This window comes from Macrobrachium rosenbergii, chromosome 51 (genome assembly GCF_040412425.1).
Source record: "Macrobrachium rosenbergii isolate ZJJX-2024 chromosome 51, ASM4041242v1, whole genome shotgun sequence".
Classification (NCBI taxonomy): Eukaryota; Metazoa; Arthropoda; class Malacostraca; order Decapoda; family Palaemonidae; genus Macrobrachium; species Macrobrachium rosenbergii.
The window spans coordinates 64,733,151-64,877,329 of record NC_089791.1 but is presented as its reverse complement, the minus strand read 5'-3'; the positions used below and the strand labels follow the sequence as shown (position 1 = coordinate 64,877,329).

Here is a 144,179-nt window from a genome sequence, read left to right as displayed (position 1 = left end):
TCTTGAACCATTCCAGGCTAGCACCCACCCCCTAAGCTTGGTATGCCTACCAGGGTGGGAGACTGAGAATATGGGTGGGTCACCGGGTGACACAGGTCTCCCCTCAGAAATAGATTTTTCCTTGTCAAAATCCCTTTTCTGAGCTCGACCTGTGTCACCCGGTGACATTGTAATAGAGAATCCTACAAAGCTTGGAGAAACCTTTCAATAAAACAACCAGTTAGATGGAAATAAATAAAAGTATCAGTACAAACTTTATTTTAATTATCCCAGTAGCAAAAATATAACAAGAATACAGTAATGAACAACAAAACATGACTAATGACTAGGGATAAATCTGTATCAAAACTGGAAGGTACCAAGACTTAAACACTAATAGGTACAAAAACTGGAAGGTACCAAGAAACTTAAACACTAACATAACAGTAAATGTACAAAATCACATGTTCAGGAGTCAGGCTGTGAAGCATGCCTGACCTAAGATTAGAAGGCAAGGTAAATAAATGAGGCAGGCAGGTGAGAGAGGAAAAGACAGGGTAATTAAGGTTAAGACACTAATCTAGGGCGGAAGGAACAATGCTTCCTGCAGCCACTGTAGAGAACTTCAGAGCTTCCAGTGATTTAAGATAGTGGCGTCTGAACACTAATGGTGATTTCCAGCCCGTATATTTTTTAAGATCTTCGAAATTCATATTATGGAAATAATTAGTGGAGGTGGCCACTGCTCGGATATCATGAACCTTAGGTACTGAATCCGGGTTAGCTTGTTTAATAAAATAAAGTATCTGTTGTCTGATGGCCTTTAAGGAAAGTGTTCCTCCTTTTTCCCTGATAAAAAGAGGACCAGACAAAACCTGAGAAGTTCTGTGTAAATAAGCCTCTAGGGTAGTGACTGGGCAGAAGGACGGATCCTGTGGAAGGGGGATAACCTTCCAAGGGGACCACCTATCCTGTGGATCTTCATTCTTGGCTAAAAATCTTGGATCCGGGGATAGTAGAACTTCTCCTGACGGGAGGAAATCAACATGGTTCGAACCTCTAGAGAGAGCGGACAGTTCAGAAATTCTGGCACCTGAAGCTAGGCTAATTAAGAATAATGTTTTCCTTAACAGACTCAAATATGGACACTGTTCATTATCAGTGTCCGATGCTAATTTCAGTACGTCTTTTAGAAACCAAGAAACCATGTGTGGACGGGTTGCTGGTCTCAGACGAGCGCATGCTCTAGGGATTGATGAAAAATATGAATCTGTTAAGTCAATATTGAAGCTGTGTAAAATATCTTTTTTAAAGCTGACTTTGCTGTGGTAATAGTACTCGAGGTCAGACCTTTTTCAAACAATGACCTGAAGAATGATATTGCCAGATTCGTGGTCATTACTTGAGCTTCAGATTCTATCAGGAATGATGTTAACTTTTTAACTGCTGAATCATATTGTCTGAGAGTGGAGTCCCTCTTATCTGATTCTAAGAACGATGTATTAACAGGATCAATATCCGCACCTCTCTGAGCAGCGAATTTCATGAAGTCCACAAAGCCAGGGCATTTAGAATTCTTGAGGAAGCTGACACAGTCCAAGTTTGTACTATTTGAGTCAACTGTGGCCTGGGTATTTGAATACGCCCAGAGCTTCAACTCCAGAAGAAGAGGAAACCAACTGCTCTTCTGCCAGTTGGGTGCTACCAGAGCCACTTGACCTTTTGAATGACCTGAGCTTGTGCAAAACTTTCATCAACAGGTTTATTGGTGGAAACAGATAGATTTTCTGCCACATGTTCCAATCTATTGACATTGCATCTGTGGAGTGAGCCAGAGGGTCCAGGTTGGGAGCAACGTAACATGGAAGTTTGTGGTTGCTCTCTGTGGCAAACAAATCTACCTGGAGACCTGGAACCTGACGGCGAATCCACTCGAATGAAGTTTTGTCCAGGGACCATTCCGACTCCAGCGGAGTTGTTCTGGATAGAGAGTCTGCAATGACATTCCGGACTCCTGCGAGATGGGTGGCTGACAAGTGCCAACTGTGCTTTTTCGCCAGGGAGAAAATAGCTATCAACACTTGATTGATCCGGCTCGATTTGGAGCCCCCCCTGTTTATACAATGTACTACTAATGCACTGTCCAAAACTAGTCTGATATGTATCTGTCTGGGTGGACGCAGTTTTTTCAGAGTTAGAAACACTGCCATTGCTTCTAGGATGTTGATATGGAACTGGCGGAACATTGTGGACCATGTACCTTGAACTTTTTTGTGTTGGGAATAACCTCCCCAGCCGCTTAGGGAAGCGTCTGTGTGAATCACCAGAGATGGAGGAGGAAACTGGAGGGGTACTGACTTTGATAGACTCTGGACTGTGGACCACGGCCGGAGTCTTTTCCTCAACACCAGCGGAATTAATGACACCTTGTCTCTGAGCTTGATATTGGCACGTCTCCGCCACACTGTTTATGTCTTTCAGTTTGGCTTTCAGAAGCAGATCTGTAACAGATGCGAACTGAAGAGAACCCAGGACCCTCTCCTGAGTACAGCGAGAGGCTTTCCTGCTTTTGAGGAACTGCCTGGTGGCTTTGGCTATTTCCCTCCTTTTGGCTGGCGGAAGAGATAGTTTGTGTGAGTCTAGGTCCCACTGGATACCTAGCCACTGAAATCAAGCCTCCGGAACTAGGCAGGATTTCTCCCTGTTTATTTGGAAGCCTAGGGATTCCAGGAACTCGATCACTATGGCTGTAGCTCTCCGGCATTCCTCGGCGTTGGATGCCCAAATTATCCAATCGTCCAGGTATGCGGCTAACATGATCCCCTGGGACTGTAACTGTTGGACTACCGTTTCTGCCAGCTTGGTGAAAATTCTGGGCGCTATGTTGAGCCCGAATGGCATGACTCTGAATGAGTAGGCTTGATTTCCTAGTTTGAACCCTAGGTAAGGAGAGAAGTTTCTCGCGGTCGGGACGTGATAATATGGGTCTGAAAGATCTATAGAGGTGGTGGACGGCTCCACGGGGAAGTAGGGTCTGCACTGGCGAGATTGTAAGCGTGCGAAATTTGTCGCATTGAATGTAAAGATTGAGACGAGACAAGTCTAGAATTACTCTTTGCTGACTGGAACCTTTCTCCGGGACGCTGAACAGTCTGAAATTTCAGGTGTCTCAGCCCTCTTTTGCAGCAGTTCCTCTGCGAAGTCCAGGAGGGCTTTGGATGGGGCTGATGGAACCTGACTAGTGGGGAGGATCCTTGCTCCAACTCCACCCCAGACCTTTGGAGACTATGCTGTGGGCCCACGGGCTGAAGGTCCACTGGTCTCGAAAAAGATACAGCCTCCCGCCTACCTGAGGAGGCTCATTGGGAGGGGGAGGGCTTACCTCCTCTGCTGCCCCGGCCTCCTCTTCCCCAAGAGAGGGAACGTAATGCAGCCTTACCTCTGAAGGAGGCTCTTGCTGTGCTTCCCCTTGCGTTCCGGTTAAAACCCCGAAACGACCCCTGGCCCTCATACGAGGGGTTGAAAGCCGGAGACGTGACGTAAGTTGGAGAAGCAAGGGAATGCTGAGCAGGCTGCATCAGCACGAACTGTTGAGGCTGGGCCTTGGAGGTTGAAGGCTGACCGACCTGGGAGACCGGTACAGCCTGCATTACGGTCTGGGTATGCGGCCTCTTAAATTTCCTGAACCGTTTCCATGGCCTATTATGGGATCCGGCGGACTCGGAGGCCTTCCTCTTGAAAGGAAGACCCCAGTGGGAGCGGAGGCTCTGATTTGCCCTGGTTGCCTCTGCCAGGACACTGCTCACTTCGCTCTCGGGGAAGATATTGGTACCCCAGAAAGAGCTTTTCATGAGCCTATTAGGCTCATGCCTTATGGTGGCATCTGCAAAGATGTGTTTGTGGCAGTTCATTCTTGCCACCATAAAGTCATAAAGATCCGCTTGAAATCCCGCCAGCAGAGATTTGGTCAGGACTTGGAAGAGAGGATCCTCGGAGTAAATCATAGCTGTTGCTTCTGTCAGGCACAGGGAGTTCATAGACCGGCTCAGCCTGCACCTGGCCTCAAACTCCGCCTTCAGAAGAGCCTCCGGAAGCTTGGGAAGCTGTTCGCTAAACAAGGTCAAAGCGCAGTCCGGGTCGAGCTTGCCCACCATAAATGTGGCTGGAGCTCCTGACCAAAATTCTGAATCTCCGGGGAGGACCAGGGAAGTGGGATCTGTCTCCCAGAGCTGAGGCAGCGGCTTACCCTCTATGCATGCCTGGGAGGTCACCAAGGCTACTTTTGACATGCAGGGAGTGGGAACCTTATCCCCCAAAGAGAACATAGTGAAGTTCCCCTTGAAGGGGGTCAGCTTGGTATTATCTGCCTCCCACTCCGTCAGGGTGCGCAGTAAGGCAGACTGAGCTTGGTCCCTCGGGAAAATAACCGTTTCCTTAGGGACTTTGTCTGACCTAATCCATGCCTCTTCTGTCAGCCTGGCGTATCCTGGGTAGGGAGGCACCAGGTCGGGTGGGAAGAACTCCAGCTCTTCCAACCTGCGAGTCCCTAAACCCTCAATAGTAAGGTTATCTTCATGCTGGGGAGCATGAAGAGCCAAACGCCAAGGGTTTCCCTTATCAAAGGGGGAGGAAGGGTGGAGGCATCCGAATGGGTGTGACTCCACCGCCCCTCGAGCACATGAACCTGGAGAGCACGCTCTCCTGGTTCTGCATCCTCTCAGCTAAAGACTTCCAATGGTCGTCGGAAGCCTTAAGGCCCGAGGCGAGCTGAGAAGAAAGATGGCTCAACTTATCTTCTATCATCTTATCGAGCTTTTGCAGAAGGAATTCTGCAAACGTCTCGGGGTCAAAAGCAGGCTGAAGGGGGGGGGCTCGCCTTAACTGCCCTGGATCTCGACCCCTTGACATGGGGAGTAGCCTTGCTAGTCGAAGCCACCGGACTAGAAGCCCGTGACTTTGAGGGAGGTAGAGGAGTAGCCTTACGAGAGCTAGAAGACTTGTAGCCCTTGGACTTCATGGTCTTCTTCACCTTGGGGACAGCAGATCTCGACCTGTCCTCAAGGTAGGATGACTTCTGAAAACCCTGAAAGGAAGAAGTTGATGAAGAAGGAGAGTTAAAAAGGGAGCTCGCTCCCCCTGCCTCACTTACCTCCCTACCTTCTACCTGGTCCGGTTCTACGTGCATCGGCTCAAGGTCGAGGTTAATGGCCGCCACTTCCTCCGTCACCTCCCCGCACAGGTTGTCATCTTGGGAGGGTTGCGTCTTACGACCGGATCTGCTCAATTAAGGGGGCAGCTACTTCCGTTGGAACTGCAGCAGAGATCTGGGCGCCGGGGTAGAGAAGATTACAGATAAATTCTGAGAGAATGTATGGCTTCCCTGACGGGATGTTCCTCCCAAACCCGCTGACCCAAGCCTTCAGGGTCGACATCGAAGAGTCACGGGAAGTACGGTCGGCCTGGAAGAGAACAAAGGTTTACTAAACCAGACACTAGACGTTATACAGTGAACCCTCGTTTATCGCGGTAGATAGGTTCCAGAACTGGCCGCGATAGCTGAAAATCCGCGAAGTAGGGACACCATATTTACAGTATTTATTTAACATGTATTCAGACTTTTAAAACCCTCCCTTTACATAGTACTGTTAACAAACCACCCTTTACAGTAATGTACAGATATCTACAATACGTACATACAGTACACTGGCACAAATGATAAGCAATAAAACAGTAAGTGAACATAAAAAATTAGAAAGATTGTTATGGTGCGTGTACTGTACAATTGTACAGTATTTTACTCACCACGATAGAGTTGGAAGTTACAATAAAGCCCTCCTCGTATGTACTGTTAACAAACCACCCTTTAATGTACAGAACACTTAATGCATGTACAGTACCTAATCTAAAACAGGCACTAATATTAAAATGTTAGAATATTAAAGTATATAAAGAAATAAAGATTGTTACTGTACCCACCATGAAAGAAGTTGAAGAAAAACTTGAATGATGATGGCGATGAATTTGCTGCACAGTAGAAATGATGATGATGAAGCTGATGATGTCTTCTACTGTGCAGCCAATGATTGTATTTTACGTCTCTTCAGACTGAGGTGTCTTTTCCTGGGACACCTCTTCAACTTCTTCCTGGGACACTTCTTCAATTTCTTCCGAAGGCATAGTAGCAGGAGGAACTGGCTCTTTGCGAGGCTGGAAGAACATTGTGATCGGAAGTTGCTGCCGCTGCTTCTTTTTCGATCGAAGAGCATCCTGTAGGAGTCATGTCTTCATCGATTTTGTTGCAGAACTGCAGAGAACGAACCATATCCTCGTCCCATTCTTGTGACAATTCTTTCAGCTCCTTCGCTAGGTTGCAGAGCTTGGCAAGCCGTTCTAATGTTAAGCCTGTTTCTTCGACAACTTCTTGGGTCTCTTCCTGTGGTTCATTTTCATCCTCACTGGCTGATTTTGTCAGGTCTTCGAGGTCTCGTCAGTTAGCGGCTGGGAATGGCGGTCCAACAACTCGTCAACGTCTTCCGTCGTCATGTCGCCAAACCTGTCACCTCCAATTATCGCAGCCAACTGCACAGATTTCCGTACTGCAGAGTGTTGAATCTCGGCAGGCGTAAATCCCTCGTCGTCGTAAACAATCTCGGACCACAACTTCCTCCAGTTGGCGTTAACGGTAGCAGGTTTCATTTCTTGCAGTGCCTTCTGGATGTTCTGAAGGCACGTGGAATTGTGTACTGCCGCCAGTACGCCTTCAAATTGAATGTTTCATCCTCATCTTCTTGGGCGGCATCCACACGCAACGAGGTCCGCCAGGTATTCTTCGTGTAGAGGGCCTTGAACGCCTGATAACCCCCTGGTCCATCGGTTGAATTAAGGACGTTGTGTTGGGTGGCAGGAACTCAACCTGAATGCCCTCATGCAAAAGATCAGTCGCGTGTCCACCAGCGTTATCCAACAGGAGAAGGATCTTAAATGGCAAGCCCTTCTCTAAGAGATATTTACTGACTTGTGGGATAAAACACTGGTGGAACCAGTTGGAGGTCAACATCTTCGTAATCCATGCTTTTGGATTATGCATCCAATACACGGGAAGGAGATTCTTATTTTTATTTTTCAAAGCACGAGGGTTTTCGACTTATAAATAAGCCCTGGCTTTAGCAAAAATCCCGCAGCATTGCCGCACATCACGAGGGTAACACGATCTTTGAATGCTTTAAAGCCAGAGGCTTTGGCTTCTTCTTTGAACAGGAAAGTTCGCGATGGCATTCTCTTCCAAAACAAACCTGTCTCGTCCATATTAAAGACTTGTTCAGACTTGTATCCACCTTCAGCGATAATATTCTTGAACGTCTCATTGCGCGTAAGTTTCAGCAGCGACCGTGTCTGGAAGCAGCCTCGCCATGCAGGGAAACGCTTTTCAGGCCGAAGCGTTGCTGAAACTTGGCGAACCATCCTTTGCTGGCGGTAAAACGTCGTGTCTGAGGCTGGGAATCAGTGGATGTCCCTGCTTGAGGTTCATCCACATCATCTTCGTCGTCTTCCTCTTCTTCTTCAGCGTGGTCGCCATCATCTTGAGGTTCCTTTGCCGCGAAATTCTCATACAACCTCAAACCCTTGGTTCGGATGGTGTTCGTATCCAAGGCTATTTTCTTCTTCCGCAGTCGGCAATCCAGATTGACAAAGCACCTTCCATACGGACGATCGTTTTATTACGAGCCGTAACAACTTCGCTTTGCTGACTTGCTAAAGGTGATGGCAGTCGTCTTCCTAATCTTCGCCTCATCCTTCTTAATGTAGCGAACGGTGGATTCGTTCACTCCAAAATGGCGGGCCACGGCCGCGTAACTTTCCCTTCCTTCAACATATCGAGAAGTGTCACCTTCTCAGCACGCGAAATCATCATTTTCTGTTGGCATTTAGGCTCAGTACCAGCCTTAGCAGAAGCAGAACGTTTGGGAGCCATTGTAGGGGTTAAACAAAGTTAAAAAAGTTCAACTTCAAACACACACTGTCACGCACAGCACTGGTAATGTAAACAGCATCTATCTACCGAGAGCGTGGAAACGAAGTGGCCGCGAGAAGATGCTGCGGGTCAGAGACAAGGGAAGCTGCTGCGGGTCGGAGAAACGGTCAAAACACCAATCACAGGCGAGATTACAAAACTTGGGAGCTGATTCGTCATCTATCACCAATGGAACCAATCACAGCCCATCTTACATGCTAGTTTCAAATTCAAATATACTTTACGCTATTTTATGCTTTTTTGTTGTAGTAGTATAGGTTTATTCGAGATGTGATTTTTGCAACAAACAATATTATTGGATGCAGTACAAAAGATTCATGGAAAAGATGCACATTCATTACATTTGTATTTTATAATTAGTATATATGTAGCCATCAGCAGCCTTACACCATTCAAATATGACAATGTCAGACTGCATCTGATTAGCGTTTCATGTTCAGTTTAATTTTACTAGTACTATAATGAATTATTGTATGATCACATTCTCTTTTGTTTAATTTCATTTTGTACTGAATTATATGTCATAATGCAATGAACCAACAGTACTAGCAGATATTAATAATTATTAATGGAATTAATGAAATATTTGGGTCTTCATATATCGCGACTATTTTTGAAATTTCCGGAAAATCCGCTATATATTTTCTCTTATAATATACATACGTAATGGAAAAAATCCATGAAGTCGTGAATCGCGATAGTCGAACCGGTGAAGTAGCGAGGGTTCACTGTATTCAACAATATAAGCAATATAAGCAATGCAGTCAAGTAAGACTAAAGGCTAGCGGACTTGAAGCTTACCGACTCGTCCAAAACCTGCTCATACAGAGCGTAGCATACTTCACAACCGTCCGGGTGCCAGACGACCAAATCCCCCACCCGGACTGCACAGCCGGAATGGGAACGGCAAACCACATGGCTGTAAGGTTGGTGCAAGACTGCCGTGCACCCGGTTTCCTGACAGCGTACCATCTGTAAGTGGATAGATACATGAGTATGCTAATTAAGCCGGCGGAGATAGAAGCCTTAAACTAGTGTGATGGAGCATGCTTATTGACAAAATTAGAACTTGCTGGAGTAACCCGGCTGAATAATTATAATATAATATACAATACATGAACAGATGAGTTAAGGACCGCCGGAGTAAATCCGACGGTTACAGAATACCTTAACCTAAGATCATGCAACATTTCAATTAGCAATTAACATGAAATAATAATGAAAGCAAATACTGCCGGACTCCGGCCGTGTTACATAATGGTCAACTTATATATATAAACAGCAGTACATGGCTGGTTATGATATTCCGTCCTGGATACCTCAGACATCCCGCTGCTTCAAACCTATGGTAACGGTGGAGAGTCGAACTCAAAACTGGATCGGCTCTCACGCTTATGGCGGAGAACAGGTAGTGAAAAGCGCCAACCAACCGAGAACCAAACCCACCGGAGTGGTAACGGGCAAGAAAGCAACGGGAGATCCGAAAAACCCAGCGGAAAAGAACCAGTAAAAGTCAAGACAGAAACCCTGGACTTGTGTACGATGCTCTAACCCGGAGGAAAGCTAACAAACGAGACACTAGCAAGATGGCGGAAACCGTAAGGCGGAGGCCAGATAGGTGGGAAACACTCTTCTGGACTCCGGCCTAGACTCCCCACGGGATGCCAGTCATAAGAGACCGACGTCCCTCGCGGGGAGGGAGAAGATCACACGCCACACGCTAAGGAGCAGGGAAGGAATAACAAAATGGAGGGGTCGAGATAAAGCGGCCAGGTGGATGGGAAAAATCCCCCAGACACATCTAGAAACTCCTCACGGGTGCCGGTCATGGAGACCGGCTTCCCTCACGCAGAGGAGAAACTAAAGACACCCACCAAATGTTACAGAATGGGTAAGGAAAGCTAGGCTAACAACATGAAAACCCGAACTACCTATGACTCCCAACCCTCCCCCAACGTCAAAACTTTTGACTGGGAGAAGGTGAAAAGAGGAAGGAAGGGGGTGGGGAGAGAAATTCCATTGCGAGGTCTGGCCACCCACCAACACCGACAGACTGGGCGAATGATAGGCTACGTACTGAGGAGACCCCTTCCTATACTAACCTACCTCCCGAAACCAACTGGTCTGATCAGATATACCAGAACAGAGAAAGGGGGGGGGGTCTCCAAAGCCTAAGAACACCCTTCAAACATAACGGTATGGTCGGATGGAACCAGAAAACGAGGAACTCCCTCAACCAACCAACACCTCCCTCAACCAACCGACACCTCCCTCCCAGCCTCAAAACGACATGGTCGGGGGAGAAGGAAGCAGGGTCACATGAAAAACGCCTAACATAAGTAGCCTAACCCCCTGATGGCAGACGAGATGGCTAGGCCAGAACCCAACAACACTGACTAAGTACTGCTAAAGTTAACCAAAGATATGAAACAAAATGTAAATAATATAAATATACACATAAAATTATATAAGAACTTGTGCAAAGGGTATGGCCTAACAGCTCGCGACATGCTGGAAGCGGGAATGATAACAAAAATGGCCGCCCCTGACGCGAGTCAAAGATAATTCTAATCCAAAAATATACATGTCATCCATCACTTAATATATCAGGTAAACCGTTAGCAAGACAGTACCACCTTGGAGGATACATTCTTTCAACGCGAGAGGAAAGTGCCCACGAAAAGGAAAATAAAAGAACACGAAAACGAGAGGGGAAAGCCTCCCCAAGCAGCACAATTATGTTACGACACTGGCACCACATCCCCCGCGACGAAAGAACAATCCATCCAAAAGGAACTTCCTGAAGGGGTATAATAACAAAAAATACAAAATAGATATATATATAACTCAGTGAAACACCCGCAGAAACACGCTGCTAAGGTATTCCTACAAGGCCAATATGGGCGAGGCGAGACGAACGCAGAGGAACACCTGATATATTTAACCTCGTAATATTGAATTAGAGATCAAATAAAAGCCTATATAACTATAAAACCCCACAAGAAGATGGTACTTAACTTAGTAACGGTGAAATCCTGAGCGGACGACATAATAAGCCAAAAAACAGCAAGGAAAACCACAAGCACAAGGAAAGGGTAACAACAATGAAGGCGTGCTAGAATGGAATGGTTCAAGATGGCGCTTGAGGCGTTGGTTGGCGGGGCGGTGAGTGTTGGCTGTAGGTCGGCTCCTCACTTTCCGGGGTTTTTGACATTGGAGATTTCTACAGAGCAGGGGCCTGTGACAGTGACATCATACACTCACCCTCATTTATACCGACGTCTATTTGATTATAGATGATCGAACTGGGGGTAGTAACCCCAGCATTCCTGATAGCTTTTTTCTCTGGTATTTTTAGCAATACTTATACCTAGAAATTAGTGCTTAATGGTAATTTCACCGGGTGACACAGGTCGAGCTCAGAAAAGAAGGTTTCTCTTCTTCCTCAATTCGTATCGGGGAGTCTCAATGTGCTGGCCGATTCGTTAAGTTGATCTCGTCAAGTTTTGGGGGGGAGAGTGGACTTTGGCTCAAGACGTAGTAGGCCAGGTTTTCCGGAAATGGCCAGAACGGTAGATTTATTTGCAACGAGATGGAACCATCGTCTTCCAGTGTACTTTTCACCAGTAGCGGACTCCATGTCGATAGGCACCGATGCGATGCTACAAAATTGGAATCGAATGCAGGTACATGCCTTTCCTCTGTTTGGGCTCATTCATCAAGTAAACGGGAAATTGCGGGAAAGTGTCAATACGGAGATGACCTTAATAGCTCCTTGCTGGCCCCAACATCCTTGGTTTCCGGAACTCCTAGAGCTCCTCACGGAAGTTCCGATGTTCCTGCCCATGCGGAAAGATCTCAAACAACCGCATTTCCATCATTATCACCCAAACCCTCATATGCTGAACCTAGTTGCATGGCGACTATCGAGCGAGCAGCTAGACAAACCGGACTCTCTAAAGCTGTGGCTAGACAGCTTTCTCTCAGCTTGAGAAAATCAACCCGCAAACTTTATCAAGTCAGGTGGACAATGTATAGAAGTTGGTGTCGTAAAGAAGGTCACTCCATTTTTAGACCTTCTATTGCTAAGATAGCTGAATTTCTGTTATTCCTTAAGAAAGTCAAGGGACTTTCATATTCGGCTATTGCTGGTTACCGCTCAATGCTGAGAAGTAAATTTAGCTTCTATCTCCCAGAGATTTCTACTAGCAAAATCACCCATGATTTATTGCGTTCTTTTAAGATTGAACGTCCTGTTTTGCCGAATTGGGCTCCTCCGTGGGATTTGTTGAAAGTACAGTACTTCATTTTCTGCGTTCCCCTGCCTTTGAACCCATTGAAGCTCTAACTTTGAGACAGTTGACTAAGAAGGTGCTTTTCCTCGTGGCCTTAGCTACAGCGAAAAGGGTGGGTGAACTTCAGGCGATCTCTAGGTTAGTTTCTTATTCAGGAAACGATATGCATTTGTCTTTTCTACCGGAATTTGTGGCGAAGACGGAGTTGGAAGTTCACCCTCTTCCTCGTTCGTTCAGAGTTCGTTGCTGGCGACCCAGCGGAGATGCATTTATGCCCGGTTCAAGCGTTGAAAGTTTATTTGTCAAGGGTGGAAAAACTCTGTCCTCGTCTGCGTACACTTTTTGTCTGCAGAATCCATCCCCTTCGCTGTCAAAGAACGCGATTAGTTACTTTCTGAGGGAGGTAATTTCCCAAGCTTCACCAGGTTGTTGTTCTTCTTTTCCATCGTCTTCAAACCCTGTATTACCCCGAGCACACAGCATTGAAGTATTGCCACTTCATCTTCCTTTCTGAGGAATTATTCAGTATCTTCTATTCTCGAAGCGGCTACTTGGTTTTTTCAATTTATTTACAAAAATGAAACCATCTCAAACATCACCCTTACATAACAATCACACAAACCCCCAAAAAACGCACTAATGAACTTAACCATTTCTGCACCTGGAACACAAAACACATGGGCTACACAGTTGCCCTCAGCTTCAAAGAAACCACTGGAATTTAACCACAACTAACACAACGCTACCGCAGTATACAAATGCCCAAACAGTTACTCTTACCCAATCATTCTCACTACAATTACATAGGAGCACTCACAGTTGCTAACTTAACGCAAACCTTTAGGAGGCCAACCCACACATCTGTCACCAACGGGATTCCTGGAACGACAAGGGCGAGATTATCTCGCGACAGTCTCACTTCCCTGTCCAGGCGGTTGCTAATTGTGTTAATTCACTTTTACGTACTTGGGCTTAAGGACTTCAAACTTACAACAAACTATTCAAACAAGCAGTAAAACGAAACATGATGCTGCATACTGCAGACCATAAGTGCATTTCAGCAAAATGTGCAGTAATAGTCGTGTTTGCGATGTGCCTTGTCCAGTAAGTTCCTGCCATTCTGTCAGCTTCGTAGAATCGGTGGGAGTTTGAAGCGAAAAAAATCCTGTGCACTGAATTTTTTCGCGACATTCTCCACCCCAAAAAAAGGTAGACAGATGCAGGTGGAACGTACTAGTCAAGCAAACTCTAAGCGGACCATCTCCCAGAATTAGTCACAGCCCAAACTAGAGTATTAAACAAAGCAGAAAGAAACTACTCACAAATTGAAAAGGAAGCATTAGCACTAGTGTATGGAGTAAAGAAGTTCCATATGTATCCCTATGGTAGGAAAAAGTTCACGTTAGTTACAGACCACGAACCATTGTTGATGATTTTGGATCCAAAAGCAAGCTTACCTGCGTTAGTAGCTGCAAGACTACAACGTTGGGCAATAATATTAGCTGCATATGACTATAACATAGAGTATAGACCAACATCAAAGATGGGTAATGCAGACGCTTTGTCGAGATTGCCTGTGGACAAAGCACCAGAAGAACATGATGAAAGTATTCTTTTAATATCTGCATATAATTTACCTGTTACAGCTAAGGAAATAGCACAAGGTACAAAGAAAGACCCAGTATTCATGAAGGTAGTACAGAGTCTAACAACTGGCAGAGATATTTGTGTAGATGATGTCAATTGTAAACCATACAAAGAGATTCGGAATGAATTGAGTGTCACACAAGATTGTATCCTGAGAGGATCAAGAGTAGTGATTCCAAATGCACTAAGAAGTAGGGTTTTATCAGAAATACACGCAGACCACCAAGGTATAGTGAGATCCAAGTCAATTGCTAGAACTTATGTTTGGTGGCCAGGTGTGGATAGGGACATTGAAAATTTGGTTAAAAAGTGTATGAATTGTGCACTGCAACAAAATAATCCTAAACAAACAAGAATGCATCCATGGGAATTACCCCGATACCCATGGCAATGTGTGCATATAGATTTTGCAGGTCCATTTTTAGGATACTCATATTTGATATTAGTAGATGCATATAGTAAGTGGCCAGAAGTTATACCAGAGCAAACAACCTCATCGGTAGTAACTATAAAATCACTCATGCAAATCTTTGCAACGCATGGTTTGCCAGAAAGAATAGTGACAGACAATGGTCCACAGTTCACTTCAAAGGAGTTTAAAGAATTTCTGAATGTGAATGGTATACAACATACATTATCAGCAACTTACCATCCATCCACGAATGGTGAGGCAGAAAGATTTGTTCAAACCTTCAAACATAATATGAAGTGTAGACAAGCAAACTCTGGTAATGTAACATCTCATATTGCAAAGTTTCTCTTATCCTATAGAACAACCGTACACAGTACTACGGGTGTAACACCGTCATATTTGTTGATGGGGAGGAGGATCAGGAGTAAGTTAGATCTTATGTATCCTAGCTTGCAGAGTCAGTTAGAACAGAAAGGTTATGATCAAGTAAAAAAATTTCCAGAGGTAAGACACTTCACTCCTTCAAGTTATGTCATGGTAAGATCATACAATACACCAGAAAAATGGGTGCAAGGAGAAATTGTCAGGAAGATAGGAAATTTACATTATGATGTTAATGTCAGTGGAAAGATTGTAAAACGTCATGTTGATCAGTTGCAGTCATTCAGTACAAATAATACAGAAGTACAAGTTTCAAATACCTCAAACTTAAATAACACAGATGTGCAAACTGCTCACCAAGACGTTGAACCTCCAACTGTAAATATAGAGGAAAATCTCGCCAACAGCTCAGGACACATCTCAGTACTCCTAACCGAGTGAGTAGAGGAAAACCTCCTGAAAGATTAGATTTGTAAGTGTTGAGAAACAGTTCTGTTTCTTAGTCACATGTAAAGGGGGAGGAGACTGTCATGTATGTCTTAACGTAAGTGCAAGACGTTATATAACGCCGTCCGTAGACGCGTTCAGTTCAAAGCTGCAGCTAGATGTTGCATAATGCTGTAGAATATAAGTGTGATCAGTTATTATTGTGTTAGTATCGAATCCGACACACAGGCTTCGATCCTATGAGTTCTACCTCATGTATGTAGAATATAATTCCTTATTGTGTATCGAGCTCCGATGCTCATATGTCTGTTATGATTCCATTGTATATGCTTTTTGTATTTTGTATACATCTCTTACCGCCTTCTTCTCAAATGTAGCAGAGAATAAACACAAGCTGAAAGATATAGCTTTATTATCGCCCTTCATCCTCGGACATCTGCGATGAGAAAGGGACCAAACCTCAAATACTAAATACATCATATTTACCTTGCAGGTAAGAAGGAAGAATTGTAGTATGTGTTATAAATACCAACACATCAAGCTGGGATTGGGTTTATGGTATATCCGAAGCTAAATAGTGGGAAATGTGGTAGGACCATCAACTGTCCGATAATGTTCGGACCTGAGAGATATCAGATCAGTCCTGGTCGTTTCAGCCGTAAGTCACTTAGCGTAACATCCAAAACAATGTAAGATGTTATGCTTATGGTATTTACCATTATTATTTCATGTTTTACGTACATCCCCAAGGGGCTGGTACTAAACAAGCCGCCCATTTTCCACGTAAACGTGCTTACGGCGTAAATGACTTACGGCCTAAATGACTTGCGGCCGAAACGACCCGAATGCTATCAGATTGATATCTCAAAGGCGGAACTATTCTGGAGGGCTGGACCACGGATTCCAGGGGGTTCTGGTTCTGGGGATAGGACTCTCAGGCATTCTAGCATGGCCACCGAGAGAGACGGTGTGCCCATAATTTGATTAGGGTGGGGATGATAGTATTCTTGTAATACCTTTGGTTAGCAAGCGGGTTTGGCCTACACTTGGGCCACTCTAATCATGTTGTTCAGCCCCCTGTGGTGTAGGGTACGGTAGGAACGCGGATATTTGGGAGTTGGTTCTCACTTGTACCATTGGTGGAAGAATAAACTCCATGAAAGGCTGATGATATCTTTTTAATGTTTTCAGGTGTATTTATTTATATTTTTATTTTACTTCAATCTCTATGAGTGGTGGTTATAAAGATTCAAGTACCCATGGGCCTTTTGATGGTAGAGACTCGGTATGGTTGACACCTGGAACCTCCTCTGACAACCTTTCTTTAGAAAAATCAAAGAAAAATCCTAATGTAATGATACTGGAGCCTTATCCTCCAGTCCAAAACAAACCCAAAAGAAGTAAATATCGTCTTGACCTAACCTTGACTCACGTCGACTCCCTCTTTGGGAGTGGAAGTTGGTCAAGGCTTCTAACCTTAGAAACAGAACGGAAAACTTCAGCCCTAAAATTAGAAAATTAACTATTAAACAGACATTCGACGGCAGAAATGTCGTTCAGACAGATAAGAGAAAAGACGTGGCTTATAGAAGCCACAACAAAGAACCAGTCTGAGGACTATATGTCTATAACGACAATAGTTAATATGAATAGCTTTCAGGGTACTATTTATCTCCTGAGAACAGTGGCAAACCAACTGAAAAGAGTAGGCCTTTTCTCTTGGACTCTCTTAAAAAAAGATATCCCAATGTTCAAGATTGTGACGTAGCCTATATAATATACCGAGCAAGCAAAGAAATACGAAAATGTTAAAAATCGCAAAAATAAAATTTTAGGGTCTTGCAAGGTCTACCTCAAAAATAAAAATATTAGGCTAAAAAGAGAAATAAGACCATATATCCCAAAGTCACGTGTCAAAATTGTAGTAACTAGGGGCATGCAAAGAAATATTGCAGAAATGAACCTCTGTGGGCATATTGTGAATCTGAAGAACATGCCACACAATGGAAGTGCAGTGAGCCAAAGAGTATAAACTGTGGGCAAGACCCCATCATGCTGTAAGAGACCGTCCCCCCGACGCGGTCTCTTCCAAACACGTGCGTGTTCATGTGTTAAATCATCCATCGGAGGGGACAAGACAAAATTTTACCAAATAGATTAGCCAAAAAGCATATTTCAAACACATTATAGCTTTGATGTTAGCTGAAGAAGTGATGGTATAATTTATTAATTATTTTGTATGTACAGTATATCTTATAATTTTTAATGTTTTTAACTTAAAATCTTTTTATCAATTATACTTACAGGAAGGAGCTTGAAGGAGGCGAAACTAAGAAGATACCTTATGGCTTTGCATACCTCATTCTTATTTGCAAAGTGTTTAAACATGAGAAGAAAAAGAACAAGAAAAATGAAACTGGTGAAACAGAGATCTGGAGCAATCCAGAAGAAGAAATCACAACTGAAGTACATGGGTTAATGTGACTTTTCTTAGCAACAATTCACTTCAGGACGTGAAGTCCCTGCCTACACGAGTTAGGGTGGAAGAGACTTTTGCCTTGGCAGGCAACTCTTCTAGGAGGACACTCTGAAATCAAGCCAGTGGGTGGAAGGGACTCTTTACCCTTAGTAGGCAACCCTTCCAAGAGAAGGCTACTGAAAACAAACCTTGTTTTCCAACCTTGGACTGTGGCATAGCCATTGTACTGTGGCCTTCCATGGTCTTGGCTTTGAGTTCCCTTGCCTGAGGGTACAACCAGGCATTTATCCTCTTTTTCATTCACTTCGTTGTTTTTTCGAAAAGTATGTAGGACAGGCTGATGAGAAAGCAAAAGATGCTTAGTGGATTATAAGGAAAGTGCCCTCGTCTTTACCTAATCTTTTCCTTCTGAGCGTTTTATTTCTAAATCCATCCTGACTGCCCTTCTCCCCTTGTTGTGGCAAAACTGGTGGATTTCTTTTTCTTTACAAGGTGTGCTGGCCCCACCTTGTTGACCAGTTGCTTGCGGTGCTTTTTTCAATGATGTATGGTGACGTTTATTTATACTCTCAACAGAATTTTTGTAAATAATGTAAATACTGTTGTTGTTGATGGTATTGTTGTTTGTTGTTCTGTTGATTTTTAAAATGTTACTGTTGTTATGAGTTTATTTATTAGTTTTGATTCTGATTTTATGTTGGCCAACATACACTGTTGTTACAAGCACTATTCTGGCTGAGACCAACTACAGGCAGTCCCGGTTTCTGACGGTTCCGCCACGACGTTCAACGCTTTTCAAATATATTCATCAGAAATTATTTCTGGCTTGGCATGTTGAGACCAACTACGGAAGAAATATGGCCCCAAAATGGCAGAATAATCATAATTTGAAGGTTTTTTGATGTAAAACTCAATAATAATGCAGTTTACATCGTTTTCAATGCACACCCAGAGCATTAAAGTAAGGTTTTCTTATGATTTTGACGATTTTCGACGATGTTCCGGCTTACGACGATTTTCGGGTTACGACTTTGGCGCAAGAACGGAACGTCGTAAACCGGGGCCTGTATAAGAGAATTCTTTGTAATTGCTTGGTCCTTCTTATGGAGCCCTGGGGGGACCAGGAGAGGGTAACTCCTTTGAGGACGAACAGCAGCTACGCTCTCAAAAGGATCCATAACTTGGAAACTGGAACATAGTATTGTATCTTAAATAAGGTTCTAAGCAACATTAGAGTACCTCCTTATAAATAACAATTTTTGAAAGTAAATTGTATTTTTCCTAACTATACAAACCCGAGGTCCTTTACATTAGGGGATACTTTCAGGCGTAGGCTGGAAAACGGCCGTTGAACTTCAACAAGGTGGTTAGGCAGTTACTGTCCAGGAGGCGGGAGTACCGCCTGCCCGGATGTAAACATTCCAATTTGCCTTTCAGCCCATGTACAGATTGAGGGTGGCATGAGGTGGGCATAATTGTAAAGGACCTCGGGTTTGTATAGTTAGGAAAAATACAATTTACTTTCAAAAATTGTTATTTGTTCCGACACAATATACAAACCCTCGGTCCTTTACATTAGAGACTTACTGATTGGAGGGAGGAATCTGAAAAAGTCTCTCTGAACTGACTGGAGTTCACCACCTTGTCTTCCCTTCCTGGTCGTAAGAGCGAGGAAGGAAAACCGCCTCTGACAAAAGATCGGGTTGTAAGAAACGCAAGATCTATTGTCAGACTTCTGGGACCCTTTGCATGAAAGAGGGAATCGTCAGTTCATGCGAAGTAGGCTAGGAAGAATTGATGTCGGATGACAATAAGGCAAATACAAGCATTGGGTTTGTCTCAAAGTCATTTACTCCTTCCTCCCCTTGCAAGAGGAAGGAGTGGGGTTGCTTCTATAACCTGAAAGGGAATAGAACGGAAGCTCACGTTATGTGCTTACCTGCCTCGATCGCCCAGTCCAGCTTGTAACGGCACGTCCGCTCCCTGCCCGTGGGAAGAGAGCTTAGGATAGGGAGAAGGAAAAGAGGCCAGTCACTCAACAAACATCTCCTAATCCCTACCGTACAACATAGGCGAGATGCAACCTGTCCCGTTAGGGGAGCTGGATAAGCTACACAACTTGTTGAGCAGCCACCACAGGACCCAAGGAAAAAGTGTCCAAGGACTTGTGTGCAACATCCCGGAGGTAGAAGGAAGTGAAGGTAGTCTGTCGGGACCACACACCTGCCTTCAGTACCTGTGGTACCGACATATTCTTCCGGAATGCGAGGGACGGACCAATGCTGCGGATCTCGTGAGCTCTCGGACGAAGCGTACCGGTGTCGTCTTCTCCTGCAGCAGAGTACGCTCTCCTTATTGTCTCACGAAGCCAAAAAGAGATGGTGTTCTTGGACACTTCTTTCTTGGTCGAGCCAGTGCTAACGAAGAGTCGTCGACACTCAGGCGGAGGTGCCGAGTCTTCTTCAGATAGCGCTGCAGCACCCTAACAGGACACAGTAGCATCTCGTCTGGATCATTATCTACAAAGTCCTCTAGGGGGGGATCGTGAAGGACTCGAACCGAAAGCGTCAGGGACCGAAGGATTCTGAGTCTTCGCTACGAAATCCGGGATGAAATCGAGCGTAACTGATCCCCATCCCCTCGAGTATTTTACATCAAAGGAAAGTCCGTGAAGCTCGCCAACTCTCTTCGCCGACGCCAGGGCAAGCAAGAAAACGGTCTTGAGGGTCAGATCCCTGTCTGACGACTCTCTTAAAGGCTCGTAAGGTGCACGAGTCAGGCTCCTTAATACGAGAGTCACATCCCACGCAGGGGCCTGAGATCCTGGGTGGGCAAGACCGTTCGAAGCTTCTCATGAGTAGAGAAATCTCGAAAGAGGAAGAGATGTCTACTCCTTTCAGCCGCAAGACTAGGCCGAGTGCGGTGCGGTAGCCTTTTACTGCTGAAATGGAGAGAAGCTTCTCTCGGCGAAGGAAGACGAGGAAGTCCGCGACCTGCTGAACAGTAGCTCTGACCGGAGAGATACCCCTTCGACGACACCAACCACAGAAGACGGACCACTTTCCCTGGTATACCACTGCGGAGGATCTTCTGAGGTATCCTGCCATCTCTGTTGCTGCGCGGCGCGAAAAGCCTCTCGCTCGCAAGAGATGGTGGATAACCTCCAGCCGTGAAACACAGGGAATGCACTGCCAGGTGGAACCGCTGTGCGTGAGGTTGACGCAGAAGGTTGGGCCAGGGGAATCTCTCGGTGCCTCGGAGAGAGAGCTAGCAGGTCCGGGTACCAATTGGCCTGTGGCCATTTGGGTGCCATCAGAGTCATTCTGAGATTCGGGGTGATCATCACTCGGCTGATCCCCGCGAATCAGACAGAATGGAGGAAAGGCGTACATGTCGAGGTTGTCCCACGGGTGTTGGAATGCGTCCTCCGCAGCGGCCCATGGGTCCGGCACGACCGAACAGAAGACCTGAAGTTTTCTGTTGTGCCGGGTGGCGAACAGATCTATCACTGGACGCCCCCACAGGTCGAACAGCCTTTCCGCTACTTCATGATGGAGGGACCATTCGGTCCCTACCACCTGGCTCTGGCGGCTGAGCTTGTCTGCCACGACATTCCTCTTGCCTGGAATGTACCTGGCTGACAGCTCTACCGAGTGAGCTACTGCCCACTCGTACACCTGCATTGTCAACTGATGAAGCTGATGGGACACTAGTCCCCCCTGCTTGTTGACATATGCCACTACCGTGGTATTGTCGCTCATCAATACCACGGAGTGTCCCATCACTCGATCCCGGAACTCCTGGAGAGCCAGGAAGGCCGCCTTGAGCTCCAGGATGTTGATGTGAAGGTGCTTGTCGTCTCGGTGCCACACTCCCGAAGTCAGCAACTCCTCCAGGTGTGCGCCCCATCCCTCGGTCGATCGTCCAAGAACAGAAGCATGTCGGAGGGGGAGTATGCAGGGATACTCCTATTAAGATGTTCCTGTCGTCCAACCACCAGTGGAGGTCCTTTCTCACTTCCTCGGAAAGAGGAATGAGGAAGGACCGGGGTCTCGGACTGGGACCAGAGCTCCTTTAGTCTCCACTGGAGAGACCGCAAGTGAAGACGCCCGTGAGGAACTAGCTTTTCTAATGACGACAGGTGACCGATGACGACTTGCCATTGCCGAGCTTGTTGCTCCTGCCGAGACAGGAACAACTGTGCTGCCTCCCTGAACTTGCTGATACGAGAGTCCGAGGGAAAGACTTTGCTGCCACCGTGTCTATCAGCATGCCCAGGTATTTCGTCCTCTGCTTGGGGTGAGATCTGACTTCTCCAGATTTACCACGATCCCTAGATCCTGGCAAAACTCGAGGAGACGATCCCTGTCTTGTAGCAACTGCGGCGAGAGCTCGCCAGGACTAACCAGTCGTCGAGATACCTCAGAAGGCGTATCCCGTGCTTGAGTGGGCCCAAGCTGACACGAGAGAACACTCTCGTGAACACCTGGGGAGCGGTCGAGAGCCGAGACAAAGTGCCCTGAATTGGAAGACCGACTCCCCGAGGATAAGCGGAGGTACTTGCGCGAGGGCGGATGGATGGGTATTTGAAAAATCGCATCCCTCAAGTCCACCGTAAGCATGAAGTCGTTCTCCTGATGGAGGCCAGCACCGATCGTGCTGTTTCCATCGTGAACCGAGTCTGGCGAAGAAACGGTTCAAGGAGAGAGGTCTCTGACTGGTCTCCATCCCCTGATGCCTTCTCTACGAGAAAGATCCGGCTGTAAAAGCCTGGAGACTGGTCCGACACGACTTCTACAGCATTCTTGCTCAGCATGGCTTGCACTTCTTGCTGTATAGTGCGATGTCCTTCAACGAACCTGAAAGATAAGTTTGGAGATGGACCGGAGTGTAGGTGAGGGGAGGCCGAGACTCGAAGGGTAGGAGATATCCCTCCCGAAGGACATCCACTATCCAGGTCTCGGCTCCGTGTCGCTGCCACGTTGCCCAATGGCTCGACAGGCACCCCCCTACCTTTGGCAGCTTTTGGGGGGGAACGCTGCCCCCTTCTTCTTACCCTTGCCCCCTTTACCGGAATGGAAAGGGGGCTGAAAGGGACGGGAGTAACCCCCTTTTCGAGGAAGAAGAAGGCTGGGTGTTTCCTCAGGACCCCTTGAAGACTGGGACTTCTTAGGGGCGAGGAAGAGCCAGCCTGGCCCGAAGGCCTGGCTGCAGTGGAACGAGAAGACCCGGAGGTCTTAACCACTGCCTGGTGGACAAGCCGGTCGTTCTCATCGGCACGGCGTTTGTCTACCGCGGCATCCACCAACTCTCTAGGGAAGAGAGGAGGAACCCAGCAACGGTCCATTCCAGAGCGATTGCCGACTGGGACCTACAGACTTGGCAAAGCGAGAGAGAACAGCGTCTCTTCGCTTTAACACCAAGTTTGCCCACAGGTTTGCAGTCTGGTGGGCAAGGTAGGAGATAGCCCTACCTCCAGACTGGCACAGTCTCCCAAAAGCAGAGTCCTCCCCAGGTACGATAGTGCCTGAGGAAGCGGCTACCTTCGATACTGTGAAGGACCACAGATCGAGCCAGGAGACTGCCTGAAAGGCCGCCATGGCGGTGGCTTCCAGGGTTGCAGCTTCTTGTTGGGAGAGAGAAACATTCTCTGCCGACAATTGCTGCAACGAAAGACCCGGATCCAGACGAGTCAGGTCCGGGTCAACCTGTTTAGTCAGCAACGCTCCTTTTGCCGGTGGTAGAAACACTTCTGGACGAGGCAGAGGGGGAGGAAGAAGCTTCTCCGAGCGGCTCGATCGAAGGGAACTGTCTTGCCCAGACACAAGACCGTTCACTTGATCGAGTACCCCCTCGGCAAGCGTGGACCACGGCAGCCCCACCGAAGCCTTGGGTTCCTTCTTAGGTCCCCAGAAGGATTCGAGGCGCTAAGGACAATCCACAGACGAAGCCGTGGTCCCTTCCCCAAGGTCATTGTGCTGACGAATCGGCGCGATAACCTCCGAAAAAGTCCTCTGTATTTCGGGGGTGTCCGCATCCTGGGGCAGAGGACCTTCAAGTCCTTCCAGGGTGCGGTCCTCCCGAACTACTCTCCCAGCAGGAGGGAGAACCTCGGCAGACCCCCGAGGATCTTCCTGAACTACATGGGCGTAGGACCTGGTCGAGCCAAGGACCGAGCCAGGTACATACCCCCATGCAGTTGAACTCTGAGGAGAACAATCCCCAGAGTTCCTCCTCTCCGACTCACGCCCTTTGGAGGAGACCGAAGGAGCGGAGGGGACAGGCGAGGAAGATCGGGCGCTCCCACTGCCCTTACTGGCAGAACCAGTAGAGGCAGCAGGCCGAGGGCGGTCACCAACCCGCGGTGATGACGGGCCCTCAGGTCGAGGAGAACGTTTCAGCTCAGGTGAAACGGTCTCCTGAGGAGAGCGGAGCGGCTCGCGAGAGTCGAGCCGCGCATTCGCCTCCCCTGAGCCAGTCTGGCCGCGTGGGCGTGGCCGGGGACTGGGAGGAGTCGAACGCGCGGCTGGCTGGCGCGAGCTTGCACTGTCCTCTAGACGCGCCCCAGACTTCTTCGAGGCCGAAGCCTCTCGGGAAGACTGAGCAGGGGACTTCTTCCCTGTTTCTCCATGCACTCGGCCCAGGGGCTGAAGCATCATCCCGGGAACCTGACCTGGCACTAGATGGAGTGCCAGAAGGAAGAGGAGGGCACCTGCATGCCCGGCTCTTTCTCGTCCCATGCCCTGGTCTGTACGGCGAGAAGTGTCCACCGTAACAGACTGGGGTATCCTGGTCTCCTTGGAGACCCGGGCACTCGGAGCAACTCGCGAACGAGAGTCCGACGCGGTCTCGCTGGTCTTAGAAGCAGGAGGTTTCTTAGGCGCAGCAGGGAGAGTGCTGACCTTGGTCTGCACGCCCTTGGCTCCCACTGCCCTTGGCCCGGAGGCCGGAACAGCGGTTCCTTGATCCGAAGATCGGGAAGAACCAACGAGAGAACCCACTGCCTTCTGTGTGGAAGGAGGCACACCCTTAGAAATCTCAGTACGAGGTTTCTTGGGGGGGGGAGAGACAGACTTCTTCTTCTTCGGCCGCAAAGCCTCGGAAGGAGAAGAGGAAGAAGCAGCAGACGACGACGACACCTTCCTAGACCTCCTCTTCTTCTTCTTCACCATCTGCTTCAGGAAAGCAGTCAGATCACCAATCCAGGAAAGCGAGGCCGCGGACTCAGGAACAGCAGGTACAGGAACAGCGGGAGGGGCCACAACAGCAGAAGGTGCAACCCGGGCAGAGACGGCGGAGCTCGGACCAGCAATTGCCTGGGCAGCGAGCCGCGTGTCGCCAGGAACCGGCGGGCGGGGCCAGGGATGCAAGCGCCGCCCCTCCCGCGTGTAGATCTGGCACGGGCCGCGCCAAGGTCGCTGGGAAGGGAACTGAGGCAGACGAAGGGCCGGGCTGGAGAGACAGGCGAGGAACCGTATCCAAGGCCAGGCCATGTTCAGCAACGGGCAGCAACAGTCACATACGGGTGCGATGGACGTCACCATGTAGGAGGGGCCAGTGCGCGAGAATGGTGCCAGGAAGCCAGGTGGCAGAGGAACAGCGTGCTGGCCCGCGGATGACGCCGATACCTGGGTGTCCAGATGCGAAGCAACTGAAATCGGCATCTGGACAAACCGCGAGAAGGTGACAGTCGTGGTAGTGGCTGTTGCTGCCATGTGGGTCGTGACTGGAGGGGGGGCCATGGGAGCCAAACCTTCCAGAGCCGAGCCAGGTAGGCCCAGGTGCAGCCAGGGTGAGCTTGGGATCATCGTCTGGCTATCGAGCCCGGTACCTGAAGCAAAAGTCGGGTTAATAGAAGAAGTCTCCACTCGCTCCAAAGGGAAAAACTCCCCTCCGGAACGGGAAGAGACTTCCGAGAGGATGCCGCGGTCCAACTCTCCCCCGTGCCCTTCCACAAACGAAGAAACGTAAGAGGAAGGGGAGGGGGAGTCCTCACCCGAGGGAGAGGGAGCAAGAAGAGGAAGTTCGCTGGGAGGTAGAAATGAACCCGAAACATCGGCCACCAACGGGGTCGTCGGGGGCGTATTTCCCTTGGACGACTCCTTGGTAGGCTTATGACGGTAAGTTCTCCTCCCTTTGAACTTGCCCCATTGCTCGGAGGACCACAAACAACACTCATCACAAGTAGTCGCGTGAACACACCCGCCCCCTGCAAGATGTGCAGAGAGCGTGTGGGTCCACATCGACTCTAGATCTAAACGAATTACACTTTTTTCCTCCCACCCCAGGACACACACACTGGGGATGGGAGGATTTAGATGATTTATCCGTAACAAAAAAACAGGAAAATTCCCACCAAGAATGATGAAAGGAAAAGATGCAGTCAGGCAGAGAGCGAAGAACAACGTCCGTGCGCTACGACGGCCAAAAGCAAATTGGAATGTTTACATCCGGGCAGGCGGTTCTCCCGCCTCCCGGACAGTAACTGCCTAACCACCTTGTTGAAGTTCAACGGCCGTTTTCCAGCCTACGCCTGAAAGTATCTCCTAATGTAAAGGACCGAGGGTTTGTATATTGTGTCGGAACAATTAGCATTTGTTTACGTTCCATTAATGTATTTAGACATTTATATAACAAAAATATTTTCTTACTCATCTGATTCAAAGGTGTTGCCACTTGTTTTGGAATGTAACCATAAAAACACAATGATAAAAATACAAAAGATTTATTACAATTAACTTTCTAAGTTGTGGGATAATAAATGGTCCTTGCTTTTACCCTAACTTTCACTTTCCTCCTTATGATTCCGTAAAAATATTCTGCTGTGATGATGTAGTGGTGACAATCTGTCAATGAGCCACTGCCAGACATAAGTGCTGGTCCTTGTACTTACATAGTAGTTTCTCTACCTTGCCTTTATCTTAAGTGTCTGATTTTGCTAATTAATTTATCATGCTTTCTCTATTCTTCCCTTATTTTGCTTTCCTTTGTTTTTTATTAGTTGCTTCATATTCTTAACATACTTACTTCATACTTCACCTTATTTTCATAGCAATTTCACTTATGCATTATACCCTTAACAGTAAATACAATGGCATATTTTATGGTATGAACCAAATACAATTACAATCAAATTCAAAATATACTCAATGTGTTACTGTGATCCTAATCCCTGCACTAGCATTCTTTAAACGACTTCCCACCACATAAAACTCTTTTATATAGTACTTTTTATCAAGCATGGTCAAGTACTACACATGCCAAGTTTTGAAAGCATGCCTAAAGGTTGTCAACACTTATGTTTGTAACACTGCCTGCTAATCAAATAGTAAATCAGGATAACCACCTCAAGGATTGTGTTGGGAAGCATAGTGCCAAAATTTTGCAAAGAGCAGTAATCAATGATTCAGAGACTGCAACACCCATTATATTTATGACTGGTTTGTCTCTAGACCAAAGAGCAGTAATCAATGATTCAGGGACTGCAACATCCATTACATTTACGACTGGTTTGTCTCTAGTCCATATCTAAACTGAGCCGAGAACCTGGAAAATTCTGATAAAACTTAGTTCCACACCTACAGTATAGTAATTATGGCAGCTAACAGGATGATAACCTTTTTATATATTAAGGGGATCGGCCGCCTAAAAAAACCCAATAATCTTTAAAAAATTCGATTTGCTGAAAAAAATTCTATGGCTTCGTATAGGGTTCAAGAATGTGTCCACGAAATATTATGCTAAAATTTGCCGTATTTCTCTAGTTATGGCCTAAAATGTAACAATAACTATATACCCATAAAACACCAGTAGCACAAATGATTTAGTCTGGTATAGTTTTCCGATATATATTACGAAAACTTCCTTTGAAATGAAATGTATAATGTCAATAATATCCTACTCGGCACCTTTTAGTTATTCCTAGCCATGACAACGCACACGTCATACCATGACGCCGACTGTGGCCGAGTTGCCTATAAACTTCAAGCTAGAAGGACACGTTTTCATGCTCGCTAGCCTTGACTGAACTCTGTATTTTCTGCGGTGTTTTGTTTTTCACCGTGCCTAAAAGGTCCAAGAGTTCACTTCATGCTTCTAGAATGCGGAAAAGCCAAGTGGAAAAGTCCAGGCGAGAAGTAGAAGAGTTCAAGAAATTAGTGCCATAGAGGGGAATGGAGCGACGGAGAGAGAGAGAGAGCTGTCGCCCATCAAACGGCGCAGGCAGCGATCTCTGCTGAGCAGAGACCAGCCACATTCACCCCTAAACGCCTCTTTATTTGTTCGTCACTACCAAAGGGCAAAGATATTTTAGAAAAAGAAAGCAGTAGCTCGGAGGCTGATATTATAGACGATCCTGAAAATAAAATTATCATAATAAGTGAAGCAAGACTTGATGAATTACTTGAATCACGAATCCCTAATTGTGAATGTAAAGTAATTCCCAGGATCCATTTGGCAAGGGATGGATTCGAGACACTAATAAAAAAGTGTAGGCAACTATGATACCCTAGAGTAATACCTTGCAGCAAGATCAGACAGGGGGGGACCAGGAACCTAAAATTTATAAGAATGTGTCTTAGGCACATAAATAATCAATTAATATTCTTATTTATAATCATTTTGCATTAATTAATACCCAAAAATAAAAATTAAAACCATAGAATTAATTGTAACAGTCTTTGAAGTCCCTTTTACTTTTTTTATGTAACTAAAACTTTGAAGGCCCGTTTCTCAAAACATAAGTTTTTCGCCTTTAAAATGCATCTCCTCCCTTAGTATTGGACCAATCTAAATGAAATTTTAAATATAACATGGGGAAACATGGTAGATTAAAACAAAGCCGGGGATTTTTAATATTTTGAGTTTCTGATTTTTGGCAATTTTTTCTGTAATTTTTCAGGAAAATTTCATTAAAAAAAAAAAAAAAATTCATATCTCGAAAAATAATTGAAAAATCAAAAATCCCCCGGCTTTGTATCGAAGGTCCATATGTGTTTTATACGTGGTTCAAATCTCATCCCTTAAAACCAAAAAGCAAGGAGGAGATGCATTTTGAAAATGGCCATTTTTGGCGAAAAATGCTCTGGCGTCCACAAAACCTAAGGTCACTGAACAAAAATTTTTTCCCCAGAAGTTCCACACAATATCCTTTAACAAACCCCTATATATCAACAAGCTGTCGTTAAAAAAGTCGGAAACCAGCGATCCTTAAGTGGTCACATACTAAGAATATACAGGGTTTCATGATTTCAGAGGTTTAACATTAACACAAGTTACTGTATTTTAACCACATAATCAAATTTCATACTCTGAAGGTTGACCAGGCATAGTGAAAGCACAGATGTATGGCTTGTGAAACTTTATTTCCTACATTCAAGCATTTTCAACATCATTTTAAATAGGCAAAATTTTCAGTGAAGGTCTCCAGATGTAGAAAAAGCAGTTCATAATTTTCTAAATAGGCAAAATTTTCTATGAAGGTCTCCAGATGTAGAAAAAGCAGTTCATAATTTTCAAGACTGATAAATGGCTTGCTTAACCTTGGACAAAATTTCTGGCAGGCGATTAGCATCTAGCAGCAACACTCTTCTGAAGGGTGTATACTGTGGATCATCTTCATCCCAGTCATCAGACACTGCCTTATCCTTTCACTATGTAATCAAAACTAGCCAAAGATTCCTGGAAATAGAAAATCCATGTTTAAGTCTTACATAACTGACCTTTTAGAGAAAAACTGATCATAGTAGGACATGCATGCTTAATTCAAGTGTGCAAAAGAGAACAGCTGTTTTTGCGAACAGGGATCCTAAATCAAGTCCTACCAACCTCTCATGAATTTACTGAATATTAAAATCAAAACAATGAGTAAACTATTGCTAAAGATGTCTAAATTAAGGAAAATGTAAGTAAATTAACCCTTAAACGCCGAGCCTCAATTTATGAAAGTGTCTGCCGTATGCCAGTGGCGTTTGGGAGTTAGCGCCGAAGCGGAAAAAAAGTTTTTTTCAAAAAATCACAGCACGCTTAGTTTCTAAGATTAAGAGTTCATTTTTGGCTCCTTTTTTGACGTTGCCTGAAGTTTAGTATGCAACCATTAGAAATGAAAAAAAATATCATTATCATATATAAATATTGAAATATATGACAGCACGAAAAAAAATTTCATATATAATTGTATACAATCGCGCTGTGAGCAAAACAGTTAAAGCTAATGAGTTATTTTTTTTCCCCGTGTATTGTACACTAAATTGCGATGATTTTGGTATATAACAAATTGTAAAACGATCAAAGCAACACAGAGAAAATATTGCAATGATTTTGGTAAATAACAAATTGTAAAACGATCAAAGCAACACAGAGAAAATATTATCACAAAATGATGCATGAATTCGTAATGTGCGGACGTAAAAAAATGTTTTTTTCAAAAATTCACCATAAATCAAAATATTGTGCTGGAGACTTCCCGTTTGTTGCAAAATGAAGGTAATTGATTGAATATTACTAGACTGTAAGTGTTTTAGCTTACAATTGCAGTTTTCGACCATTTCGGTCGAATTAAAGTTGACCGAAGATCGAATTTTTTCTATTTATCGTGATTTATATGAAAATATTTCAAAATGGATAAAAGCTACAACCATGAGTTATTTTAGGTTGTATTCTACATGAAATTGCACACATTTTCATATATAAAACTTTATGTAACGACTAATATAAAACGGTGCAAACATTACAACAAAGTGACAAAAGAATTTCTGAGATGTTCGGCCGAGTTACAGCGCGGACATAAGGAAAGTTTTTTTCAAAAATTCACCATAAATCGAAAGATTGTGCTAGAGACTTCCAATTTGTTGCAAAACGAAGGTAAATGATTGAATATTACTAGAATGTAAGAGTTTTAGCTTACAATTGCGTTTTTTGACCATTTCGGTCGAGTCAAAGTTAACCGAAGGTTGAAATTTTGGCACACTGATTTATATGAAAATATTTCAAAACTGATAGAAGCTACAACCATGAGTTATTTTTTGTTGTATTCTACATGAAATTGCACACATTTTCATATATAAAACTTTATGTAACGACTAATATAAAATGGTGCAAACATTACGACAAAGTGACGAAAGAATTTCCGAGATGTTTGGCCGAGTTTTAGCAAGACGGATGTAAGGAAAAAGTTGTTTTCAAAAATTCACCATAAATCAAAATATTGTGCTAGAGACTTCCAATTTGTTGCGAAATGAAGGTAAATGATTGAATATTACTAAAATGTAAGAGTTTTAGCTTACAATTGCGTTTTTCGACCATTTCGGTTGAGTCAAAGTTGATCGAAGGTTGAAATTTTGGCACTTAACGTGATTTATATGAAAATATTTCCAAACTGATAAAAGCTACAACCATGGGTTGTTTTTTGTTGTATTTTACATGAAACTGCACACATTTTCATATATAAAACTTTATGTAACGGCTAATATAAAATGGTGCAAAAATTACAACAAAATGACGAAAGAATTTCTGAAATTCTCAGCCGAGTTACCGCAAGCAGAGCGTAAGGAAAAAGTTTTTTCAAAAATTCACCATAAATCGAAATTTTGTGCTAGAGACTTCCAATTTTTTTCAAAAATTCACCATAAATCGAAATATTGTGCTAGAGACTTCCAATTTGTTGCAAAATGAAGGTAAATGATTGAATATTACTGGAATGTAAGCGTTTTAGCTTACAATTGCACTTTTCGACCATTTTGGTCGAGTCAAAGTTGACCGAAGGTTGAAATTTTTTGTAGTCGACGTTCGGTACATCCGCTTGTCATCCGACAGACAATTTTAGTCAACTTACGATACGTCTAGTCGGCGTTTAAGGGTTAATCCCTTTCCCAATGCAAGTCAATTCTGTGTTTATGAATATAAAAATTATCCAGTAATTACATACCAGAAGAAAAATTTGGATAAATTGCATGAATTTTCAATTCAACAGAAACTGTTTTCTACATTTTATTTTTTCCAAGACAAGCAATATGCAGTAAGATACTCTCTCATGAATGCTGGGCATCCAGGCAGCAGTAGTACTTCTCATCTCCTAACCTGATATAAAGTCATTAGTGTATACTGTACAGCCACTATGCTCTGGGGTCTTTTTTTTCATACCTTCCTGTATCTACACTGTCTTTTCTTTTTTATACCCTGCTGTATCTACACTGTCTTTTTATGCATCCATGTCTTCAAAACACCCATCTGTCTCCAGCTACAGGTAAAAGGAAGAAGGCAATTAATCTTGCAAGGAAATTCAGAGTAATCATCAAGCATAAAGGCACAGTGCCAGTACAGTAATGGCCATCGCAAGGAACTTTGACTTTTGCAATCAACTATCTAGACTATCTTAAATCAGTGATGCTGTGAAAACACTGGCATCAATAAAATCCACTGAGCCAGTTAATGAGATGGAGACATTATCTGTTACATAGCTAGAAGACCAGCTATACCTTTGCCTAATAATGATCAAGGTTATGTTAATGATGGGTACCTATAAAGCCTTCTACTTTTCACTTTCAGTATACTATACAATAAATTGCAAGATACTGAACACTTCATCATAACACCAAGTTCGATGTTAATGATTCTGCCCAACTGTAAACTAATGTAGGTTGTTTAAGGTAAGCTAGCCTAGGTCATGATATTCATTAGGTGTGTTAAAAAGCATTTTCAACTTGATATTCTAACTTTCCAATAGGTTTTTTTTAAGTTTCAAACGTCAATGCTTATATGCTATCATAATTACATGAATACTTGTCTTCTAACCATTGACTAAAATACAAGATTTGATGTCCAGAGACATAAATTTAAGAGAAAATTAAGCTAAATGTGACATCTGCGATGAGCTCAGAGTGTTACGAAGCAGAGAGTCCATGTTTGCTCCTTTTTCTATTTGTTACTCCCTTAATTAAGCTTATGAATAAAACAGAAATTATTACTCCGAGGAGCAAGGCTAAAAGTAACACATACTGCCAGGATTAACACTGGATCACTAGTGTTGGTTTATTGAGGAAATAAACACATACTGCCAGGATTAACACTGGATCACTAGTGTTGGTTTATTGAGGAAATAATCAAAATAGCCAAACAGAACACTATCTACAGAAATCATAGGGACTAGATTATGTAAGTTACGTAACAAAGGGGCTCATACCTTCAAGAATGCTGGTGAAATACTTTTCATAATGATATTACAGTAAATGAGTTCCCTAGTAATTATTGTTAACACCCCACCAATGACAACATAACCTACTTTCAAATCACAGGAATGCTTTGTACAACCATTTTCCCATATAAGGCAAATTTGCTAATTGTAATTTTTTTGCCTCTAAATCTCATACATAAAAACTCCAAATTAATAAGACATAACTTACTTCAGCTATGACTTCTTCCTCTGGATTGCTCCAGATCTCAGTTTCAACAGTTTTATTTTTCTTCTTCTTTTTCTTCTCATGTTTAAACACTTTGCAAATAAGAATGAGGTATGCAAAGTCATAGGGCATCTTCTTAGTTTTGGCTTCTTCAAGCTCCTTCCTGTAAGTATAATTGATAAAAAGACTAAGTCACAAACATTAAAAATTATGATATACACACAAAATAATTAATAAATTATTCTCTCACTTCTACAGCTAACACCAAAGCTGTATTGTGTTTAATATATGCTTTTGGCTAATCCATTTGGTAAAATTTCTAGTACAGTGAAGTAACTCGATAGGTTCAACGTGCAGGATTATCATACCACAGCCCCCTGGTTTTCTGATCACTACTGGAACAGGTAATACTAAGGCTAATCTTTCATTAAAATCACTAATTACTTCTATGATATCCCTGTCTACTACAGAATCCTAGCATATTTACATATTTTTGTTTAGTACAACCTATATAGTTTAATGTCTATGGACATGAATCATGGTACTGAAGAGTAAAACCAAGACTAATTACGTAAATTTCAGAAAGAAGCTTTAAGGAGAATATTATGGATCAGACAGCAGGATAGAGTGAGAAATGATACCACTAGGAAAATTACAAATGTTCCTCATATTGATGAAATAATACTGAAGGGGAGGTAGAGATGGCTTGTGTCTTTTGCATCACCCGATAGAATAGTAAGTGATGGTGTAAACTAGACTCCTCTGGGCACCAAAAGGAGTAGGAAAACTTAGTCCTACTTGGATGAAAATTATGAGATTTTAGACTGAAGATGAGTGAAAGTGAAATTACAAAACATGAATAGCACAATTTCACTATGGCTTTGAGTTGCATTGCGTTGGAGGTGATTATCATTACCGAAACAGACGTACCATTACAATAATCTTTCATAAAGCATGATGTACAAGACCACTCTGATCCCAATTACTGTACTCTAATATTAAGGAGACTGCAGCCGTAATCATGATGAGAGCAGTAACAAACAACTTATCTATTACTTTATCAACCTATGTCACAAGCATCAAACATCACTGATGAGAAAATCATTTGTTATAAGTAATAATTCTTATCAAACAATTTGATTTCTTTAAATATAAACATTTACATTACCACTCCCTTGGATTCTTCATGAATTCTATAAACTCCATTACTGAATCTAATATTAATAAGTCATCAACTATCTGACAGAAGCTTGCATGTGCTCCCACAAACTCTAAGTGTAGATACGATCCTTACTTTCTCTTGCAGTCTTGATTACGATGTGAAAAATGAGCTGGGTTGAAAACAGAAACATACTTGTTAACCTTTAAACGCCAAGCCTCTATTTACAAAAGTGTCTGCCGTATGCCGGCTGGGTTTGGGAGTTAGCGCCAAAGTGGAAAGAAAGTTTTTTTCAAAAAATCACAGCATGCTTAGTTTTTAAGATTAAGAGTTCATTTTTGGCTCCTTTTTTTCTCATTGCCTGAAGTTTAGTATGCAACCATCAGAAATGAAAAAATATCATTATCATATATAAATACTGAAATATATGACAGTGTGAAAAAAAAATTTCATATATAATTGTATACAAATCGCAGCGTGAACAAAACGGTTAAAGCTAATGAGTTTTTTTTTTGTTGTATAGTACACTAAATTGCGATGATTTTGGTATATAACAAATTGTAAAACAATCAAAGCAACACAGAGAAAATATTATCACAAAATGATGCATGAATTCATTAAGCAGACGTAAAAAAAGTTTTTTTCAAAAATTCACCATAAATCAAAATATTGTGCTAGAGACTTCTCATTTGTTGCAAAATGAAGGTAAATTATTGAATATTACTAGACTGTAAGAGATTTAGCTTACAATTGCATTTTTACCATTTCGGTCGAGTCAAAGTTGACTGAAGGTTGAAATTTTGGCACTTGTCGTGATTTATATGAAAATATTTCAAAACTGATAAAAGCTACAACCATGAGTTATTTTTTGTTGTATTCTACAGGATATTGAGCACATTTTCATGTATAACACTTTCTGCAACGCCTGGTAGAAAATGGTGCAAAAATTATGACAAGGTGACTAAAGAAATTCTGAGATTTTCAGCAGAGTTAGCGTCTTGCGGAGGTAAGGGAAAAAGTTTTTTCAAAAATTCACCATAAATCGAAATGTTGTGCTAGAGACTTCCCGTTTGTTGCAAAATGAAGGTAAATGATAAAATGTTACTAGAATGTAAGAGTTTTAGCTCACAATTCCATTTTCGACCATTTCAGTCGAGCCAAAGTTGACCGAAGGTTGAAATTTTGGCACTTACCGTGATTTATATGAAAATATTTCAAAACTGATAAAAACTACAACCATGAGTTATTTTTGTTGTATTCTCCATGAAATTGCACACATTTTCATGTATAACACTTTATGTAACGCCTAATAGAAAACTGTGTGAAAATTACAACAAGGTGACTACAGAAATTCTGAGATTTTCAGCAGAGTTAGTACGTGGAGGGAAGGAAAAGTTTTTCAAAAATTCACCATAAATCGAAATATTGTGCTAGAGACTTCCCGCTTGTTGCAAAATGAAGGTAAATGATTGAATGTTACTAGAATGTAAGAGATTTAGCTTAGAATTGCATTTTTTTACCATTTCGGTCGAGTCAAAGTTGACTGTAGGTTTAAATTTTGGCACTTATCATGATTTATATGAAAATATTTCAAAACTGATAAAAGCTACAACCATGAGTTATTTTTGTTGTATATACATGAAATTGCACACATTTTCATGTATAACACTTTATGTAATGCCTAATAGAAAAGTGTGAAAATTACAACAAGGTGACTAAAGAAATTCTGAGATTTTCAGCAGAGTTAGCGTGTGCGGAGGGAAGGAAAAAGGTTTTTTCAAAAATTCACCATAAATCGAAATATTGTGCTAGAGACTTCCTGTTTGTTGCAAAATGAAGGTAAATGATTGAATATCACTAGAATGTTAGATTTTCTGCTTACCAAAAAATACCCATATATATATATATATATATATATATATATATATATATATATATATATATATATATATATATATATATATATATGCACATATATATGAATATAAGAAGGCCCATAAAACACTATTTGAACGTTGAAACCATATATTTTGGGCACTTGCTTCTGTGCCCCTGTTCACTGGTAGAATATGGACAGATGAGATGTTACAAGGGTATATATACAAAACATAAAGGTGTGGCTTTAAGTCTCCGATGGTATGAGTGACCGTTTCCTAAGAAGGAGGAGAATGACCAATTCCTAGTGGTTTTGGCCTCATTAGCTCCGTTTGGCGACGGATCTGGAGGTCGCGTTTCTTGGGTCATCTTCTTCAGGAGGGTCTGAGGATTAGGCGTCGATGTCGTCCGATTTCCAATGTCCTCCTGACAGGTTCATATTGTTGGTTTGATTGATGATAGCAGATTCCAGCATCTTTCTTTTGTACGGACAGCTACTTTTGCAAACTAACTCCGTCCCACTTCAGTTTATGACATGTCCTGTATTTCTGATATGTAGGAAAATCCCCGAACTCTCCGAGCGTAACGTACTGATCTTTTGTGCTCTTGTTATGCTTTGTTTTATGGGCCTTCTTATATTCATATTACACTGTAGTATTACAGGAAAAGACATTCATACATATATATATATATATATATATATATATATATATATATATATATATATATATATATATATATATATATATATATATATATATATATATATATATATATATATATATATATATATATATATATATATATATATATATATATATATATATATATATATATATATATATATATATATATATATATATATATATATATTACAGATCCCCGATCCTGCAAAGTGCTACCTTGCAGGTAGCAGTGTGTGATCCCCTGCCTGCAGCCGACACACAGGGTCCACTACCAGGCAGGACATTGGAATGTGAGGGAAGGCGGCAACAGGGACAGCAGGGGCGGCGGCATCAGCAGGGGCGGCATCATCAAGGCGGCGTCGGCAGGAGCAGGACGACCGAGGTTGGCCCTCCTAGCGACATCTGCCCTATCCTCTCGGGGCAGATCTGGAGCTCGGGAAAGGGGGGCGGTATTGAAAGGCCACTCCTCAGGATTAAAGTTTATGAGGGCATTCCCGGCCACCTCAAGAAACTGGATGTGGGACAACCTCCGGGTGTCTGAGTTGTACCCACAGTAGAGGATGTAGGCATTCTGGAGGGCCAACTGAAGGAGGTATTTGAGGAGCTTGCGTGTCCACCTCCTGGTTCTCCTGGCGAAGGGATAATACTGGATGAGTTAATCAAAGAGATCAACTCCTCCCATGTGCCTACTGTAGTGCCCAATGACAGTAGGCCGTTGGACACGAAACTCTTCATACGTAACTCGGCCCTGCTGACATGTCTTCTTCCGCTGAACGACCTCTTCTTGGATGGGCTCATGACTCCTCGTAATCATGGGCATGAGTCGGACCCCCTTCCAACAGATGACGAAGACATCTCCCTTCTGCCGCCACTCTGTCTCCTCTTGCCAGATGTTGCAGCTGGCTAGCAAACCTCTTGAGGACATTTGGGGCCCCACACACCAACCGAAGGGTACCACTGACATGCACACCTGCTTCATACAGTTCCTGGGCCAGGGCTACCGAGTTATAATAATTATCCATAAACAGGTGGTATCCTGGTTACGGAAACGATCCACAAGACCGAAGACAGTGTCATGCAGTGTGGAGAAGACCCGGAATACACACAGAAGTCCACAACGTATCCAGTGTTGGATTCCGTAATAAAAATAACTTCACACCATATTTCTTTGGCTTCTTGGGGTTGTATACTTTTATGCTCAGACGCCCTTTGTATGGCATCATCCCCTCATCCAAAGAAAGGTTCTTGGAAGAAACCACGAGAAACTGGCACCATTCACGAATGTAGTCCAACACTGGGCGGACAAAGATGAGGCGATCTGGGTTATTCCGGGGTATGGCCCTTTGGTTGAAGGCGTTGAAATACCTGTCCAACACCAGGAAACCATCATGGGGCATAATGCCGGGCACATTGGGTATACTTAAAAAAATTCCACCTCCAATATTGCCTGACGTCGGCAGCAGGCATCATTCAAAGAAAATGGAGCCCCAAAAATGTGACCTTAAACGCCGACTGGACATATTTTACATTGACAAAAATTGTCTGTCGGGTGCCAAGTGGACGTAAAATACGTCGACTACAAAAATTTTTAAATATTCCCGGAAAAATAGTTATAGGCCTAGTTTGCGAAAGATTTTAAATCACGCGCCTTGAGGATGCTGGGAGTTCACGGATCAAGCTGTTGTTTTGTTTACAAGCATGAATCAGCTGCACATGCGCAAATTTCTTTCTTCTCGCACTACAAAGCATCAGCGACGCATCGTCGGAGAGCGATTTCTCGACGCATTTGTGTTTTGCAGAACTTATGTGAGTGTTAGCGTATTTGTGACTCAATAGGACGTTTGCAGAGATGTCCCAACGTCGTCAGGACCGTGAAAGGCGCGTATTGCCTGTCGGTAGTGAGCGTGTGAGGTGAGTTTTAGATTTGGATGCTGGAGAGGGACCAAGCACCCAAGGTGACCCAGCTTTTCAACGCCGTGTTGTGCGGCCACGTGTGGCCGAAAGGGACCAAGGACCACATCCTGTGCCTTTTACGACCCCTAGGAAGCATCGGGGTGTCCTGAGGGACATTCGTAAGCATTTGGGAGGCCTCCAACAAAAGGACATTGATGAGTACTTGTTGGAGCTCGATCGAGAGCAGGTGGAAAGTCCTCATTTTGATGGCAGTTGGTCATCTAGTGATGAGGACATCACGCCCGATGTCAATGATGACGAGTATTTGCCCCCAATGTCCATACAAGAGCCACAGCATGAAAGTGAACTGGAGTTCAGTGGTTTCAGTGCTTATGAGGGAGAGTCTCAGGAGGAGGAGGAGGAGGCACCAATTGTGGCTGGTGGGGACGAGACAGAAAGTGATGGTGAAAGTGAGAGAGATGGGTCAGTGGGGAGGGGGAGTGTGAAGTTGTGCCCGGCGCGCGTGTGCGTGTGCGGGCGCATGGACCGGTCCCGTGAGAAGGTCGCAGCGTCCACGGCAGCTTAGGTGAAGGCCGTTCATCCGAAAGTGATGAGGGGTGGTTGGAGGACCCCACCCCACCTAACATGCACCCATTCACGGCAGCACCTGGACTGACCGTCCCTGTGCCCTCTCACTGCACTGGGGTAGAAAACTAGGCTAAGGGAAGCTTGTTTCTAGGCTCTAGAGGCCGCTTTCCTTTGTCTACCCCTCTCTTACTTGTCTAGTTGAGATCACATACCTTCTACTTTTGATAATAATTACATTTAGCACAAGCTTTCTCCCTACTATATTTCTGACCACTACAGTTACTGCAAATTGTATGAGAATCATACGAAGATTTGATTAATCTGGTCTTGCAACTTTCACTATAATAGCAGAACTAGGTGAACTTGAATCAGACATAATAATAACCAGGGAACTAGAAAAAAATTATCCTGAAAGCTATTTAAGCTTGAAGGCTACTCAAATAAGCGATAATATTTCACCGAAATCCAGCCAACAACCGAAAATCAGTAAACAAAAGCTGCAGCAAAACCCTGATGTTACTCTACAGCCGACACAAAGAGTATGAGGTTTTCTGTTAAGTCGTTTCCAATAATCCCGTTAGTGGGCGGGGCTTGTCACCTACACTAAATTATCAAAGTGCTATCACGATTTTTTAAATAAAGGGTGCTGTGCGAGTTAGAAACTATAGTTACATAATTACTTGGTAAATTACTTATATGAAGCTTTCATGTAACAGAAATGAAACACAATAAGACACAGCTTTGGAGTAATGGAGAAAGCTCTGGAGTAGAGAGAGAGAGAGAGAGAGAGAGAGAGAGAGAGAGACCTCCAGGACACTGATACATTGTATCTGAATGCTAAGTCAGAACAAGTTTGTCTTTAACTTGAATAGTATGACATCTGGCTATTTTCATATTCTGGTATTCAAAATAACTTGGCCAACAAAATCATCATCATAATGCCTTAATCAGTATAGAATATCTGTTCAATAATGTCACAGTGAATGTAAACCCCAAGCCATATTGCAATGAAGTTCATTTCTGGATTCATTACTACTAACAGTAATGTTAACATGTGAGTATACCATTCATTCATTCAATAGCTTTCTGTTACCGAATCAAACAGTCGGATGGGGAATTAGTGAAATGGCTCAGCTATCTGTAATTTGGATTTTTCTTGTGAAAACATGACACTTGATGGACGCACAACAAATACTAGTGCATTTTGCAGGTTATTTTCTTTTACCTTGCTCTCTAAGCAATTTGGCATATTAAGAAAGTGCAGTAAAACAAATGTGGTCAAGATTTAAGGATAGTTTTTGAAAGTTAAGTACAAAGTCCAGCTGAATTCTGCTATGCAGTAATGAGGTTATTGTTCATTCTTTTTCAACTTACATAATCACACTTAAATAATGCTCCTTATAATAATAGCAAGAAGGGATTGTGCAGAGCAAAGTCTCTTTTTAAAGTTTGTTTTTCTTTGAGGCATACAAGTGAATCTTCTCAATATTATATTAGTGTTTGCAGTAATTTTCTGCTACAATATGACATTTGTAAACTAAGGAATGTAATGGAATATAAAATTTAGGTCAAAGGCCTAGCACTGGGACCTATCGGCCATTCAGCACTCAAAGGAAATCGAGTAAAAATATCTTAAAAGGTGCACTAAGAAATAACTGTTAGGAGAGGATGGAAAGTAAGAAGGAAGAAATAGAATATGAATAGCAATACAGTAAAAAGAATGAAAAGGGTTGCAGCTAGGGGCAGAAGAGATGCTGCAAAGAACCTTAAATAATGCATACAATGCACCACATAAGACATACTGATGGCACTAATCCCCCTTGGGAAATTATGAAATGAATATATAGAAAATTTATTTCGTTTCTTTAAAACTGAAATAGATTTAGTCATTTACTTTGACAGAAAGTGGTGATATAACAAGAACTAAAACTCATGAATGGAAGGAGAAAACAGAAGGTATGCAAAGATGCAACATCATTAACTGTATTATATAATAATTATTTCAAGTATTTTTGGACCTACCTACATGTCAAATACCTAAAACTAAATCTGGCTTGTGTTTAGTGTTTTTACGTGGAAAGTGAAAACTGGAGCAAAGTAAGTTACACACCGAACAGCAAAGTGTGAATTGACCAAAGAGTGCAAATGAAAGACTATGAACAAAAAGCATACTGTAAATAACCTTTAGTATTATCCAAAGTATGCCACACAAGAACTACAGTAAATCCCCCATATTCGCGGTCTCACGATTCATGGACTCACCTATTCGCGGATTTCTCTGTGGAACATATATACACATTATTTGCGGAAAATTCGCCCATTCGCAGTATTTTTCACTAAGAAATATTCACTAATTACTGTATTTTCACATCATTTTCATGACTAAATGCATTTTTGTGATCAAACTATTAAAATACTCAGGTATAAGCATTTTGGAGATTTTTTTGTGTTTGAACTATCAAAATAGGCAGTTCTAAGTGTTTTTAAGTATTCGTGGATTTTAGCTATTTGCGGGAGGGGAGGTACACATCCCCCCCGAATACGGGGGGTTTACTGTACTACAAGTGGAGCCCTACGGGAACATAATTCAGCAAATATTAAAGAATATTGTAAAAATAACTGGACACCTGATCGAAAATGACATTATTTTTCGAAAATGGCGTTATTTTTCGAAAATGACATTTTATAATAAAATAAAGTTTTATATTTACTTACCCAGTAATTACATAGCTATTAGTTTCTTTTAACCAGCAGCTTAAAATTTTTATATTGTTTTGGTTATGGCGATGTGCCCCGCCCACTTTCGGGGAAGAAGAGGTACAACATAGCAAACCTAGCTTCAGTTTGTTTATGCCCTTTGTCCAAGTGAGGGGAGGCGGGCGGGCTCCGTTCATGTAATTACTGGGTAAGTATACATAAAACTTTATTTTATTATAAAAATGTCATTTTATATAAGTAATTTACCCAGTAATTACATACCTGATTCCCACATTGAATGGAGGTGGAAAGGCTGGACATATCTACCCCAAAACATTATTAATAATGATGAGTTTGAGAATAGAAATTTCCTAACACTGAACCAAAGTTGTTGAACCTTACCTGATAAGAGAGCTGCTACATGTAGATACTCCCTCTGGCTGGCGCTCATCTTATTAAGTAGAGCGAGGCAGTAAAGCCTTGAGGACCTACTACTACAGTGGGTGCTTTGTAGCGATGGACTAATTTCAGAGGGCTAACAAAGAAAACATGATGCCCTGCCCAGGGTGCAGTACCACACAAAATAACCAGAACAATATAGTCACCATAACCACCAAAAAACAACTTAAAAACACCAATACTCAACCATTAAAACCAAAGGATTGGAGGGTGCTCCAAGTACATAGTACTCCCAGGCTCCCCAAAAAACTCAACACCCTAAACAAGGTGAAGAGATTAAAGAAAGGCCATTGCTTTCTATGTCTCCTCCCCCAACACCATGCCAGCCACGTAAAATGGACCCATGGTACTGCACTGATCGTAAGTAGTTTTAACATCCCTTACGTAATGAGATGTAAACACTGACTTGCACTTCCAAACCATTGATTGCACAATCGATGTGAGGATAAATTGCACTTAAATGTCAAAAGACGTGGCAACTGCTCTTATCTCATGGGCTTTTACCTTGCATGAGCAAAGAGAGTCTTCGCTCACCATGGAATGTGCTTCTGAAATCAAGTCCCTGAGAAATAGTCTTCGTTCTGTAAAGATAAAACTTTAGGGCCTTACTGGACAGAGAGCTCTTCTTCTTCAGACAGGCCTACTATCTCAGACAAGCTCTTGATCGTAAAAGAACAAGGCCATGGATTCGATGGCGATTCATTCTCGGCCAAAAAATCTAGGGAAAAGGAGCAAACTGCATTCCCCTGAGAAAATCCGGCATTTTTTTCCCAAAGCATGGATTTAGCTGGATCTTTTGGCAGTGGCCAAGGCGACCAGAAAAAGCTTTTCTGGTAAGATCCTCAAAGAGATAGACTGCATGGGCTCAAAGCGTGAACTGGTCAGCCACTTAAGTACTACATCTAGATTCCAGGACAGCAAGGGTTTTTCTTTAAGCTTTGCAGCATCAAAGGACTTAATAAGGTCGGACAAATCCTGGTTAGACTATAAGTCCATTCCTCTATGGCAGAAAACCAAGCTAAGCATTGCTTTGTAACTAATGGTAGAGGTGGAAAGTCCTTTAGTGGTGCGTAAGAACAGAAGAAAGTTCACTATTTCTGTTACAGAGGTATTAGAAGAGGACAAGTTATTTCGTCTGCACCAAGACCTGAAGATACACCACTTAGCCTGGTATTCTTTATCGGATGACTGTCTTCTGCACTTCACAATAGCGTCTGCAGCCGCTCTTGAAGAGCCCCTTCTTGAACAATCACTTAACAGTTTGAATCCTGTTAGGGCCAAAGAAGACAGGTTTTGGTGGAACCGTTGGAAGTGAGGTTGCTTGAGAAGTTGTTGCTTCTGTGGGCAGAAGTCTCGGGAAGTCCGCAAGAAGTTCCAGCAGATCTGGGAACCACTCCTTTGTTGGCCAGAAGGGGCTATCAAAATCATGGACAAGTTTTGATGACCCCGGAATTTGTTGATGACTTGTCTCACTAAACTGAATGGGGAAAGGCATACAGATCTTTGCCTGACCAGTCCTGCAACATTGCATCAGTCGCCCATACTAAGGGATCTGGTAACGGTGAGCAGAAGAGAAGTAGTCTGTGATTCCTGGAGGAGTCGCATAAACAAATCTATCATGGGTTTCCTCCAGAGCTTCCACAGATCCAGACAAACCAACGGGTCTAATGTCCATTCCGTGGGAAGAATCTGTTTCTGACAGCTCAAATCATCTGCCACAACATTGAGTTTCCCCAGGATACACTGCGTTGTCAATTGTATGTTCTTCTGGTGTAACCAGAAGAAGACTCCTTGCCGCTTCATACAGGAAAAAAGAGTGAGTTTCTTGATGAAAGCCAGTGCCGTTGTGCTGCCTGAATGCACTGCTACTGTCTTGAGGTTGAACTTCTGAAGCGAAACACTGTAGGCCCAGAAATATCGCCTGTAACTCCTTTACATTGGCGTGACAGTTTTGCTGTTCTTGAGACCAGGTACCTGACACTTCTTTTAACCTAAAGGACTCTCAACCTAGGTTGGACGCATCTGAAAAGGACTCTAGGCTGGGGTTCAGAGGGAGAAGAGGTTTCCCTTCTGATAGCCTCTTCCTGGAACTCCACCAAAGAAGATCCTCCTTGATTTCTAAATTTATCGAGAAACACGAGCCGGAAACTTTTTCCTGTTCCAGCTGGATCTGAGGAAAAATTGCAAAGGTCTCAGGTGTAGTCTTCCCAAAGTGATGAATTGTTCCATGGACGAGAGGGTACCTAGAAGGCTCAACCATTGATTGGAGGAGCAAGAATCTAGTTCCAGAAATTCTTTTATTGTCTGAAGACACTTGTCTATTCTCTTTGGGACTGGGAAAACCCAAAAATCCCGAGAGCTGACCATCACTCCTAAATAAGGAATCTCCTGAGAAGAGTCAGGAGAGACTTGTTCCAATTGATGAGGACATCAATTCTTGGGCCAAGAGAAGAGTTGTGCCAATGTCCTACATACACTGAGCTTCCAGTGGGAACGTAGTAAACAATCGTTGAGGTATAGAGAGATCTTTATCCCCACAAATGAAGCCATTTCGCCAGAGCCAATACCCTGGTAAACACTTGAGGAGCCGTCAAGAGACTGAAGCACAGAGCCCAAAATTGGAACACCTTGCCCTGAAACACAAACCTGAGGTAATTTCTCTAAGTCGGATGAAGTGGAATATGAAAGTAAGCGCCCTGCATGTCAATGGATGCCATCCATTGTTCCTGGTGAATGGACGCAAAGACAGTTTGGTTTGTTTCCATCTTGAAGGTTGTCTTTCTGACAAAGACATTTAGTGCACTTACGTCCAAAACGGGTCTCCAGCCCCCCAATGACTTGGGTACTATGAAGAGATGGTTGTAGAATCCTGGAGAATGAATGTCCACTACTACCTCTACGGTCTATGTCTGAACAAGAGACTCAACCTCTAGCAAGAGAGCAGCAAATCTCTCTGAGCCTGGAGAGTAAGCCGTCAATTCGACAAGCTTGTGGACTATGTTCAAAAAGGGGATAGTGTAGCCCTCCTTCAGGACAGACACTATCAAGGATTCCACTCCTTTTTGTTCCCACCATTCCCAAAGAGGAGGAGCCACACTCCTACCTGAGCACAGAGGATTATATCTTCATTTCTAAGTGGAAGACTTGGAGGAAGACTTCTCGATGGGCAGCTGCTGTGGGAAACAGGTATATGCTCATTCTAGTATATGTTCTAGAACAGGAGCTCTGAAAGGAAGCAGGCTGTAGCCGAGGCGAAGATCTGGGAGGAAGAGTTGAAGAAATCTTGGGGCATCTCACAGATTGGGAGAGCAGGTCCTGAGTGTTCTTTTTCTGCAGGTCAGAGGCAATGTCTAGTACTGTAGCCTGAAGAAAAGATCTCTGAGACGGAGTGACGCCTTTTGAAGTAAAAGAACACCAAAGCTCTCTTTTCTTAAGTGCACCCATGGTGTAAAGACCAGTTAACTCCTGTGTGCTGTCACGAATGCCCGTCAGTACAGGAAAGTACTCCTAAGAGGTCCGCAGATGTGTCTTGAGGTAAAAGAAGCAGTCTCTAATCTTGCAAGCTAGTGCGCCCACAGCCCAGTCTAGAAATGAAGATGAAAACATAATTTTAGCTGAGGTGAAAGCTGATCTAGCCAAGTCGATAGGGCTGGAGAAGTCTCCCTGAAAGGAGGCAGACTCTCAGAGAAGGTGCATCTCCTGTTGCATAAAACCTATAACTCGACCTAGACAACTTGGAAGGCAGGAAACAAAAAACTGCTTTACCTTGCTCCCTCTTTTCAGAGAACCATACTTCTACTTCATTCAGCACCTTCTTTGCTGAGGAGGAGAGAACCAGTTTCGGTAACCTCGGCAGACCAGCTGAGGGAGCTTCCATAAAGAAAGTCGAAGCAGGAGAGGAGGAGTAGCTGGCAAAAAGAAGCTTGGGAAGGTCGCTAGCAGGGGTCTCAATAATGCAGAGTCGCTGACGGAGGAACATCTTGATCTGGAATGACTTCTTCTTCAGAAGTCACAGGAGAAAAGATGCTAAGTCTGCTGTCATCTGAGCTGTAGGAGGAGCTTTCTGAAGCAAACTTAGAATGTTATCTAGTTTGTTTGCTCTGAATTGTGTCAACCTTAAGCGGGCGCTCGTCTGAAAATGGGAGCTTGGGTGCTTTGATGCTAGTTGCTGGCCGCTCAGGCGCTGATTGTAGAGGTGAAGGTGCTGGGCGCACAACTCCTGATGAAGGGCTTCCTTATGCAGCGAAGAAGCGTTACGCGCCAGAAGAGGCGCTTCAGTGCCTGGAACGGTCATTATCTTATGTAGCAGAAGAGAATTGCTCCGGGCTATCCCAGTGGCTGCAAGAGGGCACGCTGAATCCTTGCCCTTCTTACAAGGAACAGAAGAGATCTCAAAGTCCACTGCATGCGTTTTCAGTGGGCGTAACTCGTTCGCATAGCGCCGTGAGCACCTGGGACTAAAATCCTCAGAGCTGGAGGACATACAGTGAACACTCACCTGAGCGCCTTCCCAACAGCCTTTGGTTGCAGTCTGGGATTCAGCAATGGACTGAACCGAGGGGGCGACTGCTCGGGGCAGACCTCACCGACCTCCCTTAGGCTACCAGTTTGACTCCTCCCAGGTGCTGGGAGTATGCCAGGGACCTTTGCTTATAGTGCAGCAGATTGCTGTAAAAATCGTTCAGATAGTGAAACAAGCATGAAATTTGGCACAAACATTCCTAAGACTACGCTCTCTTAGAAAGGGCGCTGGCCACCTGAAAATCCAAGATGGCGGCTATTTTTTTCAAAATGGCCGCCATCTATGTTGAGATTCACTGGTTTGGGAGCATCTATTGGATGGAATATGCCAGTTTTTTTTTTTTTTTAAACCTCGACTTTTAGGTTATAAAAATGTTCCATACCACACATTTTATTGAAAACCCTTACTAAATGAATTGTAACCAAGATGGCGTACAAAATGGTTGCCATAAAAGTTTTTTTCTATCCACAGCGCTAGCAGACATAGAGACCAACTGTTTTTATTTAATGGTATATTCATGTGATCAGACAGTTTAACTAATATGCTATTTTCAACTGAAATAGTGATGGTATGGTCACATACAACATTGTGTCTAAGACTGTAACCATAAAAAGAAAAAAGAGAAATACGGACTAAACGCAACCAATCTATGTATAGGTCTCTCAACCTACACCTTTGAAAAATTCGAGGATAAGAAGGTAGGCATAGCATGACACGTTGGATGCTCAAGCTAGATTATCTACTGAAGAGAGGGCAATATTTATCTAGACTTCACATTTGCAAGTGCACAGAGCTGTGCAGGAAGACCCAGCTTGTAGCACTTGCACCTTTCCCGACAGCCTGCTTTGCATCCACATTTGGTAAGCTGTTGGCAACTCTTGGCTAAGGGCGAGTTGGTTGTCCAGAGGACTTGCCATGCTTCACCAGACTTTTGCCATCCCCACTCAGCAGGGTTCTCTGGCTGTGGCTGACACTGGGTGGCCTGCCCCACACACAACCAGCCTGATGCGCAGCACGCTTGGTGTGTTGGAGGAGAGCTCCTGGTTGGTGGAATGGCCTCATATGCCCTTTGTTTTCTGGCAAACATATCAAGTCTAGCCTCATCCACAGTGCCAGCAGTGCTGGATCTTTCATACATAAGTATGACAAACCTCTCCAGGACCTTCAGGTCACTCTCTTCCACTCTGAGAGGGTAGTGACTCAGTTTGGAGAACACAGTGGAGGCCTCTGGAAAGATGTTCCATGTCTGCCAGGCGGTCTTCTTGCCCTTGCTCGGAAGGCTGACACTGTATCACAGCCTGTGAAGCATGGAAGAAGAGCATGCCATTCACCTTCTCCTGGCCCAGAGAGTTGCACAGGTCATGCACAGCAATCCAGCGCAGGCTCTGGCCTTGGCCAAATGCCACCCATAGCTTCTCTAGCCCTAGATTGTGGAGAGTGGAGAAAGCACTGACTGCAACGACAAGAACATCTGTGTCATTTGCTTTAACCGTGATGGTCTTGGCTCCATGTTCTGTGGCATATTTGGCATGGAGAAAGATGCGGTGTCAGCTTCCTCATGAGAGCACTTTTCCAGTTCCTGAAGACTAGCCTCATGAGTGCTGAGGACAGCAGACCCTTTCGTGGCAATGACAACATTTGTGGCAGACATCTGGGCAACTTTGTCTGCCAGGAACTGGAACAACTCTGTCTTGTTGGCATCGTGTCTTAGGAAATTGCGCCAGTTGGATGGAATTGTGTTCTTGTCTGTCACCTTGCGCCTTCCTCCTTGACCACGTTGGAGCCTGGTCTCAGCTTTGAGGCTGGATGTATTGTATACATCAAATACAAGATGTGATGATGTGTACTTGCTGCTATAGGATTGTATCACAGGCAAGAAGTCGCTAAGTGCATAGCCCTCAAAGGTCTTTCCTTTCTTTGGTGGCAAGGCATGGACCAAAGCTGATCCATCTACAATGAGGACATCAGTCTTTGGTTCTTTGTCTTCTAGTGTAACATGACTCTCCAGGACCGAGGTCAGCTGAGACTTCTACATGTGTACAGCCTACCACCCTCACTAAGGGAAGCTGGGAATGTTTGATTCTCGTGCTGGAAGAATTCCTGCAGATCACATTCACGGCTCTGACAGGATATAAATAGCTTTGAGAAAAGCTGGCAATCCTCCTTCAGAAGTTTCTGCTTTGACTGTTCTACAGGAGCAGCTTCTTGCCTGAAGAAGTCAGTTCTGTTCTTCTTTATCGGCTCATAGAAGGAGACTGCATTGTTTGCCAAAGAGTCTGAAAACTTCTGAAATTTAGTGCGGCCTCTGTCAAGGTGTGTCTGTAGAAGTTCTGCTGAGCTGGGGTGGGCAATGTCTTTGTTGTCAATGGAATACAGATCCTGGCTCTCTTCCTGAAAAGGACTTCCCAAGTGTTGCAAAGCCAATGACAGCTTGCTGACTCTCTCCAAGAATGTCTTCTGCGCATGAGGTGTTTGTTCATGGTGTGTTGTCTGCTCATTAGACTCCTTACTTTGAACCTCTGTTTCGTATGCAGACACCAAGCGGATGATCTCTGGGCCAGCCACCATCCATCTTCTGAGTGCTGACGGATCTTCAGTCAGCCCAATGGCTCCGCCATCAGCCTTTATAAAGGCATTGGTCTGCTCATGAGCTTGGTCAAGAGCCATTGCTGAGAACTGGCGACTGGTCTTGTGCACAACAAAGTTGCCAGCCTTGAACTCCTTGTGCAACTCTGGGTGTGAACTCTCTAGGGTAAGCATGTCCCTGAGGTGAATAGGCAGCCAACGAGCATAGTTTGTATTATTGTTGGAAAAGAAGTAGGGTATCAGCTCATGCAATGCCTGGCAGTAGAGGACAAAATTGGCCTCACGGAAGGACCTGATCAGTAGGAATATCACAAGTTCCATAGACAACACCATGTGCCAGAAGTGGAACTGTGGACTCTGCTGTCTTCGAAGGTCACACCACTCCTCAAACTCTAATGCCTGCTCATTGTTGTTTGCTTTCTCAGCACAGTAGTCAGTGTATGCTGTCCTCAGGAGTTTGTACAAACTAGAGGCTGTAACCTGGTGCATCTGCCGTGTCCTGGTTACACTTGCAGCTGACAGGAAGGATTCTGCAGTTCCAGATGAAGCAACTCCTGCCTCCACCAGAGCTCCTGTCCAACCACTGCCATGAAGAAGAGTACCAAGAGATGTCATTGCTGCCATCTCAATGTGCAGACCACCAAACATTACCAGATACTTGTCTTCGCCATACTGATCAGGCCACTGCCACTGCACCTGCTTTGCTACGGCATAGATTGGCTGATCAGCTGTGATTATGGGTATCTGGCCAGGGTTCAGAAAATCAGTGACATCCTGCACTTTCTGCATCACGTGTTTGATCGTAGCAACAGAATGAGCCTGATCACGCAGGAGAGGAAGCAATGAAGTTATGGTTACTTCAAATTCTGGGCTTCTCTTCATTGAAGCGTGATGAGCTGACCACGTCAGATTCACTGCATCATCTATTTCCTGGGTGACTATGACCTTGTCTAGCCACTGATACTCCAGTGCAAGCTGTGGCCCCAAGATATCTGTGGGTGGCTTTGGTATTGCAGTGTTTGGTGGCACAGGGTTCTTTGTTTGAAAGGAAGCTGGTGAGATGTTTGTGAATGTGTCGGGCAATTCAGGCACCGACCTCACTTTCTCAGGTGCAAACTTTAGTTGCTGTCTTTCCTGTCCAGTGTTCTCCTTGGTGGGGTGCTGAAATATGGAGATGCTAGTTCCATGGAAGGAGGTAGTGGCAGTAGTTGCAGATGGGTTGTGGTCGATGTTGTCCATCACTGCAGTGGTGAACAACCCTTTTTCGCAGTACTGGGGACAGACCACACCCTCCTCCACATATTTGCTAACTGTGGCATCTCCTAACTGTGCAGAGACCTCCAGTACTCTGTCATAAGAGATACTGAGGCCATACTGATGTAGCATTTCAACCAGGTTTCTCTTCCTGGTTTTGGCATAGACTGAGAGTCCCATGTAGACTGGGAATGGTGTTTCTCTGTCTTTGGAGTGTCTATGAGTTGTTGCTCCCTCTTTGTATCGGGAGTAGCAGTTGAACTGCATGAGCTGTGCAATGGCCTGGTCTGACTTTGATGCTCCAAATCGTAACTGTGACTTGATGTCAGCCCCATGCTCAACCATCCCTACAAACTGGAGCAGGAGAGGAGTCACAGAATTTCGTACACAAGCCTCAGAAAATGTGCCATCAAACCGTGACTGATGATCAAGTATAGACTTTCTGAGAATATTTGCTGCTTTAGCAATAATAACTGCCTCTGAAAGATCAGATGATTGAGCAAGTGCTTTTCCCACATCCTTTTGAAATGCAAGTAATACATCTCTGCCAGATTTATGAGCCTCAAGTTCTGGAATTTCTGCCAGAAGTTTGTCTTTGAGTCTCGTGGAATTTACACTTGGTGACTCTACACCTAATTGTTCCAGACGTTGTTGGTAGAGGTGGCAAATATCTGCCAGCCGAAATGTGACTGGATCATCTGAACAAAGGTTGTTTTCAACAATGTATGTCATCAGTTCTGACAGAACTAGTGGATACACATCTGATTCTGACTCAGTGCTACCTTGGTCTTTCTCAAGGCTCCTCAGGTAGGACCTTTTCTGTTGTAGAGGGCACAAAGACAGGCATGGTGATACTTAAACTCCTGTGCAATGACATCCCCACCAGTCAACTTAGCAAGGAGCTTGCCATCACTAAGTATCTCTGCACATTCATGCAATTTCAAGTCAAGGCCCTTAGTACTAGCCTGTCTGAGATCAGATGCAGGTGCCACTTTCTCACAGAAAATGCAAACTTCATTGTCATGACTGGTTGGCGCAGTTTTGCACGACTAGTCTCAGTGTTGCTGGTCTGGTCATTGGATTGTCGCTTTCTTGCACAGTCCAGTTTAGTGTTGTTAAACAACAAGCGACAGTTCACATGGTATTTTGCTGCATTTTTCCTGAGAGTGGCCTCTATGCCATCACCTTCATCCAGCCTTGCTGGATCCATTATCAGTGGCATTTCATTAATTTCACTGAACATGGGAATGTTCCTTGCCAGCATTGTGTACCCATCATGGTCTAGGACATGATGACTTGGAGGTGATGTCAAGTGCTCACCTCTTTTGTCCTTCTGACAAAGACAACACAAACTCAGTTTGTTTTTTCTACTGCTCAATATTGGATTGGCATCACATTCTGCCATGATTTCACTTTTGATTAAGGCCGAGGGTTATCCTTTTACCACCTTAAACAAAGCACACATTCCTGTATGGGATTCAACTAGGTTCGGTCTCCTACACCTAGCCCGATCATTCATCCAGTGCCATTTAAGTCCCGTGTGATCTGTACACCATCCGGGTAAGTACATGAACCATCATGTACAGCCCCATACCCTTGGCTCGGCTCTCCCGCTGGCACATCCTGTCTATTCAGGTGCGGCTATCTAACTATAGCTGGTCTGGGGCTGTTAGAAAGCATTTGGGACACTAAACTAAACTATACTACAACTACTAGTCTAAGACTACAGGATTAGTAAAGCTGGATTAGCTGGCACTGAACCCCATGCTGAGTTACACAGCAGTGATGTCACCAGTGTGCCCTGGTTGTGTGCAGACATACACTCTTTTACATTTATTAATTTTCCTTCAAAATTCATGAGTTATTCGAAAGAGATGGCCTCATTAGGATCTAAAACCACAGAAACCAAGATCCATGCTTAAAACGATAATTGTTGAACGGGCATTATTTCTCATTATAATTATTGTTTCTACCTTTTCTTGGCAGCCATATAGCCCCCATATTTAAAGGTAAACTGTACTGGGAAGCTACAGAAACATAATATTCACAAGAAATAGTATGGAAGAGCTTTACCATATTGCTAGAAGCAAATACATGCCATTCTAGTGAAAAATTAGCCAAAATCTGTCGATACTGGCCGCCATCTTGGAATTTGGCCGCCATATTAAATTTTTTTGCGTGGCCAGCGCCCTTTTCTGATAGAGGAACTTTAAAGAGCACTTGTGCAAAATTTCATACTTGTTTCACTATCTGAACGATTCTTATGAAATATGCAATTATCTGCTGCACTATTAGGAGAATCGGTGGGCTAAACAGACACCTCCTCCACTACCACTGCACTAGCAATGGGCGCCACGGGGCACTCTGACTCATTTAGCGATTGACTGCACAATTATTTCAAAGTGAGTGTTGATTTTCGACTCCAGACTGACGACGGTGTTGGGATTGGAAACATGAGAGCCGGGTAAAGGAGAGGATTCCACAGATGGAGGAGATGGAACAGGATCGGAAGAAATTACAGGTGCAATTGCATCCCAACTTAGCGGATGAATCCTGACTAGCTAAGGTTTTACTACATTCCTAGCAATAGATTTCCTCTTCCTATCTCTAGCTAGTTTCTTAAGATGTGGATCTAAAGTCTTCCACTTCTTTAAATCCAATTCATTACATTCCTCACATCATAAGTCAACTGAACAAGTTTGTCCCTACATTGAACACAATTAGTGTGAGAGTCATAGGCGTCTTTGGTAAGTCTAGTATTGCAGCCTTTGCTACAATACCTAATACTAGAACTACTAGTGTCAGACATCATGGAAAATTACAAAGACAAGTCCAAAAGCGGGCAAAAACTCGTAAACCAATGATCAAAATTCACCTAACACTATCTAAATTGTGCTGAAACGCTACTAAAATAAATACTTCACCAATCGTAGACAGAACAAACAACCAGCAAAGTATAAATTTCAAAATTCAAGCTGCTGCCAACCACAGTCCTTCAGCCACAGCCGGCAGAAACAAATTGAAGCTCTTTGCTATGTTGTACCTTTTCTTCCCCTCGAAAGTGGGTGGGACATGTCGCCATAACCAAAACAATCTAGTGTGACATGCAATTTCAAAATTTTAAGCTGCCGGTTAAAAGACACTAATAGCTATGTAATTACTGGGTAAGTTGTTTATATAAAAATGGAAATTAATAGAAAAGTATGACCTAAGAACAACTCCAGGAAATTATCATGCTATGAAATCCACTACCTTGAAGTCTAGCTTTGTGAAATCATATGGTATTTAGCATTACTACTCTATTCCTTAAAACTCCACCTCATTGGTTACTAATGTAAACTGAGAAAGAACACAATGAGCTATCACAGCAAATATCATTACTGAACTCCAGATACTTTTCATTAACTCCATTATGTGGGTATGGTAAACACTAATAAAAAGAACAATAGTTTCATAAATTACAATCATAACTGGGATTATTCAATAATCCTGTATAAATATTACAATTTTAAACAACATATCTGAATTTAATAGGTGTTTGTTCCTCAGCTATTTTATGTAAGGAATAGAAGACTAATTTATATGCTTGGTAAATGACATTTTTATAATAAAATAGTTTTATATATACTTACCAAGTAATTACATAGCTATTAGTTTCTCCTAACTGGCAGCTAGAATTTTGAAATTCAAAGTAGCGGTACTTTTGTTTTGCCCACCCACTTTGGGGTAAGAGAGGAACCAGCTCAGCAAACAAGCTCAACATGTTTATGCCTTCCTAACCATGTGAGGGGAGGAGGGAGGGCTTTGATTGTGTAATTACTTGGTAAGTATATATAAAACTATTTTATTATAAAAATGTCATTTTATATAAGCTACTTACCAAGTAATTACAAAGCTGAACTCCACATTCTAGGAAGTGGGATGCATGGATTATCTATCCTAACACATTAAAATTGTAATGTAAAAGAAATAGAAGAATTGCTAGCATTGGTAAAAGTGCTTGCTGGTTCCTTGCCTGTTGAGAGAGCTGCTACAGGAAAATACTGCCTCTGGATGGCATTCATCTTAACGTATAGCGGCATGGCAGTGTAGCCAGGAGTCGCCTACTACATTAGCGAGATTTTTTGCTGCAAAGGAGTGTCTGATTGCACACAAAGAATTAACAAAGTTGCCCCTGCCCTGGGAACAGTACCAAAAAACAAAACTAGAGTATAAAAACATAATCGTTTATATAGCCAAACATTAAAAATACCATTACCCAACCATTAATAGACAAAAACTGATGAGCACTCCAAATACAAAGTACCCCAGGCTCCCCTACAACTCGACGCCATGAATCAAGGCGAGAAAATAGGAAGGATGAAGGAAGACTTCCTACACTCCTTCTCACAACACCATACCAGCAACCGAAGTAGGACCCAAGGTACTACAATTTTCATAGACAGTTTCAATTTCACACAAATAATGAGCTGCAAACACCGATTTGCATTTCCAAAACGTTGTTTGCATAATAAAGGTGATAGACAAATTATGCCTAAAAGCCAGGGACTTGGCTACTGCCCTCACTTCATACACTGTAACTTTCACTACGGGCAACACATCCTCCTCAATTTGAGAGTGCGCCTCTAGAATAAGATCCTTCATAAAAAATGCCAAGGCATTTTTTGAAAGAGGGCGAGAAGGATTCTTACTGAGCACCAAAGATTGCTCGAAGACCCACGGATTCTGTTCCAAGTATATACTATTTCAATGCCCTTACAGGGCAAAGAGTTCTTTCTACATCCTCCAGAACCAGAATATCTACTAAACTTTCAATAATGAATGAGCGAGGCCAGGGATTGGAAGGGGTCTCATTCTTAGCTAAGACTCCTATAGTAAATGAGTTAATTGCCTTACCCTGAGAGAATCCAATCTTTTTATCAAAGCGTGTAGCTCACTTACCCGCTTGACAGTAGCTAACACTACTAGGAACAGAGTCTTCCTAGTTAGGTCCTCAAAGAGATAGATCGCTGGAGTTCAAAACGTGGTTGTAACAGCCACTTAATAACCACATCTAGATTCTAGGCTACTGGCTTATCTTCCTTCTGTCTAATCATGTCAAACGACTTGATGAGATCAGAAAGATCTTTACTAGCGGAGAGATCTAAACCCCTACTGCCTAAATACAGAACTCAACACTGGCCTGTAGCCTTTAATGGTTGAAGTATACAGATTTCTAGAAGACTTTAAGTAGAACAGGAAATCACCTATCTCCGCTATAGATGTCTTAGAAGACAAGATGTTGTGTCTCCTGCACCAGTCATGGAAGACTGTCCACTTGGCTTGATAAACTTTGCTCAAGGAATGTCGTCTACAAGGAGCAATAGCGTCTGCAACTACCTTTGAAAATCCTTCCACTGCACCAATCCGAGACAGTCTGAAAGAGGTCTGAGCCAGAGTGGACAGTCCTTGATGGAACTGCCTGAAATGTGGTTGTTTGAGTAATTTGGGTTTTTGAGGCAGCCTTGGAAAATCCATGAGAAGTTCCAGCAAGTTGGGAACCATTCCTGTGCTGGCTAGAACGGTGTCAGTAGTCATCTTTACAACCGATGATTTGGAACTTATTACTTCTCTCACCATCTTGAATAGGGAAAGGCATAAAGGTCCATGTTCAACCAATCCTGCGGAACTGGCACTGGCAAACAATGCAGAGGGAGACGATGGTTCTTTGCGGTTGCAAACAGATCTAGAACCAGCCTTCCCTACAGTTTCCACAACTCTAAGCATACAAGGGGGTCCAGAGTACATTCCATGGGGGGAACTTGCTTTCAACGGCTGAGTTTGTCCGCTAGCATGCTGAATTTCCCCTGAATAAACCTGGTTAAGATCTGGGTTTGATTCTGATCCGCACAAATGAGCAGGGTTCTTGCTGCTTGGCAAAGGGTAAACGAATGAGTTCCCCTTTGTTTTTTGACATAAGACAGTGACATGGTGTTGTCTGAGTGGATGGTCACTGTCTTTCCGGACACCTCTGATGCAAACATTTGCAATCCCCAGTGAACTGCCATCAATTCTTTCATTTTGATGTGCCATTTCCTCTGTTCTCAAGTCCAAAGGTCTGAAACTTCCTTGTCTCCCAGGAGGGATTCCCAACCTAGTCTGATGTGACTGAATAAAATACTAGGTCGGAGTTCAGAAAGAGGAGAGACTTTCCTTGAGAGAGCTTGTCTCATGAATTCCACCAAACAAGGTCCTCTTTTATTTCCTTTGTTATTGGAAAAACAAAAAATCAAGGTATCTCTTTCTGTTCCAGCTTATTTTCAGAAAGAACTGTAAGTTTCTCATGTGCAGCCTTCCCAGGGACATGAACTTTCCATGGATGAGAGATTCCCCAACAGGCTCACCCAGCTGTTCACATAACAGGACTGAAGGGCGAGAAATTTGTCTATCTTCTGAAGGCACGAGTCGCTATCTCCTGAGAAGGAGTCAGTTGAGACGTTGGGAAGTTTGTCAATAGGTCCAAATACTGGGCGAGAAGAAGGGTCTTGTGTAAATCCTCCATGCATTTTTCCTTCAACTGGGACCGAATAAGCCAAGCGTCGAGAGACCGCGAAATGTTGACCCCCATCAAGTGTAACCAGTTCGCTATTGAGGTTAGTACACACATGAATACCTGCGAGGCCGTAAACAGGCTGAAGCAAAGGGCTCTGAACTGGTACACCTTATGCTGGAACATAAACCTTGAGTCCTGATGAACTGGGAATGAAAGTAGGCATCTTTCATGTCTATCAAAATCATCTGATCTTCCAGACGAATGGATGCTAGGACGGACCGGGACGTCTCCATTTTGAATTTTGTTTTTTGCACGTACAAGTTCAGGGCACTCACACCAAGAACCGGCCTCCAGCTCCCCTGAAACTTTGCGGACTACAAACAGCCAATTGTAGAACCTTGGAAAGGTATCCTTGACTAGTTCAACTGCCTTGTTTTTCGAGGAGTGCTAACACTTCTTGGGAGAGGGCTGAAAACCTCTTGGAGCCTGCCGAGTAGGCCATCAATAAGACGGGCTTGTTGGATAAGGGAGGTTTCTTCAGAAACGGGATCGAATAACCCTCTCTCACGACTTGTACAATCCAACTCTCCGCTCCTCTCGCCTCCCAATGCTCCCAAAAGTGGAAGAGTCTTGCCCCCACAGGTGTGTGGACGACTAGATCCTCACTTACGTGCAGGTGGTTTATTAGAGGACTTCTTGATTGCCCGAGGGGTGAAATGGGCATTTCTGTGAGGTCTGGGGAAGCCTCATTGTCTGCCTCTACCCCAAAAAGGACTGAGGTTGTACTGGAGAAACTTTCCTAGAGTTGAAGACCGGAGACTCTCTAGGTCGCCTCACTGATTTTACGAGAAGGTCCTGAGTGGACTTCTTCAGCAGATCAGAGCAATCTGCGGTACAGTCGCCTGAGGAAATAGGTGCTTCTTGTCGAGAGGAGAAAAGAGGAGCGCAGACTTCTGGGAGGGTGTAACTCCCTTCGTGTTGTAGGAACACCAAAGCTCCCTTTTCTTGAGAATTCTATCGCAAATAAGAGGATAATTCAAACTAACCATCTCTAATACCTTTATCTAGGCATGAGATGACCCCAAAAAATCTGAAGAGAAGTCTTCTGGAATATGAGGGCAATCCTTTAATTTGTGGGCAAGAACTCCTACTGCCCCTCTAGACAGCTGAGAACTTCCAAGACCTTACACAAGTGTTTGATAAGGTGGTCCAATTCCGAGGACAAGAACAAAATCTTAGCTGAATTGAACACTGACCGTCTGGAGGAGTCACTCAACCCAGAGAAGTCCCCTGAGAGGAGACAGAAGCTCCCAGGATGGGGCCTCTCCGGTTGCATAAGAAAGGTATCTTCTCTGCGACTATCTAGACGGAGGACAACTAAAAGAGGCTCTTCCCTGCTCCTTCTTGCTCAAGTGCCAGCTTTCCACTTCACGGAGAGCTTTCTTAGCTGAGAGGACAGCACCATTTTAGGTAGCCTCGATGAAGTCATCTGACTGTTCATAAGTATGTCAAGCCAGAGCTACAGGAGAGAAGAAGCCTGGAAAAGTCGGCAGCAAAAACTGAGTAAAGAGGCATGCGCTGAAGGAGGGTAACAGGCTCCACTTCTTCCTCCTCAGAAGAAGAAATGGGTGACAGTTCCACAATAGGCTGGGGCCGATGGCGTATGTAAGTTCTGAATTAAGCCCAGGATATTATCCAATTTGTGTTGGATCAACTGAAAGGAAGGATCCATAAGAGCTGGAACCTGTTGCGCTGCAGAAGGCAAAGAAAAGAAAAAGACGTAACTGGGAGTGAAACTGCAACTGTTTGAAGCAGGAGTAGGCAGCAGAGAAAAGAAGACACTAGCACTACTGAAGGAACGGATGAAATTGGGCGCTCGGAAGCAGAAATGGACTTGGCCGCCAACAGAATATCTTGCAGCAAATGGTGAATGGACGCCAATGGGTGCCCAGGGGCTGATGAGCACTCGGGAGCTGACGGCACATAGGCACCAATGACTGCTCAGGAACCAAAGGACTCGGCTAAGCAGCGCTCAGGAGATGATGGATGCACAGAAGACGAAAGGGCGCTGGAAAGAGCCATACAAGAAGGAGCAGCATGTTCAGCTCAGTAAAGGAAGTTCTGGTGCCACTAGGCACATTGGCACCAAAGACTGCTTCTCAGAAGTCAAAGAAGATTCAGGTCAAGCTGATTGTTCAGAGCTACAGGAACAGGAGCTGGGCGCATGGGTGCTGGTGAGCGCTCCGACATCACTATATGCATGGGCAAATCCTCCAAAACTAAGGATGGGCGCTTAGAAGAAGACGAGGTCCTCAATACAGAAGAGCGCTTACAAGCAGTAGCGTGCTAGTAGGCTGAAATTGTCCCACTAACTCCGGATGATCCTGGGAGAAACGTTCCAGACTCCCAAAAGCTACAGGACGCTAGACGATCTGGAGAAGTTTCTTTAACCCTCTAAACAGGAACTGCAGGAGGCTGAGATACACTGGGGTGCCCCTCTTTAAAAGGTGAGACTCACCTTGAAAACGCCATTGGCGCCTAGGACTGGAATCACTGCTGGAAACACTAGATGAAAGACGATCCACTTCCATAGAGACCCGTCTTTCCAGCAGCGCTCTGCTGTAACCTGGGACTCTGTAACAGGTACAACTAAGGGGGCGACTGCCTGTAAGCAGACCCCAGCGACCTCCTTTGAGCCGCCAGTTTGGCTCCTCCCAGGTTTAGGGGAGTTTGCCAGGGACCTTGGCCAAGGAGAATCAGAGGAACAGACAGCCACCTCCTCCACTAACACTTCACCACCACCTTTCACATTCACCTTGTTCATCAGGACTTTAACAGAAGCACCAGTTTCTCCATCGTATTAACTAATAATCCAAACTTAAGGTTAATTCCAGATTCAAGAATGGTAATAGGGTCAGGATCGGGAGTAAGGGAGCCAGGGTGGAGTGACTGGTACAGACTGAGAAGAAGGATCGGCTGGAACAATAGACAAGGAATCAGAATTATTATCAGAAACAGATTTAGCAGACACCTGACTAGCTGAAATCTTCCTGCTACTAGCTCTAGCCACTGCTTTCCTCTTTTTGTTCCAGTCTAATTTGGTCAAATGACTACTCAAAGTCTTCCACATTTTAGGATCCCATGAAACACATTCCTCACAAGTCAAATCATGAGAACATAACTGACCCCTGCAAGATGTACAAAGAGTATGAGGGTCATAGCAGGCTTTAGTCAGTTGCATATTGCAGCCTTTACTGCAAACACCTAAAACTCTGAGAGCCAGAATCAGACATTTTGACAAGTCACGAGTCAAAAAATTCTCAAAAAACATCAAAATCGATAATATACTTTGTCTCCTGTGAAAACCTGACACTGTCTAATTATGCCAAAAAAGGCTACCATAAAGAGAATACTTCACCAATGATTCCAAGATCAAAAGAGAGGAGAAATTCCAAAAAACTGCTGTTGCCAATCACTGTAACCACAGCCATCTCCGGAAGAAAAATATTGAGCTCTGCTTTGCTGAGCTGATTACTCTCTTACCCCAAAAGTGGGCGGGTCACTCGCCTAGCCAAAACAAAAGTAGCACTACTGCGAATTTCAGAATTTTAGCTGCCGGTTAGTAGAAACTAATAGCTATGTAATTACTTGGTAAGTACTGTAGCTTATATAAACACAAGTTTAATATAATAATGCTAAAACTCAAACACGAAAACAATTTACTTACAATAAACTTTCAAAAACTGGCAATGCAAACTGTGGTGGTAGATTAACGACTCTCTCTGAGATCAATAGGCCCACATGTTTACTTTCATTGCCTAACAATTCACGCAACTGCTGGCTGGTTGAATCATTGGCATACTCTGAACACTTCTCTACTAATGCCGTTCGAAAACCAGCAATACACTTCTCATCCTGCAGAAAATTAATAATTTTAGTACAGTAATTCACAAAAAAAAAAAAGTTTTCTAATAGTGGTCAAGAATTAAAATCAATGAGATTTAACATTTAGTAACTACTTAAGTAAACTAATGGTGTTAGTTATAGTGTAAATTAACAGCAAAGCTTACAGCACAGTATACTATGTGAGAAAGACTGTTTCAATAGGTAACTCTTCTGCAAGGTCTGCAGTTATATCTCCACATCAAAGCTTATTTTTTCATATGCATCACCTTCCTGTTAAGGGTGTACAAATGGTGACAACTGCTATTAGAAAGAGGTGGTCAACAAGGGAAAACTTTCCATTCTGTTGCTTACTCTCTTGACCTCTGCCAACAGACGTATATTAACTGGACTAGGTGGGAAGGTGGTGTTTCAAATTACAAAAGGGGTTTGTATTTATTCAGTCATGACTAAAAGCACTGGCAGTGCTGGCCCGTTTTCTCCAGACTGGCACTTCTCTTGCCTGATGATACCACATCTGGAAGTTGTTAGCTAACACTAAGATGTGGCAAAAATACTACTAGAGAGGAATCAGATATGTGGTAGAAATTCCAATTAAACCTAGGATATAGGGATTTGACTCTCTTCCTGGTTTCTTAAGAACAGCCACAGTGCTGTTTCAATAAAAAAAAAAAGAAGAATAAGGATTTCACAGCAACAGATGAAGAACCAAAGATGGACCAACCAACACCACTCAAAATATTCTGTTCTTACCTGAAATTTACTGGTGATTCATGGAGACTGGATGTAAATAATTTTATCTTTTCTAAGAATCAAGGATGATATTTTAATAAATTTACCTTTGTCAAGAAAGGTACACTTTCTTTAAAAATAATCTTACTCAAGAACTGTTCATGACATTCTCATAGTATGCCATAACATGGTTGACAGAGTTCCTTGTAGTTTAGAATTCCCCATTCTAGAACTATACTTCTTATGGAAGTAGATGTACAGATAACCCCCAATTACCCGGGTTCTAAATACTGTACATGCTTTTACTTTAACTCAGGCTATTCTTTGAGATAAAGATCTATTTACACAAATTCCTCACATTAATATCGGTAAAAACAAGAAGCATGGGAAAAATTTCCCAAGCTGTTTGCTAGTTTCACATATCTGGGTTTATCCTTTTTTTCTCCTCCAACATTCAGAGACAGGTGTGCAATGTATAAAAGTGATTTATATATTAACAATTATTTCATAACACAGCATACCGCACACATTAAGCATTTCATATTATACTGTATAAATCACATATGAGAACCAATTGTAGCTGGTGATCTGTCTCTCAATCTCACTGGAAGACCTAGACCATCGGCAGCAGGTCTCAGAGCAGGGGTAGCTCAGGTTAAGGAATCAGCTATGCTGCCCTTGAGGGGCCACCTGATTCATCATCAAAATCATCACCTTTTGCAAACTAGCAATTATTAATGCACCTATGAGACATGGAACTGAGAGGACCTCCTCAATGGATTAGTACCAGTCTTAAAAACACCCATCACCTTCACAAGGGTGTGAAAATCACGAGACAGCAGACTAGCCTGCTTTGTGCATACAGCAAATTAACTTGCTAAGTGAGTATGGATGTAGATACCTCAACTTATGGTAACAACTGGGAATTTGCAAATGAGGTTTGGACTTAACATCTCAGAAAAACTATGCTGTCTACGAACACAAATTAGGGTAAGAATAACTGATAGGCAGACTAACATTTAGGTGCTGTAAAAAGTGAATGTCACGTGGAAAATATAAATAACAAGAAACAAGGGGATATAAATAATGGAGATATAAAAATAAAATGTGGCAATGCATTGATGCATGCTACACCAAGAGATGAATGTCATCAAGCCTAGGCTACAACACATCACATGACAGTAGGAAGAGTCGTCACTTTGCAAGAAATGGTTACTGCTACTTCTACAATCACTAGAAGAGAAAAAGTCAACCCTGATGCAAACAATACAGGCAATGATATAGCAGAGTTATATCTACTAAGTATTAAGTCAGCCAAAGAAGAAAACAGTTTCTTTCAGTTGACAGGTATGACCTATCCTTGGGCAATAAATGGCCTGAAGGGGTTATTAATGTATGAACTAATCCTGACTTCTGCAATAAAACTGCTACAAATCCAAACACCACTCCCTTGATGACATCAAAAAAGGAAACCTCGTACCATAGCGCCAGGGTTGATCTTAAATAAGAGGAAGCAACCTTCCCAGAGGGTGTCAAGATGTGTCCTCCACATCTGAAGAGTATTCATCATATAGTAAAGCTCAAGAAAAACTTTAGTCCAAGTGAAGAGGGTTAAAGAGCAGCAGACTATCTTCAACAATACTTGAGATGGAGGCATTATCTTCTTCCTTGCACAGGTAGAGGGGGTGTGGCCACAGTCCCAATCAATCCTTTCTTTCTCCACAGCTGATGATTTAGAGCAAGCATGATTGGAAATAAACAAAGTCACTCTCCTTCACTGACTCTTGAGGTTAACTACTGCTGTTAAGATTCTACAGATATCTCCTAGTGACTGAAGCTGACGCTGGTCTTGCCAGTGACATCTCCACTGTAAAGACAAGATAGTTCACTAGGAAAGATCCTCCTTGAAACAGCACATTTCACTGCTTAAGTCTTATGAAGGATATTCACAAACTTAATATTTTATACAATGGCTAACTGCATAATCACACACCTCACTCTACAACAAACAGCAGGAACAGTCATGCTCAAAGTTCCAAATAATGGAGGATGTCCAGAACAGTGATGGCCATAGTACAATGAGTGCTGGTAATAGGTCTATACTTGAATACCAATAGGTCTATACTTGAATACCAAAGGGCTAGCCTCCTAATGAGACAGACCAGAGAGAGAAACATCTATACCAATAATCCCCAATGAAGTAAGATGGAATTTTGAATAAAGGGAATGGCAGCAACAAAACCAGACAATCTTTGAGCCTTATCCTCTACACAGCTTCAGGTATGGGTGTGCTAAATTTGGAGGAGTGGTCATAATCAATGGAGCATCCATCAATTGTGCAATAGTGCAGTAGAACATACTAAAAAAAATTATCATATGAGAAGTAACCACTATAGGAGAAGGCACAATAAAGAATCCTGTCTGTCAACAGCCCTTCTTAGGTACTAAAACTAAAATTCCACATTAGTCAAGTCTACACATGGTGGATGAGCAACAGCAGAAGGAAACAACAGCAGAAGGAAACAAACTGATTAGTTACTCAGTAAGCATGGAAGGAATCAAACATGCAACCAAAGCAGCAGTCATACCTGGAATGGCAGGTCGAACCACAAGTAATGCAAGGAAGAGAGGTGGGCATGGTCTCACATAGGTAAAGTAATGAGAAGATGGGTGAGCATATTAATCCATATGAATCCAGGGATGAGGAGGATGTTCCACACACAGGGATAGCAGTGAGAAAAGGATGAATAAACATGCAGGTAAAGCTTTGGCTAAAGCTGAAAGGGCAGGCCGAGCCAACCACAAACCCAGGCCTGAAGTGGTGAGGTAGCACAATGTAGAGAAACAAGCAGCTGCTGAGCAGGCAAATCAATCCATGGGCATTACAAAGGAAGAATGAGTAAGGCTAGCATCAGCCTGGACCCCATGAGAAGCATAATGGACCCTGAGTAAGGTGAGAGGTAGTAGTCATGGCTAGAACCAATGAGTGAAGTGATAAACCATTTTCCATATATAAATTATATAATAAATTTGTGAAATATACACAAAGCACTGAAATAACAAGATGAAATGAAGCAACATGACAAAAAAAGTACTAAAATAGCTAATAAATATAGAATTCACCACTTTTACCCTATACATAAGCATTAAGGTGAAAAATAACTAAAATATTTATTTGAAAAATGAATTGGCAAAAAAATTCTGAAAGAAAATACCTGGTACTTCACAAAAATTGAGGCTGTCAAGCCAAACATTAAGGCACTTTCAGCCATTCAGTGCTTAGGGCAGTCAAAAGAAGGAGTTGGAGTGGTTGGACAGTAAGACAAAGATATCCAGAAAATAAAGGAGATGAAGAACAAGGATCTGAAGGTGAAAATAGGAGAATACTCCTGAAAGCTACACTACGATGTAACAGTAAGAGAGATTGGACAGTAAGATTGAATAAAGGAACTGGGAACGGAGGCTGAGTAAAAGGGTAAAAAGTAGGTGCAGCTAGAGGCTGAAGGGTACTGCAAGCACCCTTTAGTATAAATATGAAAATTAAACTAGTAGAGCATAAAGTGTACGCTTTATGCAACAATGATTTGGCAATCACAAGACAACAGATTTTTGAAGAGGTGTGACTACCAAGTGCTGAGATTCAAGGCTGCTAAGTATATGAACACACTGAAAAAAAACCTTATTACAAATGGAAGATGTTGTGTCCAGTATTAACACGATGTAAAACAGACTGAGACCTGTAAGATTTAGATAGTTTAGACGACTGACAATGAAGGAAAAGAAATAATTAGTCATAAAAGAAGATATGGAAGTAGCAAGACAAAGACCAGCTGAAAGGCCCAGAAAACCATAGAGAAAAAGGTATACCAAAGATGAAGACTTATCCCAGACAGAAATTCAGGAGGAAGTGCACCATACAGAACACAATGCAGAGAGTTCATTTCTTGTCTAGTCACCTTTACTATGATATTTGGGTTACACATTCAAGAGGAAAAAATTTCATTCAAACTAAATCACACTAATTAAATTACATGAAATTTAGTCAAAATTATTTACATAATATAATGTAGAAAATGAAGAACTGAAGGGGGTAAGATGTGTGGAGATACCACAAATTAGTGGTAAAAAGGTTAGTATATAAGTGAAAAGATGACTGACAGCACTATACTTACCACTGCATTCAGCTTTTGAATGCAGAAGACATTTCAACATAACAAATACCATGGCCAAAATACCTTCCGTGAAGTGAGATTAATGATGGTTGTAACACCGAACAATTGATCATCATCCTCCTCATCCATTTCTTCATCATCGTCTTCATCCTCCCCACCAACTTGCTAAAATGATGTATTGTGGTAAGTGAATGAAACATGATACATATCTATATAAATGTAAATAAAAATTAAAAAAAGAAGGGGAAACTACCTACTTTGCACTATGCACAAAACCAAGAAGACAACACTTGAAGGTCTTTGCCCCATTCCATTTAGCTTAGGCTACTGCTTTCTGTTCTTCACTCTTTATTCACCCTTTTGGTCTTTTCCACTTAGATGCCCAATTACTTAACTTTGCCACAGTTCTAATCTTTTATTCTACAACACATCCTTCTAGGAATCCCTATGACAGCCTGAAAATCACTTGGCAGTCTCACTACAGTACTTAATGAAAACAATAACAACAGTAACAATATGGAAGTGGACCCTATCTTAAACATATACTGTTTAATAGGATGGTACATCATCTCAGTTCATTTTCTATTAAATCTTCTAACTTTCCATATTCTTTTCTCTTGCATGTTAATAATGGACACTAATTGGCCAATGTTCACATTCTGGTACCGAGATATACATAAGGAGTGTGTGTACAGCAGTTTATGTTCTCTGCAAAGAGAGCTAGTGAAATACCCTGTACAAGGGATAATCCCTTTAGAGTTCCACATCAGGAGGTTTCTGGCAGATGGATTCGAGTCACAGTTCAAGAATTCTCTTCAGTAGTTTTCTTGTCACTGACATTTTGACCAGCCTGATGGTCATTCTCTAGATGGGTGAGACAAACCTGGACACAAGCATGTGGGTGTTCGTGTGTATATAAACAGCGTTGTGGCGGAACAGCGCTGAATTCTCACTGGTCACTAAAGGGATTATTGTGTCCAAACAAAGCCTTCTCCCAGAAACTGATGGTTGCACCCTTCCCTGTGTGAGCATTGGAGATGGAGGGGAATGCTGGGAAGATCACTGCCTGTGGCTGGAGGCTCCCGACTGGTTCATTTACCAGAGATGTTGGTGGGCAAAGCATTCGTCCTGACATCAAGAGGGAGTCTCTCTCTCTCCTGCACGGTATTTAGACTGGGCTTATATCTCCCAATGTGTTAGGCTTCCAGGAGGCGTAGGCAGCAATGATCAGTTGTATTCCACATTATGGATAATATCTTATCTTTTATCTGATGTTACTGTCGGTCCTGGAGTGATAATATATGGCATTTTCCTGAGTATAGAAAGAGATCCTCTTGAAGAAGCACATGGCAGTTATACCAAGGTAAGTTCTGAGGCATTCTTGGAAGGGGCATTTGTACTGGTAGAACACACCTGTATGGAGGGTTGGGTTATTCTTCATCACCATCTATTCCTGTAATATATGATGAGCTTGATCTTTTTGGGTTACATGGGCTGACATTTCTTTCAATGACGATTTTAAGGACAGGTTTCTCTATATTTACTATAGAATATGCTCCTACAGAGGAGGTTGATGTCATCAGGGTGGTGAAGCAAGGCTCCTGATGATACTGTCTATACCATAACTCTTCTTATGCATCTGTCCACATCATGATTTGTATGTCCATTGATGATGAGAACCTGAGCAACATGCTTTAGCTCTGCGGAGTGTCCTTCCAGGAAGAGCAATGTGAGAGCCCTTCTGACGAAGGCACTGATGGCAGATCATTTATTTATATCTCTCAGAGCACTCGTTCTCACTATTCAGACACATGCACAAGTTCATGAGTTTTATGTACAACCTCATAACAAAGCACTCTCCCCAGTGCTCAACAAGGAGGTCAAGGAAGGGTAAACGACAATCACAGATGTATGGCATTGACAAGGGTGTCGTCGATGTACGCATGTACACTGGCGGCTTTTCTATGCTGGTAAATACTCTCTTGCTCAATGGTTCCCATAGAAAAATAAGCAAAAAGAATACAAAGGGAGAACCCATCACTACCCTGTCTATTTGGGTGTACTTTTGGCACGTGGGTGGTGAAAGGGGCCTTTCAAGTGCATATTTCCAGAAAAGCACCAAGGGCATGTTAAAGGATGAAGCGGTAAGGTCCCTATAAAAGCAATCCATAATTGCTTGATTCATTTTGTCCACTGGCATATTTGTGAAGAGGAACTCTGCAGAGGACTTCAGGCTGTGGTCACCAGGAACATACAGGGTCAGAATGGTGTTAAGCCTTCTTGCAAGCTGGTAAGTTGTGGGGGGGGGGCCTCAGGCTGCTAATGGGGCACCCTGCAGTAGATAGACTAAACCGAGACTCATCGCTGAAATGTTTAAGCATCTATGTTTTTTTTATGGTTTTTCTCATCGTGGATTGTACAATTGTTGATTGTCTTGTCTAATTAGTACACGAGATGTTGATGCTAGAATAACATGTTTGTATATTCATCACAATAACAGGATACTTGAAAACATAAAGATATGCTATATTCACTTTCTACTGGTACAATGCATTGTCCAATCTGAAGCTTCAGTGATAGTGTCAGTGAATGCTAATTGTCTGCTCCACAAAAGAAATTAACATGCTGTAATCTTTGTTGGTACATATTTTCATGAATCCTTAATTAAAAAAAAAGGCAGAAAACAAATGCTACCAACTGCACATCCTGAGGATGAAGTTACTACAAGCATTCTCAGATATTGCTTTTGTACATCAGCAAAAAACCACTAATCTCATGAGACAAACGGCACTACAGTCCTAGCATTAGGTAAACAATCAATTCCAAAAACTTGCAACTGTTTATACTTGTATGACCTTTGACCCTCTGATAAATGGTTAACTTTCTGCCATTTTCAGACTACTGTAATTAGCTAACTTGATTATGGAAACTTAGCCTACAAAAAAGGGATTTTGACAAAGGAAAAATCTATTTCTGAGGAAGGTCCCGTGTCACCCGGTGAAATTCCATTACAGCACGAATTTCTAGGTATAACCTTGCTAGATATACCAGAGAAAAAGAGCTTTCAGGAAAGCTGGGGTTACTACCCCCAGTCGAGCGTCTTCCAGGAAGGCGTCGGTATAAGAAGGGGTGAGTGAATTACCACTACCACGGAAACCTACTCGAAAGATCTCTCCCTATCAAAATCCCCGGAACGGAGCGGTGAGCCGTTACAGCCCCCACACCAAACACCCGCCAGGACGGCGACACCAGCGCCACCTACCTCATTCCATGCTAGCACTAACCCCTGACTTGGCATGTGCAAGAGGGGGGGGAGAGTACTAGGTAATGCAGGGAGGGTCACCGGGTGACACGGGACCTTCCTCAGAAATAGATTTTTCCTTTGTCAAAATCCCTTTTCTGAGTCCAGTCCCGTGTCAGCCGGTGAAATCGTGATAGAGAATCATGCCAAGGCTGCAACTACCAGGAAAAAGAAATGGAGAGGTAATCTGAAGAAAAGGCAAAAGTTTTACCAAAATAATTTTAATTAAGCAATCTCTTCCGTGTAGCAAGAACACTAAGACTAAGGCATATTAAATCTAAGGCACATTAAACAACTTAATACTATGAAACATGGGCAGGTCCCCGGCACGACGGAGAAAAAGCCCCAAAAAACCTTAAAATTACTTAAAGCAAGGTGAAACATGAAAAGTGCACAAAACAACTGCAAATATAACCTTAATACTATACACATAAACTTAGGCTAAACACGTAAGAGACAAAATCAATTAGCATTAATATATACATTCATCTGGGGTACGTGGAGCCAAATAAAAACTGTCCAGTACCCCACAAGAGAAACAATCATGGCATGTCAGATTACGCTTTTTCCATCAACAGGTACAAGAAACATCAATATGAGGAGCCAGGCAGTGAGGTATAATCAACCAGGAGAATAAGCAGAAAAGTAAATGAGGCAGGCGGGCGGGGGGGAAAGGAAAGGACAAGGATATGATTAATTAAGGTGGGGAGATGACACTTCCCACAGCTATGGTAGAAAATTTCAGGGCTTTGAGTGTTTTTTTAAATAGTGGCGCTTTTAAACACTAGAGGTGATTTCCAACCCAGTAAATTTAGATAACTCCGAAAAGTCCATATTATGAAAGTAATTAATGGAAGTAGCAACTGCTCGAATATCATGAACCTTGGGGATTGAATCTGGGTTGGCCTGTTTAATGAAATATAAAATTTGTTGTCTTATAGCATTTAGTGAAAGAGTACCACCTTTCTCCTGATAAAAAGAGGACCCGACTTACTCTGTGGAGTTCTTAAAAGGTAAGATTTAAGTGTATAAACTGGACATAAAGACTGGTCTTGAGGAAGGGGCACCACCTTCCAAGGAGACCACCTGTCCTGTGGGTCTTCGTTCTTAGCTAAAAATCTAGGGTCAGGGGAAAGGAGGACCTCTCCAGACGGAGGAAGTTCACATAATTATCACCTCTAGTGAGAGCCGACAGCTCTGAGATTCTAGCACCTGAAGCCAAGCTAATCAAAAATAAAGTCTTCCTTAACAGATCCTGATAAGAGCAATGAAAGTTATCCATCTCTGATGCTAACTTAAGGACGTCATTGAGAAACCACGTAACAGACTGTGGGCGTGATACTGGTCTCAGACGAGCGCATGCTCTGGGGATAGATGAAAAGTAGGAATCTGTGAGGTCGATTTTAAAGCCGTAAAGAAATATTTCTTTAATGCTGACTTGATTGTGGTAATAGTGGCCGGAGCTAGGCCTTTCTCAAACAATGATCTAAAGAAAGAAACTCCTAAATTAGCTGTCATGATTTTGGCTTCAGATGCTTTTAGGAAGGAGGCTAATTTTTTGACTGCTGAGTCATACTGTCTAATAGTAGAATCTCTTTTATCTGATTCTAAAAACAGAGTGTTGACAGGGTCAATGTTAAGCCCCTCTTTGAGCTGGGAATTTTATAAAGTCCATAAAACTAGGGCATTCTGAATTCTTGAGGAAGCTGACACAGTCTTGGTTTGTACTGTCTGAGTCAGAATGGGCTTGGGAATCAAGACTCCGTAATCCCAGTTCCTGAAGAAGAGGGAACCAATTGCTCTTCGGCCAATAGGGAGCTACTAGGGCTAATTGACCTTTGAATGTCCTGAGTTTGTGTAAAACTTTCAGCAGTAAGTTTATTGGGGGAAAAGATAAATCTTCTCCCAACTGTTCCAATCTACTGTCATTGCGTCTATGGCTAACGCCTGAGGGTCCAGGTTGGGGCCACATAACAGGGGAGCTTGAAGTTGCTCTCCGTTGCGTAACAGATCCACTTGGAGGCCCGGAACCCGGCGGCAAATCCACTTGAAAGATTCCACGTCCAGGGACCACTCCGTCTCCAACGGAGCATTCCTGGACAGGGAATCCGCCACCACGCCCGCACCCCGCTAGGTGGGTGGCTGACAGGTGCCAGCCGTGCTTGTTCGCCAGGGAGAAGATAGCAACCATTACTTGGTTTACTCGGCCTGATTTGGAGCCGCCCCTGTTGATGCAATGAACTACCACTGCGCTTGTCCAATACCAACCTGATATGAATCCGGTTGGGGGGCGGATTTTCTTCAGAGTTAGAAATACCGCCATAGCTTCCAGGGTGTTTATATGGAACTGCTGAAACATTGTGGACCACGTTCCTTGTACTTTTGTTTTGGTGAATATCCCCCAGCCGCTTAAGGAAGCGTCTGTGTGAACTACTAGTGCCGGAGGGGGAAATTGAAGCGGAACTGTATTGGACAAGCCTTTGACCGAGGCCCACGGTCGCAACCTTGTCTTTAAGATTTGTGGGATAGAGGAGACCTTGTCTCTGAGCTTGACATTGGCTCGACTCCGCCACACTCTGTTTATGTCTTTTAACTTCGCTTTTAATAGCAGGTTTGTCACTGAGGCAAACTGAAGAGACCCAAGAACCCTTTCTTGGGACCGGCGGGATGCTGATGGATTTTTGAGGAATCTCCTGGTGAGAGATGCTATCTCTTTCCTCTTGGGAGGCGGAAGGGACAGCGTGTGAGATGACAGATCCCATTGGAGGCCCAACCACTGAAACCGGGACTCCGGAGTCAGGCGGGACTTCTCTCTGTTCAGTTGGAAACCTAGCGACTCCAGGAAACTGATGACTATGGACGTGGCTTTCTGACACGGAACTGTTGGTGCCCAAATTATCCAATCGTCCAAATATGCTGCTAGGGATATCCCTTGAGACCGAGTTGCTGTACTACCGTGTCCGCCAGCTTTGTGAATATCCTGGGCGCAATGTTCAGACCGAAGGGCATGACCCTGAAGGAGTAGGCTTGATTCGAGTCTGAAACCGAGGAACTGAGAGAAGTTCAGCGCAACCGGACGTGATAATAAGCGCCTGAAAGATCGATAGAGGTGGTGACGGCTCCACGCGGAAGTAGAGTCCGATACCTGAGCTACCGTAAGCATGCGAAATTTGTCGATTTTATGTAGAGATTTAGACGCGACAGATCCAGGATCACTCTTTGCTGATCGGAGTCTTTTTTGGGAACAGTGAATAACCTGCCTTGAAACTTTAGGTGCCTTACTTTCTTTATTGCTCGTTTGTTGAGCAATTCTGTCACATAATCCTTTAGGATTGCTGTGGGTGGCTGGTAAAACCTGGTTAGAGGAGGAGGGTTTTTGATCCAGCTCCATCCTAGGCCTTTGGACACAATGCTGTGTGCCCAAGGGCTGAAGGTCCATTGGTCCCTGAACCAAAACAGGCGACCGCCTACCTGTGTTCTCTCAGTGGGAGGGAGCGGGTTTATTCCCCCTACCACGTCCAGGTCTTCCCCTTGGGGTGGTGTTGGGCTTTTCCTCATGAGGGGCTTTGCCTCTTCCTCCCTTGCAACCCTATTAAGGCCGTGAAAATAACCACGGCCCTCATATGTGGGGTTGTATGCCGGTGAGGCCACATAGGAGGGTGCAGCTGGTTGGACCAGCACGTACTGTTGGGGGTGAGCCTTAGAAGTGGAAGGCTGTGCCACTGCCGAGACCGGGACGGCTTGACTACCGCCTGGTGGTGGGGCCTCTTATGCCTCCTGGAAGCGTTTTACCTCCTCTCGATTGGGGCCGGCCGATTCTGGGGTCTTACGCTTGTAGGCCGAAATACCCCAGCGAGAACGAAGACTTTGGTTGGCCCGTGTAGCCTCGGCCATAACACTCATGACCTCCTCTTCAGGGAAGAGGTTAGGTCCCCAGATCGAGCTTTTCACGAGCTTGTTAGGCTCGTGGACGGATAGTCGCATCGCGAAGATGAACTTCCTACATTCCAGTCTGGCCATGATAAATTCAGATAAGTCAGACTGGAAACCTGCCAGCAAGGACTTAGCCAAAACCTGAAAGAAGGGCTCGTCCGAGCAGGAGACGGCAGTAGCTTCAGTAAGGCATACAGAGTTCAACGACCGGGCTAACTTAACCCGAGCATCAAACTCCGCTTTCAAAAGAGCTTCCGGCAGCTTGGGGAGCTGCTCGCTAAATTGCGTGGAAGCGCAGAAGGGGTCCAGCTTCCCGACCGTGAAAGTGGACGGGCGTCTGACCAGAACTCATTACTTCCTGGGAATACCAGGGAAGTAGGGTCTGTCTCCTTAGCTGAGGTAACGGATTACATCAAAGCACGCCGGGCCGTAGCCAGAGCGACTTTGTCCAAGCAAGGGTGGGAAGGTTGTCTCCCAGGGTTAACATGGTAAAGTTCCCTTGAAAGGAGTCAACTCGTGTTATCTGCCTGCCACTCCGCCAGAGTGCGCAGGAGAGCCGACTGAGCTTGGTCCCTAGGGACGATGACAGTCTCCCTAGGAACCTTGTCTGACCGAATCCAAGCTTCCCTCCGTGAGAGCCTCACGAAGCCTGGGTAAGGGGCAGGAGATCGGGGAAGAACTCCAATTCCTCCAACCGTCTCGTGCCAAGACCATCAAGAGTCAGCTTGCCATCATGTTGGATGGCCCGGAGAGCGAATCGCCAAGGGTTACCGACATCGAACGGCGGAGGTCCGCAGTGTCGGGGATAACATACTGTGGTTCGGCTGGGGGTGGGTGAGCCATTCCCGCCAGTATGTTATCATGACTGGCCAACTTCTCAGAGATTTTCTAAATCTCGAATCCAGGTCCTCCGTAAAAACGCTTATAAAGCTGATTAGCAAAGGCCTCTGCATCGAAAGCAGGTTGGCGAGGAGGGCTTGGTTTTGCAGCCCTCTTACTCGCGCCTTTGCTGGAGGAACCAGACTTGCTCCCGGAGGCTACAGGTCCTGAGACCTTAGCCTTCGGCGGGGGAAGGGAAGGGCAATGCCTTCTTGGAAGACGAGGACTTGAAGCCCTTCGCCTTCCATGAAGTCTTCAACTTCAACTTGGGGATAGCAGATGGAGCTCTATCACCCAAGGAGGAAGACTTCACAAAGCCTGCAAAAGAAGAAATAGATGAAGCAGGGGAGTCAAATAAAGGGGGGCCCGCCCCAACAACCTCACCTACCTCACCACTTACCACCTGGTCCTGCTCTACATTCATCGGTTCCAGGTTGAGATTAATGGCGGCAACATCCTCCGAGACCTCAGCGTAGAGGATATCCGCTTGGGGTGGCTGGGTCTCATCCCGGATCTGCTGGATGATAGGGGTGGCCAGATCTTCAGGCACTGCGGCCGCCACCCGTGCGCCGGGGTAGAGCAAGTCCCTCAACCTAGCGTCGAGGACGTAGGGCTTCCCCGACGGAACGTTCCTTCCAAACCCAGCCACCCAGGCCCGGAGGGATTCCAAGGCAGACTTCTTGGAAGTTTCGTCCGCCTGTAAGAAAACCAACAATTAGCTAAGGACGAAAACCATTCCGGGAACCTCATAAACAATGTATAATATACAATATGAGGAGCATAAAGCAAGAGTAATGTAAAGACTGTCACTTACCAACTCATCCTGGACAGTTGTGCAGAGAGCGAAGCAAACCTCACAACCATCAGGGTGCCAAACAATCAGGTCATCCAGGCGGACCGCACAACCAGCGTGGGTCCGACAAACTACGTGACCGTAGGGTTGTTGGAGGAGGCGGTGCACCCGGCTCCTCACAGCGAACAGTCTGTAAGTAGAAAAGTACATGAACCTCCCACCCTAAGCAAACTAAAGCTGGCGAGGCCGGGAAATTCAACTGCAACCGGAATACTCCGGCGGAGAAGAACTCCCTAACATAAACTGGGCCAATAAGCTCTAAATTACACAGAGTGGAAGGTAGGATTTCAGACCCCGGAGTACTCCGGGGAATGAAGGAAAGAGAGACCAGGAACTAACCATAAGGGCTGCCAGTAAAATAACGGCGGAGACCCCTGGTATAGGACCGGACTCACGTATTTATATATAATGAATAAAGGAGAGTACTCCTGTAGATAACAGACTTATCTAAAAATAAAAACAGTAACAAGTGATGGTAAGAACTCAAGAGGACGGAGGGATCCGTTCCCCTATAATGAAAAACCTTCCGCCCTTACTTCCCCGCCGGAGGAACGAGACGGGTAAAATGCTCGTATGTTCATAACATAGGCTGAAGCAATATATATATACCGTATCAACGTAATCCGACGGGGAGACGAACAGTGACTCGAACGCGTTCGAGTAAACAAACCACCAACCCCAATACAGCGATGCTAGGGACAATATGGGAGGGAGCGAATCCCTCAACCAACAAGAGAAGTCCCGGAACTCGGAGAAAACGCCATCTAGCGTCACCCGCACGAGTAGAGCAAGGCTGGAGGAGGAGGGGGAGGTAGGGGGGAGGAGGAGTAGGCTACCAGGAAGGAACAGGAGACGGGAGAAGCTCACCCGCTCAACTGCACCATACCTCCCAGACCATGAATCTTGGAGGGGCAATATGACTGGAAGCAACCAACCCGAAGCCCGACTCCTACCTAGGCGAAGCCTAATATGGACCTAACCTTAGTATAGGCTAGGACGAGGAGTGCAAAAGGGGAGGAGGAAGCAACTGGGAGAGAAATTTTGTGCCGAGAACCAGCAGGGATCGAGAATGGCAGGCAAGGGGGCGACTAGCCTAGAGGAAACACATCCTAAGAACTCGATTCCCCCCAAATGGAGGAAGAGAACCAAGGGGCTCACTCTGCCCACCGAAAAACGATCCCGGAGGAAAACAGCAACAAAACTCCCTCAACCTGAACTCCCCACCCAGGGCAAAGGGAAGGAAGCTAACAAGCCTACTCCACAAGATAACCAACACTCATAAAAACTAAAATGTGCTCAACAGAGAGTGTAGCCTACCACGGGAAGCGGTTAGATCTGAGGCTGCCGCCAGCACCGAGGTAAACCACTCAATAAAATAATAAAAACAATAAAAATAAAAATAAAACTACAAGAGAGCACCATCTTCAATCAAAATTAATTAGCCTAGTAAGACCAAAACAATAGGAACCCAACCTGGGGTACCTAGACGGGCATCACTCCCACAAAGGCCAGTAGGCCAATGATCGTAATTCATAAGGGGGAGCCACAAGGAACCACCAGGAAGGGAACCAAGGGGCAAAATATCTATAACGACGAGGAGACGACTCAACTGAAAAGAACAGAAGGAGACGCCTCATGATCGACATGGCTGGCTGGGGACGCCGTGGCGACATAATAAGATCTCGATATTTATGAAAATACGAGACTATAACAGCCAAAAAATAGAACAAAACCCCACAAGAAGATGGTACTTAACTTGGAAATGGTAAAGCTGCTCGATGCCATCGTAGAAGCAGAAAAAATCCAAAATGATGGAAGAGCACACAAAAGAAACCGTGAATTCACGTGCTAGAAAATGGAATGAGGTAGGTGGCGCTGGTGTCGCCGTCCTGGCGGGTGTTTGGTGTGGGGGCTGTAACGGCTCACCGCTCCGTTCCGGGGATTTTGATAGGGAGAGATCTTTCGAGTAGGTTTCCGTGGTAGTGGTAATTCACTCACCCCTTCTTATACCGACGCCTTCCTGGAAGACGCTCGACTGGGGGTAGTAACCCCAGCTTTCCTGAAAGCTCTTTTTCTCTGGTATATCTAGCAAGGTTATACCTAGAAATTCGTGCTGTAATGGAATTTCACCGGCTGACACGGGACTGGACTCAGAAATGATATTTTTATAATGAGGTTTTATATATACTCACCAAGTAATTACATAGCTATTAGTTTCTACTTTACAGCAGCTGTAGATTTGAAATTTGCAGTAGCACTCTATTGTTTTGGAGCAGGTAAGTGCCCTGCCCACTTCCAGGGAAGCATATTACAACATAGCTGAAGAGCTCAGTTCATTTATGCTTTATGTCCATGTGCAGGGAGGTGGGAGGGCTCTGATCATGTAATTACTTGGTAAGTATACATAAAACCTTATTTTATTATAAAAATGTCATTTTTATATGTAACTTACCAAGTAGTTACATAGCTGAATCCCACACTGACAAGAGGTGGGAATCATGGACATGCACTACTCAAAATTTAACATTTATAAATGAAATTGAATTTGAAATAAATAAAAAGCTAGCATTGTGGAAACGCTTGTTGTAACCTTACCTGGTGAGAGAGCTACAGCAGGAAGATACTTTTCGTGGTTGCTGCTCATCTCTACCCATAGGGACGTGACCAGCAATGTCAGGAGTTGTCCTTGCTTTAGTGGGAACTTTGCAGTCAGGGAGTAATCCTAAGACTGCCAAAGCAAAACAGAACAGATGCCCTTGTCCTGGGCGTGATATATAACAAACCAAAATGACTATAAGAACTTTGTTACCTGCACGCCCAAATTAAAAAGAATACCCATCGATTAACAGAAAAGATTGGTGGGCACTTCAGGTACCAAGTACCCCCGGGCTTCCCAAAACTCGATGACCTTAAACAAGGCAAGGAGATAGAGGAAATAGTAGTACTTCTACCCCTTGTTCCCTAGTGCCATGCCAGCCATGGAAAAAGGACCTAAAAGTACTGCAGTCTTTGAATACTGTTTCCACATTGCATAAGTAATGGCCGGTGAAAACTGATCAACACTTCCAATAAGTTGATTGGATGATTGCAGATAGAGAAAGATTGTGCTTAAAAAGCCAATGACGTGGCTACTGCTTGAATGTCATGGGCTTTACTTTAAACAAGGGTAAGGCATATTCCTGAATACCCAAGTGAGACTCAATAATTACATCTCTCAGGAAGAAGGAGAGAGCATTCTTGGAGAGAGGACGTGTTAGGTTTTTAACTGAACACCAGAGGTTATGGAAATCCCCTCTGATTTTCTTGGTTCTTTCCCAGGTAGTGTTTTAACGCTCTCACTGGGCATAACATTCTCTCTTGGTCTGAAGATCCAAGTATCCTGTAAGACTCTTGATAGTGGAAGGATGGAGACCACGGGTTGGAAAGGTTTTCGTTCTTGGTAAGAACCCTAGGATGAACGTGGATACTGCATCTTCCTGAGAGAAGCCAACTTGCTTATCCAGCACTTTAACTCACTGATCCTTTTCACTGTGGCCAAGGCAACCCGAAAAAGAGTCTTCCTAGATAAGTCCTTGAATGATGAAGTGTGAAGTGGCTCAAACGGGGGACCTGAAACCCAACGTAACAAGACGTCCAAGTTCCAAGAAACTGGAATTTGCATATTCTGTTTTGAGGTATCGAAGACTTAATTAAATCGGATATATCCTGATTTGAGGATATATCTAAACCTCTTTGTCTGAATAATGAATTCAGCATAGATCTGTAGCCTTTGATTGTGGATGTTGTTAAACTTCAAGAAGTCTTCAGATAAAGTAAAAAATCTGCTAGTTGGGCTATAGATGTTTCAGAAGTAGAGACGCCACATCTCTTGTACCATCTGTAAAATAATGCCCACTTAACCTGGTAGAGTTTGGTAGAAGAGTCATTCTACTACACCTAGCAATAGCCTTGATGGAATCTGTTGAAATGAGGTGGTTTGAGCAGATTTTGTTTCTGTGGAAGGAGCCTTGGGAAGTCTGACAGAAGTTCTCAGAGGTTCAGAAACCATTCCTTTTGTGGCCAAAACAAAGCAACCAGGATCACTGATGCGCTGTGGCATAAAGGGAATTTGTTTATTACTTCCCTCACTCGACTGAATGGTGGAGAAGCATAAACCTCCAGGTCCGACCAATCCTGGAGCATCGGACCCGTTGCCCATGTTTGAGAGTCCAGGGCCAGAGAGCAGTACAGATGAAGGTGATGATTCTTGATGTTGCAAACAGGTCTACCATCGAAATTTTCCTGTCGTTTCCACAGGTTGGTGCACACCTGTGGATTCAGTGACCATTCCTTGGGTAGAACCTGTTTGCAATGGCCCAGCTCGTCCACCAAAATGTTCAACTTGCCCTGAATGAAGCAAGTGAGAATCTGGGTGTTGTTGCTTTGGGCCCAGAGGAGGAGATCTCTGGCTCCTTCACACACAGAAAAGGAGTATGTTCCTCCCTGATTCCATATGCACGCCAGTTGCGGTCATGTTGTCCGAGTGAACCGCTATCACTAAGTCGTGTGTCACTGAAGTAAAATGCTGAAGAGCCAGGTGAATCGCCTTCAGTTCCTTTAGGTTTATATGGAGTTTCCTCTCCTCTAGAGACCACGTCCTGCAACTTCCAAGTCTCTAAGATTGCTCCCCAACCCAGATCCGGTGAGTCGGAGAGCAATGTTGAGTTCAGGTTCAACTGTTGAAGTGACTTTCCCACAAGGAATCTCCCTTCTAGGAACCACCACTGAAGGTCTTTCTGGAGTGATGTGGAAGATGAATGAATCCGGCAGTCTATTCCTGCTCCAACTGGCCTTTAGGAAGAATTGCAAAGGTCTCGCATGCAATCTTCCTAAAGGCACAAGCATCTCAATGGAAGAGAGGGTTCCCAAGAGGCCCATCCAAGCGTTGGCTGAGCAGGACTGGAGATCAAGAAAGTGTCTGACTTTCTGAAGCAAGACTGTACTCTCTCTTGTCGGACAGAAAAAACCTGAAAATTCCGAGTCTATCTTCATCCCTAAATAGACTATTGACTAAGATGGGGCTAGTTGGGATTTCTGTTGGCTGATTAACATGCCCAAGTCCCAGGCCAGTTGTACATTTCTCTCTGGATGACATCCATAGGAGCTAGTCGTCCAGATATAAGCATACCATGACACCCGTCAGGTGAAGCCATTGTGACAGAGGCGAATACTCTGATGAAGACTTGAGGGGCTGTGGACAGACAGAAGCACAGAGCCCGAAACTGGAAGACTGTCCTAAAACACAAACCTCAGATACTTCCTGGAATCCTGGTGTATTGGGATATGAAAGTATGCATCCTTCATGTTGATGGATACCATCCAGTCTCCTTGGTGAATAGCAGAGAGAACTGAATGATTCATCTAAATTTTGAACTTTGTTAGTAAACCCCCCAGATTTGCGTTCTCATGATTTGCAGACTCACATATTCACAGATTTCTCTTTGGAACGTATCTACCCATTATTTGCGGAAAATTCGCTCATTCGCTGTATTTTTCACTGAGAAATATTCACTGAATACTGTATTTTCATCTCATTTTCATGACTAAATGCACTTTTTATGATAAAACTATCAAAATACTCAGGTAATGCTCAAAATAATTACGATAATTCGATTTTGCAATAGGGTAAGCAATTAATACCGATTGACAATATTATTTACAAAATATTCTTAAATTTTTCATTTGGCGCAGGCAACAAGCGTAATCAGGCAGTGAGAGAGACCAAATTACAATAGACAACTTTTCCTCCATCTCTTTATCCCATCCTCTAGTTAAAAAAGTAAAGAGAATGAAAAAGTATTGTTAGTAACGTTATACTCTTGCGTAAATGCGCATGCAGCCATAGACAACCGACCAAGAAACTGTTGTTTTGCTTATAACTGAATCTGATAACAACGACCGTTTACCTGTATTTCAACCATCGTATAGTAATAAACAATTGCCTCAGGTTATGGCACAAATGATGTTAAGTAGAATAGGAATGATATATTTTACATTGTACCCTTATTTGCTATGGATAAAAGATTGTCAAGGAAATATACTGCTAATTTTAAGCTGCAAGTTGTAGCTGAAGCTGAGAAAACAACGTTCAAGCTGCTAATGGCTATAGTACTGTAAATAATCGTGCATCAGCAACATGGATGAAACTCGATCGTAATTAAAATGGGAGAGTGTATTTTAATCAAAACTGCTGGGCATGAAAGAACACATTACTGTTACTTTTACGCCAATAAATGATAAATATGTAAGGCTCAGTATTGTGTTGAAATCAAGTGAAAATAGTGAACGGAATCTTGAATTTTTTTACTTGAAACAAATGCCCCAAACGCCAACGTCAATCGTCATCTATTAACAAAATAGATATATTAATATCACAATGAGATGTATTTTAGTTATATTTCGACTTAAAAACAATTTCGTATAACAAAAAATAACCTTGCCCCTTATGAATAAAGCATCTAGACTCTAGAGATTCATTTACGCTAACTAGAAGCAAGAAAAGCGCTCTGAAATGAGTTAAATGCAGTGAAATAAACACTGTGTAAACATTTCCAGACCAAAACATTGATCGCTATGAATGCAATTTTTAATACAAAAGCAATATAAGAATATGCACAATATTATTGGATACAGTGAATTAAGGCATAACATTTTAAAAGATCCATGGTAAAGATGCATATTCGTTATGTTGACGTTTGTATAATACAATATCGAATATAGAGTACAGCATAATGTAGGCTACGCTTACCGTGTATCTACAATATACCATAGTTCTTGTTTGTTATTCAATTTCTCTTTGTATTGAATTACCATAAGTCACTTTGCATGAACCTCCAGAATTAGCGGATATTAATAATTACTATACAGGCAGTCCCCCGGTTATCGGTGGGGTTCGCGTTCGATGGCGTGGCGACAACCGAATATCGCCATTAACCGAAAATCAGCGATAATATCACTGATCCCAGTTAGCGCCGCCGATAAGAAGCGTTCAGCGCCGCCCGATAAGAAGCGATCAGCGCCGATAACGGTTATCAGCGATGAAAATCTGGTTATCGTCGTCGCCAGACAAGCGCCCAGAAAAAACGGATCGCCCGCATTACCTGAGGCTCCCGATAACCGGGACTGCCTGTACTTTGTATGTAAAAGAGTATATTTTATAGTCTAGGCTAGGCTACCATATATGTATACAGTGCATGGTACCAAATACCTAGTGTAGGCTAGGCTATGTTCGAGATATGTTTCGGTATTTCTTACGTTTTCCAACAAGCGATGGTTTTTTTTGGAACCTAACCCCATCGTAAGTAGGATAACACCTGTATAAGCATTTTTAGTTTGTTTTGTGTGAGTTTGAACTATCAAAATAGGCAGCTCTAAGTATTTTTACAAGGGTTCTAAGTATTTGCCGGTTTTAGCTATTCGCGGGGGGGGGGGTGTCGTATGCATCCCATACGAATACAGGGGGATTACTGTATCTGCACAAAGAAGTTCATAGCGCTTATGTCCAGGACAGGTCTCCAACCTTCTGATGACTTGGGAACGACAAACAGTCGGTTGTAAAGCCCCTCCGAGGATAGGTTGTCTACCACCTCTATTGCTCTTTTCATGAGAAGAGCCAAAACCTTCTTTGAGAGGGCTGAAAATCTCTCCGCGCCTTCAGAATACACCTTCAGGGCGATGGGAGAAGACGTTAAAGGGGGTTTCTCCTTAAATGGGATTGAATATCTTCGAGCACGCTCAGAACCCACAGCTCCACAGATCTTGCTTCCCATCTTTTCCAAAACAGAAGTAGTCTGGTGCCCACTCGGATATGGAGGACCAGACCCTCACTTGCTAAGAGGAGGGTATGGAAGTACACTTCTTGCTGATTGGCCGAAGAGATTTGAAGTTCGAGCGCGGGCGAGATTGTGCTCTTCCTCTGCCCCTTCAAAAGGGCTGTGGTTGGACTGGAGAGAAGGATCTATGATTAAAAGAAACCGTAGCACTGCAGTTCGAATCCTTAAGCCGTTTGGTCGATTGTGCTAGCAGGTCATGGGTTGCCCTCTTTTGAAGTTCCATTGCTACACATTCTACTATAGTTCATGGAAAAAGACTGCTTTTGTCCATCAGAGCAAAAAGGAGGGAGAATCTTTGGGAAGGGGTAAATCCTTTAGTGGTGAACGAGCACCACAGCTCCCCTTTCCCTAGGCTCCATCTTTATAGCTTTATCAGCACAGGAAAGTACCCGTGCAAATCTGCTGCAAAATCACCTTGAAGGGAAGTACAATCCTTGACTTTTTTAGTTAAGGCACCCACAGTCCAGTCAAGGAAACTGAAAATTTCAAACACTTTAAAAGTGTCCTTCACTATATGGTCCAATTCCATGGGGGAAAACGATCTTGGCTGAATCGAATGAAGATCTGCATGCAGAACTGATAAGGCCGGAGAAGTCCCCTTGGGAGGAGGTAAAAACTCCCAAGGACGGAGCTTCCTTGGTCGCACAATACACATATCTGCTTTTAGGCAATCGAGACCGAGGAGAACAAAACACAGCTTTGCCCACCTCCCTCTTCTCGGATGACCAAGCGTCAATGCCTGACAAAGCTTTCTTAGAAGAAATGGATAATACGATCTTAGGTAGCTTGGTGGTTCCCACAGACTGTCATAACACAAGGGGAGATCCAGGAGAAGATGGCGCTGCAAGAGAAAAGTAAGTGGGAAAACAAAAAATAAAATAATTCAGGCGGGATGCATACGATGAAGAAGGTTGTTCTTGTTCTAATTCCTCCTCTGCCAAAGAAATAGAGGAAAGAACTAAGTCTTGATGAGCTTCCTCTGTCACCTGAGGAGTACTTTAAGGCTTCTTTAGAAGTTCCAGGATATTGTCCAAACGACAATGAATCGGGATAAGTGAGGAAACCTGAGTCGGAGGGAGAGGATCAGGCATCAACTTCAGGCACAGGAGAGGAACAGAGTCCTCAACAACAGCTGTCGAACGCGCAACTGTCGCTTCCTGAATCTTAACAGGAGGTGGCACTGAAACAGGTTGCCCCACTGTTAACAGAGAATCCGAATCTAAAGAAGCTTCAGAAACAAGAGAATAGTCTAACACTGCACTACGTTTTGATTTCACCAAGAGATTGGGAGCCACTGGGCAAACTGCTCCCATTGGACGCTTAGGAGCCCCTGGGTGCTTTGATCCCATGGGGCGATCTGCTCCCTTTGGATGTCTGGGATCCGCTTGGTGCTTAGAGGCCATTGGGCACTTGGAAGCCACTGGAGCTCGGTATCCAATGGGAGCTCTGCATCATCCCAAAAGCTACAAGAGGGCTCCTGGTCCCTATGTCGCTTACGCAGAATCGAGGGAGCCTGTCCCTCCCCTGCTAGCCTTTTCAATGGCCTGGAAGAATCTTGGAAATGCCAGCTGCACCCTTTGGACTTATTAAGAGTCTGATCCACTGGAAGATAAGGTGTGAAGGTCCACTTGTACACCTTTCTGGCAGTTATCCACCGATACCAGGGAAATAGCAACAGGTTTGGCTGAGGGAACAACTACTCTTGGGCAAACCCCACCGATTGCCCTTGGACTTATGGTTTGCCTCCTCCCAGGTTTAAGGGAGTTTGGCAGGGACCTCTGTCTAAGAGCATCGGTGGGATGAGTAGCCACCCCCTCCACTGACAAAACACTTGCACTTGCCTTGTCTAAAAGGGCTTTCACGAACCTCCTATTTGAGCGACAGTATCCACTAATGTGTCAAACTTCTTGTTATTCTGGGCTTCGGGACTGGCAATGGCACTAGGTTCAGATGGATGAAAGCCAGGTAACGGAGTAGAAGGGAGCACAAAAGAACTGGGAATAAGAGAAAAAGCAGCCACAGGTGTCGAAATTACCGGTTTAGGTGAAGAAGACGCTGATGCCCTAACCTCGGCTCTAGCTTCCACTTTCACTGTCTAGCTTTTTCTAACTTGTCTAAATGAGAAGTTGAAATTTTCCATTTACCGTCGTCCCAGTCTTTGCAATCTTCACATGTCAAGTCGGGAGAACAAATTTGTCCTCAGCGATGATAACAAATACAATATAAGTCATATTTAGAAGATGTCAACCAGATAATCAGCCCTTGCTACAATAACAGTTAGAGTAATACCTCGAACTTGCGTGATTCATCCAAAATGAATTCACAGACACACAAATTTTTCATTGGAACCTAACTAATGGTCATATGGACAGAAGTTTTTCTCAGACACGCGAACATTTGCGAACACTGAGAAACCCAACAAAAGTGTTTGTTTAATTTTTTTATGTAATTTATAAGTTTTCAAGTTTTTATGTGTAAATTAAATAACATTAAATATTATTAAAAGTAATAATCTCTCTCTCTCTCTCTCTCTCTCTCTCTTCTCTCTCTCTCTCTCTCTCTCTCTCTCTCTCTCTCTCTCTCTCTCTCTCTCTCTTTTATGGATGAATTTTTATGTATACAGGTATACAGGTATGTTTATTTGTATGATAAATAAACTTTTTACCTAATAATAAGTACTAATTTTCAAATACTAAGATTAATAAAATTAAATATAATAATAATAATAATAATAATAATAATAATAATAATAATAATAATAATAATAAAACTGTAATTACAAAATTCATATTATTTTGAACAAACAAATCTTCACTGATCTTTTGTAAGAAGTTGGTGAAGGCAAAAGCTGTTAGACATGTCATTTAACATGACAAGAAGGGGGAGTGTTGCTAATCAGTGGTCAAATTTTTCTTTAATTCTCTCTCTCTCTCTCTCTCTCTCTCTCTCTCTCTCTCTCTCTCTCTCTCTCTCTCTCTCTCTGTCCTTAATAATTCATAAAAAATTTCACTCTCTTAAGTAAGAACAACTGTTATCTCTCTCTCTCTCTCTCTCTCTCGTTCCAAGTTAGCCAACCTACGTATTACAGCACTGTTTCTCTGTATGTCTTTAACTGTACAGTAGATAATTTTGAATTTATCTAATTTTACCTGTAGCATTTACAAACTGTAAATGCGCTGTTCTAAAACATAGAGACATAGAGCATTTCAGAACAAAGAAAAAGTGACAGAATAAAGAAGTTTTTAAAAACAAGGTTAAGAAGACTTCTAAAAATAGATCGGTGGAATGGAGGAGAGAGTCGCACCATTTATTTATTTTTTTTAAGGGTAATGTATTAAGCTAACTTTTAAATGAAAATACAGTAACTTTAATTTCATTTAATAGTTAGTTTAATACTGAATTTCCATCTTTTGATATCTAACATACGAATAACTCTCTCTCTCTCTCCCCGTAGTTCTTCGTTGGAGGGGTGGATAGAGCTGTCACCTGGCAGGCTGTTGGTCCAGCGTTAGACTCTCCTACCCGGCTAATGAAGAACTAGAGGAATTTATTTCTGGTGATAGAAATTAATTTCTCGTCATAATGTGGTTTGGATCCCACAATAAGCTGTAGGTCCCGTTGCTAGGTAACCAGTTGGTTCTTAGCCACGTAAAATAAGTCTAATCGTTCGGGCCAGCCCTAGGAGAGCTGCTAATCAGCTCAGTGGTCTGGTTAAACTAAGATATACTTTTTTTTTCTCTCACTCTCTCTCTCTCCCCATAAAAATTCATAAATAATATAACTTGATATCTCAAGTATGGACAATATATCTCTCTCTCTCTCTCGTGTTATTCTCTCAGTCTCCGTAATAATTGATAAATAATTTCACTCTCTTAAGTAAGGACAATCTCTCTCTCTCTCTCTCTCTCTCTCTCTCTCTCTCTCTCTCTCTCTCTCTCTCTCTCTCTCTCTCTCTCTCTCTCTTAGTTAGCACTCACTCATTTTTACAACTTATTAATTTTCTGTGCGCCTTTACCTGTACAGTAGATAGTTTAAATTGATCTAATTTGACCTGCATCGTCTACGAAGTGTAAATGCGCTAGTGTTGCAAATACGTTCTAAAACATAGACATAATAACTAAGAGTTGTATTAAGTCAAAATATAAAACACTGTTTGTTCATGAAAAAGCATTTCAGAACAAAGAGAAAGAGACATAGAATAAAGAAGTTGTTAAAAGAGGTTGAGACGATTCTAAAAATAGATCGGTTGGAAGGAGAGAGAGAGAGAGAGAGAGAGAGAGAGAGAGAGAGAGAGAGAGAGAGAGAGAGAGAAATTCTCTTCCAAATCTCAGTTTTTACGTCAACCATTTATTTCTATTTTTAAGGGTAATGTATTAATTAACTTTTAAATGAAATTACAGTAACTTTAATTTCATTTAAAAGTTAACTTAATAATTTGGGAGCATGATTAGGGTCATATTTAGTGTTTAAACTTTAGAAATAAGCATGTATTAGCATTTTTAGAGACCATGCCAAACTTAAGCAAAAATTCACACTGCGCGAGGGGTTCTGGAACCTAACCTGCGTGGCGGAAGTATGACTGTACTAGAAACACTAGCGTCTGACATAATAAGTCACAATCAATAAAAAAAATCCAACTAGGCTTAACTAAGCTAAGTAATTTAGCGTAGAGGCTACTAAAAGTACAGAATACTTCACCAAATCCTTTGACTATAAGCAAGATCATCCGATGAACAATCCTGATAATCCAAAAACAAAGCTGCTTAACAACGATGTCGGGGTGTTGACCGGCAGAAACGAACTATAGTCTTCAGCTATGCTGTACCTATACTTCCCCTGGAAGTGGGCAGGGCACTTACCTGCACCAAAGCAACAGAGTGCTACCGAAAATTCATACCTATAGCTGTCGTAAAGTAGAAACTAATAGCTATGTAATTACTTGGTAAGTTACATACATAAAATGTTTAGTTTTTGGTTAAGTATTTTTCCCTATAACAGCCCATATAATGTTAATACTATATTACCATTAATACCTGCCCAATATCCTTGGAGACACTGATAGTTTTCAATAGTGGTGCAACTAATCTAGAGAAAGAACACTGAAACTGAATTCAATTTTTCTATAGTTCTGTAATGTTATCTTTGTGCAGTACAGTGCTTCAGTTAACCTGAATTAGGTTCTTTGGTATAACTGCACCAAGTATTTTACTGTGCCGTTTACATTGGAAAACAAAGTTAGCATATCTTTGAATTTGCTTTCATTTGCAAATTCATTTTTGGCACTATTAATAACTAAACTCATGCAGATTTAACATACAATAAAATATTTTCTTCAGTAATACCATAATCACACAAAATGAACATATGTTTAAAACAAGAAAAAAATAATCTTTGTATATATTTCTTTTGGGTTCCCTTTGAACTCACTATTCTCCCTTGCTGCAAAATAATATCTCTAACTGTTTTCTAACATTATTTTCTTAAATCACTTTGTTCTACTAAAACAACCTAAAGGATGGTTTGGCAAACTGTTTCACCCACCTAAAACCATTAAAAACTTATGCTCTCATTTACATTGTTCCACATGCTCTCATTTACACTGTTCCACAGTAGTATTCATCAATAGGAGTCAAGTTGTAATGATTTTTTTTACCATTACACAATAAGAGTCAAGTCGTAATAATTTTCTTTATTATTAAAGACAACAAATAATATTTATCAATAAAAGGGCACTATACAGAATGAAAGAATACTTGAAAAAACAGAGGAAAAATCAATACAAAAAAAATTATAAGGGTTTACATGTATATACGGTATAAATGTAAACTGTGAATAGATAGTTTCAAGGCAAGTCTACATTCCCGCTGAGAACTATACATTTTCTCTTTAACTTTGCATTCCACTTACAAATAAGGTAATGGTAATAATCTAAATGGAAAATTGGACACGACTCCAGTGACAAGACCAACCACAATTTGAATACCTCAGCAAGACAAAAATGAAATCTAACTTACCTTAAGCATCTAATTCATACCTTAAAAATAAAGAATACAACCTTACAGCCAAGATCCACCATCTGAGTGGCAATACTAAAGCCATATTAGTACAGTTTGTGAGCAGAATGAGCCCCGGATTACCTACAAGGTCCCATGCACACATGCAATCCACCTAAAAATACTGTAATTTAGGCACTGCCAAGATTTTCTTATAGTAGGAATCTTGAGTTAAAATTTCCAAACACGATCAGTAGTTTTTTTGCCATAGCAATATCTCCTGAACTGTAACTAGCTATACCAAATTTTGATAAACTCCCTGACAACTACCCAAATAATTTCCTAAGATCTCAAAACATAAGTTTGGAATCAAATTCGAAAAGGTAGGGAAGCCCCCTTCCAATAATTTTCCAACCATCAGCCCAGCAAAATAAAAGTAGAATGATGCTTTAAGGCAGTCACTTTCACATCAAGGATATAGCCAAACAGTGATAGAAAAACTACAAAATTCATTATCAATCAGTCAATACTGCACAGTACACTTCTTCATTGCTTTAAATTTAAATATGTTTTGCAACTGCAGCTATCTGCTATTTTACTTCAAAAACGTTTCCAGGAATAAGAAGTCTCATTCTAAGGAAATGGGGCTTAATTCTTGCATATGTTGAGGAACAAGTATACAGTATATGGAACAATAATAGAAAAATATCATCTCTGACATGGTAATTTTTAAAATGAAATTGTGGCTTACCTTAATGACAGACCCAACATAATTCTGAGAGATAATGGTGTCTGCAATACCAGATACATCAACTTCTAAACCACGAAAACTTTGCTGAAGTAATCTCTTTATCCCATGGAAATCATTGTCACTGGCAGTGAAGCCCTCAAAGTCAACATTAAGCTGAAAAGAAAAACACAATTGTGATCATTCTGATTTTGTATTCTTGCTAAGAAAATAAAAAGCTGTATTCATACAGTATCATGAAACATACATCCATAGTGTATATGGTAGGTGCAAGTCCCCTGATTATTCATCAAGATTATAAGCTAGAACTAACCTACTGTATGTATTGTTTATTATATCAGTCATCGAAATGCCTAAATTGCACTCTGCAATGGAAGCATTTATATAATTCATGAGTTCATATAAAAAGCTAGTTTTATGCTATAAAAATGACATTTCTATAATAAAATAAAGTTTTATATATAATTACCAAGTAACTACATAGCTATTAGTTTCTAACTATTGCGGCAGCTTAAATTCTGAAATCTGCAGCAACGCTCTGTTGTTTTGGTGTAACTAACTAGACCCCACCCACTTTCAGGGAAGAATAAGTACAACATAGCTGAAGAGCTCAATTAGTCTGTACCCAATGTTCATGAGAGAGGAGGAGGGAGGGCTCCAATCATGTAGTTACTTAGTAATCACAGGCAGTCCCAGTTATCGGTGGGGGTTCCATTCCGACGGCGTGATGATAAGTGAAAATTGCCAATGAGTGAAAATCGGCGATTTTCGGCACTTATAAGGGCTGAAAATCACTGATTTTCAGTTATCAGCACCTCTGTTAGGTATGTATCAGTGCCAATATGCGATTATCGGCGCCAGTAAGAAGAAATCAGCGCAAATATCACCGATTTTCGTCGTTAGACAAGCCCCAAAAAACAGGATCGCCAATAACCGGGGACTGCCTGTATATATAAGTTTATTTTATTATAAAAATGTCATTTTTATATAAGTAACTTACCAAGTGACTACATAGCTGAATCCCACATTGACAGGAGGTGGGATACATGGACATATACAGGCAGTCCCCGGTTATTGGCGGGGGTTCCGTTCTGACGGCATGATGATAAGCAAAAATTGCGGATAACAAAAATTGGCGATATTCGGCGCTTTTTGGTTATCGGCGCCTCCGTTAGGTATACATTGGCACCAATACGCAATTATTGGTGCTGATAAGTGGAAATCGACATGTTGCCGCCAAAAATCGAGATTTTCGTCACTAGACAAGCGCCGAAAAACTGGATTGCCGATAATCGGGGACTACCTGTACTACTCAAAAACACTCAGTGATGGAGATGAATTTGAAATAGAAAGGTAGCTAGCACTGGTGAGAGCTACAGCAACACGATACTGCCTCCGATTGGTGTTCATCTCAACCTGTAGTGACACAGCGGTAAAGCCGAGGGTCGTCTCTACTTCAGAAGGAGCTTTGCAGCCGATGAGTACTCCGAGGGCTGCCAAAGCGTTACAAAATAAAGTGCCCTTGCCCTGGGCGCAGTACAACGAAATTAACCAGAGAGTTCTGTTACCCACACATTACACAACATAACTATTACCCATGCATTAAAACTGACTGGTGGGTACTCCAAGTACACAGTACACCCAGTTTCCCAAAACTCGACAACCTGTATCAAGGTGAGGAGATAAAGAAATATGACATTTCTGGGAAGGAGAGGAACAACCCTTGAAAAGTGCTTCAATTTGTTTTTGCTACAATGTCCATGTGAGGGGAGGAGGGCGGGCTCTACTTGTAATTACTGGGTAAGTATAAATAAAACTTTATTTTATTATAAAAATGATATTTTTATGATAAAATAAAGTTTTGTACATACTTACCCGGCAGATATATACTTAGCTATAGTCTCCAACGTTCCCGACAGAATTTCAAATCTCGCATGCACACGCGGCAGGTAGGTCAGGTGATCTACCTTTCCCCCGCTGGGTGGCGGGAATAGGAACCATTCCTGTTTTCTAATCAGATTTTCTCTTCCACCTGTCTCCTGAGGGGAGGCTGGGTGGGCCATTAATCATATATATCTGCCGGGTAAGTATGTACAAAACTTTATTTTATCATAAAAATATCATTTTTGTACATGCAACTTACCTGTCAGATATATACTTAGCTGATTGGCACCCTTGGTGGAGGGTAAGAGACAGCTAATATTTAAAAAACAGGAAACAACATATGTTGTAGGATATAAAAACCATGGTTCTTAACTGATTGGGCAGAAGACTTCAAGGATACTGTCTATGAGTCTGCTTGCCTCAAGAGCTTCAGCGAGGTTGAGACCTATGACTGACAGCCCTTCTGGATCGTGTCAATGGGGGCTGACCCACTTACATGACAGAGCCTTATTTTGGATCGTGTCAATGGGGGCTGACCCACTTACATGACAGAGCCTTTACCTGTATCATATCAATGGGGGCTATCCCTCTTACATGACAGGGCTTTAGGTATCAATAAACAACAAGGAGCACAACAACCAATCCCGACCACCTGACCAAGTCTAACCTTGTTAGTGTTACGAATTGAAAGGGGGTTTTACTTCCAACACCCTCTTCCAATCAACCATAAAAACACACATCACATAGCATTAAAATCAACTAAATTAACTAAATTATAAAGGATTAGTTTCAGCTCCCTGTCCCAGCAACAAATCCGAAGATATGTACGCTCCCAGAGAGAAGCACTTATCATAAGTTACTCTAACATCTCTCAAATAATGAGATACAAATATCGAATTACATCTCCAGTATGTCGCCTCTATAAGAGCCTGGAGAGACAACGCCTTGTGAAAAGCCAATGATGTCGCAATGGCTCTCACCTCATGCGCTTTTCACTCTAAGGAGCTTTAGGTGCTCATCCTCACAAGACAGATGCGCTTCTCTGATGACATCTTTGATGAAAAAAGCTTGAGCATTCTTCGAGATGGATCTACTAGGATTCCTGACTGAGCACCAGAAACTTTCAACTGTACCTCCCAGCTGTTTCTTCCTATCTAGGTAGAATTTTAGGCTCCTAACCGGACACAGAGTCCTCTCCAACTCTTGCCCTGTCACTGACGAAAGTCCTTTCACCTCAAAGCTTCTCGGCCATGGTTTGGAAGGGTTTTCATTCTTTGCCAAGAAGGGTTTGAAGGAGCAAATAGCTGAGTCCTTCTTAAACCCAACCCTACCTTCCAAAGCCTGCAACTCGCTTACTCTCTTAGCAGAAGCCAGAGCAAAGAGAAACAGTGACTTCCTGGTCAGATCCCTGAAGGAAGCTTTTTGGGGAGGTTCAAATTTCTTGGACATTAAAAACTTTAAAACAACGTCTAAATTCCAACTGGGAGGCTTCGAGGTCTTGGTCTTAGACGTTTCGAAAGACCTAATAAGATCCTGAAGGTCTTTGTCTTCTGAAATATTCAGACCTCTGTGTCTGAATACTGAAGCCAGCATACTTCTGTATCCTTCGATTGTCGGTACAGCGAGGTTGCACTGCTCCCTCAAGTAAAGAAGGAAGTCAGCGATGTCTGTCACAGAGGTACTGGAAGAGGATATCTTCTGAGTCTTGCTCCACCTTCTAAAAACCTCCCACTTCGACTGGTAGACGCGCAAGGTTGAGGTTCTTCTGGCTCTGGCAATAGCCTTTGCAGCCTTGCACGAAAATCCCTTCGCTCTGACCAGTCCTTCGATAGTCTGAAGGCAGTCAGATTGAGAGCGGGGAAATTCTTGTGGAGTCTGTCGAAGTGGGGCTGTCTGAGAAGATCGCTCCTGTGTGAAAGCGATCTGGGAAAATCCATCATCCATTCCAGTATCTCTGTGAACCAATCTTGAGCTGGCCAAAACGGGACGATCAGGGTCAGTTTTGTGCCTTCTGATGAAGCGAACTTTCTTAATACTTCCCCCAAGATCTTGAATGGGGGAAAAGCATAACCGTCTATTCCGGACCACACCATGAGAAGACCATCTATAGTAACTGCCCTCGGTCTGAGATCAGAGAGCAGTAGTTCTCCAGTCTTATGCTCCAATGTGTCGCAAAGAGATCTATATTCGCCTTCCCCAAAGGCTCCGCAGCTTCGTGAAATCTCGAATGGAGCGCCCACTCTGTGGGTAGGACTTGCTCCTTTCTGCTTAACCCTTAAACGCCGAGCCTCTATTTACAAAAACGTCTCCCGTATGCCGGCAGCGTTCGGTGAGTTAGCGCCGAAGCAGAAAAAAAGTTTTTTTCAAAAAATCACAGCACACTTAGTTTTCAGGATTAAGAGTTCATTTTTGGCTCCTTTTTTGTCATTGCCTGAAGTTTAGTATGCAACCATCAGAAATGAAAAAATATCATTATCATATATAAATATTGAAATATATGACAGTGCAAAAACTTTTTCATATATAATTTTATACAAATCGCACTGTGAGCAAAACGGTTAAAGCTAATGGGTTATTTTGTTTTTCTTTGTATTGTACACTAAATTGCGATGATTTTGGTATATAAAAATTTTAAAACGATCAAAGCAACACAGAGAAAATATTATCACAAAATGATGCATGAATTGTAATGCTCGACGAATTTTTTTTTTTTTTTTTTCAAAAATTCACCATAAATCGAAATATTGTGCTAGAGACTTCCCGTTTGTTGAAAAATGAAGCTAATTGATTGAATATTACTAGACTGTAAGTGTTTTAGGATATAATTGCAGTTTTCGACCATTTTGGTCGAGTTAAAGTTGACTGAAAGTTTAATTTTTTCTATTTATCGTGATTTACATGAAAATATTTCAAAACTGATAAAGCTACAACCATGAGTTATTTTCTGTTGTATTGTACATGAAATTAGCACATTTTCATATATAAAACTTTATGTAACGACTAATATAAAACGGAGCAAATATTACGACAACGTGGATTTAAAGAATTTCTGAGATGTCTGGCCGAAGTTACCAGCAAGCAGACGTAAGGAAAATGTTTTTTCAAAAAATTCGCCATAAATCGAAATATTGTGCCAGAGACTTCCAATTTATTGCAAAATGAAGGTAAACGATTGAATATTACTAAAATGTAAGAGTTTTAGCTTACAATTCCATTTTTTTACCATTTCGGTCGAGTTATGCCGCCATACACTATCCGTACACCTGACAGGTACGCCTGAATAGTCACGCCGACAGGTATACCTGATACCGAGGAGCACACACACTCTTCAGGCATACCTGTCAAGTCTGTCAGTTCAACATGGATTTTCGAGAAGACGAAAGTTGCACTTGCTTGCCTTATTAGCGCTAGCTTATGTGAATAACAAGCAGAGACGAAAAACGAAAAACAATGGTGTAAAAATGGATGGAAAGAAGTAATAAATTTACTCATATCAATCTTCTTAACGAATTGAGAGATGAACCATCTGATTTTAGCAATTATCTGCGAATGAATGAATCAGTGTACAACGAGTTGCTGTTACTTATATCCCCTTGATTAAGAAGAAAGATACGCAAATGAGATTAGCTATATCCCCACACGAAAGGCTGACAGCAACTTTGAGATACTAAGCAACTGGACAATCGTATGAGTCTCTCAAATATTCAACTAGGATTTCACCACAAGCTCTTGGACGAATTATTCCTGAAACATGTGAGGCTTTGTATAAAGTTCTGCAGAAATACATTAAGGTTTGTCTTTTTTTTTTTTTTTTTATCATAAATACATTAAGGTTTGTCTTGTTTTTTTTTCATCATATTTTTAAACTGAAGAATAGAATGTTTCAAAAAGCAATAAACCTTGCAATTAAATATTATAGAAGGAAGAAATCAAAATCATCTTTAAATATACTTTCTTAGTATTTATTATCATACTTGCTCATTCAAAATTAAAACACCTTTCAAGAAATAAAAATAAGGAAAATATAACTTCCAATTTGAATGTACCTAAACATTCCATTATCATAGTTTCTGCTTCAAAAGAAAGACACATATCAAGAAATAATTGAGAAGGAAAAATATAAAGACAAATTTTAATATCCCTAAAACATGTTTCTTATTTCCATATACACTCATTCAAATCCCTGAGGTGAAACTTGAAATAAACGTTGCAGCCGATTCTGTATTGTTATGAGAAGTGGTGTTTTGTTCTTCTTGTGGACTTGGTGTGGAAACTGGTGTATAATGTTGTGGACTTGGTGTAGGAACTGGTGTATAATGTTGTGGACTTCATAGTGTAGGAACTGGTGCATAATGTTGTGGACTTGTGTAGGAACTGGTGCATAATGTTGTGGACTTGGTGTTGGAACTGGTGTATAATGTTGTGGACTTGGTGTAGGAACCGCTGAATAATGTTGTGGACTTGGTGTGGTTACTGCTGTATAATGTTGTTGACTTGGAGTAGGAACTGGTGTATAATGTTGTGGACTTGGTGTGAGAACTTGGTTGTTCAGAGCGCACATTTCTGCTTCAAATAGTAAGTCATTAATTTTTTCGAACATGATGTGCAGGCGTTTGTCTTTAATCCCCCTCATTTTCATAGTTACTGTTCTTCCCAAGAGCTCGCAACAGTCAAGTTGTGGTTTGGGTTGTTTGAAATGATCACTAACAGTGGACAATATTTCAGCTGACATATCATCATTGGATTTCTTCTTCTTACTGGGCCCAGGTCGTGAAATTTGAGTCGACGGTGTACGTTGATTCTGTTCCCGCTCCTCTTCTTCTGAGACATTTGGTGTCAAATAGTTTTCCTCAGGACATGAGGCATCAAAGTTGACCTGAAACAAAAAAAAAAATATATTACTCATTATTTAATAGACTATTCATGTTAAAAATTATTTACAATTATATTTGTTAGTGTAAAGTGACTGTACATTATATAATGCATTTGTTTTTTCAGTTTCCCAGCTCTCAAGATGATTGGAAGGAAATATCAAAGGATTTTGAGACTCGATGGCAATTCACACACTGCATAGGCGCCATGGATGGCAAACATATTGACATAATTCCCCTAGAAATTCTGGCTCTTATTTTTTCAACTACAAAGGTAGACATAGTATGGTTCTCCTTGCAATTGTGGATGCAAACTACAGATTTCTCCTAGTGGATTTCGAACTAACGGCCGTATCCGACGGTGTGTACTCAAAAATACTCGTTTTTATGAAAAGTTAGTGGAGAAAAAGTTACACATTCCCAGGATGATGACGTCAGTGAAAAGTTCAAAAATGTCCCCTATGTTTTGTTGCTGACGGCGTGCCCCGCTGACAACTGAAATTTTGAAGCCATTTAGACAGGCAAATCTTGATTCTGCAAAAGAGAGGTGTTCAACTATCGTTTATCCCGCGCGAGGCATATAGTTGAAAACGTCTTTGGTATTCTTTCATCTAGATTTTGCATTTTTCATACACCAATAAATCTAGAACCACACAATATTGAAAAGGTTGTGATGGCAGCTTGTGCTCTTCATAATTTTTTGATGGATAAACAGCCTACAGTATATGCCCCTGCAAGTTGTTTGTATCGAGAAAATTCTGAAGATGGAAATCTTTGTCTAGCGGCTGCGATAGTGCAGATTCTAATATGAACCCTCTGCAATCCTTTAATCCAGGAAGGACTTGTAAAATGCCAAAGAAGTGAGAGAACATTTTATGGATTACTTCATGGACGAAGGGAAAGTGGCATGGCAAAATAATCACATATTAAGGAACAAACAGTGCTGATGTGTTGCAGTTATAAATGGGAAAGGTATTCTAAACTAAATATTTGAATAAATATTGTCAAAAGAATAGTTCTCTTTTTTCTTACCTCATCATTGTCATCAGGAGAGAAATTTGAGACCGTTGATCTAGCATTATCTTGGTCGTTTATGAAATCAAAAGATTGAAGTACCAAAGGGAAGGTTTGTACACATTATCTGTTGAGGCGCCAGATTTCATTGAGGAGTCAATTTTCTTCTTCTCCTTTCTAACATTGGACCTCAAATTGTTAATTTTCTTTTTAACAACATTAACATTAGCATCAGGATCTATTTCCTTTAATTTCATCACTAATTTCCTGTATGCAGCATCTTTTTTGTCTCTATCATGATAGTCAGAACTTTTTATTTTCCACAAGCATGGTTCACTTTTTATATATTTCAATAACTTCACCAAGAACTTCATTAATTCCTTGCGACATATTTCAACATTCAACTATAGTGTCCATCTGAAAAAGCACTAATGAAAATTAAAAGATCTCAACTGTAAAATAAAACAAAATTACAAAGGTTAACCTAAATAATTTTAACCTTCCACATCAAAGGATTGTCCTAAACTGAGACCTGTTGCAGTACATCGGATGAAACCGCCATACACTCATCAGGTTTACTCGCCTGTCCGTGGACCGAATGGAATTTTTCATTCGTGTCAGGTCGCCTTGATACAGGTCGCCTGACAGGCCAGTTTTTCCCAGCACACACTATCAGTTATACCTGTCCGGCGTGACTGTTCAGGCGCACCTGTCAGGTGTACCGATAGTGTATGGCCGGCCTTAAAGTTGACCGAAGGTTGAAATTTTGGCAGTTATCGTGATTTATGTGAAAATATTTCAAAACTGATAAAAGCTACAACCATGAGCTTTTTCTGTTGTATTCTACATGAAATTGCGCACATTTTCATATATAAAAGTTTATGTAACGACTAATGTAAAACGATGCAAACATTACGACAACGTGACGAAAGAATTTCTGAGATGTTCGCCGGGTTATCACGCGCAGACGCATTTTTGGAAAACGGTATTTTTTTTTTTTTCAGAAATTCACCATAAATCGAAATATTGTGCTAGAGACTTCCAGTTTGTTGCAAAATGAAGGTACATGATTGAATATTACTAGAATGTAAGAGTTTTAGCTTATAATTGCGTTTTTTACCATTTTGTCGAAAGTTAAAGTTGACTAAGGTTGAAATTTTGGCAGTTATCGTGGATTTACATGAAAATATTTCAAAACTGATAAAAGCTACAACCATGAGTTATTTTCTGTTGTATTCTACATGAAATTGCGCACATTTCCATATATAAAACTTTATGTAACGACTAATATAAAATGGTGCAAACTTTACGACAACGTGATTTAAAGAATTTCTGGCGCAGACGTAAAGGAAAATTTTTTTTCAAAATTCACCATAAATCGAAATATTGTGCTAGAGACTTCCAAATGGTTGCAAAATGAAGGTAAATGATTGAATATTACTAGAATGTAAGAGTTTTAGCTTACAATTGCGTTTTTTTACCATTTCTGGTCGAGTCAAAGTTGTGGGAAGGTTGAAATTTTGCAGTTATTGTGGTTTATATGAAAATATTTCCAAACTGATAAAAGCTACAACCATGGGTTGTATTTTGCTGTATTTTACATGAAATTGCGCACATTTTCATATATAAAACTTTATGTAACGGCTAATATAGAACAGTGCAAAAATGACGACAAAATGTTTTTAAAGAATTTCTGAAATTTTCGCCGAGTTATCTTTGGGCGTAAGAAAAAAGTTTTTTTCAAAAATTCACCATAAATCGAAATATTGTGCTAGAGACTTCCAATTTGTTGCAAAATGAAGGTACATGATTGAATATTACTAGAATGTAAGAGTTTTAGCTTACAATTCACTGTTTTTTCGACCATTTCGGTCGAGTCAAAGTTGACCAAGGTTGAAATTTTTTGTAGTCGCGAATGACGGTACGTCCACTTGGCACCCAACAGACAATTTTAGTTGACGTATGATACGTCCAGTAGGCGTTTAAGGGTTAACAGATCCGCCCTCACATTCCACGAACCTGGTGAGGAGTCTGATCTTCCTCTCCTCCGCCCACAGCAACAAAGTCCTTGCTGTTTCGTAAAGGGAGAAGGAATGTGTTCCTCCCTGCTTCCTGATGTAAGCCAGGGCTGTAGTGTTGTCCCGAAGTTTACCTGTACTACTGATCCTGTAACCTGTGGCTCGAATGGATGAGGGCTAGATGAACCGCGACAGTTCCTTCCTGTTGATGTGCCAGGTCACCTGTTCCCCTTCCAGGTGCCTGATACTTCTCTCGAGCCCAGTGTTGCTCCCCATCCTGACTCTGAGGCATCTGAAAAACAACACTAGGCGAGGGCTCGGCAACTGAAGAGGCAATCGTTGGTTTAATTTCTGAGGGTCCAACCACCAACGGAGATCCTCCTTTACCCTGTCCGATATCTGGAAAGAAGCTGACAAATCCTGAGACTTCGGATTCCATTTCTCCCTCAGGTAGAATTGAAGGGGTCTTAGGTGAAGTCTTCCTAAGGAAACGAACTGTTCCAGAGAGGAAAGGGTCCCCAGCAGACTCATCCATTCCCTTGCGGAACAATGTTCTTTCTCTAGGAAGGCAGTCAACTTCTCTAAGCAGCGATCTCTTCTTTCTCAGGATGGAAATGCTGAGGAATCATCTGGGACTTCCCGAGGTTTACTAACAGTCCTAGGGACTGGGTCATATTTAGTGTAATTGACAAGTACTCCAGACAGCGATCCTTCGATTGCGCTCGAATCAGCCAGTCGTCTAGATACAGTGAGATTCTTACGCCCTCCAGATGTAGCCAGTGTGCTACATTCCTCAAAATGCCCGTGAACACTTGGGGGGCCGTCGAAAGTCCGGAGCACAGGGCCCTGAACTGGAACGCTCTTCCCTGAACCACGAACCTCAGGTATTTCCTTGAAGAGGGATGAATGTGTACGTGGAAATATGCGTCTTGAAGGTCCAGGGACACCATCCAATCCCCTGGACGAAGAGCAGACAGAACCGAAGAGCTCGTCTTCATTGTGAACTTCATCCTGATAACAAAGAAGTTCAGGGCGCTTACATCCAGTACCGGCCTCCACCCCCCCGAAGATTTCGGCACCAGAAACAGCCGATTGTAAAACCCTGGGAATGGAGCTCTTGAACTGGTTCTATGGCCTCCTTCTCCAGCATCTGTTCTACTGCTTGTAGAAGGGCCTGGCTCCGGACAGGATCCTTGTACCTGGCGGATAACTCCTTGGAGTTGTTGTCAAGGGAGGTCTCTCCCCTGAAGGGGATGAGATATCCTTTCTTTACAATAGAGAGGACCAGTCGCCCGCCCCTCTCTGTGCCCAGACTTCGCAAACCTCAGCAGTCTGGCACCCACTGTTGTCTGGAGGACTTGAACATCACTTGGTCTTCTTTGCTGGACGAGCTGAAGACCTTCCTCTTTCTCTCCGGTCTTCGACTCGGAAAGAGGCTCTGAAGAAGAGCCCCTCGAAAGGGCTCCTGAAAGGGCACTTTCTTCTTCTTTGCAAAAGGAACAGCAGGCCTCATCCTCTTAGAAGACTGAGCAAGAAGATCTTCCATGCCCCTAGTCTCTAGAGGGGAGGAGGGTGGGAATTTAATTATATACAACTACCAGGCAAGCATGTTCAAAAATTTATTTTATTATGAAAAATGATATTTTCATAATAAAATAAATTCCCGAACACACCCACCTGGTAGTTATATATATAGCTTAAGTCCCTGACGTCACGGCAGAATTTCAAAAACTCGCGGCAATCGCCGATCGGTAGTCAGGTGAACCACCTGTGCGCCCTCTACCCAGGTACCTGGAACCATTCCAACTATTCCTCAGATCTTCCATGCCGCTGTGAGGGTAACATCGATGGAATTTCGCAGGTAGTATGTTCAAAAATGTGTTTTTTATGAAACTTATTTTGGTGAAGTACACTTTGGCTTGGTTATTTCGCTTGTTTGCTTTTGGATTTTCTTATAACATATCTGACTTCATCGAGTGTGAAAATGTGTGTGTGGGGATGGGTTAATAAACCAAAGTCTCCTGGATTACTTAGTATGCCTGAAGAACAGGAATGAAAGACTGCTCAGAAGAGCCAAGAGTACTGTTTCTCACTCTTCTTGATATAACCAGGAATAGTTAATTCTTTTTCCCTTGATAACTATCCTATTGATCCTTCTCCCGTAGTGGTAGTCTCTGAACCCCTACTGAAACAGGTAAGGACCCAAACTTAATGATTTGTTGGCTGCCATTCAGACCCTGGCCCAACAGGTAAAATCCCTCTCAGAAGACAGGGATAATATGTGATCGATAATAAGAGATCTAAAAATAAAGTGTTAATATGTTGTTAGTGCAAGTGCAGTGGAGGGTGCGAAGCTGGTCCTGTTGTGCTCCTAGTCCTAGACCTCTTCCAAGCTCACCAACCCCTGTGAGAAGGAAAGTCGACAGACTAGGAAGGGAGGCAAGAGGCTTTAGCAACCGATGCAGTCGTCCCCTCGAATACCACCTGTTGACGTTTCCCAGGAACGCTCACCCTCGCCATAGGAAAGGCGAGGTTAAAGTGTTTTTTCGTCCATTGGTTGCTCAAATTCCAACCGGAGGAAGCTTTTTGACCGATGTCGCGCAGGCGCCAGTTCTGGATTGCAACCTCTAGGTTTGACGGGACAGCTGCATTAGAAGTATGGACGCCAGGACGCATTACAAAGGCCGAGAAAATCGCCAGGACGCGTAAGCGTCGAGAAGCTGGACGCCAGGACGTCGGCGTTGAGAAGCTGGACGCCAGGATGTCAGACGAGAGAAGCTGGACGCCTGGACGCGTCCAGTGTCGACAAAAGTTAGACGCCAGGAATTCCAGGAAAAATTGAAGCTGGACGCCAAGACATTGCTTCAAGAAAATGGACGCCAACACGCCAGGCGTCAAGAGACTGGACGCCAGGCGCCAAGATGATATTTTGAAAGACGTCGCTACTTCCGTCTTTAGAAAATCGGAAGAAGAGAATGATAATATCTCGCATTCTCCTGTGAATCCTATTGTAGAGATTTCTCTGCGAAGACAATATAAAAGGCCATCAGCTTTATCAGACTTGAAAAGGCTTATGAAGCTATTTTCGGAAATTTTTCCCAGAGAAATTTATCCTGACTGCTCCTCGTTCCGCCTTCAGAATTTACTCTTTTGAAGGCGTCTAAGAGGGCAGCATTTTGAAGAATGGATACTTTCGAAGGAGAAACAATGAAAGACAGCCTTTGTTTTTCCTCCAACCAAACTATCTCAAGGTCTAGCGTTTAGTATCAAACTGGAGAATCACTCAGCCTTGAAATACCTGCCCCTTCCCAGGAACCTTCTCGAATCTTGTTGACTCTTGGGTCGAGTGGCCATGGGGAAAACGAAGTTGTTGGTCGATATCAGAATTGGACCACCCCCTCTTAAAAGAATTTGGAGATTTAGTAAGGAAGATGGAATTATTCAACACGACTGACTCAAGAACTCATATATCTGATGTCGTGTATGGATAAAGGACTCGGAGATAGTTCCAAAGAATCAACTGCACCTTTCTCATGGGACTCCTGAAGAAAAGGGCCCATCTTTGCTCTTTCCTGGCTAATGGGGTCACGTCCAATCAAAATCAGAATTGATTTATGTCCTTTTTCCTCTCACCCCTTCTCTCAAGGTTTGGTATAGAGGCCTTTTCATCTTTGGCCCAGAAAACCACGTAAGATTTAAGATCTAAAACAGCAAGAAAAGTCCTACCTACGACTTTCATCGCTAAAAAGAGTAAGGCCGAGGTTCCTGTGTTTCAGGTATCTCAGCTCTTTCTGGTCGTCTACTCGGGATGTCCCCTCCGATAGAGGTTCCTCTAGGGCGGGTAGATGAATGACAACGAGAAGAGGCTCTACACAGGGAAGAAGGAGGACCTGCCTTCAGTTCTTCTCCTGCAGACTGCGGTAGGAGCCAGACTGTCCAGCCTGAGTAGGCCCCCTCTGAGTAACAAGACAACCCAGACCTTTCTGCCAAATGCAACGACAGAACCAAGGCAAAGGTTCTACAGCAACAAGTGTCTATGATGTTGCAAAAAAGGAGACCAGACAGAGAGTTCAGGATCCGAATTCCCCCCAGGATTCTACATTCGGTTATTCCTGATCCCCAAATGCTTGGGGGTTAGAGACCAGTGCTCGGGATTTTGCTTTTTTGTGCAATAAACAAAGGTCGCTATAGAAACGACAAAATCGGTTCTAGCAGCAGTCAGACAGCATGACTGGATGGCCTCACTGGACCTCCAGGATGCGTATTTTCACGTCCCCATTCACCCGATCTCCAAGAATTTTCTGAAGTTCGTCCATGGGAAAGGTTTTATAATTTCGGCTCTCTCTTTCGGCCTAAACAGACAAGGTTGACGTCTGGCTCTGGAGCCGAGACCTCTCAAGAGCAAGTTACCCAATATTGAGGGACGTCATGATAACACTTCATAGACTACAGATTGTAGCCACAGCAGCAGCCCGGAGCTCTTCCCTTCCAGCCCCAAGGGTAGCTCTCCTACTAAGAACAAACGAAGAGACAGTTCTATTCAGTCAGGATACCGGGCTGCAAGAGCGTTATTGGACACTGGGGATGCTGCCTCAGTTCATCCTCCTCTTCCTCCTTCGGATTGGTACTCATCTGCTGAAACCTCCACGGTCCATTATTGACGATGAGAAGGAAATAATTTCCGTAGTTGAGGCTTCCCCAGCCTGTCCCCAACAGCAGGAAGCCCGCATGATATAGCTTTACTATAAAATATGCAGCAGACTTTGTCTTCCTGGCTGCAAGCGTGACAACCAGGCAAACAGAAGAAGGATAATAGACGTCCAACTAAAGCTTCTAGACATCCAGAAGTTTAAGACGCTGAACGGGAGTGAATGAAACTCTAGACGCTGGATGCAGTGGCGTCAAGCATCTAGGTGAAACACCATGATGACAAGCGCCAATGAACTCAAGACGCGTCAAGCGTCAAGGCATTGGACGTCAGGACGTCAGGCTTCAAGATATTGGAAGCCAAGGCGTGGAGTTAGCTCAGGACGCAAGATGCACTGGCATCAAGCGTCTAACAAATGGTGTTTAGGTCTACTGATAAACAGATAGCCATTGATCCCATCCCAAGAGGTTCTATGCCTTAGGATGAAGATCTCAGAGTCAGCTTTTTTCGGGATTTTCCGTTTATTGCAAAGACAGGACAAGCCTCAAGAAAATTTCAGAACTTTATAAAGAGACAGTCATGCTTGGCAAAGGAATGGATGAGTCTGCTGGGAAACCCTTTCCTCGAGGAACGGTTTGTCTCCTTTGAGAGGTTAATTCTTTGCCCCGTTACAGTTTCATCTAAATCGGAACTGGGACAAGGGGTTAGAACTGGAGACCAAGTGCATCGAAGGAGGAACCAATAAGACCGTATTTGTAGTGGTGGAACAGTGTCCCGTCAAGCTCCAGGAGGTCCCTTCTCTATATTAAAGGAACCCAGACCTAGTGTTGTTTGTTCTCGTCGGACTCAGTATGGGGAGCAACACTTGGGGGAAATAAAAAGTCTCGGGCTCCTGGACCAGAGAGCAGGAGGAGTGTTTAAACATCAATTAGAAGGAACTAACTGCAATCCTTCTAGCTCTCAGGGAGTTCGAACACAGTGGGAACAAAGTGGTGCAGGTCAACACCGACAACACGGCAGCGTTGGCCTACATCAGCAAACAAGGGGCACTCACTCCAGGTCTCTATACGAGACAATAAGAGAATCTCTTCTTTGGGCAAAGGAGGAGAATGTAAAACTAGTAACCCACTTTATCCAAGGGGGAAAAATGTGAGGCGGACATTCTGAGCAGGAAATAAAGTCCTCTCAAAAGAATGAACGCTACATCAGGACTTTGGGTTCCTTGCATAGATCTCTTTGCACAGCAGCAAACGAAGAGGCAATCACTTACTGCTCTCCAGTACCAGATCCCGGGGCTATATACATAGAATGTAGAATCCTGGTGGACTGGTCCAACTTGAACGTGTATGCATTTCCTATTTCAAGATAATACACAGGGTACTGAAAAAATTTGTGTCACATGAGAGGAAGAATGTCTTGTTACTATTGTGGCCCCTTACTAAACGACAAGAGATTGGTTCCCAGAAGTACTGGATTGGATGGTGGACATCCCCTTAGCCTACCTCAGAGAGTAGATCTACTCAAACAACCCCACTTGGAAAGATATTACCGAGATACCTGAAACTGAGGACAAAACCTACAAGCGCTACTAGTAACTGCTTTTTAGGACTATCGGAAAACTCACAAGAGCTGTTTTGGCCCTGCTATCGCAAATCAAGGAAGTTATCCACCATTAAGGTATACCAATCCAAGTGGGAGGTATTTAGAGGATAGTGCAAGGACAACCATGTGTCCTCTTCCAATATTTCTGTAACCCAAATTTGTATATAGAGAACTCACCAGCATGGAATTTAGACGTGGTCCTGAGGTTCCTCATTAGTAGGTTCGATCCCTTGCAGAGGACATCTTTAAAGGACCTCACCATGAAAACTCTTTTCTTGGTCAGTTTGGAACAGCGAAAGAGTTAGTGAGATACATGCTCTCAGCAAGAATATAGATTTTATACAAGGCAAGGCAATCTGCTCACTGCAACTAGGCTTCCTTGCAAAAAATGAATACTCCACAATGGCCCTAGCCCAGAACGTTCGAGATTCCGAACCTAACGGACATAACAGGGGAGGAGAGAGAGAGAGTCCTATTCCCAGTAAGGGCTCTAAGGCTCTACCTGGATAGGACAAAGGACTTAAGAAGGAATTCAGAAGGGCTTTGGTGCTCAGTCAAAAAGCTCTCTGTATAGATGTCGAAGAATGCTCTGTTTTATTTTATTAGACAGTTGATAAAAGAAGCAAATATGGAATGTAGAGAGATAGACTACAAGATTCTGAAAGTAAAGATCACGAAGTCAGGGCAGTAGCAACCTCTGTAGCTCTTAAACAGAACAGGTCCCTGCAGAGTATCTTGGACACGACCTTCTGGAGAAGCAAGTTAGTATTTGCCTCTCACTATCTAAAACAAGTCAAGACATTATGCGAAGATCTGCTATACGCTGTGTCCGTTTATAGCATCTAATTCAGTAATGGGAGAGGGGAATACCCTACAATCCCATAAACCAATACCCTTTTTCTTACCTTGGAATTGAGAATTTTTATGGTTGTTTGTGAAGACTGGACGCAGTCTTCCGCAATCATTGGGATGAAAGTTCCTTGGTAGAGCCCGGAACAAGGGTATTGAGAGAGGAGGTCTAGTCACATAGAGGTTATACACCGGTTGACAGCCCCTAGAGATTTTCAGCCCCTGGGTGGATCGCTGGATCTCTTAAGGAATGCAGACATAATGAGAGGGAGTTCATTGAAGTCAGCTTCCTTAATCCAATCCTATAAAATAATACCCTTTGTTCTTGCCTTGGAATGGTTGAAATTTGATGGTTGTTTGTGAAGATTGAACGCAGTCTTCCACAATCATTGATTTTAGTCAGATGATCATTTTGTTCCTTGGTGACGCCCGGAACAAGGGTATTATAGGTTGTCTGTCACATAGAGGTTGGTACACTGGTTGGCAGCTCCTAGAGGTCTTCAGCCCCTGGGTGGATCGCTGGACCTCTTAAGGAATACAGACATAATGAGGCGGAGTTCATTGAACTCACTTCCTTAATCCAATTCCATAAAACAATACCCTTTGTTCTTACCTTGGAATGGTTGAAATTTTATGGTTGTTTGTGAAGATTGAATGCAGTCTTCCACAATCATCAATTTTATTCAAATGATCATTTTGTTCCTTGGTGGCGGTTCAGAGAACAAGGGTATTATAGGATTGTCTGTCACATAGAGGTTGGTACACTACGGGTTGGCAGCTCCTAGAGGTCTTCAGCCCCTGAGTGGATCGCTGGACCTCTTAAGGAAAGCAGACAAAATGAGGAGTTCATTGAAGTCAGCTTCCTTAATCCAGGTAAGGACCTTAAGTTGGTTTATTAACCCTTGCAAATTCCAACGATGTTGGCTGTCTCTGACCCTCCACCAAAGGTGTTCAATCAGCTATATATATAACTACCAGGTAAGTTAGATGTTTAAAAATGATATTTTCATAATAAAATAAATTTTTTGAACATACTTACCAAAGTTATATATAATTAAATTCCACCCTCCTCCCCTCTAGAGACTAGGGGCATGGAAGATCTGAGGAATAGTTGGAATGGTTCCAGGTACCTGGGTAGAGGGCGCACAGGTGGTTCACCTGACTACCGATCGGCGATTGCCGCGAGTTTTTGAAATTCTGCCGTGACGTCAGGGACTTAAGCTATATATATAACTACCAGGTAAGTTAGATGTTTAAAAAAGGGATTTTGACAGAGGAAAAATCTATTTCTGAGGAAGGTCCCGTGTCAGCCGGTGAAATTCCATTACAGCATGAATTTCTAGGTATAACAATGCTAGATATACCAGAGAAAAAGAGCTTTCAGGAAAGCTGGGGTTACTACCCCCAGTCGAGCGTCTTCTAGGAAGACGTCGGTATAAGGAAGGGTGAGTGAAATACCACTACCACGGAAATATACTCGAAAGATCTCTCCTTATCAAAACCCCCGGAAAAGAGCGGTGAGCCGTTACAGCTCCTACACTCAACACCCGCCAGGACGGCGACACCAGCGCCACCTACTTCATTCCATTTTCTAGCACGTGACAAATTCGCTTTTCTTTTGTGTGCTCGTCCTTTTTGGATTTTTTTCATCATCTACGATGGCATCGAGCACCTTTTCCATCTCTAAGTTAAGTACCATCTTCTTGTGGGGTTTTGTTCTGTTTTTTGGCTGTTTTGGTCTCGTATTTTCATAAATATTGAGATCTTATTATGACGCCACGGCTATATCCCCTATCAGCCATGTCGATGTTACGAGGCGACTCCTTCTGTTCTTTCGGTTGGAGTTGTCTCCTTGTCGTTATAGATTGATTTCAACCCCTTGGTTCCTTCCTGGTGGTTCCTTGCGGTGGCTCCCCTTCTTAATTTTTATGTTTTGTTTTTCATTTTTGGCCTCATCGGCCTTTGTTAGGGTGATGCCCGTCCAGGTGAACCCCCCCACCAGGTTGGGTTCCTTTTTTTTTTGATCTCAAGTAGGCTATTATTATTTTTTTGAAGATGGTGCTCTCCTTTTATTTTTAGTATATTTATTTATTTTAATTGTTTTAGTTTTGTTGTTTGTTTCTCGGTGTGGTGGTTTAGCTCAATCTAACCGCTCCACCGAGGTAGGCTACGCTTCCTATTGAACATATTTTATTTTAATTGTTTTGTGTGATGGTATTTTGTGGTGTAGGCTTGTTTGCTTCCATCCCCTTGCCCTGGGTGCGGAGATCAGGTTGAGGGAGTTTTGTTGCTGTTTCCTCCGGGTCGTTTTTTCCGGGGTCAGAGTGAGCCCCTTAGTTCTCTTCCTCCATTTTGGGAATCGAGTTCTTTGGGTGTGTTTCCTCTAGGCTAGTCGCCTTCTTACCCCCCCCTTTCTCGATCCCGGTTGGCTCTCGGCACAAAATTTCTCTCCCTGTTACTTCCTCCTCCCTTTTGCACTCCTTCCTCTTTCCTAACCTATACTAGGTTAGGCCCATTTTAGGCTTCGCCTAGGAAGGAGTTGGGCTTTGGGCTGTGTAGCTTCCTGGAGTAGGCTACCCTTCCAAGTTCATTTGGAGGGAAGGATGCAGTTGAGCGGGTGTCATGTTTCTCCTTGTCTCCTGTTCCCTTCCTGGTAGCCTACTCTCTCCCCTGCTCCACCCCTCCCTCCACCCCCTACCCCCAGCCTTGCGACTCGTGCGGGTGACGCTAGATGGCGTTTTCTCCGAGTTCAGGGACTCCTCCTATTGGTAGAGGGATTCGCTCCCTCCCATACCGTCCCCCAGCTTCGCTGTGGTGGGGTTGGTGGTTTGTTTGCTCGAGCGTGTTCGAATCACTGTCTCATACCTCATCTCCCCGTCGGCTCACTAAGATAGGGTGAAATGTAATTGCTTCGCCTTATGTTATGAACATTGAGCACTTTACCCGTCTTGTTTCTCCGGCGGGAGGTAAGGGTGGGATGATTTACATCATGTAAGGGAAGCGGACCCCTCCGGTCTCGGAGTATTTACCATCACTTTTATTATTATTTTATTGTTTTTATTATTATTATTTTTATTTTTATTTTTGTTTTTAATTTATCTTATATAGACGTGAGTCCGGTCCTACACCCGGGGCTCCGCCGTTATTTTTCTGGCAGCCCTTATGGTTGGTTCCTGGTTTCTCGTTCCTTCATTCCCGGAGTCCTCCGGGGTCTGAAAACCCTTACCTTCCACTCTGTGCATTTAAAGCTTATTGGCCCAGTTTATCATAAGGGAGTTCTTCTCCGCCGGAGTATTCGGTTGTAGTTGAGTTTCCGGCCTTGCCGGCTTTATTTTGCTTAGAGTGTGAGGTTCATGTACTTTTATTTTTACAGACTGTTCGCTGTGAGGAGTGGGGTGTACCGCCTCCCTTCAACAACCCTACGGGCACATAGTATGCCGGACCCACGCTGGTTGTGCGGTCCGACTTTGACCTGGTTGTTTGGCACCCGATGGTTGTGAGGTTTGCTTTGCTCTCTGCTCAACCATCCAGGATGAGTCGGTAAGTGACAGTCTTTTTTCCTCCGGTTCATGCTCCTCATATTGCATATTGTTTAAAGGTTCCCGGTCTGGCTTTTCATTCCTGATCTAATTGCTGGTTTTCCTTACAGGCGGATGAAACTTCCAAGAAGTCTGCCTTGGAATCCCTCCGGGCCTGGGTGGCTGGGTTTGGCAGGAATGTTCCGTCGGGGAAGCCCCACGTCCTCGGACGCCAGGTTGAGGGACTTGCTTTACCTGGCGCAACGGGTGGCGGCCGCAGTACCTGAAGATCTTGCCACCCCAATCATCCAGCAAATCCGGGATGCGACCCAGCCACCCCAAGTGGATATCCTGTATGTTGAGGTCTCGGAGGATGTTGCCGCCTTGGATCTCAACCTGGAACCAATGAATACGGAGCAGGACCAGGTGGTAAGTGGTGAGGTAAGTGAGGATGTTGGGCGGGCCCCCTTTGTTTGACTCCCCTGCTTCATCAGTATCTTCATTTGCAGGTTTTGTGAAGTCTTCCTCTTTGGGTGATAGAGCTCCGTCTGCTATCCCCAAGTTGAAGTTGAAGACTTCATGGAAGGCGAAGGGCTACAAGTCCTCGACTTCCAGAAGGCATCGCCCTTCCCCGTCGAAGGCTAAGGTTTCAGGACCGGTAGCCTCCGGGAGCAAATCTAGTTCCTCCGGCAAGGGCGCGAGTAAGAGGGCTGCAAAACCAAGCCCTCCTCGCCAGCCTTCTTTTTTGATGCACAGGCCCTTGCCACTGAACTTTACAAAAAGTTTACGGAGGACCTAGACTCTAGGTTTAAAATAATCACTGATAAGTTTGCCAGTTATGATAACATACTGGCAGGTATGGCTCGCCCACCTCCGGCAGAACCACAGTATGCTATCCCCGACACTGCGGACCTCCGCCGTTTGATGTCGGTAACCCTTGGCGGTTCAGACTCCGGGCCATCCAACATGATGGCAAACTTACAGTTGAGGGTCTGGGCACGAGGCGGTTGGAGGAATTGGAGTTCTTCCCCCGATCTCTTGCCCCCTTATCCAAGCCGTGAGGCTCACTGAAGAAGCTTGGATTCGGTCAGACAAGGTTCCTAGGGAGACTGTCATCATCCCTAGGGACCAAGCTCAGTCGGCTCTCCTGCGCACTCTGACGGAGTGGCAGGCAGTGAAGAAACAAAATTGACCCCTTTCAAGGGCAATTTTCACGATGTTCAGCCCTGGGAGAAGACCTTCCCACCCCTTGCTTGGACAAAGTTGCTCTGGCTACGCCCGAGCATGCTTTGATGGTAATCCCTTACCACAATTAAGGGAAACAGACCCTACTTCCTGGTATTCCCAGGAAGTAATGAGTTCTGGGTGGACGCCCCGTCCACTTTCACTGTCGGGAAGCTGGACCCCTCTGCGCTTCCACGCAGTTTAGTGAGCAGCTCCTAAATTGCCGGAATCCTTGTTGAAGGCGGAGTTTGAGGCCCGGACTAAGTTAGCCCGGTCCTTGAGCTCCGGCTGTCTTACAGAAGCTACTGCCGTCTCCTGCTCGGACGAACCTTTTTCCAGGTTCTGGCTAAGTCCTTCCTGGCGAGCTTCCAGTCGGACTTGTATGAGTTCATTATGGCCAGACTGGAATGCAGAAGGTTCATCTTTTGCCAATGCTACCATCCGCCACGAGCCTAACAAGCTCATTAAAAGCTCGATCTGGGGACCTAACCTCTTCCCCGGAAGACGAGGTTACAAGCGTCATGACTGAGGCTACACGGGCCAATCAGAGTCTGCGCTCGCTGGGGCATTTCCTTATAAGCGCCAAGACCCCAGAATCGTCCGGCCCCCAGACGAGAGGAGGCAAACGCTTCAGGAGGCATAAGAGGCCCCATCAGGCGGTAGTCCAAGCCGTCCCGGTCTCGGCAGTAGCCCAGCCGTCTACTTCCAAGGCTCACCCCCAACAATACGTGTTGGTCCAACCAGCAGCGCCCTCTTATGTGACCTCACCAGCATACAACCCCACATATGAGGGCCGTGGGTTCTTTCACGGCCTCAATAGGGTTGCAAGGGGAGGAAGAGGCAAAGCCCCCCATAGAGGAAGGCCCAACACCACCCCAAGGGGAAGGCCTGGACGTGGTAGGGGGAATAAACCCGCTCCCTCCCACTGAGAGAACGCAGGTAGGCGGTCGCCTGTATTGGTTCAGGGACCAATGGACCTTCAGCCCTTGGGCACACAGCATTGTGTCCAAGGGACTGGGGTGGAGCTGGATCAAGAACCCTCCTCCTCTAACCAGGTTTTACCAGCCACCCACATCAATCCTACAGGATTACGTAACAGAATTGCTCAACAAACGAGCAATAAAGAAAGCAAGGCACTAGTTTCAAGGCAGGTTATTTACTGTTCCCAAAAAAGACCCCGATCAGCAAAGAGTGATCCTGGATCTGTCGCGTCTAAATCTCTACATAAAATGCGACAAGTTTCGCATGCTTACGGTAGCTCAGGTCCTCGGACTCTACTTCGCGAAGGAGCCGTCACCACCTCTATCGATCTTTCAGACGCGCTTATTATCACGTCCCGATTGCGCGGAACTTCTCTCAGTTCCTCGGTTTCAGACTCGGGAATCAAGCCTACTCCTTCAGGGTCATGCCCTTCGGTCTGAACATTGCACCCAGGGTATTCACCAAGCTGGCAGACACGGTAGTACAACAACTCCGGTCCCAAGGAATATCCCTAGCAGCGTACCTAGACGATTGGATAATTTGGGCACCAACTGTTCCGGAGTGCCAGAAGGCCACGTCCATAGTCATCAATTTCCTGGAGTCGCTAGGTTTTCAGCTGAACAGAGAGAAGTCCCACCTGACTCCGGAGTCCCGGTTTCAGTGGCTGGGTCTCCAGTGGGATCTGTCCTCCCACACGTTATCTCTCCCGCCTCCCAAGAGGAAAGAGATAGCATCTCTCACCAAGAGATTCCTCAAAATCCATCGGCATCCCGCCGATCCCAAGAAAGAGTCCTTGGGTCTCTTCAATTTGCCTCAGTAACAGACCTGCTCTTGAAAGCCAAATTAAAAGACATAAACAGAGTGTGGCGGAGTCGAGCAAATGTCAAGCTCAGAGACAAGGTCTCCTCTATCCCTCGAATCTTATAAACAAGACTGCGGCCTTGGACCACAGTCAGAGGCCTGTCCAAAACAGTTCCGCTTCAATTTCCCCCTCCGGCACTGGTTATCCACACAGACGCTTCTCTAAGCGGCTGGGGGGGATATTCACCAAAAAAGAAAGTACAAGGAACGTGGTCCACAATGTTTCAGCAGTTCCATATAAATACCCTGGAAGCTATGGCGGTCTTTCTAACTCTGAAGAAAATCCGCCCCCCCAACCGGATTCATATCAGGCTGGTGTTAGACAGCGCAGTGGTAGTTCATTGCATCAACAGGGGCGGCTCCAAATCAGGTCGAGTAAACCAAGTAATGGTTGCTATCTTCTCCCTGGCGAACAAGCACGGCTGGCACCTGTCAGCCACCCATCTAGCGGGAGTCCGGAACGTGGTGGCGGATTCCCTGTCCAGGACTACCCTGTTGGAGACGGAGTGGTCCCTGGATGTGGAATCTTTCAAATGGATTTGCCGCCAGGTTCCGGGTCTCCAAGTGGATCTGTTTGCAACGGAGAGCAACTTCAAGCTCCCCTGTTACGTGGCCCCCAACCTGGACCCTCAGGCGTTCGCCACAGACGCAATGACAGTAGATTGAAACAATTGGGAGAAGATTTATCTGTTCCCTCCAATAAATTTACTGCTGAAAGTATTACACAAACTCAGGACATTCAAGGGTCAACCAGCCCTAGTAGCCCCCTACTGGCCGAAGAGCAATTGGTTCCCTCTCCTTCAGGAACTGGGATTAAGGAGTCTTCGGATTCCCAAGCCCATTCTGACCCAGACAGTACAAACCAAGACTGTGTCAGCTTCCTCAAGGATTCAGAATGCCCTAGTTTTATGGACTTTATAAAGTTCGCAGCCCAAAAAGGAGCAAACATTGACCCTGTCAACACTCTGTTTTTAGAATCAGATAAAAGAGATTCTACTCTTAGACAGTATGACTCAGCAGTCAAAAAATTAGCCTCCTTCCTGAAAGCATCTGAAGCCAAAATCATGACGACTAATTTAGGAGTTTCCTTCTTTAGGTCACTGTTTGAGAAAGGCCTGGCTCCGGCCACTATTACCACAGTCAAGTCGGCATTGAAGAAAGTATTTCTTTACGGCTTTAAAATCGACCTTACAGATTCCTATTTTCATCCATCCCCAGAGCATGCGCTCGTCTGAGACCAGTATCACGTCCACATTCGGTTACTTGGTTTCTCAATGACGTCCTTAAGTTAGCATCAGAGTTGGATAACTTTCATTGCTCTTATCAGGATCTGTTAAGGAAGACATTATTTTTGATTAGTTTGGCTTCAGGTGCTAGAATCTCAGAGCTGTCGGCTCTCACTAGAGGTGATAGTTTTGTTAACTTCCTCCCATCTGGAGAGGTCCTCCTTTCCCCTGACCCTAGATTTTTAGCTAAGAACGAAGACCCACAGGACAGGTGGTCTCCTTGGAAGGTGGTGCCCCTTCCTCAAGACCAATCTTTATGTCCAGTTTATACACTTAAATCTTACCTTTTAAGAACTCCACAGAGTAAGTCGGGTCCTCTTTTTATCAGGGAGAAAGGTGGTACTCTTTCTCTGAATGGCTATAAGGCAACAAATCCTGTATTTCATTAAACAGGCCAACCCAGATTCAGTTCCTAAAGTTCATGATATTCGAGCAGTTGCTACTTCTATTAATTACTTTCATAATATGGACTTTTCAGAGTTATCTAAATATACGGGTTGGAAATCACCTCTAGTGTTTAAACGCCACTATTTAAAATCACTCAAGCCCTGAAATATTCTACAATAGCAGTGGGAAGTGTCATCTCCCCACCTTAAATAATCATTTCCTTATCCTTTCCTTTTCCCCCCGCCCGCCTGCCTCATTTACTTCTCTGCTTATTCTCCTGGTTGTTTATGCCTCACTGCCTGGCCCCTCATATTGATGTATCTTGTATCTACTGATGGAAAGGTGTAATCTGACATGCCATAATTGTTTTCTCTTACTGGGTACTGGACGGTTTTTATTTGGCTCCACGTACCCCAGATATATGTATATATTAATTTTCATTAGTCTTGTCTCTTACGTGTTTAGCCTAAGTTTACGTGTATAGTATTAAGGTTTGTTTATTTCTTGTCCTGTGCACATTTCATGTTTCACCTACCTTTAAGTAGTTTTAAGAGTTTTGAGGTTTTTTCCCGTCATACCAGGGACCTCCCCTTGTTTTATAGTATTAAGTTTTTTTGATGTGCCTTAGATTTAATATACCTTAGTTTTAGTATTCTTGCTACATGAAAGAGATTACTTGATTAAAATTATTTTCGTTAAAGTTTGGCATTTTCTTCAGATTACCCCCCCTTTTTTCCTTGTAGTTGCAGTCTTGGCATGATTCTCTATCACTATTTCACCGGCTGACACGGGACTGGACTCAGAAAAGGGATTTTGACAGAGGAAAAATCTATTTCTGAGGAAGGTCCCGTGTCACCCGGGTGACCCTCCCTAGCTCATCTAGTACTTCCCCCCTCTTGCACATGCCAAGTCTGGGGTTAGTGCTAGCATGGAATAGATTCTTGCATTCATTACACCTATTATCAAAAGAGCAATCATCCCCGACACCTCATGCATACAGTGTGAGGGCCTTGCGCTAACGGTAACCTCACCTTACACTCTTGCCTAACGGGGTTTTCGAAACAAGTGCAACATTAACATCAGACATCTTGACAGAAAAATCCTAAACAATTCAAAAAACAGTCCACAATAGCGTATGCCAAGCCAAAGATCCAATTTTCACCAAAAATCCGTCCAAAAGATCCTCAGCAAGTGGAAAGAAACCCAATTTCAGGAGGAACCAACAACAGATGTTGTCGAACCAGCGACAGAGAAAATCTGATTAGAAAGCGGGAATGGTTCCTATTCCCGCAAACCCAGCTGAAATGGGAAAGGTAGATCACCTGACCTACCTCGCGTGTGTCCGAGATTTGAAATTCTAAGGTCAAACGTCGGAGACTATAGCTAAGTATATATCTGATGGGTAAGTTGCATGTACAAAAATGTAGTTTTTATTTAAGTAACTTACCCAATAACTACATCGCTGAATCCCACATTGATGGATGGTGGGGATTCTTGGACATATTATACCCTATACCCAAAATATAAAAGTTATTAAGGATATATGTATATATAATGCTAGCATTGATAAACGCTTGTTGTTCCTTACCTGGAGAGAGAGCTACTGCAGAAAGGTACTGCCTCTTGTTGGAGTTCATCTCAACCTGTAGTGGTGTCGCGGTATAGCCTTGGGACACCTCTACTGACATGGGAACTTTCCAGCAAAGGAGTATTTTGCTAGCTGTGAAAGTGTTAATTAGAGCTGTGCATTAAAGACACTTCCAATGTCCTGCAAAGCTTAACCCTTAAGGGGCGGATTGAGCCTGAGTGTGAAGTAAAACAGGACTGGGGAGATGGATGGATTGAGCCTGAGTGTGAAACAATATTACACAACACTGATATGGTAAGAATGGGGCGAGAGAGAGAGGTGCTAATACTTCTATATGCTATAAATTCACTAATGGCAACTTTTATACTGACCTGAGAGTTGTACCAGTGTTGCCACAGACGTCTTTCCAGCCATCAGTAATGCTTGTGACTTGAAAGGGGAAAGTACTGCCTCTCTCTCTCACATGAGTCTTTTTGTAAATTTGCTTATAAATATACAAAGGGGTTGTTGTTTTTTGTTTTTGTCTTTTACGATAGTATGTTGGTTGTAAATGTAATTTTACAAAGAAAATTGCAAAGAAATATTAGAAAAAACATGTCAAAGTAAAAAAAAAGTTACTGAATCTTCCTTCTCATAAATTTACGTGAATATTTTTCAACAAATATGCAAAAAAAATTTGTTACTGCTTTTATTTCTTATCTTTTTTGATACTGTGTAAGCAGTAATAATAATTTTACAAAATACAATAAATTTATTTATTAGAAAAAACATATATAAGTTGGTAAAATTTACGATTGTCTTGTAAATGTGGCCCCACAAGGGGTTGTAAATAGCCATTTTCAACTCCTCGTGGAAGATAGGGAAAATTTTTTAGAATTTTTTTCTTTATAAAGTGTAAATATACGTGTCATTCTCTTTCCATTGGTGTGATTTTTTTTTTATTTTGCCGACCTCAGAGTTTCCCCGGTCTGGGGTGCTGCACATTGATAAATTATGCCGTCCCTTAAGGGTTAAAAACCTGCCTTAGCCTAGGGCATAGCACCAGGAACCAAACAATCCAACCATAATGCCTAAGTCACCTTACACCAACGGATTAAAAGAAAAAACCGTCACCACACTAAAAACTGGTAGGTAACCTGGTTATACCATACCTTCCAGACAAAGATACACTTGTTTGGAAGAGTTGCTGATTAAACTTCCTCCCCCATTACCATACCTGCTACGGACAAGAGCCATAAGGTGCTGCAGTTGTCATAGGTGGTTTCAATGTCTCGGAGAGAGTGCATTGCAAAAACTGACCTATATCTCTAGTAGGTCGTTTGGAGAATAGAAGATAAGAACAAGTTATACTTGAAGGCTAACAAGGTGGCCACTGCTCTCACCTCATGAGCCTTCACCTTAAGGAAGGGCACAGAATCCTCTCCAATTTGTGAATGAGTTTCCAGGATTAGGTCCCTTAAAAAGAACAAGATAGCATTCTTAGAGAGAGGTCTGGAAGGATTCTTTACTGAACACCATAAATTGCTCGCCTTGCCTCTTAGCATCTCAGTCCTGTAACGATAATATCTGAGAGCTCTCACAGGACAAAGAGATCTTTCCTCTTCCTCTGGGCCTAAAATCTCCATCAAGTTCTTTACTGTAAAGTAGCGGGGCCAGGGTTTTGAGGGTATTTTGTTTTTGGCAAGAAAACCCAAAGTTAGTGACCAAACTGCGTCACCCTGGGAGAAACCCACTCTTTTGTCCAAGGCATGGAGTTTGCTAACCCTCTTAGCTGTAGCTAGTGCCATAAGAAACTTCATCTTCCTGGCTGAGTCCCTGAGGGAGGTTGAGCTAAGGGGTTCAAAATGCAGTCCTGATATCCATTTAAGAACTATGTCAAGACTCAAAGAAACTGTTGGTTCTGTTTTAGGTTTGGAAGAATCAAAGGATTTAATGGGGTCCAAGATGTCTTGGTTTGAGGTAAGGTCCAGGCCTCTGTAACGAAATATCAAGCTGAGCATAGATCTATAACCTCTAATGGTAGAGGAAGAGAGGCCTCTGGAGGATCTTAGATACAAGAGGAAGTCTGCTAGCTGTGTCAAAGACGTTTAGAAGACGAGATGTTATGTCTGCTGCACCAGAGTCTAAAGATGGACCACTCTGCTTGATAGACTTTATTAGAGGACTGTCATCCGCTACTGGCAATAGCTTGAGCCACAGGCCTTGAAAATCACTTCGATCGCAGGAGTTTGTCTACAGTTGAAACCCTGTCAGGGCCAGAGTGGACAGGAGGGAATCGTGAAGGACTCAAACCATGCGTCAGGGACCGAAGGATTCTGAGTCTTCACTACGAAATCCAGGATGAAACTGAGCGTAACTGATCCCCATCCCCTTGAGTGTTTCACATCGAAGGAAAGTCCGTGAAGTTCGCCAACTCTCTTCGCCAATGCCAGGGCTAGCAGGAAGATGGTCTTGAGTGTCAGATCCCTGTCTGACGACTCTCATAAAGGCTCATACGGTGCACGAGTCAGGCTCCTTAGGATGATAGTCACATCCCACGTAGGGGGCCTGAGATCCCTGGGTGGGCAAGACCTTTCAAAGCTACTCATTAGTAGAGATATCTTGAGAGAGGAGATGTCTACTCCTTTCAGCCGTAAGACTAGGCCGAGTGCGGCGTAGTAGCCTGTCACAGCTGAAACGAAGAGAAACTTCTCTCGGCGAAGGAAGGCAAGGAAATCTGTGACCTGCTGAATAGTAGCTCCAACCGGAGAGATACCCGCTCGACGACACCAACCACAGAAGACGGACCACTTCCCCTGGTATACCGCTGCGGAGGATCGTCTGAGGTATCCTGCCATCTCTGTTGCGCGCGAAAAGCCTCTTGCTCACAAGAGATGGTGGATAACCTCCAGACGTGAAAACACAGGGAATGCACTGCCTGGTGGTACCGCTCTACGTGGGGTTGACACAGCAGGTTGGGCCAGGGGGGATCTCTCTCGGCGCCTCAGAGAGGAGAGCTAGCAGGTCCAGATACCAAACGGCCTGGGGCCATTTGGGTGCCACCAGAATCATCCTGAGAATCAGGGTGATCATCACTCGGCGAATCAGACAGAACAGAGGAAAGGCGTATACGTCGAGGTTGTCCCACGGGTGCTGAAATGCGTCCTCCGCAGCAGCCCATGGGTCTGGCACGACAGAACAGAAGATCTGGAGTTTTCTGTTGTGCCGGGTGGCGAACAGATCGATGGCTGGATGCCCCCACAGGTTGAACAGCCTTTCCACTACCTCCAAGTGGAGGGACCATTCGGTCCCTATCACTTGATTCTGGTGGCTGAGCTTGTCTGCCACGACATTCCTCTTGCCTGGAATGTACCTGGCTGACAGCCCCACCGAGTAAGCCATGGCCCACTCGTGCAGCTGCATTGTCAACTGGTGAAGCGGGAGGGACACTAGGCCCCCCTGCTTGTTGACGTATGCCACTACTGTGGTATTGTCACTCATCAGTACCACAGAGTGTCCCATCACTTGATCCCGGAAATCTTGGAGGGCCAGTAAGGCTGCCTTGAGTTCCAGGATGTGGATGTGAAGGTGCTGGTCATCTCGGTGCCACACTCCCAAAGTCAGCAACTCCTCCAGGTGTGTGCCCCATCCCTTGGTCAATGCATCTGAGAACAGTAGCATGTCCGGAGGGGGAGTATGCAGGGATACTCCTATCAAGAGGTTCCTGTCGTCCAACCACCAGCGAAGGTCCTCCCTCACCTCCTCGGAAAGAAGGATGAGGAAGGACTGGGGGTCTCAGGACTGGGACCAATACTCCTTCAGTCTCCACTGAAGAGACCGCAGGTGAAGACGCCCATGAGGTACTAGCTTCTCCAATGACGACAGGTGACCAATGACGACTTGCCATTGCCGGGCTGGCTGCTCCTGCCGTGACAGGAACAGCTGTGCTGCCTGCCTGAACTTGCTGATACAAGAGTCCGAGGGAAAGACTTTCGCTACCACCGTGTTTATCAGCATGCCCAGGTACTTTATCCTCTGCTTGGGGATGAGATCTGACTTCTCGAGATTCACCACGATCCCTAGATCTCGGCAAAACTCGAGGAGCCGATCCCTGTCCTGTAGCGACTGCAAGCGTGAGCCCGCCAGACTAGCCAGTTGTTGAGATACCTCAGTAGACGTATCCTGTGCGAGTGGGCCCAAGCTAACACGAGCGAGAAGACTCTCGTGAACACCTGGGGAGCGGTCAAGAGCCCGAAACAAAGTGCCCTGGATTGGAAGACCGTCTCCCCGAGGACAAAGCAGAGGTACTTGCGAGAGGACGGATGAATGGGTATTTGGAGATACGCATCCTTCAAGTCCACCGTAAGCATGAAGTTGTTCTCCCTGATGGAAGCAAGCACGGACTGCGCTGTTTCCATCGTGAACCGAGTCTGGCAAACGAAACGGTTCAAGGGAGAGAGGTCTATGACCGGTCTCCATCCCCCTGAGGCTTTCTCTACGAGAAAGACACGGCTGTAAAAGCCTGGAGACTGGTCCGATATGACTTCTACAGCACCCTTGCTCAACATGGCTTGCACTTCTTGCTGTAGTGCAGTGTCCTTCGGAGATCCTTGGACATATGTGCGGAGATGGACCAGAGTGTAGGTGAGGGGAGGCCGAGGCTCGAAGGGTAGTAGATATCCCTCCCGAAGGACATCCACTATCCACGTCTTGGCTCCGTGTCGCTGCCATGTTGCCCAATGGCTCGACAGGCACCCCCCCACCTTCGGCAGCTTTTGGAGGGGAACGCCGCCCCTAGCGTTTCCCCTTCTTCCTTCTTCCCTTTGCCCCTTTTACCAGATTAGAAAGTGGGCTGAAAGGGATGGGAGGAACCCCCGCTTCTCGAGGAAGAAGAAGGCTGGGTGTTTCCCCGGGACCCCTTCGAAGACTGGGACTTCTTAGGGGCCGAGGAAGTGCCAGCCTGGCCCGAAGACCTGGCCACCGTGGCATGCAAAGACCCGGAGGTCTTGGCCACTGCCTGGTGGACAAGCCGGTCACTGTCATTGGCCCGGTGTTTGTCCACTGCAGCATCCACCAACACACTGGTGAAGAGAAGAGGCGGAACCCAGCAACGGTCCATTCCTTAGGGATACTGCCGACTTGGGACCTACAGACCTGGAGAAGCAAGAGAGAACGGCGTCTCTCCGCTTCAGAACCAGGTTTGCCCACAGGTTTGCCGTCTGGTGGGCGAGGTAGGAGATAGCCCTACCCGCCCGACTGGCACAGTCTCCCAAAGGAGGAGTCCTCCCCAGGCACGATAGCGCCTGAGGAAGCAGCTACCTTCGATACTGTGAAGGACCACAGATCGAGTCAGGAGACTGCTTGGAAGGCCGCCATGGCAGTGGCTTCCAGGGTTGCAGCTTCTTGCTGGGAGAGGGAGATGCTCTCTGCAGTAAGCTGCTGCAATGTCAGACCCGGATCCAGACGAGTCAGGTCCGGGACAACCTGTTTAGTCGGCAATGCCCCTACAGCTGGAGTGTAGAAGCGCTTCTGGTGAGGCAGAGGGGGGGGAAGAAGCTTATCCGAGCAGCTCGACCTAAGTGAACTGTCTTGCCCAGACACAAGACTACAGTATTCACCTGGTTGAGGACCCCCTCGGCAAGCGTGGACCACGGCAGCCCCACCGAAGCCTTGGATTCCTTCTTGGGTCCCCAAAAGGATTCGAGGCACGAAGGACGATCCACAGTTGAGGCCGTGGTCTCTTCCCCGAGGTTGTTGTGCTGACGAATCAGCGCAATAACCTCTGCAAAAGTCCTCTGTATCTCGGGGGTGTCTGCATCCTGGGGCAGAGGACCCTTGAGTCCCTCCAGAGTGCGGTCCTCCTGATCAACTCTCCCTGCAGGAGGGAGAACCTTGGCAGACCCCCGTGATCCTTCCTGCACCACGCGGGTGTAAGGCCTGGTTGAGCCAAGGACTGAGCCAGGTTCGTACGCCCACGAGGTAGAACTCTGAGGAGAAAACTCGTCAGAATTCTTCCTGTCCGACTCGCGCCCCTTGGAAGGAACCAAAGAGGCGGAGGGGACAGGTGAGGAGGATCAGGCGCTCCCACTGGCCTTGCTGGCAGAACCAGCAGGGGCAGCGGGCCGGGAGCGGTCACCAACCCGTGGTGGTGACAGCAGCCCGGGTCGAGGAGAGTGCTTTCCCCTAGGCAAAGCAGTCTCCCGAGGATAGCGGAGCCGCTTGCGTGAGCCGAGCCATGCGCTCGCTTCCCCCAAGCCACGCTGGCCACATGGACGTGGCCGGGGATTGGGAGGAGTCGAGCACCCGCCTGGTTGGCACGAGCTTGCGCTGTCCTCTAGACACGCCCCAGACTTCTTCGAGACCGTAGCCTCTCGGAAAGACTGAGCAGGGGACCTCTTCTCCGCCTCTCCTGGCGTTCGGCCCTGAGGGGTCGAAGCACTATCCTGGGAACCTGAGTTGGCACTCACAGAAGTGCCAGCAGGAAGAGCCGGGGCACCCGCATGCCCGGACTCTTTCTCTCGCCCCATGCCCTGGTCTGTACGGCAAGAAGTTTCTCCCATATCAGCCTCGGGTAGACCCGGGTACTTGGAGCAACTCGCGTACAAGTGTCTGACGTGGACTCGCTGGCCTTAGACGCAGGTTTCTTACGCACAGCGGGGGGGAGGCGGTGCGGACCTTGGTCTGCACGCCCTTGGCTCCCGATGCGACTGACCCGGAGGCCAGGGCAGCGGTTCCCTGATCCGTGGATCGGGAAGAGCCGATGAGAGATCCCACTGCCTTCCATGGAAGGAGGTAATCCCTTGGAAGCCTCGGTGCCAGACTTCTTGGGGGGGGAGAGGCAGACTTCTTCTTCTTCGGCCGCGAAACCTCGGAAGAAGAAGAGGCAGCAGACGAAGACGATGACGATGGCAAAGACGAAGACGAAGATGACGACACCTTCCTAGACCTCTTTTTCTTCTTCTTCTTTGCCATCTTCTTCAGGATTGCCGTTAAGTCCCCAAACCAAGCAGGCGCAGCCGATGAATCAGGAGCAGTTGGAGGGGCTGCAGCCGTAGGCGCATCCCGGGCAGAGAACGCAGTGCTCGGGCCAGCACTTACCTGGGCGGGAGCAACCGCAGGGCAGCCAGGAATGTAAGGAGGCGGGGCCGGGAATGCAGGCACAGGTGGTGTGCAGGCAGCCAGGCCGGGCCGCGCCAGGGCCAAAGGTATGGGGAGAGAAACAGACAAAGTGCCGGGCTGGACAGAGAAGCAAGGAGCCAGAACCATTGTCGTGATCGAGCCAGGGTCAGCAATGGGGGCAGGGACAGTCACGTAAGGCAGAGTAGAAGTCACCATGAAGGAGGGGCCCGGTCGTGAGAACGGAGCCAGGAACCCAGGAGGCAGCGGTACTGCGTGATGTACGGCAGGGGCAGCCGAGACCTGGGTATCCAGGTGCGAAGCCACCGACACGGGGAGCTCGGCAAAACCTGACATGGTGACCGAGGTGGTGGTGAGAGTCGCTGCGGTGTGAGTTGTCACTGGAGCGCTGGACAGATGTGACACCAGACCCTCCAGTGACGGAACACCAGGTGTAGCCAGGTTGATGATAAGTCTGCCACCTGGCTATCCAACCCAAAACCTGAAGCAAAAGTCGGGTTAGGCTGGGAAGCCTCCACTCGCTCTGGAGGAAAAAATTCTCCTCCAGAACGAGAAGAGACCCCCGAGAGGATGTCCCGGTCCACCTCTCCCCCACGCCCTTCCACACCCGATGAAACAAATGAGGAAGGGGAGGGGGAGTCCTCACCCGAAGGAGAGGGAGCAAGCAGGGGAAGCTTGCCGGGAGGGAGAAACAAACCCTACACATTAGCCACCACCGGAGTTGTCGGGGGCGTATTACCCTCAGACGATTCCTTGGCAAGCTTACGACGGTAGCATCTCCTCCCCTCGAACTTCCTCCATTGCTCGGGGGACCAAGAGCAACACTCACTACAAGGAGTGTCGCGCGAACACACACGCCCCCTGCAAGATGGGCAGAGAGCATGTGGGTCCGCGTCGACGCTAGATCTAAATAAGTTACATTTCTTGCCACCTACCCCAGGACACACACGCTGGGGATACGAAGGCTTAGAAGGCTTGTCCACATTCATGATTATAAGAAAAAACAAGGATTTTCCCACCAAAAAAGGAGAAAAGAGGGCAGTCAGACAGAGAGCGAAGAAACAACTTCCGCATTCTACGACGGCCGAAAGCAAATTGGAATGTTTACATCCGGGCAGGCGGTACTCCCGCCTCCCGGACAGTAGTTAACTGCCTAACCACCTTGTTTGAAGTTTCAACGGCCATTTCCAGCCTACGCCTGAAAGTAATCCCTAATGTAAAGGACCGAGGGTTTGTATATTGTGTCGGAACAATCTTGGTTTCCATCTTGAATCTTGTTTTCTCAATAAAAACATTCAGGGCGCTTACATCGAGGACCAGCCTCAATCCTCCAGTTAATCATGGAACCACAAACAGCCGACTGTAAAATCCCATTGACGTGATGTCCTCTACCACTTCTATTGCCTCTTTCTTGAGAAGCAATGAGACCTCCTCTGACAGGGCTAAAAATTTCTTTGATCCTGTGGAGTACACGGTCAGTGCAATCGGCGTGCTGACTTGGGGTGGCTTCTTTTTGAAAGGAGCTGAGTACCCTTCCTTCAGTACTTCTACAATCCATGGTTCCACCACTTTGGCACTCCAACTCTCCCAAAATAGTTGGAGCCTGGCATCCACGGGTGCATGGAGGACTACATCTTCCTTTTCTCGATGAAGGTTTTGAAGAAGACTTCTTAATGACTCAGGAGGAGAAACGGACGCTAGCCCGAGGTCGAGGCTGAGATCGCTGTCTTCCTCCTCAAAAGGGTTGTCTCTGAAGAGGTGAAGTTGATTTGAAAGAAAAAGTGGACCAATCCCTAGGGCTGATTGGCCAAAAGGTCCTGGGTTCATTTCTTCTGGAGTTCAAGAGTAATCTCATTCACCACTGCTTGTGGAAAAAGGCGCTGGCAATCAAGGGGGGAGAAAATGAGAGCTAACCTCATAGGGGCATAACACTCTCGGAGGTGAATGAACACCAGAGCTCTCTTTTCTTTAAAATTCCCATGGTAAAAAGGGAAGCAAGTTCCTGGGAAGCATCTCTAATAGCTCTGTCCGATCTATTAGAGAACAATCTTCAGAGAGTGGGGAAAAGTCCTGTATCTTTTTTGCTAAAGCTCAACTGACCAGTCAAGGAAACTTAGCACTTCCAAAGTCTTGAAGAGATTCTTCAAAAAGTAATCAATTTCCGTCCCAGAAAACATCACTTTAGCCGCAGAAAATGCGGACCTGTGTGCAGACTCTATCAGTGCAGAGAAGTCCACCTGGGAGGAGGCAGCCACTTCCAAGGAGGGAGCTTCTCCAGTAGAATAAGACTGGTAGCAACTCTTAGAAAGGTGTGAAGGGGAAATGCAGAAAAAGATTTCCCTTGAATCTTCTTTAAAAGCCAAAGATCCACATCTTCCATAGCCTTCCTAGCAGACAAAGATAGAACCATCCTCAGGAGTTGGGAGTAGTCAGATGGGTTATTCATTAAAAAGGTTGACTGTGGTGCTGCAGGAGCTGTGAGCGAGAAGTAGTCTGGAAATGCCACAAGAAAAACATTCAGGAGGGCAACATATGCCGACAGAGAGGAATCCTGCACTGACTCCTCTTTTTCCGATGATAACTACAGAACCGAAGGTCCAAGGAAGTCTTCGATGGAAGAGGTCTCTTCAAAAGAGCTAAAATACTATTCAGCTGGTGCTGAATTGGCTTTAGAGAAAGATCTAACTTCTCATCCGCAACTGAAGAAACTTGATGCAAGAGAACTGGCGCCAAGCACATAGCTGGGGTTGGCACCAAGCGGACAGCTGGAACTGGGTGCCCGGCAGATGGACACTCGGGCACTATTGGGCGCTTGTGAGATAACAGAAGTTCGGGGGCCAAACGATGCTTGGGCACTACTGGGGGCTTCGATGATGAAGGGCGCCTGAGCACCAGATACCGGCGGTCAGGAGACAGTTGAACAAAAGGTAGCCACTTGGGGCTATTCCAGAAGCTGCAGGACACTTGGGGGCTCCAGAGAGGCTCTTTAGGGGATTGCTCCAAACCAGAAGAATGCTTCTTTAAGGGGCGAGTAATTTTAGGCGAGACTTCTTCAAGAAACGCCACTGGCTAGGTGTTCCTGGGCTCAGGAGAGAGGCCTCTCCAACAGCCTTCTGTCGCAGCCTGGGATGCAACAGGCCCGAACGAGGGGGCGACTACCCGTGTACAGATCCTACCAACCTCCCTTGGACCTCCAGTATTTCTCCTCCCAGGTTTAGGGGAGTCTGGCAGTGACCTTTGTCTAAAAGAGTTGGCGGGACGGGCAGCCACCTCCTCCACAATCACCTCACTGACACTTTTATCACTGAATTTATTCATCAAGAAATGCACTGATTCACCCAGTTGTGTCACTGTACTTACCATTAGACCAAACTTTTTGTCAAACTTGCTCTCTAGATTGGCAAAGCAGTCTGGTTTGGGAGCACAGGAGCCAGGTGAGGGAGGAGTGGGAGGGCTTGGTGCAAAAGACACATTAGAAACAGGAGAGGTAACAATGGGTACATCAATACTCACCAGTTTGGGAGTCGAGCTATTATGTAAGCCTTTACTATCAGTTCTAGCTGCCACTTTCCTCTTTATATTCCTCTTTCTAGCTTAGAAAGAAGAGAAGTTAAGTTCTTCCATGTCTTCTCATCCCAACCTACACCTACATACAAATGAGAATTGTTTGCTAGGTCGTTCCAATATTCCATTAGTGAGACGGGCTGATCACCTGCACAAACTATAATGAAGCGCTACCCGAGAAATTTTTAATCTAAGCTGCCGTTAAGTGGAAACTATAGCTATGTAATTACTTGGTAAGTTACTTATATAAAATAACAATTTTTAATGTAAATTGTATTTTTCCTAACTATACAAACCTGAGGTCCTTTACATTAGGAATTACTTTCAGGCGTAGGCTTGAAACGGTCGTTAAACTCTTGAGCAAGGTGGTTAGGCAGTAACTATCACCAGGTAGGCAGGGATACCCGCCTGCCCGGATGTAAATATTCCAGTTTGCCTTTCGGTCCAGGTTCAGATTGAGGGGTGGCATGAGGTGGGCATAAAGTGTAAAGTACCTCGGGTTTGTATAGTTAGGAAAAATACAATTTACCTTAAAAATTGTTATTTGTTCCGACACAATATACAAACCCTCAGTCCTTTACATTAGGAAGACTCACTGGTTGGAGGGAGGAATCTGAGTGAGTCTCCTGAACTGACTGGAGTTCTACACACCTGGGTTACTCCTCCTGGTCGAAAGAGCGAGGAGTAGTACCGTGCCTCTGACATATTGATCGGAGTGTAGGAACTGCAAGATCAAATGTCAGACACTGGACCTTTTCGCATGAGTGAGGAAACGTAACTCCTGTGAAATAGGCTGGAAGGATCTAAAGTCGGAGGCAGTAAGGAAGAGCCGAGATAGGGTTCCCTTATTGCCAGTCTCTCCTTCCTCCCCTTGCTAGAGGAAGGAGCGGAATTGCTCCTATGATTCTATAAGAAAAATAGAACGGGTGCTCGATGTGTAGTCTTACCGCATCAGTGCCAGTTCCAGCAGCTGTTGGTTCGAGTCCTATTCTCATCCCTAAGGAGGAGAAGTTGGAGGATGGGGAAGGAGGAGGAAGAGAGGCCAGTAACTCTCAGAATCCTTCTCACTTCCAGAACCAACGCCTTAGGCGAGATGCTACTCGTCCTCTTGAAGGAGCCGGGTAAGACAACACAACTTGTTGAGCAGCCACCACAGACCCAAGGAAAAAGGGTTCCAAGGACCTGTGGGCAAGACCGAAGGAAGAAGACAAGAGTATGGTCTAAGAGACCACGTCTTGCTTCCAGACCGACAGAAACTTCCGGAATGCGAGGGATGGACCAAGCCATCGACTTCGTAAGCTCTCGGGTGAAAGGTACCAGTACCGTCGTCGTCAGCTGCCAAGTACCTCCTTTGATCACTTCACAAAGTCAGGAGGAAGATGTGTCCTTAGACAATTCTTCCTTGGGAGAGACAGTACTAGCAAAAACGTTGACAACATCCAGGTTAGGAATGTTGAGCCTTTCGGAAAGTACCACAGCTCCCAATAAGACAAAGTAACGAATGATCTGGATCATCAACACCAAGTCCAAGGAGGAGGGGAACAAGAAGGACTCGAACCCGACAGTCGATGCCAATGGATTCGGAGTCCACCAACGACATCTGAGAAGGGGTTGAGGTATGATCCCCATCCCTGTTCTTCCATCTTCTACGCCAAGGCCAGGGTAAGATGAGAGATGGTCCTAAGAGGGCATATCTCTATCTGACAACTCTCGTAGGGCGCGTGCAGAGCACGGACAGGAACCCTAAACGAGTCGCATGCCACCCAGGAAACAGTTTCCTGGGACAGCATGACTGAAGAAGCTTCTCGTCCGTAGCTAACTCTCGACCGAGGAGATGAAGGCTACTTCAGATAGAAGACTAGGTCGCAAGGGCCTACGTTCTTCACAAATGAAAGGGAGAGAAGCAACCCTCGGTGGAGAAGACGAGGAAGTCCAGACTCGACGAGCGACTCTGACCCAAGAAGAAGTTCCGACAATGACACCACCCTGGGACAGTGTTGCAGAGGACTTCAAGGGATATCCAGCTATATCCGTTGCCGCTCGGCGAGAAAGCCTGCGCTTGCAAGGAAAGCTGGAAAGTCTCCCAGTCCTGAACACACAGGGATGTACTGCCTCAAGAACTGCTTCTTGTGTAGCTGCTACAGGAGGTTGGGTCAAGCGGAATTCTTCTTGATGCCTCGGCAATCAGGTCAGATGAAGGCGAAGTCTTCAAGTATTTGTCTGTAACTCAGGGTGAGTAATGTTTGTGAACCCCTAGCGAAACGGACAAATACGGAGGGAAAAAAACATCGATATCAAGTTTTCACCAAAAAGACAGCATGCCTCAACAGAGTGGCCCCTGGTCTGGTATGAAGGAGCGAAAAAAAACTACCGACTTGTGTGCAGGGAGGCAACAGAAGGACGGTAGGGATTTCTCAGTCGAGCAGTCTCTGCATGAATCTTTGTGAAGAAAGAGTGAGCAGCATGTTCCGTCCCGATCACTCAAACCCGAGGCCAGGCTTGCCTACCAATACATCCCTACCAGGAATGCATCTGGTTAATTGAGCTGTCGAGTGTGCAATGGAACAACACTCAAGTACCTGCAAATGTCGAGAAGAAACAGGAGGAAAAAACGATTGCCTCTTGTTTGTCGACAAATGCCACTACTGTGGTTTTGTTGTTCAACAAAACCAGTGAGTGCCGCAAAACCCATCCTGAATTCTCGGACGGCCAAAAGGCTGCTCTGAGCCCCGGACGGTGATGAGAAGGTATTAATCGTCTCGGTCACACAAATTCAAGACAAGGTCTTACCAGTGTGCGCCCATTCCTCAATCTGTGAGTCCATAAGTAGACACAAGATGAGAGGGGAATATGCAAGCATATTCGAAGGTTCCTTCAATCAAGCATTAGCCTAACTCTTTTCTCATACATCGAAGAGGAAAGAACGGAGGAAAGGAAGCAGACTTCCATTCTCCACCATGGGAAGCTTCTGCAAGGTGACAGGGTACCGAGGCAATTAGCTCTAGCCGGCTGGCATTTCCCGAATCGGGAGCACGGGAGAGGTGGTAGGATGGAAGTTCAATGGAAAGAATTGCCGAGACCTAAGGAAAATAGATACTTCTCCTGAAGGAATCCATTCCCAGGTCTCGGCAATGTCGCTGCCAGTTCCAGAGACTCAATAAGTATCATTTCGTCCAGGCATCAGCAGTTGCAAACTTCTTCTGAAGCCTAGGACTTCTTAGCTAAGGAGTTGAGGGGGGCTGGCTTGAACTCAAGGTCGAGTTAAGATAACTAAGACCCAAAGTTCTTGGCCATTGTCCAAAGGACAAGTCAGTGCCCTGGTGGGAACCTTGATTACCGGGGTATCTGGCAAATCTCTGAAAGAGAAAGGCAGAACCAAGTAAAGGTTCGTTCCTAAGGGTCGAGCCAACTCGGGACTTACGAAACCGGAGATCCGAATTGGGACAAAGTCCTTCTTTTTAGCACCAGAATTGCCCAAAACACTGCAGTCGGCAAGACCTTCCGAGGCAAGGAGAATTCACATTCTGTCACGGCAGGAGTGGAAGCTTGGTGTCTCGACCTGAATTAACTCCTTCGAAGAAAAGAATTCATCAGGTCGAGAACACTCTCAGAAGCCAGGACCGTGGCGGTCCCTGACACTCTCAGCCCTCGGAAACTGCAAGGGTTGCGAGTGATGAAGGTTATTCATTGGGGGAGCCGCGGTCCTGTCCTGGGGATCCTCACGCCGACGAATCGGTGTGAAGTTCTCCGAGAACATGGGGGCGATCGTAACTTGAAGAGGAAGACCTTCGCTGTTTCTGACACATGAAACTCCTGTACCTCTCCCCTTGGAGGGAGACCTTGACAGATCCCATGAAACCCTCCTCGGCTACCTGGTTATAATACGAGAGAATCGGGGGACCGATACCCAAAGCACGCCAGGCAGCCGAACTCCGAAAGAAAATTTCGTCGGAGCTCTCTGTGTCTGTCTCACACCTCTCGGAACAACTGAGAGGAGAAGAGAACAGGTGAGGAGAAAAGAGTATCCCTACCTGTCCTGCCAGTAAGATAAGCAGGAGAGGCGGACCGTGAGCGATAATCAACCAAAGGAGATTACTGCCACACGGGGAAAGAAGAGCACTTGTGCTGTGGCAAAGCGCTTTCCTGGGAAGAGCAAAAAGTTCACTCAAACATAGCCGAGAACCCGAATCAGAAAAAACCGAGTAGGGCCGAGCCGATCACGCGAACGCGATCCAGCTGGTTGGTATGCAGCGGACTGGGAGGCAGGCGGGGCGAGCTGAGCTGAGCCAAGCCAGTCTGGCAAGCCGAGTCGAGCCGAGCCAGTCTCGTAAGTGCGACCGGGGGCCGAGCCGAGCCAATTGCGCGAACACAATCATAACTGGGCAGGCCGGACTCGCCTGCTGTGAACAATTGCTAGTTTCCCGAACTCTAAACTCCTTCAAGGCCGCGGCCCCTTGAAAAGAAGGTTCAAAGGGGAATTCTGTGTCTGCTATCTTGCATGCTCGAACCCTAAAGTTCGAGACACAAGAATGAAGCCCGCCCGAGCAACCGAAGCAACTGGCGGGCAGTATCGAGACACCTGGCATCTCAGCACCCAGACACCCGGGCGTCTCGGCACCCAGACACCTGGGTGTCCCAGCAACCAGACACCTGGGTGTCTCGGCACTTTCTCTCATCCTGTGCCTCTCGTAAGGAGAGCACTCGTGATTCATAGAATTCGAGCTACCCACGAGACTTCCAAAAATCAGGAGCGGCTGCTTTGTTTCCTAATAGATCGAAAGACCCAAGCACAGAACCAGTCTTAGACGCAGACTTCCAAGACTGGCAATGAGGGCATGGCCTCAAGAGGCCACGCTCTCACGGCCCCCGAAACGCAAGATCCCACAGAAGAATGCGAATCAGTTCCCGCCCGAGGGCGGGAAGAGCCAACGTGAGAAACTTGTCTCCCAGAAGAGAGTCAGTCCCTTAGAAGTCCCGCAGGACCCCCAAAGTGAATCTCTTCCCTGCTTCTTCTGATGTTCGAACCGACAGGATCGAGACACCAGGCTAGGAACCTGACCGAGCACTGGCAAACACTCGGGGAGCGCTTGCGGTGCTGGCAGGAAGAGGAGCCGAAACACCTGGGTGCCTCGGCCCTTTCTCTCGCACTGCTCCCGAACTGGGCCCAGGAAAATCTCTCCAGACCAGATTGGGATACTCGATATTCCATAGAATCTTGAGCACTCGGAGCAGCTCGCGAACGAGCGCCCGAAGCAGCCCCCGTCTTAGAGGCGGAACCTCTGGAACGGGATCGCAAACTGAGGTCTGCGTGCCCGCGGCTTCCGAAACACAAAACCCAGGGCTATGCGAATCGGTTTCCTAACCCGAAGGTCAGGAAGAGCCAACGAGAGACCCACTGCCTCCTCAGAAGGAGGCAGTTCCTAGACGTCCAAGGGCATCAAGGGGAAGAAGCAGCATTCCTCTCCTTCCGCCAACGGAGGTCTGTCCCATTCTCGGGACCCCCTTGGACCTTGGGAGAGGAAGGGAAGACGCAGCAGAAGACGAAATCAAAGATAAGATGAAGAAGACGGCGGCTATTTCCACAGGGCGGCTTCCTTCACCTCCACTCCGACATCTTCTACAGGATGGTGGACACAAAACATCGTAACCTCCAGGGTAGTCCGGCAGGAACACAATGGACGCAGCCAGGACACCACCACCAGGAGAAGCAGCAGGCATGATCAGGACAGCTGATGCAGGAGCTACGGCAGTGGTTCGGAAGGCAGGAGCTACTGCAACGGCCAGGAACATCACCTCAACAGGACAACTTCCTACATCTTCACGCCGACATCTTCTACAGGATGGCGGACATCATCACCCCTGGGGCAGCTGGCAGGAACGCAAGGAAGCGGCCCCGGGCATGACCGCCAGAAGCGGCAGGAATGATCAGGACAGCCGATGCAGGAACTACGGCACAGGTTCGGAGGGCAGGAGCTATTGCAACGGCCAGGAACGTCACTTCCACAAGGCGACTTCCTTCCCTTTCACGCCAACATCTTCTACAGGATGGCAGACATCGTAACCTCCACGGCAGCTGGCAGGAACACAACGGAAGCGGCCCCGGGCACAATCACTAGGAGAAGAAGCGGACACGATCAGGACATCCAATGCAGGAGCTACGTTAGCAGTTCGGAAGGCAGGAGCTACTGCAACGGACAGAATGTCATTTGAAAGTCACCAGCAGCGACAGGAGCGATCAGGGCGGCTGCGGCAGGAGACCAGGAAGAGCAGCCCACAGACTGTCGTCGAGTTGACAAGAGCATAACACAGGGAACAGCAGGAGCAGATGGACCACAGATACGCAGGAGGCATTGCAACAGCATACATGAAAACCAGCAATGACAGCGATCGATCTACATCGGCGGGAACAGAGTCAGAGCGATCCCGACGTGGAAATATGTTATCTAATCAGGTATTATGGTCAATCCCGAAGCAACACTGAATGAATGTCGGGACTGCTTCATGCGAGATATTTTTTTATATATCCAGCCAACTACTGCTATGCCTGCGATGCTCACTGTCACCCTGAAAGAAAAGCAAAGATGATTAGTAGAGGGAGGCTCCTCCCGCTACAAGGGGAACTACCCTACGCAGCGGGAGGAGGTACTCTAGACGACGTCGCCCGATCGCTCCCCGCCCCTGGTCTTCACCCGACGAGCGAGCGAAGAGGGCGAAGGAGAGAGATCTACTAAAGGGGAGAAGGAGAACCTATGGGAAGAGAAAAAAGGACAGAGGGGAGGCCACCAAGGGCGCCGTGGAAGCGGAACTTATCGACGACGCCCGCAACCTCCCACTCGGCCCGCAATTCTCTAAGCGCAGGCGGCGAGCAACACTCAGCATAAGTAGGAAGAAATTAGTGATGCCCCTTATACACGGAGGGCGGAAGCCCAAGAAGGGAACTAACTCTTACATCCCGATGGATGTAGGGGAGTGAAGATATTGCGTCCCAAACTATATCTCCGAAAGTACAGGGGCGCCTTCAGTATTTACATAAAGGGCTGCTGGAGAGAAGCATTACCACTTGGTTACACTACTCCAGTTATGCCCTTGGCCATCAAACCCAAGACACAGGTAGGGAACGACGGCTTATACAAGGTTATCACAAATCGTGGGTTTGTGTTAATAAATATCAAACACACGTATATATAAGCAAAAATACAGAAAGATCCCACCGGGATAATAAGAGCTTAACAACAGTCAAGCAGAGAGAACGAAAACACGTCAGCAACGCATAACAGCCGAAAGCAAACTGGAATGTTTACATCCAGGCAGGCGGGTATCCCCGTCTACCTGGCGGTAGTTACTGCCTAACCACCTTGCTCATGAGTTTAACGGCCGTTTCCAGCCTATGCCTGAAAGTAATTCCTAATGTAAAAGACCGAGGGTTTGTATATTGTGTCGGAACAAATATTGTTTTATCGTGGTGATTACAACTAAAATCTTGAGTAATATCTATAAGCATTACATATATACGCAATTAGTGTCAGTACACCGTTAAATGAGCGCTGGGAAGGAAGTGTCCAATTGCCACTCAATTTTGTCTCAGCATTTGGGAAGATGCCATAATGATTCTAAATTGCCTTCAACACCTATTTTACAAAAGACTTCACATGCTTATTTTAGCTCATATGGCAGTTTCCTAGGTAATTGTAAGCTGGCTGTCCGCGGTGAGGTAGCCTATGGCAGTTGACGTTTTCCTATGTTATTTTACCTGCTTTACTAGAATTTAAAGTAATATTTTGTCGGCCAGCTGTAACTAAACTATAATTGACCTTTGAAGGCTACATGGCAGTACCAACGGATCCCCTGCACCGACCTATACAGTTCAAAGGTAAATTACAGTTTAGCTACAGCCAGCCAGCAAAATACTGTATTACCTTAAACTCTTGCAAAAACAAGTAAAACAACACAGAAAAACGTCAACTAGCATAGTCTAGCTTGACTGGACACTATTCAAAGCTTTTGGTCAGGAACGAAGAAACGTAAACGGGTGGCGGAACGGTGTTTCGCGCCTTATCTGCATTTTGAAATATTCTTGGCAAGCTCATATGTTCTGGCAGGCGGTAATGTTTCACTGCACGCGTTAGCCACAGGGGTTACAAAAAATGTAAAAAGAATATTACTTTGAATTCTTGTAAAGCAAGTAAAATAACACAGGAAAACGTCAATTGCCACAGTCTAACTCACCGCGGAACACCAGCTTAGAATACTACTCTCTCAGTTGGAGGCACCGGGTGATTGGCTCGCCTGTAAGACCGCACATGCGTGATAGGGCCTAGGATCAGCAGTAGTAGTAATGCATGAAAAGTGCCTTTGGAACGGCTCCCGCTGTCCATTTATTCCCCCTTTTTTTAATGCTTGTTTTTGTGTTCCAAATGACATATATAAGAGGAAATGGTAGAACTAAAGGGTAGCTCCGCGTTGCCGACGGCACTTGACTTTTTCTACAATTTTTTGGTTGCTAATTATGAATTTACCTTTAATTTTTGGTGCTCGAGCATAATTAACCTGTAATTAACCCCAGAACTCCATCCAACAAGGGGTTTCCATACACGGTCTTCACAAGACAGAGCACGGGTGCGTCTGTTTCGAACGGTTCATATCCCATCTGGCAAGTGCAATAACTCGTTAACGTATGGATACCAAACCCCCCCAGGCCAGTAACAAACACGGCAATGGGACATTCCATTTGGCCGACAACAAACAGATGCACCGCCAGTATCAGAAACCAAAAAAGTGCAGAAAAAACCAGTTGAAAAGGTAAAAACAGGCGTGGAGCTAATATATAAAATTACCGAGAAAATACAATAATAAGGTGGCCATACCTTTTCCCAAGTTATTTACTGGCGCGGTTACATTTTAGTATGCTGTGGGTTTGGCTGCCGATTTTCAGAGTCGAGACCCACCACCAGGTGGCAGTGGGTACCGCGGACGGATACAACAAGATGGCGACGCAACCTGGCGAAACCGACCTAACCGAACCTAGGTCGGCGTGCCCTTACCTGGCGGGCTTTGCCCCTGGACCACCGACCTAGGTCGCCACCAAAACTAACGAAACCAACCTAACCTAACACAGGACGGCGTGTCCTTACCTGGAGCCCCCGGACCCCAGATGGGCCGTGAAATTAGTAAATATATAACTAGAAATTGCACGCATTACCTCACCAAAGTCGGAATCGTCTGAGAAATCCGTACTGGCGGTTTGGTGGCTCCACCGTTTTGGCGCTGGGGCACTGGCTTTGGCGGGATCTGGACAACTGGAACTGGGGAACAGGACCTCGTGTAATTGACCAATCCGTTTGGATGGCTGCGTCCCGTGATTGTTGTGTTTGGGAACATTAGACCGCATTTTGGCGGGTGTTGAAACAGCTCTATTCAAGGGATATGCACGTTTAATTAATTCCAGAAAAGCTTTAAAGGGCAAGGACATTAGTTAAGTAACGTTTTTAATACAATACATAGAAAAATATGAATTATACATGGTTTTTACGGTACCGCTTCTAGGCAAAACATTACGTTTCAACACCCGCCATGTGGATTCTATTGTGTTTGTGTGTATGCTTGTATCGTCGGGATCAACAAAATGTAATGTGTGATTGATGTTAAGGTGTGTTTTGAAATGGTGATTTAAAGTGTGGTATGATTTCCAACAATCTGAAATTACCGTTGATTCTGGGTGTATGTTTTCAATTAAAATTGGAAGTAATGTTTCTGCGGATCGGTCTGGTACAACTTGAAAGAATGTTTCTTTTGTTTCGCGGTCAATCCCGCCGAGAACCCAACAACCTTCGACACGTCTGCCTTTGTTGAATTTCCTCTTTCCAAATTTGGATTCGTCAATTTCCACGATGTGTCCTGGCCCCCCGATTTTCCGGTTGTCCTGAATCAAAATATCGATACAAACTTCCCGGCAGAAATTAAACCAGTCTACTAAGGTATTGGGAGACCCAATATCCAAAGTCATCGGACATATTTCTGGGAAGTTCATGGATCCAGCTGTGAATCAGCACCAAAATGCTTTTGAAAGAAAGGTGGGAACCCGAAAAGAAAGAGCCAGACCGGATGGATGTAATTTTCCGACATCGTTGGAGGTTACATCGCCAAATGAAGCTTTGGCCATGCTTGATCAGGACGACGGTGCCTTCGTCACACTTTGCACAAGTCCCGCTGAAAGTCGCCAAGTAGGCCACTTTTCATGAGGTAAACGAGCAACGAACGCTCTTCGTGGCACATAACTCCTAAGTCCATGAGGGTCACAGGATTCTTAGATGCAAATTCGCGTGGGTAGGATCGTTACGCAAGTAGCCATGTTTGCAAGGCTTGAACCGGAAGAGACTGAGGAAGGTCGCGGGAAAGGTAGGTCTCGGGGCATGTCGGGTCGGGTCGGTGGGACTCGGGGCATTTGGTCGTTGGTCGTCAGCTGTTTAGGTAGAACTACTTACCTTGGCGGAGGGATCTCGGTCGGGAAGAATGAGTTAGGCGGCCCAGCATACGAAACTGTAATCTACCCAAAACCCCGAATCCCCAATGGGTACCACTTACCATTCGCTATTCTCGAAAGTGTTTTGCCCCACCCAAAACCCCGATTCCAAATAGGGCCCCTTTACCATCGGCTACAATTTTAAGATAATTTGCAGCTTAATTACAGCCGAGCGACAAAATATTACTTTAAATTCTTGTTCAGCAGGTAAAGCTCTTTAGAAAAACATCAACTGCCAAAGTCTAGCTCATCGCGGACAGCTGGCTTAGATCTACCCTAACTGTAGGAGCTAGCCTGAGCTATCACAGTATGAAGAAGTCACGAAAAGATTAAGCATGTTAAATCTCAATAATAAAGTAACAGAAGCAGATCTAAAGAAAAGATAGTAGCAAGTCCCAAAAATAAAGTAACAGAAGCAGATTTAAAGAAAAGATAGCAGCAGATTGCAGCGACTTGCTACTATAGCCTACACTTGGGCCGAGCCTAGACAGCATCGTGTCCAAGCAACAGAAAACTGGCGAGAGTGCAACGAGGAACCCTCGACTCGGTCGAGCCTAAATACTAATTGACATATTACCGTCTGTCCAATGCACTCATCTTGCATTTCTTCATCTTCACTATCATCCTCCACGTAATCTTCGATTGGAAAAACAGCGCGAGGTTTCTTCAGAGGGTGCGACATGGTTGTCGTGACGGCATGAATTACAGTAGGGGTGGTAGTAGTAGTAGTAGTAGTAGACGGGATTCCACTTTGAAACGGCTTCCTTGCACGTTCTATTTTTCCCCCATTTTATTTATTTTCTCTGTAGTACCAGACATTTCTTGTATAAATTCCTTTCTATTTTCAATTTCTTCTTTCGACAGATCTGCAAATAGTAATACGATTCCTCTCTATCTTCTTGACTGATATGGCTGCTGTTAGCAGACGTGATGTAAATTTATGCAACAGCACGTAGAAACGAAGTTAGGCGCACCTTTACAACAGTTCCATCTTATAGAGCAAAATAAATTAATAAATTCATATTTAGTGGACGTCACAAAATAGTAACCCCAAATGTAATGACGCTAAGAAAACATCCTGTAAGGGATAGATGAAATACTTAATTCATAAAAATAAGAATCCTAGGGACAGAGAATAGGTGAATAAGATTTTTAAAAATATGAACCAAGACATCAAAAATTACATAGGAGCAGTTTTAAGTAAAATAGGGGAAAAACTGAAATATCTAACATATGGAATAAATTATAAATAACATTAGTAGGAAAATTCAAAGGTAGCGGGCCGGACACACACAATTCAGGACTATGAGTACAACCTTTGAGAGGACAAGATTAATGGGAATTAAAGCCAAGATCGAGGACAAGATTAGCCTCTTTGAGTGTGAAAGAACAAAGGAAAGATCAACAGCAGACTGCTGAATGCAATAGCAGATTATAACAGATATGTACATATATGTGTATATATATGCACACATATATATATATATATATATATATATATATATATATATATATATATATATATTAGCCCGACCAACCCGGCACAGCCTGGGAAACTCTGAATGACAGTTGATCATTCACCATAGAAAGGAAGTAAGACATGATATGGTTTTGATTAACATGTTTATTTAAAGCAATGAATTCTAGACAGAATTATTAATCACAGGAAAGAAAAGCATTTGCAATTATAGTACACATACTTTACACAAAAGAATTCAGAGGAGATGTATGAAAATTTTTCTAAGCATGGCCACAATTCCAATCACGTTACTTGGCCCGACACTGAGCAAGTCACATGTTGACCCACCGCTGCTGCAGAACCTTATTCTCTCTAGTTTGTACAGATGATAAGAAAGTGTATGAACCTACATTCCTGACTATATGGTTCACACCAGTCCAAAACATTATCCCATGGCTGGGTCTTTGCTAGGATCTTCAGTAGATAAGACACCCTGGAGGGCAAGGGTATATGTCTGAAACCTACTCAAAAACCTTCCTTGGGTCAAATTAGGGCCACATGCAAAATTTTGTCTAGATTGGTCCAGCGGTTCAGATTTCTATAGAGCACAAGTTTACATACATACAAGTTTACATACATACAAGTTTACAAGTTTAGTTATGTTCACACTTATAGATATATATATATATATATATATATATTTATATATATATATAAATATATATATATATATATATATATATATATATATATATATATATATATATATATATGCATATCAGTATGTCAGGACTTCCAATTTATCAAGAGGCAAACTTATTCTATATGTAATTCCTGAATATGCATATATAAATATACTGTATATATATATATATATATATATATATATATATATATATATATATATGTGTGTGTGTGTATAATATGTATATATATATATATATATATATATATATATATATATATATATATATATATATAGCAATGGATACACCAACAGGGAAGCTCCATCTGCATATCAGTAAGGACACCAAGGCCAAAACCTGGAACAGCATTTTACACAACTTTATTGGGACATGTTTCGAGCAGTACTCTCACTCGTCATCAACATACAAAATTAAAATTCAAATTCAAAATAATACAGCAAAAGTTACTATAAAAATTATAAGAATGCGTTTAAAAGATTGCTAATCAAAATAAATAAATGAATAAAATAAAATGAAGCAAAATACAAAAAATTAAGTTACAAAAACTGAAGGTCCAAAGGCACAACAAACAAACTAATCAATATACAAACCAGTAAAACGCAGACTAAAAACACAAAAGTGAGGTTGCAGCCACATATCTAGCCAAGGTAGGTTTTATCTTGATGGAGTGCAGAACTTTTAAAATGTCGAGGTCTGTAGCAAATTGAGCAGTGGTTAAAACAGAAAAATCATCAATATGTAAAAGGGTGACCAGTCTCGTCGCTGTGTTCTCTAATTGCACTGTAATTGTACATATATATGTATATGTATATGTATATGTATATATATATATATATATATATATATATATATATATATATATATATGTGTGTGTGTGTGTGTGTGTGTGTGTGTGTGTGTGTGTACAAAGGACTCACGAAATGTAACCGTATAATATGAATCAACTCCAAGTTGTTTTCAGAACGAGCGTCAACGTTTAATATACCTTCGATAAATTCATTTCATCTAGTCTAGACATTAGAATAAAATGAATTCCTTAATTTGTCCTATGTTAAGTAAAGTACAGGATGCGAAGTAATAGGCCTATACATTCTTTTTGTAAATGCTCATAAAAAGATGAATGTTAAAAAATGAAAAACTCTTAATTTTTCCAAATTAACTCACACAGTCTACTGATAAATAGTGAGCAGTATAGTATACTCACTGCAGTTGCAAAATAACTTGGAAGCAGCGTCTAATATCCTGTGCTATTAAGGCAATATATATTTAATTTAATGAAATTACAAATGTATTTTCGCAATAATGTTCTTAAAAATAATAACATAGAGACGAAAGAATATTCTTTACTTCTTAAATTATATAAAAAATCAATAACGAAATCACATCGGCTTGAAATAGCTTTTTTTCGCGCCTTAAACACAAAAAAGACAGCGTTTAAACTCCTGTCAATCAAGAGCCCCGTTACAGTGAACCCCAGGAGCGATTTAAATGGCCCAGTGGGATTCAGAAGATTCAGGTCTGCTGACTTACGTAAATGATCGGGGGTGGAGGATGATTTAAACCAAATTCAAACCATTCGTTCGCCGGGAAGGATTTAAAGGTATTCATTCAAACTGAACTGAGCTATTTAATTCAACGGAGTTTAAAGCTCTCCCCTTATTAAAGCTAGAGGCGGTATTGCCATTTGGTATTAAGTAATGCTATTTCACTAAAATTTACTTTTAAGTATTTTTAAACATTCTGATGAGATCTTACAGTTTAAAATAGTTTATAAGTTTACGCTGGATTTAGTATTGTTTAAAATATCTGATGAAAGGTAACGTGTATGAGATCTTTCATGTTTAATGTGTCTCCTGGCGTGAATTAATTAGATCATAAGAAATGTAATATCAAAGATCTCTCTCTCTCTCTCTCTCTCTCTCTCTCTCTCTCTCTCTCTCTCTCTCTCTCTCAGTGCCTGGCATTTGGTCTAATTATACTACAGCATCTCTCTCTCTCTCTCTCTCTCTCTCTCTCTCTCTCTCTCTCTCTCTCAGTGCCTGTCATTTGGTCTAATTATACTACAGCCATCTCTCTCTCTCTCTCTCTCTCTCTCTCTCAGTGCCTGGCATTTGGTCTAATTACACTTCAGCCATTTCTCTCTCTCTCTCTCTCTCTCTCTCTCTCTCTCTCTCTCTCTCTCTCTCTCTCTCTCTCTCTCTCTCTCGTGCGCACATGAAAGAATGACTCAGATGGGTTTCAGAATCATTATTTATTTCTATTTAAATGAGAACCTCACCCGAGGTATCAAGGTATTTAGAACGGAGAGAAAGCATTAAGTAGCTAATAAGCAAATAAAATTCCACTCAAAAAAAAAGCCTGCAAAAAAGGTATTTCTCCTTACTACCGTAGGTTCATTGAGGGGACAGATAGCTCTGTGGTGGGCTGTATGGAATCACACAAAATGATTGTTCATTATAATATACAATAAACTTAGCGAAACATATATGGTCTTCTTAACCTGTAGGGAGAAAGGAAGTCTGAGGTTAAGTTATGTCATGTACACCAGGTATTCGCTCCGCAAAGCAAAATCATTGCATGAGAATATGAGAGCACACAGCGGAAGATTAAAAAAAAATAGAATCAGAGGCAATAATACAACAAATAGGGAGAAGGGGAGGGAAGGGAATGGGGGGAGGGGAAGGGGAGGAGAGGGGCAGGAGGGGGAAGGAGGAGGGAGAGAAGGGAAGGGGGAGGGAGATGGAAGTCCCAGACGCCTTTGAAATTCCCAGAAGCCTCCGGAATTTACAGTGTGCTTTCAAACACACAAACAAAACAAGAAAGAAATGCTTTTCTTTCTTGTTTTATAATACTGTCTAGAATTCATTGCTTTAAATAAACATGTTCATCAAAACCACACCACATGTTACTTCCTTTCTGTGCTAAATGATCGACTATCATTCAGTTTTCCCAGGCAGCGCCACGTTTTGTCAACTAGTTTTATATATATATATATATATATATATATATATATATATATATATATATATATATATATATATAATCAAAACTTCTACAAACGTCCTTTAATATCAATTCGCTCTACCTCGGAAATAATATATTTTCATATATGTTACCGAAGGGGAATTTTTTAGTTGATAATAAGTCCACCATCCTGTGGGGTCGAACCAGCGACGGACGAGGACTCAGGACTACAGGGACGCACTAACCCATAATATGGCTACGTGCGACAAACGCACTACACGGTCAACATGGCAGAGGTGGGTGGATATCGTCTCCAAATGCAAAAACACCTGAGTTCGACGGGTGAGTTGATGGGAGGCGATATTCACTTATAACCTCTCTTGTGGCCGAATGGGTTAGTGCGTCCCTGTAGTCCTGAGTCCTCGTCCGTCGCTGGTTCGACCCACGGACGGTGGACTTATTATCAACTAAAAATTCCCCTTCGGTAACATATATGAAAATATATTATTTCCGAGGTAGAAAGCGAATTGATATTAAAGGCGCTAGCTTTCTGATTGTATATGAATCACTGTGATGTGATAAATAGTCATAATATGGCTACGATGCGACAAACGCACTACACGGTCAACATGGCAGAGGTGGGTGGATATCGTCTCCAAATGCAAAAACACCTGAGTTCGACGGGTGAGTTGATGGGAGGCGATAGTCACTTATAACCTCTCTTGTGGCCGAATGGGTTAGTGTGTCCCTGTAGTCCTGAGTCCTCGTCCGTCGCTGGTTGGACCCCACGGGACGGTGGACTTATTATCAACTAAAAAATTCCCCTTCGGTAACATATATGAAAGTATATTATTTCCGAGGTAGAGCGGGTGGATATTAAAGGACGTTTGTAGCTTTCTGATTGTATATGAATCACGGAGATGTGATAAATAGTCATAATATGGCTACTTGCGACAAACGCACTACACGGTCAACATGGCAGAGGTGGGTGGATATCGTCTCCAAATGCAAAAACACCTGAGTTCGACAGGGGTGAGTTGATGGGAGGCGATATTCACTTATAACCTCTCTTGTGGCCGAATGGGTTAGTGTGTCCCTGTAGTCCTGAGTCCTCGTCCGTCGCTGGTTGGACCCCACGGGATGGTGGACTTATTATCAACTAAAAAATTCCTTGGTAACATATATGAAAATATATTATTTCGAGGTAGAAATAATTGGATATTAAAGGACGTTTGTAGCTTTCTGATTGTATATGAATCACGGTGATGTGATAAATAGTCATATATATATATATATATATATATATATATATATATATATATATATATATATATATATATATATATATATATATATATATATATATATATATATATATATTATATATATTCTCACCTGGCCTACTTACTATTTTCC

The 144,179-nt window shown here is 44.0% G+C and overlaps 1 protein-coding gene across 1 annotated transcript; it reads right to left on the bottom strand.

Annotated features, from left to right (window-relative positions):
* Window positions 1–29,016: 29,016 nt before the first annotated feature.
* On the bottom strand, window positions 29,017–138,370 carry LOC136833465 (protein BCCIP homolog). Its single transcript, XM_067095658.1, is given in 7 exon segments — window positions 29,017–29,318; window positions 29,320–29,351; window positions 33,071–33,230; window positions 61,046–61,233; window positions 66,189–66,290; window positions 89,707–89,859; window positions 138,211–138,370. Coding segments are annotated over 7 exon segments (873 nt in total). The 5' UTR covers window positions 138,316–138,370; the 3' UTR covers window positions 29,017–29,185.
* Between the last annotated feature and the right edge of the window lie 5,809 nt (window positions 138,371–144,179).